At 35.5% G+C, this 123,836-nt stretch overlaps 3 protein-coding genes across 4 annotated transcripts; 2 read left to right on the top strand and 1 right to left on the bottom strand.

Annotated features, from left to right (window-relative positions):
- The first annotated feature begins 293 nt into the window (after positions 1 to 293).
- Positions 294 to 21,658, top strand: LOC149789646 (uncharacterized). Its single transcript, XM_089973346.1, has 6 exons — positions 294 to 498; positions 3,507 to 3,651; positions 7,336 to 8,166; positions 13,738 to 13,826; positions 19,738 to 19,756; positions 21,576 to 21,658. Exons 2-4 carry the CDS (start codon positions 3,585 to 3,587, stop codon positions 13,809 to 13,811), a joined length of 972 nt encoding a protein of 323 aa, XP_089829472.1. The 5' UTR covers positions 294 to 498; positions 3,507 to 3,584; the 3' UTR covers positions 13,812 to 13,826; positions 19,738 to 19,756; positions 21,576 to 21,658.
- Positions 21,659 to 37,094: 15,436 nt separating this feature from the next.
- Positions 37,095 to 63,238, bottom strand: LOC149789647 (prohibitin 1-like). The gene is made up of 6 exons (XM_089971668.1): positions 62,982 to 63,238; positions 55,998 to 56,159; positions 52,058 to 52,200; positions 41,201 to 41,317; positions 39,439 to 39,534; positions 37,095 to 38,114 (listed from the first exon to the last, which is right to left on the bottom strand). The coding sequence occupies exons 1-6, from the start codon at positions 63,064 to 63,066 to the stop codon at positions 37,899 to 37,901; spliced, it is 819 nt and encodes a 272-aa protein (XP_089827794.1). The 5' UTR covers positions 63,067 to 63,238; the 3' UTR covers positions 37,095 to 37,898.
- A 3,623-nt stretch (positions 63,239 to 66,861) lies between these two features.
- On the top strand, positions 66,862 to 113,742 carry LOC149789648 (lupus La protein-like). 2 transcript variants are annotated; one of them, XM_089971670.1, is made up of 14 exons: positions 66,862 to 67,033; positions 72,661 to 72,742; positions 74,384 to 74,456; positions 77,623 to 77,729; positions 78,474 to 78,575; positions 80,432 to 80,539; positions 81,766 to 81,866; positions 87,485 to 87,556; positions 91,983 to 92,016; positions 94,916 to 95,056; positions 97,677 to 97,791; positions 101,000 to 101,124; positions 104,948 to 105,038; positions 111,318 to 113,742. In XM_089971670.1, exons 2-14 carry the CDS (start codon positions 72,677 to 72,679, stop codon positions 111,356 to 111,358), a joined length of 1,176 nt encoding a protein of 391 aa, XP_089827796.1. In that variant the 5' UTR covers positions 66,862 to 67,033; positions 72,661 to 72,676; the 3' UTR covers positions 111,359 to 113,742. The 2 variants fall into 2 exon arrangements, with proteins under 2 accessions (XP_089827796.1, XP_089827797.1); XM_089971671.1 differs by having other exon boundaries at positions 72,664 to 72,742.
- The last annotated feature ends 10,094 nt before the right edge of the window (positions 113,743 to 123,836 follow it).

Below are 123,836 nucleotides of genomic sequence, written 5' to 3' on the forward strand. Positions count from 1 at the left end.
CATTCACGTAGAAAAAGAACATATTCTCTCTCTCTCTCTCTGTGTGTGTGTGTGTGTGTGTGTGTGCAATAAAGTCTTTTTCCTGTTTTATTTGTTTGACTTGTCTATTTTTGTATTTACATTTGAACAAGACTCATTAAAGAATCGAAAGCACTCACCCTAGTTAGATAATAGTTTCGCACTGTTCGTTGTAAGTTTATTGCATTTATCTTAATCAATCGTTCACACACGTGATCCCTTGCTGGATCCAGTGCACTTGAAAGGATTGTTATTCGCCATATGATTTTTTATTCTTTATATATTTGTTTCACTATTTAGCTTGCTTATGTCACTGTGTTTTGTTCTAGCATTCAAGTGTTCTTGCTTTCTACGCATTCTATCTTTGAAAACCAGAACCGTGCCCATTTTTAGTGAAATCCTTGCTAGCTGGCGGAACGTATATAGGACAGTATCTGCTGTATCTAGGGCCCTACGCATATGCTTTGCTTGGATACAGAGGTGAGTGTTGTGGTGTAGGGAGGATTGCGCGATTAGGCTTCAAGTGTTTAAACTTCTAATCGGCGATTTTAATCTGAGCCTGAGGGCCATATTCTGCCGTTACAAACCTTCCTACTCGGCCCTCGTCACATACAGTTTTGGGACCCCTGGTGTAAGGGTAGTCCTACATGTAAGACATAGCACATGTTGATTTTGTTTAGGTGCTTGATTCCCACAATATAAATATCAGCGTCACGTCTTATATCTAGGCATAGTGTAAGGGATATTTATAAACTATATTTATCACGGTACCTATTATTTTTCCCATAGATCTCAATACTGATGTTTGGTGAAATAAATAATTTATATGCTCCTCCAGCATGCTTGTCACACAGTTACCGAGAACAGGGTTAAGTGTCATTTTTTGGGGATGGGTATAAGCCCTTTTTGAAGTTATTTTACTTCGGCAATTAGTTTTGTTGCATTATTAATTTGTACATCAGAAATGCACAAGCAATACATATGTTTGGTTGGGCTATGCTGGTTTTTAGCTATTTTGCACACACTGTTCAGCAACATTTTGGTTTTAATGGGTTAAACCTATTTTAAGGTATTTTCCCAAGTTACTTCACTTCATTAGGGGTGAGGGATCATTAAGAGTGAAGAACTTAAGGATATTGCATTAGGCACAAAACACCAAGCCTGGCCTGCTCCAGTGTAGGAATGGGCTGTTTTACTTTTATGCACTGTAATTTTCTTTTACTAAATTCATCTACCGATTTTATGTGTTAGTAAATTATGGAAATTTGTATTATATTCATAATTTATGTATTTAGAATATTACTTTTTTTAATTTGAACTTTTGCTTTTTGTTTTTAATTGTACATTATTCAATTTAATCTCCAGTCTGAATAATTTTGCTCAGAACCAACTGATTTGGGCCCCTGCTGTGGATTTTTAGTTATACATGTGATAAAGAGGTATATGTGAACTTTTTCAAAATGTTAATTTATCTTCACTAGATTCAGTAACTTAAAATATATGTTACTTCAAATGATAGCTGGTCATATCTCAACCGGCTAAAATATGATCATGTTATAAATGTGTGTTTATGTGAGTCTAGTGCATCTGAGGAAGAATCGATTCAAATTGGTGTATAAATGCCAACAAGCAGATGTAATGAGGACCAATTCAGGTCCCCACTTTAGTGAATTTTTAAAATGATCTTACATGTGATAGTGCTGGCTTATAATTGCATGCCATCCTGAAAATACAAACCATAAGAGCTCCATACAACATTAAGAGGTTCCAGTTGGGAAATCTATCAGTAAACATTTTATTTTTAAATAATTATGTTATTGTTTGGAGGAGTAGTGCAGAGATATTCGATTCATCTATCAAGGGGGAATTTTCTACCAAGAGCCACAGGGTGGCTAAGTAGTCAACAAACTAGACTATCATACATTGGGTTGTGGATTTTGTATTCTGACCTATCCAGCAAAGTTGTAATGACATCAGTGGTCAAACTCTGAGCAATGCACATAAGGCATCTGCATTAAGTAATCTTTCATGTATTGACTTGACGTTTGAGAAAAAATTAACCAGCTGCACCAACGTGCAGTTCTCAATAAAACTGTTTTATGCTCGAATTCATTTAGTTAGCCATTATATCATTTTTTGAAGGTTGTAATAAGTGACAGTAATATTTTTCTGACAGGAGCTTCACTGTTTCTGAGATAAACTCATTCTAAGATTGGAATGGGATGTTATTTTCATTAATGGTACCTTCATATATAGGCTTCATGTAAGAGTGCATTAAAAGGGTCAGGTGTTCCATTTGTTTATTTATATTTAAATAAAATGGAACAACAATTGCTTTCAATATTTTCCATGAATATGAAAAACTATATAAAATAAATTAAATACATGTACTTAGGTGAAAACACTGAAGTCTGTAATGCTTTTTCCCAGCAGAATAGTTACCACAAATAATTTTTGTTCTTGCTTTTTACAAACTTTAAATTGCAATCAAGTAGACTGATGAATAATCGAAACCTCATAAATTATGTATCAATAGCAGTATAAAATATGCATAAAATACTTAGAATAACTGATACTTTAGGATCATAATTACCATAATCATGTTGTACGCAGTTATGAAAGAAATATGGAAATATCATTTTCATTTATGGAGGTATCATTCCCAAACTGAGGCTAATTACCCAAAAATAATGAGATAAACAGCGTGAAAAAAATTAGCACAGACATCATTAAAGAAAATAAAACATTAATCAAAACTATTTTCATTTATGGTAACATTTCATTTTTGTATATTGTCACATGAAATTAGTTTGTTTTCATGTTTTCCTTCAAGTGGAAGAACTCTGCACAACTCAATGCCTGATTTTCTATAGTCTGATATGTTATTTTTCTTGCTTTTCTTGATAATTAATGAGTGCTGTAGTCAAGGACAAAATGTACATGTGTGTGTGTGTGTGAAAGAGAGAGAGAGAGAGAGAGAGAAGATATGTTGTGAGGAACAAGAAAATGATGGGCAGTGCCTACTTGGCTTTTGGCTAGATGACTAGAACAGGTGGGTAATAGAAACACTTTTCAGTCATAGTTTCTCTTCTGTAGCTACTACTGCACTTTATGTTAATATTATTATATTATAATTGATGCCAGTTTAATACTCTTTGTCTGCAAATCAATAGTTTATGGTGTGTCAGTGTTTCAAGCTATTTGTTTGCAAATCAGTAGTACACGTATGTCTTTTTCAAGCTAATGGCTTGCAAATCAATAGTACATGGTGTGTCTATTTTGAGATATTTGTTTGCAGATCAATAGCACACTGTCTATATACAGCTGAACAGAGACAAGATTTTTTTCCAGTTGGTTCATGGGACATCTATTTGCCACTTTTAAGTCTATTTACAAATGAGCTGATATCTCTCCATTAATTTATAAATTCAGCAGTAATGTGCATGAAGATTGATTTTGACTGGAAGTTTGCTCTCATTCTTTTGCAGCCCAGTCATCACATCATCACTCTGTTAGATTAACATAGAACCAATACTCCTTGAAGCACAGTTTGTTAGAACAACACCATGGCCACAGGAAAGGATTCCACTTGTGATCTGGTCCATGTTGGTACTCTGGAACTTGACCATGGAGGTATGTCATTTATAAGTCATACATAACAATGTACCAGTAGTTGCATTTACTAACATAGCAATATGTATACATGTTGGTACTCTGGAACTTGACCATGGAGGTGTGTCATTTATAAGTCATACATAACAGTGTACCAGTAGTTGCATTTACTAACACAGCAATATGTATACATGTTGATACTCTGGAACTCGACCATGGAGGTATGTCATTTATAAGTCATACATAACAGTGTACCAGTAGTTGCATTTACTAACACAGCAATATGTATACATGTTGGTACTCTGGAACTCGAACAATGAGGTGTGTGATCTTATAAGTTATACAACCTAGTTATGTTTGCTAACACAGCAATATGTGTACACGTTCAAAAACATACTATACCACTGTCGGCAGACTTGGGTTCAATTACAGCGTAATTGGTGTAACTAAGTAATTAATTACAGTTACACTATTTGTGATTGAAATTGAACATCACTGATATGGTGTAATTGTAATTGAGGTCTAGATTTGTGTAATTGCTCAGTTACAAAAGCAAAGATAAATAACATTTTTCTAAATTCCAAACAATTTGGAATTTCATTATATTTATGAATTTAAACAATAGTCAACAGTTATAACTGCAACCACCAGAACCATCATCATTCTAATTTATTATCATTATTATGTTGATGATTATTATTATTATTTATCATATGATTATTAAGCAAAAATAATAATAATAATAATAATAATAAGTGTGTATATGGCTACATGGTAGGGACCTCCGTGTGTATATGGTTACGTGGTACTGGGACCTTAGTGTGTATATGGCTACATGGCAGGGATCTCAGTAAGTGTGTATATGGCTACATGGAAGGAATCTCAGTAAGTGTGTATATGGCTACATGGAAGGAATCTCAGTAAGTGTGTATATGGCTACATGGAAGGAATCTCAGTAAGTGTGTATATGGCTACATGGAAGGAATCTCAGTAAGTGTGTATATGGCTACATGGAAGGAATCTCAGTAAGTGTGTATATGGCTACATGGTAGAGATCTCAGTAAGTGTGTATATGGCTACATGGTAGAGATCTCAGTAAGTGTGTATATGGATACATGACAGGGATCTCAGTAAGTGTGTATATGGCTATATGGTAGAGATCTCAGTAAGTGTGTATATGGCTACATGGCAGGGATCTCAGTAAGTGTGTTTATGGCTATATGGTAGAGATCTCAGTAAGTGTGTATATGGCTAAATGGGGTAGGGATCTCAATAAGTGTGTATATGGCTACATGGTAGAGATCTCAGTATGTGTGTATATGGCTACATTGTAGAGAACTCAGTAAGTGTATATATGGCTACATGGCAGGGATCTCAGTGTGTTTATGGCTATATGGTAGAGATCTCAGTAAGTGTGTATATGGATACATGACAGGGATCTCAGTAAGTGTGTTTATGGCTATATGGTAGAGATCTCAGTATGTGTGTATATGGCTACATGGCAGGGATCTCAGTATGTGTGTATATTGCTACATGGTAGAGATCTCAGTATGTGTGTATATGGCTACATGGCAGGGATCTCAGTAGGTGTGTTTATGGCTATATGGTAGAGATCTCAGGAAGTGTGTATATGGCTATATGGTAGAGATCTCAGTAGGTGTGTTTATGGCTATATGGTAGAGACCTCAGTATGTGTGTATATGGCTACATGGCAGGGATCTCAGTAGGTGTGTTTATGGCTATATGGTAGAGATCTCAGGAAGTGTGTATATGGCTATATGGTAGAGATCTCAGTAGGTGTGTTTATGGCTATATGGTAGAGACCTCAGGAAGTGTGTTTATGGCTACATGGTAGAGATCTCAGTATGTGTGTATATGGCTACATGGTAGAGAACTCAGTAAGTGTGTATATGGCTACATGGCAGGGATCTCAGTAGGTGTGTTTATGGCTATATGGTAGAGATCTCAGGAAGCGTGTATATGGCTATATGGTAGAGATCTCAGGAAGTGTGTTTATGGCTATATGGTGGAGGTCTCAGTAAGTGTCTGTATGGCTGCATGGTGGAGGTCTCGGTAAGTGTGTATATGGCTACATGACAGGGATCTCAGTAAGTGTGTATATGGCTACATGGCAGGGATCTCAGTAGGTGTGTTTATGGCTATATGGCAGAGATCTCAGGAAGTGTGTATATGGCTATATGGTAGAGATCTCAGGAAGTGTGTTTATGGCTATATGGTGGAGGTCTCGGTAAGTGTCTATATGGCTGCATGGTAGAGATCTCAGTAAGTGTGTATACGGCTACATGACAGGGATCTCAGTAAGTGTGTCTATGGCTACATGGCAGGGATCTCAGTGTGTTTATGGCTACATGGTAGGGATCTCAGTGGTTACCACGCTATGATTCAGGGGTAGAGACTGTCCCATTGGTCAAATTGATTTGCCTTGAATAATTTGTCTTTTCCCCCAGTAAGTGTAGATATTGTTATATGGTGTTTGATCTCAATAGTTTCTCAGTAATGACATGCTGTGTATGTCAGGGTAGAGTTAATTCCAGGTGTTTGGGTAGAGTTAAACCCAGGTGTCAAAGTCAGTTGCATGTATATATTTATAATTTGCAAGCTTAAATTCATCTTATCATGCCCAGTTAAATTTTAGATATGGCTATATGGTGGTAATCTCCATGGTTTACAAGTTATGATCAAGAGGGTAATGGGGGGGGTATGGATGGACAGTGGGATAATGCTAGTTATGATCCAGAGGGTAATTCGGGGGTGGGGGGTAGGTTTGGACAGTGGGATAATGCTAGTTACATATATACATTGTGGTTTTCAAGTTATGATCCGGAGGGTAATTGGGGGGTGGGTAGGGTTGGACAGTGGGATAATGCTAGTTATGATCCAGAGGGTAATTGGGGGGGATAGGGTTGGACAGTGGGATAATGCTAGTTACATGTAAACATTTGTCTTCAATAACTTCATGTTCTCTATTGTCAATCACTTAGTGCACTAGAAACATATTGACGTGTTGATCAAAAGAACTATGTTCAAATCCCACTATGAACTTTGCAGGGTTTTTTATTTTCTTTTTTCCATGTTCTTTTTGTGCCTTTGGGTGAGGACAAAATATTGTTCCTGCTTCTGCTTACTGTGCTGAATAACAGAACATTAAAGTAAAACAGCTGATATTACTGAAAAAAAATCTGCTTCTTCAGTTTGTTGGAATTTAAAATGAAAATTGGCTTGTTCTGAATGGATAATAAATAAATATTAAATTGTGAAAAGCATTGCTACCCATGAAAAAAGAATTTTTTTCCCCCATGATGAAATGTTCACTCCATACAAGCAAATATCTTATATTTATTATTATTATTATTATTATTATTATTATTATGTTTGCTAAATAATCATATGATAAATAATAATAATAATAATCATCAGCATAATAATGATAATAAATTAGAATGATGATGGATACTGGTGACTGAAGTTATAATGGTTGACTATTGTTTAAATTCAGAAATATATTGAAATTATATATATATATATATATATATATATATATATATATATATATATATATATATATATATATATATATGAATATATATATATGATATTTTGTTATTTTAAGATAACAAGTCCATAGTTTTGTGTTTTGTCCTAATTAAGTACATATGTACTGATGTTTTCACATGTTTTCCACAGATGGTCTTGAACCGAACTACAGCAGTCTTGTAGTTTTGTCTCGTGACAAGGTGATGGTGGTAGACTGCATGGCAGGGAATCTCCGTCTTTACGGTCTTCAGGATGGAGATCTATTGGCAATATACGACAAACTGGAGTCAGCTCCCTGTGATATATGTATATGTAGTACATGTGATAATGAAATTGAAATGGCCGTGTGGCTGGAAACATGTCCGATACAAATCCTGTCCATTAAATCTACAGGACTGGCATCAACTATAACAACAATGAGGAAATTAGATATAATGACGAAATTTGATGATTGTCAAGGAATAAAATACCTGAATGAAAAACTTCTGATCTGTGGTCGGCAGCAGTACAACAGAAACGACTACAGTCTGTGTTGGGGCATTGTGTCCATTACAGATGGACATGTGGACAAAGTTAATACAGTCTGTAAATGTGAGGACTACAGTTCGTGTTACATGTCCATAAATCCCCGAGATGATAACATGGTTTACATCTCATGTGATGCAGGTATTGAAAACCCAGACAATACTGGTGTATATGGGTATAGGAATTCTACGCTGGAATTTCAATATCATCACGAAAAACTGGATTACCCCAGAGGCATCACTGTCGACAAACAGGGCTATATATTTGTATGTAACTATTACTCCCCCTGTATTCATCATCTGACAGAGAAAGGTCAGCTAGTGACTATATACTGGGAGGGGATGATGTCAGATCCCAGTGCCATATTCTGGGAGGAACAGAAAGGATTGTTATACATCACGAAGTTCAGGACCAATCTACTTGCAATATACAGACCTGTTTATTCTGATCATCACAGTAAATATGTATTTATTTTACAGACCTGTTTATTCCGATCATCACTGTAAATATGTATGTATTTTACTGCCTTAAATCATACTGGAAATAATTCAGGTTTTAATTTATATTTACAAAACAAATGTCAAATTAATCATGACAAACATGTTTAAAAGATATAAAATCATAATGGAATTAATAATTTATTCTCCTAAGGTTTATAGATGACAATTTTGTATTAAATATTTTAAATAGTTGGAGAGAATTTTGTCACAATTAAAATGTACCATGCAGATGTGAAGTTCTTAATGTTCATAATTCTGAATTTAAATACAGTATGTAGATCTTGATAAACAGATCCATTAAACATCACTTACTTTATTTAGTATAAAATTATGTTCATCTGGGGTTATTTTGCTTGTTTTTTTATTTACTTTTCTTTTCCAAATTTTTTTGTTGTTTTTTTGTCAGGAGGGTGGGTGTGTACCCCATCCATTTTGGCCTATATTTTTCCTATGAAATTTTAAGGATAGAAACAATGTGCATTACCCATTTAGGTTACTAAACCTAATTTTAAGGATACAAACAATGTGCATTATCCATATGGCTTACTATACCTAATTTTGAGGATACAAACAATGTGCATTATCCATATGGCTTACTATACCTAATTTTAAGGATACAAACAATGTGCATTATCCATATGGCTTACTATACCTAATTTTAAGGATACAAACAATGTGCATTATCCATAGGACTTACTATACCTAATTTTGAGGATATAAACAATGTGCATTATCCATATGGCTTACTATACCTAATTTTAAGGATACAAACAATGTGCATTATCCATAAGGGTTACTATACCTAATTTTAAGGATACAGACAATGTGCATTATCCATATGGCTTACTATACCTAATTTTGAGGATACAAACAATGTGCATTATCCATAAGGCTTACTATACCTAATTTTAAGGATAGAAACAATGTGCATTATCCATATGGCTTACTATACCTAATTTTAAGGATACAAACAATGTGCATTATCCATAGGGGTTACTATACCTAATTTTAAGGATACAAACAATGTGCATTATCCATATGGGTTACTATACCTAATTTTAAGGATACAAACAATGTGCATTACCCATATGGGTTACTATACCTAATTTTAAGGATACAAACAAAGTGCATTATCCATAGGGCTTACTATACCTAATTTTAAGGATACAAACAATGTGCATTATCCATAGGGGTTACTGTACCTAATTTTAAGGATACAAACAATGTGCATTACCCATATGGCTTACTATACCTAATTTTAAGGATACAAACAATGTGCATTATCCATAGGGGTTACTATACCTAATTTTAAGGATACAGACAATGTGCATTATCCATATGGCTTACTATACCTAATTTTGAGGATACAAACAATGTGCATTATCCATATGGCTTACTATACCTAATTTTAAGGATAGAAACAATGTGCATTATCCATATGTCTTACTATACCTAATTTTAAGGATACAAACAATGTGCATTATCCATAGGGGTTACTATACCTAATTTTAAGGATACAAACAATGTGCATTATCCATATGGGTTACTATACCTAATTTTAAGGATACAAACAATGTGCATTACCCATATGGGTTACTATACCTAATTTTAAGGATACAAACAAAGTGCATTATCCATAGGGCTTACTATACCTAATTTTAAGGATACAAACAATGTGCATTATCCATAGGGGTTACTGTACCTAATTTTAAGGATACAAACAATGTGCATTACCCATATGGGTTACTATACCTAATTTTAAGGATACAAACAATGTGCATTATCCATAGGGGTTACTATACCTAATTTTAAGGATACAAACAATGTGCATTATCCATAGGGGTTACTGTACCTAATTTTAAGGATACAAACAATGTGCATTATCCATATGGGTTACTATACCTAATTTTAAGGATACAAACAATGTGCATTATCCATATGGCTTACTACACCTAATTTTAAGGATACAAACAATGTGCATTATCTATATGGGTTGCTATACCTAATTTTTTTAAGGTCTGCTCTTTACATTTTCCACCTTGTCTTAGGGTTGGCATTGAATGTGGAACCAGAGTATTAATGATTATTGGTAATGCTCAATTAAATTCAATACAGATGGGTTGGGGATGGTATTTTGATTGTGAGGAAACACTACTGATTATGGTAATAGTAACCTCCCATTTCTTTCGGTTAAGTATCCTGCAACATTTAGCAATGAGTGTGTGGTATGATAACTTAGGATTTAAAAAATTCTATACATACTTTACATCTATATATGTCTTACCCCATGAAGTAATTGAGTTTTCATGACTTTATTAATTAAAGACAATTGAATTGAAATGTCTACCACTTTCTTGGTGTCTTTGTAATGGCTTCAAACCAAATGTACAAATTATAAGATTTTAATATTTTCATTTTATGTAGACACCTCAATCTGCCTCCTTGTCTTCTTAAAGCACCATGTTATGACTCTGTGATCTGAATCTAATAGAAAGAAGTGAAACCAGCAAGTTTTGTAAATTCAACAATTTATTTCCCGAGAATGCAGAGGGAAAATTCAAAGGACAATATTTTCAATTACCGGTAAATTACAAATAATCCCAAATTTCTGTGGAGTATAGTATGTTCCAAGTGAACTACATTAGTGTTGAATGTGCTGATATCCTGATAGTCTTGAATTTATTGATGTACCACAATGATACAATCCAGTGTCTTGAATGAGTCTTCAATAAGTAAGTTTTAGTCCAAAATGTCATTGAGCACTTTGTAATTCCAATGATTAATTTCTATAAATGAGTCCTCAATAAGTAGGTTTTAGTCCAAAATCTCATTGAGCACTTCATAATTCCAATGATTAATTTCTATAAATGAGTCCTCAATAAGTAGGTTTTCGTCCAAAATCTCATTGAGCACTTTGTAATTCCAATGATTAATTTCTATAAATGAGTCCTCAATAAGTAGGTTTTAGTCCAAAATATCATTGAGCACTTTGTAATTCCAATGATTAATTTCTATAAATGAGTCCTCAATAAGTAGGTTTTCGTCCAAAATCTCATTGAGCACTTTGTAATTCCAATGATTAAAGTCTATAAATGAGTCCTCAATAAGTAGGTTTTAGTCCAAAATCTCATTGAGCACTTTGTAATTCCAATGATTAAAGTCTATAAATGAGTCCTCAGTCAGTAGGTTTTAGTCCAAAAAGTCATTGAGCACTTTGTAATTCCAATGATTAATTTCTATATATGATCCTTCTGAAATTATATCTGAACACAACCAAAAATGATTCCACAGAATGAAGACTGTTTACAAAAACCACTTTACACTCATTCCCACTTGACATAATTTACATCTTAGGAAAAACTAATCAGCTAATGGAAAATTCCAGAATATTGTCAACAAGTTTTGTTCCAGAACACACCAAACTTGTAACAAGGTTAGGCTTTGAACGAAATTTTTGCTAATTATCTTTAAGACAAATGACAAAAATCAGGTAGGCCCAAACTGTCCTTCAATCACAAACAAAGTGAAGCACACAGTATAAATGAAATATACTTAACAACACTTTCTTTGTAAATGACCACACTGTATGACAATGAAAACTTCTATTCAGAGTGTTAAAATGCCATACACAAAACAGTATAACTAATTTTATAAATAAGTGTCAATCTTATACATTGCATATATGACACACCCTAGAATCAACTGTATGCATACGTATGCATTCAAGTGATATTTCAATCAGGATGTGCACAGATATGGTGGGGTGGTTTTTGTTTAAATCCTGTCCACTCTCAACATGAAGCATGGAATTTCAAAAATCATGTGTACTACAATGTTATGTACTGCAAGCAGTTTTAGAATAGTTTGGAGATCATTGCCAGGATTATATTGGAGAGAGTCCTCATCATTGCCAGGATTATAGTGTAATGAGTCCTCATCATTGCTGATCTTATCACTTAGACGATGATGTGTTGTTACTGGATCATCCAGATTTCCTTTGAGTTGCCCTGGATGTTCCCCAGAATGGAATATGTCCTTAGTAGTGTCTGCATTGTAATTTGGCAGTGTTAGTCCAAAATGGGTAGATTCAGATTGCTGACTACCTGCCAGAATTGCTCAAGATTGGTACTGTCAAGGTCTAATCTTGTTTTGATGACAATAAGATTGGGTACTTTAAGTGTTTATGTTGTTTTGATGACAATAAGATTGGTACTGTCTTGATCTAATGTTGTTTTGATGACAATAAGATTGGGTACTGTCGGGGTCTAATGTTGTTTTGATGACAATAAGATTGGTACTGTCTTGATCTAATGTTGTTTTGAATGACAATAAGATTGGTACTGTCAGGGTCTAATGTTGTTTTGATGACATTAAGATTGGTACTGTCGACAGTGAGTTTATATAGTAATTTATTCATGTTATTCTTATTCTTCTTATCATTAATATTATACAATTAAAATTATTATTTCTTATTAATATTATGCAATTAAAATTATGATTTCTTATTAATATTATACAATTAAAATTATTATTTCTTATTAATATTATGCAATTAAAATTATGATTTCTTATTAATATTATGCAATTAAAATTATAATTTCTTATTAATATTATGCAATTAAAATTATGATTTCTTATTAATATTATGCAATTAAAATTATGATTTCTTATTAATATTATCCAATTAAAATTATGATTTATTAATATTATGCAATTAAAATTATGATTTCTTATTAATATTATCCAATTAAAATTATGATTTCTTATTAATATTACGCAATTAAAATTATGATTTCTTATTAATATTATGCAATTAAAATTATGACTTCTTATTAATATTATACAATTAAAATTATGATTTCTTATGAGCAGTGCTACTATGTGAACAGTGTTTGTCTGTTTCCATGATAACTTTTGTGCGATGTCTGAGTTTGGCAACATATTTTGACTAGACCGGAAACATGATCTACCCATTAAAATAGAGACTTATTTTCAGCTGTAAAGTTGGCAGATAGTGTCTCAACACATGTAATTTTATCCACATTTGATGCAGATTCATGAATATGGATTTCAGTGATCGCATATTTGTTGTCAGTGTCAATATGTTTTTATGACATGGGGTTTCTGCATTACATGTGATGTCATTTTTGCTACAGTAACTTAAAATCAGGAAAAACAGTGTACATATTCATGTCGCTGTGAACCTGATTGGAATCACTGAAATCCACGCTTCCATCCATCATTAATTTTTTTGTGATATTTCGGTTGCTTGGAATTGGTGATTTAGCTTTGGGAGATAATCCTGTCCAAATTATCCTTCTTATATATGTAGATCTCAAAGTCCTAAAAGTCCCTAGAAACAATGAAAGATAAAATCATTTTCTTTCATGTGCAGGAGATCACAAAGTCCTAAAAGTCATGAGGAACAATCAAAGATAAAATCATTTTCTTTCATGTGCAGGAGATCACAAAGTCCTAAAAGTCATGAGGAACAATCAAAGATAAAATCATTTTCTTTCATGTGCAGGAGATCACAGTGGCCCAGAACTCCAGGAAAGTGATGAAAGGAAACAATCTGTCATTGAGGAGACATCTACATAGGCTGAACAGGAGGTTGTAAGTAGTCCCTGATTTATGCAATGCAGTTTACCGGTCACTACAGTTAGTACATATACTTTGTATGTAGTCCCTGATTTATGCATTGCAGTTTACTGTCACTACAGTTAGTACATATACTTTGTAAGTAGTCACTGATTTATGCAATGCAGTTTACTGGTCACTACAGTTAGTACATATACTGTCTAAGTAGTCACTGATTTATGCAATGCAGTTTACCCTACGGTTAGTACATATATACTTTGTAAGTAGTCCCTGATTTAAGCAATGCAGTTTACTGCTCACTACAGTTAGTATATATACTTTGTAAGTAGTGTCCCTGATTTATGCATTGCAGTTTACCAGTCACTACAGTTAGTACATTTACTTCCTGCAGTCTAGTCAGGATGTAGATATCACAGAAGGTAGATATCACAGAATCTGAATAAATTATGAATGATATGATTCTTATACAAATCAGAGTGTTGGCCTTTTTGTATAAAATGAATGAAAAATTAGCAAACTCATATTTCTACCTTTTCTAAATATCATGGCCAGCACAGGACAAACAGTTTCAGCATAGGAGAAAGCCTTATCCAGTAATGTACATCTATTCTCAATATGTCTGTATCATGAAATCCTGGAAGATCATAATCTGGAACTATAAATTTAAAAAAAATTGGAACTAGAATGTGATTGAACAATTTTTATGGTTTTAAAATTAATGTTGAATGGTTATCTTGAGCAAATTTAGATTGAATTTAGGAATTTTTTCAACAACTTTTGAAATGCTTTTTGACAGAATAAATCTGGAAATGCTTTTTGACAATAAATCTGGAAATGCTTTTTGACAGCATAAATCTTGAAATGCTTTTTGACAGAATAAATCTGGAAATGCTTTTTGACAGAATAAATCTTGAAATGCTTTTTGACAGAATAAATCTGGAAATGCTTTTTGACAGCATAAATCTTGAAATGCTTTTTGACAGAATAAATCTGGAAATGCTTTTGACAGCATACATCTCGAAATGCTTTTTGACAGAATAAATCTGGAAATGCATTTTGACAGCATACATCTGGAAATGCTTTTTGACAGCATAAATCTTGAAATGCTTTTTGACAGACAGAATAAATATGGAAATGCTTTTTGACAGCATACATCTGGAAATGCTTTTTGACAGAATAAATCTGGAAATGTGTTTTGACAGCATACATCTGGAAATGCTTTTTGACATCATACATCTGGAAATGCTTTTTGACAGAATAAATCTGGAAATGCTTTTTGACAGCATAAATCTTGAAATGCTTTTTGACAGACAGAATAAATCTGAAAATGGTTTTTGACAGCATACATCTGGAAATGCCTTTTGACAGAATAAATCTGGAAATGTGTTTTGACAGCATACATCTGGAAATGATTTTTGACACCATACATCTGGAAGTGCTCTTTGACAGCATACATCTGGAAAGGCTTTTTGACAGCATACATCTGGAAATGCTCTTTGACAGCATACATCTGGAAATGCTTTCTGACAGCTTGTATAGGGAATCTACTTGCAATAAGGTGTTCTATGATTTTTTCTTTTCTTCTACAAATGCTTCCTAGTTTGCCAAAATTTCACTACTGCCCTGCTTAAGTCCATCATTTTCAATATATGTAACTGTTAATATGTGCATAGTAAATTTAGGGCAAGAAAATTAGGTCAATAGGTCAATGAGACATTAACTGTAGGTAATAGGAGTAAATATCTCAAATACACACATGACCAGATTTTGTGACTGTGTGCACAACAGTATCTATGGCACTGAGTTAAATACAAACATATAGCATAGTCACTAGGCCAGTCATTTTTGTTTAATAATGGTGAGTTCTCCCCTCCAAAATGATTACACACCAGGCCACTGTCATTTTTGTTTACTAATGGTGAGTTCAACCCTCCAAAATGATTACACACTAAGCCACTTCATTTTTGTTTACCAATGGTAAGTTCACCCTTCCAAAATGATTACACACCAGGCCACTGTCATTATTGTTTACTAATAATGAGTTCTCCCCTCCAAAATTATTACACACCAGGCCAGTCATTTTTCTTTACTAATGGTGAGTTCTCCCCTCCAAAATGATCACACACTAGGCCAGTCATTTTCATTTACTAATGGTGAGTTCTCCCCTCTAAAATGATTACACACCAGGCCACTGTCATTTTTGTTTACTAATAATGAGTTCTCCCCTCCAAAATTATTACACACCAGGCCAGTCATTTTTCTTTACTAATGGTGAGTTCTCCCCTCCAGAATGATCACACACTAGGCCACTGTCATTTTCGTTTACGAATGGTGAGTTTTACCCTTGAAAACGATTGCATTAAGTTTTATTACTGTCCATACTACAGTGTCAGAGAAACTGAACTAAAATGCTTGAAACTTCATGTAATCACTAAATGATGAAAGGTCACTCAATGTCATCTACTGCTGACTGTGGCAAATACTTCCCTTTGTGGTAAATATACCCATGTAAATACTTCCCTTTGTGGTGAATATACCCAGGTAAATACTTCCCTTTGTGGTGAATATACCCATGTAAATACTTCCCTCTGTGGTGAATATACCCATGTAAATACTACCCTCTGTGGTGAATATACCCATGTAAATACTACCCTCTGTGGTGAATATACCCAGGTAAATATACCCTCTGTGGTGAATATACCCATGTAAATACTACCCTCTGTGGTGAATATACCCAGGTAAATACTACCCTCTGTGGTGAATATACCCAGGTAAATATACCCTCTGTGGTGAATATACCCATGTAAATACTACCCTCTGTGGTGAATATACCCAGGTAAATACTACCCTCTGTGGTGAATATACCCTTGTACTACCCTCTGTGGTGAATATACCCATGTAAATACTTCCCTTTGTGGTGAATATACCCATGTAAATACTACCCTCTGTGGTGAATATACCCAGGTAAATATTACCCTCTGTGGTGAATATACCCTTGTAAATACTACCCTCTGTGGTGAATACTACCCTTTGTGGTGAATATACCCATGTAAATACTACCCTTTGTGGTGTAAATACTTCCCTCTTTGGTGAATATACCCATGTAAATACTTCCCTTTGTGGTGAATATACCCATTGGTAAATACTACCCTCTGTGGTGAATACTACCCTTTGTGGTGAATATACCCATGTAAATACTACCCTTTGTGGTGAATATACCCAGGTAAATACTGCCCTCTGTGGTGAATATACCCTTGTAAATACTACCCGCTGTGGTGAATACTACCCTTTGTGGTGAATATACCCATGTAAATATTACCCTTTGTGGTGAATATACCCAGGTAAATACTACCCTTTGTGGTGAATATACCCTTGTAAATACTACACTTTGTGGTGAATATACCCTCTGTGGTGAATATACCCATGTGAATACATGAATACTACCCTTTGTAGTGAATACTACCCTTTGTGGTGAAGATACCCATGTGAATACTACCCGTTGTGGTAAATATACCCTCTGTGGTGAATATACCCATGTGAATACATGAATACTACCCTTTGTAGTGAATACTACCCTTTGTGGTGAAGATACCCATGTAAATACTACACTTTGTGGTGAATATACCCTCTGTGGTGAATATACCCATGTGAATACATGAATACTACCCTTTGTAGTGAATACTACCCTTTGTGGTGAATATACCCATGTAAATACTACCCTTTGTGGTGAATATACCCATGTAGTTTCATAACTGTAAAAAAAATGGTGTTTAAAAATTGAGCTAAATGCAAGTTTAATGTAATTGTTGGAGCACAAAAATGCGGTCACTGTGACCCACTTATAATTATGGTGAATAGCATCCTTTAAGACAAATATACACATTTTATAGCTATAGTTTACCTACAGTGGTGTCAGAGAACCAGAGCCAAATAACAGGACAGATATTTCACTGCAACCTACTTTTGTCCCTGCTGAGTACTGCTATCTGAGATACAAATGTTTCATGATCGTACAAGGAAAATAAAGTAAATGCAAAAAGCTTAACATTAACAAGTACAATAAAGTAAAACTAAATATAAAAACTGGGTTGAGCAAGTTTAAAAAAGAAAGTTTAAGCACAAAAATGTATTACAAAAAACGTTTAAAATAAATTGGCTGACACAGCGAGTTTCAAACTCGCAACCTCTTGTTCAGCAAGTGTGACACAGAAAGAAGGAAAGACAAGTGTGGGTTGGGGTGGGTGTTTGTATATAAGATATAAAAGATGTGTATCAAACTTCTGCAGAGTAATTGTCACAAGTTCTTTTCTCAAAAGAATAAAATTAGTCCATGCAACCATGATTCACTTTTCCAAAAATGGATGGGTAAAATAAAATTTAAAAAATCTTACTCCAGCCGATGAGTCCATCATTTTTGCCTTGAAACCTACAAGATATTGTTTTGCGCCTAATGTGGCAGCTACATGCCCCAAGCTTTCCTTTCCACTCCAGTTTCACTGATTCATGAATGAATTAACTGTCACAGGCTTTGAAGCTTGAGAAGGTGAATGATATTAGACCAACTTGGGCCTCTTGTTCCACTTACAGTTGCTACTGTTACATTTATAGACAGTTATTGCTGAAGACTTGAAAGTAAAATCTAGGTATGTTAGTGAGTTTCAATTTCTGATTTGTTTGATAGATCAGAAAATGTGTATTATAAATACATACATTATATATATATATATATATATTAATATTATATCTGCGTTATAGTGGAGTTGCACTGTATTATAAATACATACATTATATTGATATACTTGCCAGCTCACAACCTGATAGTATTGTTCTTTGCTTAAATGAATGATAACCATTGAGGATTTTCTAATGCCAGTCTGTTCCATACCCATCATATAATTTATTACATTGATGATTTTCTAATGCCAATCTAGTCTATACCTATCATAAAATGTATTACATTGAGGAATTTTTAATGTCAGTCTAGTCCATACCTATCATATAATTTATTACATTGATGGTTTTCTAATGCCAATATAGTCCTTACCTATCATATAAGTTATTACATTGAGGATTTTTTAATGCCAGTCTAGTCCATACCTATCATATGATTTATTACATTGAGGATTTTTCTAATGCCAATCTAGACCATATCCATCATATAATGTATTACATTGAGGATTTTCTAATACCAATCTAGTTACCTATCATATAATTTATTACATTGAGGAGGTTTTAATGCCAGTCTAGTCCATACCCATCATATGATTTATTACATGAGCATTTTCTAATGTCAGACTAGTCCATACCTAGCATATAATTTATTACACTGAAGAGTTTTCTAATGCCAATCTAGTCCTTACCTATCATGTAATTTGTTGCTTAGTAGGTTGCATTTACTCCATATCCTCCATTTACTCCATATCCTTCATTTACTCCATATCCTCCATTTACTCCATATCCTCCATTTACTCCATATCCTCCATTTACTCCATATCCTTCATTTACTCCATATCCTCCATTTACTCAATATCCTTCATTTACTCCATATCCTCCATTTACTCAATATCCTTCATTTACTCCATATCCTCCATTTACTCCATATCCTCCATTTACTCCATATCCTTCATTTACTCCATATCCTTCATTTACTCCATATCCTCCATTTACTCAATATCCTCCATTTACTCCATATCATATTTGAAAACTAAGCAGAATGTGAGACATGTCAAGCTCAGTAAATATACTGCAAGAATGACATCACTTCCAAACAGGATCAAGGGAAGAAACTTCAGATCAGACTTAAGTGAAGGTCATGTTTTGCATTATGTCATGTAAATAGCAAATAACAATAATAATAAATAAATAAATACATAAATAAATAAATAAATTGTGAACTTTAAAAAGTTATTTTGCATATTTGTTTCAGAAATATTCTGATGATGGTTGTAAGTATATATTTATTATATTAACCAGGCAATAATTTTGTTAGATTTCCTGTTAGAATCGTCTTTCTCTTTTTTTTACACATTAAACTTTACGCAAAAGTTTGGTCAGTCACACGCAATTTGATAAAAATTAAAAAATCCGCTAAATCTTTTACACTTTTTGCTTGAGTGCAAATGACTGCAATAGTTACCCAGAAATATGAAAAGATGGAAATTTGAAATTTTAAAACAGAATGACTGACATAAAACAAACAATTAAATTAAGTCAAATATTTATAACAATACTGTACAAGATAATGCAGGTCTGCCAACAAACTTGACGGGTTTTACTTTAAAAAATTAAAATTAAATTACTAACAAGCTGGAATGTCATGAATTTGTCAGAATCAATCCTGTCCCATCGGTCTCTAAGTTGTATATAAATAATATTAATGCACTGTCAATATGATTGTTGTCACTAACAACAGAAAATAAAAACTTTAAATTACATTTTCAAAAAATTGCCTTTTAATTTTTGGGGTGTATCGCCATGTTTCAACACCTGAAAGGCTATATTTGGCAGCTGGTATAGCTTTTGGAGGGAAGGCCTGGGGAACTGGCAGCTGGTATAACTTTTGGAGGGAAGGCCTGGGGAACTGGCAAACTTTCTCACATAGCCACTTTAGCTGACACCTATACTTGAACCCACATGTACAGACGGGTGAGATGATTGGGATGAGTAAAGGAAAGCACATTAAAAATCACCTGGACCCAGTCTACAAAAATGTAAACCTCCCGATCACCTGGACCCAGTCTACAAAAATGTAAACCTCCCGATCACCTGGACCCAGTCTACAAAAATGGTTAAATTGACAATACGGACCTTAAGTAAACAGAACATTGGTGTTGTATAATTGTTGTTGTTGTTGCTGCTGCTAAAGTTTTTATTAGCACATCTAACCCATTACAAAAGGGTATATCATTCCCAAGAAATGGTAGCTGTGTGATGTGTGATGTGATTTGGATTTTTAACGTAGCTTTAACAATTTTTCAGTCATATCGCTACGATGTCTGCAATGTGGCAGTTTATAATGATGTCTAGCACTGGGGCATCATGCCGCAGACATGTAACATGATGTCCCACCCAGTCACATTATCCTGACACTGGGCCGACCAGTCCCAACACTAACCTCTTAATGCAGAGCGCCAAGCGAGGCAGCTGTTAGTACTGTTTTTGTAAGTCTTTGGTATGACTCGGCCGGGGATCGAACCCACGACCTCCTGCATCCGAGGCAGACGCTCTAACCACTAGGCCACCGGAGCGGTCGAAATGGTAGATAAGTGCCATACCCAAGGACACTAAAGCAGCTGACTCAAGCTTGACTGGGCTGTTATCAAACCTGTCATCATTTGTAATGATTGGGAGACTCTGCAGACTGACCTACTGTAGCTCCACTGACATCCAAGTTTTAAAAGGGTTTTAGTTTTTTACAGATTGTATTAATCTGTTGTCAGATACATTTATGTTGGAAGATACATTAATGTTGTTAGATACATTAATGTTGTCAGATACATTAATGTTGGAAGATGCTGCAAATAGGTCATTCTTTAAAAGACTTTAATTTAAAAATCAATGAGCAGAATTTTATCAAATTTACCCCAAAACTTTGTAAAGGTTTAGGTCATTGAGACCAGTAGGACAAAAAGCATTAACCATGCCCAACTGTTGTCTACAGAGGGCACTGTCATAAGCTTGGGTATTCATATCATGTACAGTTAATGATACTTTTGTTTGGTCAATATATTACGTAATCTTCGTTCAACCATTTCTATCTTTCAGCTTCTGATGGTTCCAAACCACCTTCTTAAACCAGTAACACTGATATGTGTATGCATACCAATTAGATTGCAAGTCCTGAGTCTCCTTATGAGTCATCACAAGTCCCAAGTCACCTTATGAGTCATCACAATTCCTGAGACACATTATGAGTCATCACATGTCCTGAGACACATTACAAGTCATCCCATGTTCTGAGACACGTTATGAATCATCGCAAGTCCTGAGACACATTATGAGTCATCACAAGTCCTGAGACACCTTATGAATCATCGCAAGTCCGGAGACACATTATGAGTCATCACAAGTCCTGAGACATTATGAGTCATCACAAGTCCTAAGACACCTTATGAGTCATATATAAAAAATCTCCACAAGTCCTAAAAAAATACTACTTTCATTAGGAAGACTGATTACCTGATGTTTAACCATAACAGTTTATTTCTTGAACTTGTACGTAATTCTGCCATTTCTTGAACTTGTACATAATTCTGCCATTTCTTGAATGTGTACATAATTCTGCCATTTCCCATTTCTTGAACTTGTACATAATTTTGCCATTTCTTGAACTTGTACGTAATTCTGCCATTTCCCATTTCTTGAACTTGTACATAATTCTGCCATTTCCCATTTCTTGAATTTGTACATAATTCTGCCATTTCTTGAATGTGTACATAATTCTGCCATTTCCCATTTCTTGAACTTGTACATAATTTTGCCATTTCTTGAACTTGTACGTAATTCTGCCATTTCCCATTTCTTGAACTTGTACATAATTCTGCCATTTCTTGAACTTGTACGTAATTCTGCCATTTCTTGAACTTGTACATAATTCTGCCATTTCTTTTGAAACTTCGGCAAGAATAGAATCCTGTAATATTGGCTACAAATAGTATAAATACATGTGTATTTTTTATCATATCATTAATGATTCATTAGCTATTTATCCAAGTTAATAAATGTACATGCATTATACTGACATGAGATATATATACAAGTTTCCAGATACAGTCCAATATTTTCATTTAAACCATATACTTATAAAATTTGTACAATTTGAATGAAGCATGTTATGTTTCTCTTTGTCGTCACAGAATATTGGGCACAGTTTGACTACATGAAGTATATTTTGTTTCTGTGCATTAACACAGAATACTGGGCAGTTTGACTGCTTGAAGTATATAGTGTTTGTGTTGTCAACATTGGGCACAGTTTGACTGAAGTATATTGTGTTTCTGTGTTGTAACAACATATTGTACATGTATCGTTTTCGGGTCAGACAACTGTTAAATGAATGTACAAATTACATTCAGTTCAGATTATACAATTGGTAAATGAATGCACAAGTTAAATTCAGTTCAGGTTAGGCATTTGGTAAATGACTCTACAAGTTAAATTCAGTTCAGGTTATACAATTGGTAAATGAATGCACAAGTTAAAATCAGTTCAGGTTAGACAGTTGGTAAATGACTGTACAAGTTAAATTCAGTTCAGGTTATGCAATTGGTAAATGACTGTACAAGTTAAATTCAGTTTAGATTATACAATTGGTAAATGACTGTACAAGTTAAATTCAGTTCAGGTTAGACAGTCGGTAAATGAATGCACAAGTTAAATTCAGTTCAGGTTAGACATTTGGTAAATGACTGTACAAGTTAAATTAAGTTCAGGTTATACAATTGGTAAATGAATGCACAAGTTAAAATCAGTTCAGGTTAGACATTTGGTAAATGACTGTACAAGTTAAATTCAGTTATATGTTGTACACATTAAGTTTTAATTTCCAATACAATTATTTTTTCATATTCAGATTCATATAGCAACATATTAATTGTATTAATATTCATGTACAGTCCTTTTATGAAAGTTGAGTTTAATGTGTAATGTTAATTTGATGCATGCTGCATATTACTGCTCACCTCACTGAGCTGCAAAAAGTTTTAGACGGTTTACAGGCCAAAATGAGCAGACTGCAGAAGGTTCTAGACTGAGTTTGCAGGCCAAAATGAGCAGACTGCAGAAGGTTCTAGACTGGGTTTGCAGGCCAGAATGAGTAGACTGCAGAAGGTTTTAGACTGGGTTTGCAGGCCAAAATGAGCAGACTGCAGAAGGTTCTAGACTGGGTTTGCAGGCCAAAATGAGCAGACTGCAGAAGGTTCTAGACTGAGTTTGCAGGCCAAAATGAGCAGACTGCAGAAGGTTCTAGACTGGGTTTGCAGGCCAGAATGAGTAGACTGCAGAAGGTTTTAGACTGGGTTTGCAGGCCAGAATGAGTAGACTGCAAAAGGTTTTAGACGGTTTACAGGCCAAAATGAGCAGACTGCAGAAGGTTCTAGACTGAGTTTGCAGGCCAGAATGAGCAGACTGCAGAAGGTTCTAGACTGGGTTTGCAGGCCAGAATGAGTAGACTGCAAAAGGTTTTAGACGGTTTACAGGCCAAAATGAGCAGACTGCAGAAGGTTCTAGACTGAGTTTGCAGGCCAAAATGAGCAGACTGCAGAAGGTTCTAGACTGGGTTTGCAGGCCAGAATGAGTAGACTGCAGAAGGTTTTAGACTGGGTTTGCAGGCCAAAATGAGCAGACTGCAGAAGGTTCTAGACTGGGTTTGCAGGCCAGAATGAGTAGACTGCAGAAGGCTTTAGACTGGGTTTGCAGGCTAGAATGAGTAGACTGCAGAAGGTTTTAGACTGGGTTTGCAGGCCAGAATGAGCAGACTGCAGAAGGTTCTAGACTGGGTTTGCAGGACAGAATGAGCAGACTGCAGAAGGTTCTAGACTGGGTTTGCAGGCCAAAATGAGCAGACTGCAGAAGGTTCTAGACTGGGTTTGCAGGCCAGAATGAGGAGACTGCAGAAGGTTTTAGACTGGGTTTGCAGGCTAGAATGAGTAGACTGCAGAAGGTTTTAGACTGGGTTTGCAGGCCAGAATGAGCAGACTGCAGAAGGTTCTAGACTGGGTTTGCAGGCCAGAATGAGCAGACTGCAGAAGGTTCTAGACTGAGTTTGCAGGCCAGAATGAGCAGACTGCAGAAGGTTCTAGACTGGGTTTGCAGGCCAAAATGAGCAGACTGCAGAAGGTTCTAGACTGGGTTTGCAGGCCAAAATGAGCAGACTGCAGAAGGTTCTAGACTGGGTTTGCAGGCCAAAATGAGCAGACTGCAGAAGGTTCTAGACTGGGTTTGCAGGCCAAAATGAGCAGACTGCAGAAGGTTCTAGACTGGGTTTGCAGGCCAGAATGAGTAGACTGCAGAAGGTTTTAGACTGGGTTTGCAGGCCAGAATGAGCAGACTGCAGAAGGTTCTAGACTGGGTTTGCAGAACAGAATGAGCAGACTGCAGAAGGTTCTAGACTGAGTTTGCAGGCCAGAATGAGCAGACTGCAGAAGGTTCTAGACTGGGTTTGCAGGCCAAAATGAGCAGACTGCAGAAGGTTCTAGACTGGGTTTGCAGGCCAAAATGAGCAGACTGCAGAAGGTTCTAGACTGGGTTTGCAGGCCAGAATGAGTAGACTGCAGAAGGTTTTAGACTGGGTTTGCAGGCTAGAATGAGTAGACTGCAGAAGGTTTTAGACTGGGTTTGCAGGCCAGAATGAGCAGACTGCAGAAGGTTCTAGACTGGGTTTGCAGGACAGAATGAGCAGACTGCAGAAGGTTCTAGACTGAGTTTGCAGGCCAGAATGAGCAGACTGCAGAAGGTTCTAGACTGGGTTTGCAGGCCAAAATGAGCAGACTGCAGAAGGTTCTAGACTGGGTTTGCAGGCCAAAATGAGCAGACTGCAGAAGGTTCTAGACTGGGTTTGCAGGCCAGAATGAGCAGACTGCAGAAGGTTCTAGACTGGGTTTGCAGGCCAAAATGAGCAGACTGCAGAAGGTTCTAGATGGGGTTTGCAGGACAGAATGAGCAGACTGCAGAAGTTCATTGATTGTTCATTTAATGGACCGAAAATCATCATGCTCATCATCAGCATGCCTTAAGATGATATCATTACATCTGTTAATGTTTAAGTTTCTGTATGTTCATTTTTGCATCTGACTATTCTCTTTATTGACGATAAATTATCAAGTATGTCACCGTTACAATGAACATTTAAATTTTATCTTTAGTTGTCCATTTGTTTATATTTCATCTATCAACCATTTGATACCTGGCTAATTTTTTTTAGGTCTGTAGAAAGTCTCCATAATGACTTTTTTCTTCTATCTCTAGCACATCTTATATACACACATAATCAAGTCCTACTTGGTCAACAGGACACAAATTGTGTCTGTGAATGGAAGACAATCCAGCCCAGTTGATCTATGTTGTGGTGTTCCACAGGGGTCTGTTCTTTTTATTCTATACACTCAGCCATTCTCAAATGTCATAGATCATCATCCATTTTCTCACCAATTGTACGCTGATGACATCCAACTAAAGTTGATGCTACCATCCAAAGTGTAGAGAGGTGCATTTCTGATGTGAAATCATGGATGACATGTAACAAGCTGCAGATGAATGATGATAAAACTGAGGCCAATCTGATCACAAAACAAAGACTTTCTCATTCACATCCTTTACCTTAAAACAATAAATATCAGCAACACCAACATTAAATTCACAGTCAGTACGAAACATAGGTGTTACTCTGGACAGTACTTTCACATTGCACCAACATGTCATGAACATATTCAAGGCTGCTTATCTTGAGCTGAGATGCATCAGCTCCATTCGGAAATATCTTTCAGTTGATGCTACTAAAACACTTGTGTGTTCATTAATACTTTCAACACTGGACTATTGTAACTCAATTCTGTCTGGTTCATCTCAATATCTACTCCAGGAACTTCAAAACACAGCTGCTCGGATCATCCTCAGAGAACACCTCCCCGCTGCTCTGTATCCTACGCTGACTATCATTCGATCCAGAATCAAACACAAAATTTGTTCTCTGTACTATGTTTCACTGACAGACTCCAGTCCAACACACCTATTCGATCTCGCCCATGAGTACACACCAGCAAGATACTCAAGTTCCTCTTCTGACAATCGTATACTCATTATTCCCACTATGAAAACAAAGTCATATGGACAGCGTTCTTTTGTATACAAGGGCCCAGCAACATGGAATGAATTGCCTACATAGACACAGTGATCCCATTCAAGAGTGCTATTAAAACTCACTTATTTCGACTGAAAGAACAAACTTAAAGACCTAATAATGTTTCCTACCTTAAAAATTTTCAGCATGTTTTTTAATTTCATGGTGGTTTTTTTGTAATCATATCATTATATATGTTTTATCTTATGTTATAGGTGTTGTCTAATGTTGTAAAGCACTTAGAGTTTCTAAAAATTAGGCGCTATACAAAGTCCTCATTTTTTTTATTACAATGAAGAGGTGTTGTTTTCTCATCCATTGATTTGTCAGTTCCGTTTTGTTTCCACACCATAATCAAATTCTTCTCCATTTTTCATTATGTGTACTTTTGCCTGTAAAGCAGAATATATTCCCTCAAAAGACTTCAAATATGATTTCTTTTCAAAACCTGCTCAGCAGAAAATAACCAAATTGGACACAAATGATCTGGCATTGAGACTTCCAGTAGTTCTACAAATGATGCTAATCTACAATCATAAATGGCCACCATTCCAAAAACAGAAACAAAAACTTGAAATGACTCCTCAAAACAGATTTGACAATTAGCATCCTGACAAGAAAGCCTTTCAGTTTTATAAACAGCATGCAGATATATTCAAATATAGTCACTGTTACTGCAATAGGAAGAAAACCCACTGTAAAGCAATTGCTCTGAAATTTCTCTGCAGAATTTGGTAAAATTTAACAGAAGATATTCGGCATCTAGGTCTTTCAGAATTTTACAAATGATGCCTACTCTATGAAACATGGTTGCCACTGCTACAGTTTAAAAATTACATTTCACACATCTGCACATAGGGCTGTTCAGTTTAAACAAATGATGTCAGTCTGTAACAAGACTGCTATGAGTAACAGTAGAAAAATTTGTCCTTGTCACTGTGCCTTTTACTTATAGAGTAACAGTAGAAAAATTTTTCCTTGTCGCAGTGCCTTTTACTTATAACAGAGTAATAGTATAAAAACTTATCCTTGTCACAATGCCTTTTACTTATAAAGTAATAGTAGAAAAACTTGTCCTTGTCACAATGCCTTTTACTTATAAAATAACAGTGGAAATACTTGTCCTTGTCACAATGCCTTTTACTTATAAAGTAACTGTAGAAAAACTTGTCCTTGTCACAATGACTTTTAATTATAGAGTAACAGTAGAAAAACTTGTCCTTGTCACAATGCCTTCTACTTATATAGAAATGATCCAGATCCACAATCATAAATGGTGATGCCAAGAAAGAAAACATTTTCTGATAGAATTTTATATCAGGAACTCACAAAACTAAATTTTACCAACTTTAACAGAGTGCAGCCTGGCAATGAAGCTTTTCACTTTCGGACCAATTGTAAACTTTGTATAAAAACTTCAGGGGCCAACTGAACTCAAACTTCCTATTGGCCCATGCATTGTCTTGGTTAAATTGTTTCAAAATAAAATGTACATATTCAGCAAGTGCCATTATCTGCAGGTACTTTGAAATATCTTGATTTCCACTGCTTTATTTATTGTACATGATCCGAATGTGAATCTGATTGTGACCTCAAGGCGAAAACTTTTGCAAATATATGGCTGTGAGGCAGATGACAGCCTGCTCAGATATATCAGGCCCACTCTGGCCTCTTCTTTCTAAATTTAAAATAGAAAATCAGTTTTACTGTCTTTCAAGTTTTGTGATATAATTTTTTATTTAATGAAAAGAGACTCTTATTTGAGACCATTATTTCTAAATAAATTGAATTATTATAATAGTCATTACGGATATATACAATTTATGTTATCAAGAAATTGCCAAATTTAAATTACTTGTAATTTGAATCATTAACACTGATCTCATCAATGTTGCCATCATAGTCAATATCAGTGTTCAACTGTTATTATGGAATATGACACGGAAAATTAAGGAAAATAAAAATATTTTCCAGTGGACACTCAATAGTTTTGATATCAATTAATTACATAGATTTTAAAACATTCAGATGTGTGTATGTATGTATGTATGTATGTATGTATGTATATATATATATATATATATATATATATATATATATATATATATATATATATATATATATATATATATTGATATCAATTAATTACATAGATTTTAAAACATTCAGATGTGTGTATGTATATATATATATATATATATATATTTGCACATCACTAATGCTTGCATACATGCATACTACAAATGCTTTAGAAGTTGTTACCTTTACAGACTTCTCTCCTCAGCTTTGAAGTCTAAAGATAATCTGTTGTTACTTGATCGTGTTATGTATATTTTTTAAAATTCCCATTTATTGATGATGTAACATTGTGTTTTGGACTTGACCTTGTCCACAATCAAGTTCATTTCTACCTGATGTGAATCATTGATTTTGGTTTCATATACAACATGTCAGTCATTTAAACTGTCAGCTGGTGCATGTGATGTTGGAGCAGTATAAAATAGTGTAGATTATCCAGTGTGCTATTTTTCCAAGAAATTAAATAAGCACCAGAACAATTATTCCACAATCAAGGAATGTTTGGTATTGGTCTTGCAACACTATGAAGTGTATTGTAGAAGGAATGTTTGGTATTGGTCTTGCAACACTATGAAGTGTATTGTAGAAGGAATGTTTGGTATTGGTCTTGCAACACTATGAAGTGTATTGTAGAAGGAATGTTTGGTATTGGTCTTGCAACACTATGAAGTGTATTGTAGAAGGAATGTTTGGTATTGGTCTTGCAACACTATGAAGTGTATTGTAGAAGGAATGTTTGGTATTGGTCTTGCAACACTATGAAGTGTATTGTAGAAGGAATGTTTGGTATTGGTCTTGCAGCATTATGAAATGTATTGTAGAAGGAATGTTTGGTATTGGTCTTGCAGCACTATGAAGTGTATTGTAGAAGGAATGTTTGGTATTGGTCTTGCAACACTATGAAGTGTACTGTAGAAGGAATGTTTGGTATTGGTCTTGCAGCACTATGAAGTGTATTGTAGAAGGAATGTTTGGTATTGGTCTTGCAACACTATGAAGTGTACTGTAGAAGGAATGTTGGGTATTGGTCTTGCAGCACTATGAAGTGTATTGTAGAAGGAATGTTTGGTATTGGTCTTGCAACACTATGAAGTGTATTGTAGAAGGAATGTTTGGTATTGGTCTTGCAACACTATGAAGTGTACTGTAGAAGGAATATTGGGTATTGGTCTTGCAACACTATGAAGTGTACTGTAGAAGGAATGTTTGGTATTGGTCTTGCAGCACTATGAAGTGTACTGTAGAAGGAATGTTGGGTATTGGTCTTGCAGCACTATGAAGTGTATTGTAGAAGGAATGTTTGGTATTGGTCTTGCAACACTATGAAGTGTATTGTAGAAGGAATGTTTGGTATTGGTCTTGCAACACTATGAAATGTATTGTAGAAGGAATGTTTGGTATTGGTCTTGCAGCACTATGAAGTGTATTGTAGAAGGAATGTTTGGTATTGGTGTATTGTAGAAGGAATGTTTGGTATTGGTCTTGCAACACTATGAAATGTATTGTAGTTCAGGTTCTTAGTTATTGTGTTCAGTGATCACATCCCCCCCCCCCCACTTTCATTGGTAAGATGTAAAACAAAAATCTAAGATTATTAAGGTGGAGTGTGATGTTGCAGGAATAAAATATTGACATCAGGCACATCAAAAAGAAAAAGATGTACTTTCTGAGGGGAAGTGTTATGTGTATTTAGTTTGCATTGTTTGTTAGGTGTTTTTTTTTCTTCATTCTAGAACTTTGGAAATTCCTCATGAAATACCCAATAATTCCTGTAGTTTACTTCATTTTATATTGTTATTTTAGCAATACAATTATATCTATAACTAAGATTTTATTTTGTAAGCACTATGTACCTTCCAAAAGGAAACTTTCCATTAGAAAATAGTTTTTGTTTAGAAAATGCTAATTGTGACCAGAGGTTAGGTAGTGGACTATAAAATCCTGGTTTTCTAGAAATTATTCATATGTGCTTTAAGAGCTTAACAGAATACATTGTATTATTATTGTGTCCAGTAATTCAAAATATAACATTTTTGGAAACAAAGGCTTAAATTTATTGTGAAATTTCAAATAAGAATATAGTCTTTGATTGTATTATTGTGATCCAATGAAAGACTGTTGGCAGGTTACCATTACATGGGTAACCACAGGCACGTCAACACTCCCAATTTGGAGTTAGTTTAGATTTCTACTAAAGTTTACTCAGGGTTGTTTCATTTAAACACATGGTGCCCTGAGAAGGCAGTTTTTAAAAAATATATGTCAGGATACTTTTAGCGCACAGAGTTCATATTAAAATGAAAAGAAAATTCTATATTGCATCTATGGATGTGTACCCCACATTAAAAATGCCTTCTCTGGATCCCATGTGTTTTACTGGAACAGCCTTCAGAACTTTAATCATTGGGACTTGTGTCATTCTAGAATTATTTTGGAATTTAATTTGCAATACCAAAAGTTCTACCTTTCACATTTTCACTTTGTTGGGGGGGGGGGAATTTTGTTGAATTTTACAGTGTGTTGTTTCTCATTCCTCTATTATTTTAAAACCATAGTCATAATAATCTGCAGACAAAATACAAAATAAAAATGAGAGTACACAATACACATGGTAAAAATCACAAGTCCTGATATGCTACTTAAAAAAATATATTACAATATTTATTCAAATTTTTCTCTTCAAAATGTCATGGAGTACCGTATAAACTGCTATGAGCGACCACCTGTCATTTCCGACCACAATTGTAATGCACGGATCAATTTTATTACATAAACGCTGTCATGAGCAACCACCTGCTGAACGCAACCAGCGACCGCAATGTCTTGGCAAAATATGCATGTCGACACTGGAATGAACCACCACATTGCAAAAGCGAGGATATACTCCACAGACCTTTATTTAATCCCTGTAAAAATGACCACTCATACCATTCTAAATATATTATTATTATTTAAAAATAGGCTGGCTACTGATGTCTGAATTTTTAGCTATGCTTATTGTGTTTTATAGTTTCTGTCATAAACCGGACTAATATACAGGTTGATTATTTCCTAGTCTAGTTCCCTGCTTTATACACTCCGTGTTGTTCTCCGTTATTTGTATAGGAGTGAGCAACGCAGAGAACATACAAAGTAGGGAACTAGACTAATTATTCCCGCACTTAGCCAGCTTCCCAGCATCTTTACAAATGGCCACATCAGGAGAACAGACATCACTGACCTATATGTAATCAGTTACAACGACCGCTTAATTAGTAACGATTGTTCTGATAAAAAACAAACACAAAATGAATATTTAAAAAAAAGGGATTATTGTTACAGGTGATAGATGCTAATCTGTAAACTAGGCTAATGTACATGTCAGGAATTGCCATTCTAGTGCCAAAGTTGATGTAGTGGTCACATATATTCTTTGTCTTTAAAGTTAATCCGTATTGCCGGGGGTGAATAAGGTCATTGTCTATTAAACTAGCAAGAGAGAATCGTTTGCGGGATTCACTTGATAGTGGCCCAGGCTTTGTTAAGTGATTACATCCCAATCACAAAGCTGTCATCTATTCAGGTTGGTGCAGTCGGGTACACACTATGCTTACAGAGTTAGTCCCAGTATGTCATCCTTGAATGAAGCCGTTGACATTTGTCTCCGAGTAAATGGTTCTGTTTCTGGATGAGATCATTGTTTCTTTTTATTTCAATTATTTATTTTATGTTCAATATTACAACTGAGCACTAACAATTTTAACTCCTAGATCCTTGCTAGCAATGGACAAACCTCCAACTAAAAAAAGACAAATTTTTAGGCTGAAGAAAATAATTTTTGAAACAGAAAGAATTGAAAAATAGCAGATCACATGCAAAAAAGCTGTTTAAACATAAGTAAAACAAATTTAGGTTGTTCTACAGCAAAGGTAGCAATTCAGAAACGATTTCATATGCTAAAATATGTGATCTTCAAATGTAAATGTGATTTTATGTTTAATAATAGACGTATATCTTTATTGCTCTATAATTTTGTTTTCAGATGAATGCATACAATATTTTAGCAAGAACTATTAATAAAGAATAGAACATATGTACAGTGATTGTTGTTATTTTTCTTGAAATTGTTCTGAAACTGAACATTGTAAACTGGTCTTTTTGTACAAGCCTGCTATGAGACCACCTGTCTTGGGAGAATGTTTTTTTTGTTGGCAGAAGGATAACAGGTTTTACTTTATTACAATGCATAATACTTGTACCTAAATACACACACACACACACACATACCATCTTTCTGATTAGGATAAGGAATACCTTCCATGATAAAATAAACCCATCAAGATTCATAACTGTATCTACAACATAATCAGAGAAACTACCAATAAATACAAAAACCTGACACTGACTCAAACACAAGTTACTACTTTATGGCCACCAGAGACAGATGTAGATTATGATGACCCCGTGGTAATGCCACCATGCAGGTAATGATGACATCATGGCAATGCCACCATACAGGTAATGATGACCCCATGGCAATGCCACCATGCAGGTAATGATGACCCCGTGGTAATGCCACCATGCAGGTAATGATGACCCGGTGGTAATGTCACCATGCAGGTAATGATGACACCATGGCAATGCCACCATGCAGGTAATGATGACCCCATGGTAATGCCACCATGCAGGTAATGATGACCCCGTGGCAATGTCACCATGCATGTAATGATGACACCATGGCAATGCCACCATGCAGGTAATGATGACCCCATGGTAATGCCACCATGCAGGTAATGATGACCCCATCGTAATGCCACCATGCAGGTAATGATGACCCCATCGTAATGCCACCATGCAGGTAATGATGACACCATGGCAATGCCACCATGCAGGTAATGATGACCCCATCGTAATGCCACCATGCAGGTAATGATGACCCCATGGCAATGCCACCATGCAGGTAATGATGACCCCATGGCAATGCCACCATGCAGGTAATGATGACCCCATGGTAATGCCACCATGCAGGTAATGATGACCCCATGGCAATGCCACCATGCAGGTAATGATGACCCCATGGCAATGCCACCATGCAGGTAATGATGACCCCATGGTAATGCCACCATGCAGGTAATGATGACCCCATGGTAATGCCACCATGCAGGTAATGATGACCCCATGGCAATGCCACCATGCAGGTAATGATGACCCCATGGCAATGCCACCATGCAGGTAATGATGACCCCATGGCAATGCCACCATGCAGGTAATGATGACCCCATGGCAATGCCACCATGCAGGTAATGATGACCCCATCGTAATGCCACCATGCAGGTAATGATGACCCTGTGGTAATGCCACCATGCAGGTAATGATGACACCATGGCAATGCCACCATGCAGGTAATGATGACCCCATCGTAATGCCACCATGCAGGTAATGATGACCCCATGGCAATGCCACCATGCAGGTAATGATGACCCCATGGCAATGCCACCATGCAGGTAATGATGACCCCATGGTAATGCCACCATGCAGGTAATGATGACCCCATGGCAATGCCACCATGCAGGTAATGATGACCCCATGGCAATGCCACCATGCAGGTAATGATGACCCCATGGTAATGCCACCATGCAGGTAATGATGACCCCATGGTAATGCCACCATGCAGGTAATGATGACCCCATGGCAATGCCACCATGCAGGTAATGATGACCCCATGGCAATGCCACCATGCAGGTAATGATGACCCCATGGCAATGCCACCATACAGGTAATGATGACCCCATGGCAATGCCACCATGCAGGTAATGATGACCCCGTGGTAATGCCACCATGCAGGTAATGATGACCCGGTGGTAATGTCACCATGCAGGTAATGATGACACCATGGCAATGCCACCATGCAGGTAATGATGACCCCATGGTAATGCCACCATGCAGGTAATGATGACCCCGTGGCAATGTCACCATGCATGTAATGATGACACCATGGCAATGCCACCATGCAGGTAATGATGACCCCATGGTAATGCCACCATGCAGGTAATGATGACCCCATCGTAATGCCACCATGCAGGTAATGATGACCCCATCGTAATGCCACCATGCAGGTAATGATGACACCATGGCAATGCCACCATGCAGGTAATGATGACCCCATCGTAATGCCACCATGCAGGTAATGATGACCCCATGGCAATGCCACCATGCAGGTAATGATGACCCCATGGCAATGCCACCATGCAGGTAATGATGACCCCATGGTAATGCCACCATGCAGGTAATGATGACCCCATGGCAATGCCACCATGCAGGTAATGATGACCCCATGGCAATGCCACCATGCAGGTAATGATGACCCCATGGTAATGCCACCATGCAGGTAATGATGACCCCATGGTAATGCCACCATGCAGGTAATGATGACCCCATGGCAATGCCACCATGCAGGTAATGATGACCCCATGGCAATGCCACCATGCAGGTAATGATGACCCCATGGCAATGCCACCATGCAGGTAATGATGACCCCATGGCAATGCCACCATGCAGGTAATGATGACCCCATCGTAATGCCACCATGCAGGTAATGATGACCCTGTGGTAATGCCACCATGCAGGTAATGATGACACCATGGCAATGCCACCATGCAGGTAATGATGACCCCATCGTAATGCCACCATGCAGGTAATGATGACCCCATCGTAATGCCACCATGCAGGTAATGATGACCCCGTGGTAATGTCACCATGCAGGTAATGATGACACCATGGCAATGCCACCATGCAGGTAATGATGACCCCATCGTAATGCCACCATGCAGGTAATGATGACCCCATCGTAATGCCACCATGCAGGTAATGATGACCCTGTGGTAATGCCACCATGCAGGTAATGATGACCCCATGGCAATGCCACCATGCAGGTAATGATGACCCCATCGTAATGCCACCATGCAGGTAATGATGACCCCATGGTAATACCACCATGCAGGTAATGATGACACCATGGCAATGCCACCATGCAGGTAATGATGACCCCATGGCAATGCCACCATGCAGGTAATGATGACCCCATCGTAATGCCACCATGCAGGTAATGATGACCCCATGGCAATGCCACCATGCAGGTAATGATGACCCCATCATAATGCCACCATGCAGGTAATGATGACCCCATCGTAATGCCACCATGCAGGTAATGATGACCCCATGGCAATGCCACCATGCAGGTAATGATGACCCCATCGTAATGCCACCATGCAGGTAATGATGACCCCATCGTAATGCCACCATGCAGGTAATGATGACACCATGGCAATGCCACCATGCAGGTAATGATGACCCTGTGGTAATGCCACCATGCAGGTAATGATGACCCCATCGTAATGCCACCATGCAGGTAATGATGACCCCATTGTAATGCCACCATGCAGGTAATGATGACCCCATCGTAATGCCACCATGCAGGTAATGATGACCCCATCGTAATGCCACCATGCAGGTAATGATGACCCCGTGGTAATGTCACCATGCAGGTAATGATGACACCATGGCAATGCCACCATGCAGGTAATGATGACCCCATCGTAATGCCACCATGCAGGTAATGATGACCCCATCGTAATGCCACCATGCAGGTAATGATGACCCTGTGGTAATGCCACCATGCAGGTAATGATGACCCCATGGCAATGCCACCATGCAGGTAATGATGACCCCATCATAATGCCACCATGCAGGTAACGATGACCCTGTGGTAATGCCACCATGCAGGTAATGATGACCCCATGGCAATGCCACCATGCAGGTAATGATGACCCCATGGTGCTGACACACACCATAAACAGATGTTGGGTAATGCTGACACACACCATAAACAAGTGTAGGGTAATAATGACACACACCATAAACAGATGTAGGGTAATGCTGACACACACCATAAACAGGTATAGGGTAATGCTAACACACCATAAACAGGTGTATGGTAATAATGACACACACCCTACACAGGTGTAGGGTAATAATGACACCATACACAGGTGTAGGGTAATAATGACACACACCAAAACAGGTGTAGGGTAATGATGACACACACCATAAAGAGGTGTAGGGTAATGATGACACACACCCTACACAGGTGTAGGGTAATAATGACACACACCCTACACAGGTGTAGGGTAATAATGACACACACCATACACAGGTGTAGGGTAATGATGACACACACCATAAAGAGGTGTAGGGTAATGATGACACACACCATAAAGAGGTGTAGGGTAATGATGACACACACCATACACGGGTGTTGGGTAATGATGACACACACCATACACAGGTGTTGGGTGATAATTACATGCATTAATTTATAAGCCAAGTCAGTCTAGATTAATATTTGATTTTATTCAAGATCAGACTCTCTTAATATTTAACATGACACAACTTTTCATTTTCACTGAAAATTAGTTTGCCAAATATTCATATTTGTTAAAAACAACCTTTATTTTTTTGGAGTTTCTTTAGTCCAGATGAACAGACACACTAACTGATGGACCATAACATCATTCAAATGTTAGTTATCCTTCAAAAGGAAAACTCTCACCAACTCTGCATTAATTTCTACATACAAAGCTGCTACAGGAAAATACATGGTATTGTTTGAAGGGAAGCAATTGTATGCTGTATTGTTGCTTGTACGAGCATCTGCACGCTATCATTTCAAAGATAAGAATTTGTACATTGTACATTTCAAGGTACGGCATTTGCCAATATGTGTTACTGCTAGACGTGATGGTTTTGATCGAAGCTGTACATTGGCTAACAGGATCAAGAAAATACTACACTTTATGTGCTTTAAAAGGAACACAATTATGGATGAATTTGTTTTGTAATAAATGTTTTTAATTCAGTGTCAACAAGTTGTACACTTCCAAATTACACCCCACTGTGTCACATTCTCAGCAAATGAAGGCCTCTGTCAGCCAAATTCACAGAAAAAGCAGGCCTCTATCAGACAAACAAAATAATGCTATATTAACCAGCTAGGATGAGACCTACCTGGAATTCAAAAGTATTATAGAATTTAGGCTAAATGGTACAGCCTACAATATTTTCCTCATGATTGCTACGATTGTTCAGCACTAATCCTATGAACCAAACTTATTACAATCCGTTCAAGGTTTTGATCCTTATACGGCTGGAATAGATAAAAGTGTCTGTTGACCTTGTGGTAGATAAATAACGTTTCTGGATTGGGAAAGCTGGTAAGCAATGTCTTCTGCTGCTTCAATTTTACGCAGCTCTACCAATCCCTCACCCGCATCTCCAAAAGCCTTTGCCAACAATTCTGCTGCCGTCTTTTCTCCCTCGGCACTTATGATGGCTGCTATTTTGGTTTGCTCTGCCTGAAAATACAAATATTTTTATGGCCGTCAGTCTCATGCTCTTCAGTTGCAGCCAGCCCAATGCAACAATAGCAGTACCTTAAAAAAAAGGGTAAATTACATGCTCAACCTGTGGAAAAGGGCATTGTTATCAGGACAGATTGTAGTATTTTAATTAGGTGTGACTGGTGGCTGACCAAGATTTTTTTTTAAACATTCCAATTAAAAAGCTAGTCAATTTTGCATTCTGCAACACCTCTCATTTCATTCACATCTGTAACATGGCTTACAAGATCTGAAAAGTTACTTTTTTCATTACACGAAGTCTTCCTTCTTATAAAACAGCTAAAAATGCATTTTGTCGTAACAAGTTAGGCTCCGAGCTGGACTCCAATATTTTGGTGAAAATTCTCCACTCCAGACAGACAAGGGTTAAGTTGGTGAAATTATGGAGAAGAATGTGTTGAAAGTTAAACATAGTCCGTGATGAAATACTGGATACCTTTAATTAGTAACAGACATGGATCCATCCACAGTCTTAATCCGCAACATGCAAATATTCAATTTCTGGTATTTATGGTAAGAATGAAGTAAGGTAAAGCGGGCTGTACTTTTTGGGACTGTTTAGTCTAAGGTGGCTATTTCACCCGAATCAATCCCCTAGCATGGACCATGTAAGTATTCAGATTCTCCGACATGCTTATGTTGTTGAAACAATTATAAGAGAACAGAGAGCTCAATCCTTTACAGTGACAGACATCTAATTCTTTCTTTAATTGGAACAATTTCTTTGTTTGGCTGGTCTACATCTGTAATAGTTGATAGAGAGAGTTTGTACTTTAGATTGCTTAAATTCAATGCTAGAATTTCACCGTATGTTACATGATCTAGTGTTAAACTTTTTTGACTAATCTACTTATAATGAACTGCCAATTTATCAAGACATTAGATTTCTTTTATTATTCAAATGGGAATATATATTTAAACAGTGTAAGGTAACCAGGGTCAGTATCAAACCTATAAACATTAATTATGAGTTAAACACTCAACAGACTGAGCTACTGGGGTTATGATTTGTAGAGTAGGACTCCAGGTATTGTGTGGAACCAATTTTTTCTTTTCCATTCTCTCCAAGTTTGACCTTTAAATGCCAAAATGAATAAGTATCTACCTCATTTTAAATGAAGCCACAAAATTTTTGTCAAGACATGTACCATTTTAGCAGTTATGTGGATGTAGTTTTTCTTTCTTCCAGTCCATGTGACCTTAACCTTTGACCTAAAATCTCCACAAACCTGTTAAAATAAAAACAGGTCTCGATATGTGCTAACGATGATGATCTTACCTTCTCGACCAGATACCTGGACCTCTCGGCATCCTGTTGGGCAACTTGCTTCTGTTCTACGGCCTGGGTGAACTCGGCTCCAAATGTTAGATGGGTCTGGAACAAGAATACGGAGTTTGAAATATACAGACACCACAGGAAAACCATGTCTAACAGAAATATTCTCAATACAACTATTTGCATTGATTGAATGATGGGTTGATGTTAAACTAATTCACTTCAAAATGAAAGAACAAAACTCCAGAAACATTGCCATTATCCATTTTGCTATCATAAACAGACTATTCTTTCTCACCAGAGCATTTGTATTGCCATCTAAAACATTACTACATGAATTCTTGTGATTTCCTTTTCAAATAATTTTTTACTATTCTTGCATTCTATCTATGGAATATTCAAGGGAGGTAACTACAATGTATTACTTACCAAAATTTGAATTGTCTCCACTGATATAAAACTGACTTTGCGAGTAGACTACACCCTTTTGCCATAACCCTAATTTTTCTCATCTTTGGCAAAACTAAATTCTCTCCATTTCAAGGACCAAGATACTCATGTTAGATTTTAGAATGACTTAACACTGAGTGATCACTGCCATGGAAACACAAGACAACCACAATAAAACCCCAAGGCTGTCATTACATGTAGTACATGCCAAATCACCTGAATAACTCTGAATCTGTAAAGATATTGGTGCTAAGCATCCTCAAGTGTCATTAAAACTAGACACATTCAACAAGTCCCATTAGCGACTAATCTAATTATGTCTTTTAAACCTAACAACAGGATTATTTCAAAGAAGAGTTCATGCCTGATTGTTTGTTTTCTTTAACAATCATTTCCTTCCTTCCAAATTTAATTAGATCAGAAGAATGGTGAAGTTTATGAAAAACAGCAACATTGGAGCTTTTATCAGCTGATAGAAATTTCATTGGCTTTATTGTTCTGGACCCCAATCGAGACCATGTCATTAATAGTTAACATAAAGAGAAGATGAAATCGTATCAATAACACTGCTGCATTTAATTACAGAGCAGCATTACAATGGGAAAACGTTAACTCAAATCTAAAAATAAATTTCGAGCGGGAAATGGTTAATGTTTGAATTCAATTTCAATTAAACAAATTTACGACAGGAAAGGTTGATACTAAATAAAGGCACTTGGGTCATGGGTTTAGGCAATGGCTGATAACAATCAAAGCCTTCTGGTCATGGGTTTATTTAATTCTGCCAAAAGTTTCCCACATTATACACTTTAATGCATGGTTTGCTTTGATTTCCTTGTCCAATAAAATAACAGCATTCTGAACAATGGAATTTTTTTTCAAAGAAATTGGAGTGTTGTAGATGGATTCTACAGTGACCAAATTAAAGTGCACAATGAAAGAAAATTTAATTTTTTGGCATGAAATAAATGGAGTTTACCTGAGATAATGATTTGTTTGAATATCTTGAATAAATAAGGCATAGGTAAGGCTGTCTGAAGTCCATGACTTTTTCAAAATGACCCCACTTTTGATCTAGAAGGGGCCACTGGGCTCCATGTTTTATAATTCTGGAACTAATATCAAGATCATTATTTTGGAGCAAGATTTTACAGTTTGTTCCTATCACTATTATTAATACATTATTAATACACACTATATTTGATAAAAGGGAATGATTACTGTGTCATAGACAAGAAAGAACTGAAACCTATCTGAGACAACAATTACAGTCTGAAGGAATATAAATCTATCCAAGTCAATAATTACAGCTTACCAAAGAAATGTCATCCAGAATGAGACCAAAGTGGGCAGCTCGTTCTGTTAATTCCTCATTAACTTTCTGTGAAACCAACTCTCTCTGTGTGATCATTTCTGACGCATCAAACTGAGCCTGTAAATGGGAATAATGCATTATCATCTTAACGAGGTTATTTAACGTTGACTTGCTTATTACTTACTACCCTAAAATAGTGACGTGATATTTATCTGAATGAGAAGCTATGCCTTCTGAAAATGAATGCTTCAAGGAAAGCCGTTTTTGTGTGTACTGAAAATTACTTCAATTAAGACCAGTTTTGGAACTCTGTAAAGACATCCATACATAAGACCCTAAACTTTCATTACTCAACATGTACCTGATTTCTGAACAAAGAAATGCAAATCAAATCAATCTAGCATCATTATTATTATAAATCAAATCCATCTAGCATTATTATTATTATTATAAATCAAATCCATCTAGCATTATTATTATTATTATAAATCAAATCAATCTAGCATTATTATTATTATTATTATAAATCAAATCAATCTAGCATTATTATTATTATTATAAATCAAATCCATCTAGCATTATTATTATTATTATAAATCAAATCCATCTAGCATTATTATTATTATTATAAATCAAATCCATCTAGCATTATTATTATTATTATAAATCAAATCCATCTAGCATTATTATTATTATTATAAATCAAATCCATCTAGCATTATTATTATTATTATAAATCAAATCCATCTAGCATTATTATTATTATTATAAATCAAATCCATCTAGCATTATTATTATTATTATAAATCAAAACCATCTAGCATTATTATTATTATTATAAATCAAATCCATCTAGCATTATTATTATTATTATAAATCAAATCAATCTAGCATTATTATTATTATTATAAATCAAATCAATCTAGTATTATTATTATTATTATAAATCAAATCCATCTAGCATTATTATTATTATTATAAATCAAATCAATCTAGTATTATTATTATAAATCAAATCCATCTAGCATTATTATTATTATTATAAATCAAATCAATCTAGTATTATTATTATTATTATAAATCAAATCAATCTAGTATTATTATTATTATTATAAATCAAATCCATCTAGCATTATTATTATTATTATAAATCAAATCCATCTAGCATTATTATTATTATTATAAATCAAAACCATCTAGCATTATTATTATTATTATAAATCAAATCCATCTAGCATTATTATTATTATTATAAATCAAATCAATCTAGCATTATTATTATTATTATAAATCAAATCAATCTAGTATTATTATTATTATTATAAATCAAATCCATCTAGCATTATTATTATTATTATAAATCAAATCAATCTAGTATTATTATTATAAATCAAATCCATCTAGCATTATTATTATTATTATAAATCAAATCAATCTAGTATTATTATTATTATTATAAATCAAATCAATCTAGTATTATTATTATTATTATAAATCAAATCCATCTAGCATTATTATTATTATTATAAATCAAATCAATCTACCAAAAGTGTTACACTTGATCACTCCAGTAGATTAAGTGGTTAAAACATCGTCTCAGCTATGGGAGGTCACAGGTTTGAACCCATACCAAGTCAAACTTATAAAAAAAGGTACCAGCAACTACTTTGCTTGGCACTCAGCACTATGAAGTTATTGTTAGGACTGGTTGGCAAAGTGCCAGGATAATATGACCAGGTGGGAGATGATGCTACAGTACAGCTCACATGTATTTCAAAACCCCACGCATCACCTAAAGAACTAGAAGACCAACAGTATTAAACAGTATGGCCTTAAGAACATCCTGATTAATCATGATTAACTGTATGAAATAGTACATCTGTATGGACTTCATGATTAACTGTATGAAATACTACATCTGTATGGACTTCATGATTAACTGTATTAAATAGTACATCTGTATGGACTTCATGATTAACTGTATGAAATACTACATCTGTATGGACTTCATGATTAACTGTATGAAATACTACATCTGTATGGACTTCATGATTAACTGTATGAAATACTACATCTGTATGGACTTTATGATTAACTGTATGAAATACATCTGTATGGACTTCATGATCAACAGTATGAACTAGGCTCTTGTACAGGTCTAAAAACTTCAAGATTAACAGCATAAAAATGCACCACTACAGCTCCAAGCAATATTGAACCTATGATCACACTGTCCTCCACCCCACCCCCAAATGTGGGGGACACAACAATTTTTAAAAAGACAAAATGAAAATAGTTGTATGTAGCTTACCAATAAACACAATCTTATTTTGACACCATAGATGTGCTAATTAACCTTCACATTACGGTCTGCAAATATTTTTTCCTGGACACATTCATTATTATAATACATGAATGTTTCAATATCTAGTCTATTACAATATATGAATGTTTCAATACCTAGTCTATTACAATATATGAATGTTTCAATACCTCGTCTATTACAATACATGAATGTTTCAATACCTCGTCTATTACAATACATGAATGTTTCAATATCTAGTCTATTACAATACATGAATGTTTCAATATCTAGTCTATTACAATACATGAATGTTTCAATACCTAGTCTATTACAATACATGAATGTTTCCATACCTAGTCTATTACAATACATGAATGTTTCAATACCTCGTCTATTACAATACATGAATGTTTCAATATCTAGTCTATTACAATACATGAATGTTTCAATATCTAGTCTATTACAATACATGAATGTTTCAATATCTAGTCTATTACAAAACATGAATGTTTCAATATTTAGTCTATTACAATACATGAATGTTTCAATATCTAGTCTATTACAATACATGAATGTTTCAATACCTAGTCTATTACAATACATGAATGTTTCCATACCTAGTCTATTACAATACATGAATGTTTCAATATTTAGTCAATTACAATACATGAATGTTTCAATATCTAGTCTATTACAATACATGAATGTTGCAATATCTAGTCTATTACAATACATGAATGTTGCAATATCTAGTCTATTACAATACATGAATGTTTCAATATCTAGTCTATTACAATACATGAATGTTTCAATATTTAGTCAATTACAATACATGAATGTTTCAATATCTAGTCTATTACAATACATGAATGTTTCCATACCTAGTCTATTACAATACATGAATGTTTCCATACCTAGTCTATTACAATACATGAATGTTTCAATATTTAGTCAATTACAATACATGAATGTTTCAATATCTAGTCTATTACAATACATGAATGTTGCAATATCTAGTCTATTACAATACATGAATGTTTCAATATCTAGTCTATTACAATACATGAATGTTTCAATACCTAGTCTATTACAATACATGAATGTTTCAATACTTAGTCTATTACAATACATGAATGTTTCAATATTTAATTAACCTGGAATAAGTTTCACCAAAGAGTTTCCCATTTTAGAACTTGCTCTCATTTAACTTCAGTGCTCACTCATTTTCTACCAGTATTTATTATAATAAATACCCAGGTATCCTTAATTACTTTCCTTTTCAAATTACTAAAATAATACAAATTATTCATTTTCTACCAGTATTTATTATAATTAATACCCATGTATCCTGAATTACTTTCCTTTTGAAATTACTAAAATAATATACATTATTCATTTTCTGCCAGTATTTATTACAATAAATACCCAGGTATCCTTAATTACTTTCCTTTTCAAATTACTAAAATAATATACATTATTCATTTTCTGCCAGTATTTATTATAATAAATACCCAGGTATCCTTAATTACTTTCCTTTTCAAATTACTAAAATAATATACATTATTCATTTTCTGCCAGTATTTATTATAATAAATACCCAGGTATCCTTAATTACTTTCCTTTTCAAATTACTAAAATAATACAAATTCATTAAAAGACAAATTGGGTATCTGCATAAATTGTCTTTGTCATTAATTTAACCTGAAAATAAATCTTCCCTCGCTTCTGGGGAGACTATGACCTCAAAAAGATGTTAGATGTTACACAAGGACTATACATTGCAAAACGCGTACCTACCACAAACAAGAATAGTTTGTTTACCAGATACATGTACATTGTCTTAAAATAGAAGCTCACTGACGTCCTACATTTGAATCACCTTTAGTACTCTGGCCATTGCTACTGTCACTACACACAGATGTGGATGGACATCTATTTAAGAATGATTGTCACTACACACAGATGTGGATGGACATCTATTTAAAAATAACTCATTGAACACAGATATGGACGGACATCTATTTAAAAATAACTGTCACTACACACAGATGTGGATGGACATCTATTTAAGAATGATTGACACTACACACAGATGTGGATGGACATCTATTTAAGAATGAATGTCACTACACACAGATGTGGATGGGCATCTATTTAAGAATGATTGACACTACACACAGATGTGGATGGACATCTATATAAGAATGATTGACACTACACACAGATGTGGATGGACATCTATATAAGAATGATTGACACTACACACAGATGTGGATGGACATCTATTTAAGAATGATTGTCACTACACACAGATGTGGATGGACATCTATTTAAAAATAACTCATTGAACACAGATATGGATGGACATCTATTTAAAAATAACTGTCACTACACACACATGTGGATGGACATCTATTTAAGAAAGATTGACACTACACACAGATGTGGATGGACATCTATTTAAGAATGAATGTCACTACACACAGATGTGGATGGACATCTATTAAAAAATAACTGTCACTGCACACAGATGTGGATGGACATCTATTTAAGAGTCATTGACACTACACACAGATGTGGATGGACATCTATTTAAGAATGATTGTCACTACACACAGATGTGGATGGACATCTATTTAAAAATAACTGTCACTGCACACAGATGTGGATGGACATCTATTTAAGAATGAATGTCACTACACACAGATGTGGATGGACATCTATTTAAAAATAACTGTCACTACACACAGATGTGGATGGACATCTATTTAAGAATGATTGACACTACACACAGATGTGGATGGACATCTATTTAAGAATGATTGTCACTACACACAAATGTGGATGGACATCTATTTAAAAATAACTCATTGAACACAGATATTGATGGACATCTATTTAAAAATAACTGTCAGTACACACAGATGTGGATGGACATCTATTTAAGAATGATTGACACTACACACAGATGTGGATGGACATCTATTTAAAAATAACTCATTGAACACAGATATGGATGGACATCTATTTAAAAATAGCTGTCACTACACACAGATGTGGATGGACATCTATTTAAGAATGAATGTCACTACACACAGATGTGGATGGACATCTATTTAAAAATAACTGTCACTACACAAAGATGTGGATGGACATCTTTTTAAGAATGATTGACACTACACACAGATGTGGATGGACATCTATTAAAAAATAACTGACACTGCACACAGATGTGGATGGACATCTATTTAAAAATAACTGTCACTACACACAGATGTGGATGGACATCTATTTAAGAATGATTGTCACTACATACAGATGTGGATGGACATCTATTTAAAAATAACTCATTGAACAAAGATATGGATGGATATCTATTTAAAAATAACTGTCACTACACACAGATGTGGATGGACATCTATTTAAGAATGATTGACACTACACACAGATGTGGATGGACATCTATATAAGAATGATTGACACTACACACAGATGTGGATGGACATCTATTTAAGAATGATTGTCACTACACACAGATGTGGATGGACATCTATTTAAAAATAACTCATTGAACACAGATATGGATGGACATCTATTTAAAAATAACTGTCACTACACACAGATGTGGATGGACATCTATTTAAGAATGATTGACACTACACACAGATGTGGATGGATATCTATTTAAAAATAACTCATTGAACAGATATGGATGGACATCTATTTAAAAATAACTGTCACAACACACAGATGTGGATGGACATCTATTTAAGAATGATTGACACTACACAAAGATGTGGATGGACATCTATTTAAAAATGACTGTCACTGCACACAGATGTGGATGGACATCTATTTAAGAATGATTGTCACTGCACACAGATGTGGATGGACATCTATTGAAAAATAACTGTCACTGCACACAGATGTGGATGGACATCTATTTAAGAATGATTGTCACTGCACACAGATGTGGATGGACATCTATTTAAGAATGATTGACACTACACACAGATGTGGATGGACATCTATATAAGAATGATTGACACTACACACAGATGTGGATGGACATCTATTTAAAAATAACTGTCACTGCACACAGATGTGGATGGACATCTATTTAAAAATAACTCATTGAACACAGATATGGATGGACATCTATTTAAAAATAACTGTCACTACACACAGATGTGGATGGACATCTATTTAAGAATGATTGATGCTACACACAGATGTGGATGGACATCTATTTAAAAATGACTGTCACTGCACACAGATGTGGATGGACATCTATTTAAGAATGATTGTCACTGCACACAGATGTGGATGGACATCTATTTAAAAATAACTGTCACTGCACACAGATGTGGATGGACATCTATTTAAGAATGATTGTCACTGCACACAGATGTGGATGGACATCTATTGAAAAATAACTGTCACTACTCACAGATGTGGATGAACATCTATTTAAGAATGATTGACACTACTCACAGATGTGGATGGACATCTATTTAAGAATGATTGACACTACACACAGATGTGGATGGACATCTATTTAAGAATGATTGTCACTACACACAGATGTGGATGGACATCTATTTAAAAATAACTCACTGAACACAGATATGGATGGACATCTATTTAAAAATAACTGTCACTACACACACATGTGGATGGACATCTATTTAAGAATGATTGACACTACACACAGATGTGGATGACATCTATTTAAAAATAACTGTCACTGCACACAGATGTGGATGGACATCTATTTAAAAATAACTGTCACTACACACAGATGTGGATGGACATCTATTTAAAAATAACTGTCACTGCACACAGATGTGGATGGACATCTATTTAAAAATAACTGTCACTGCACACAGATGTGGATGGACATCTATTAAAAAATAACTGTCACTGCACACAGATGTGGATGGACATCTATTTAAGAATGAATGTCACTACACACAGATGTGGATGGGCATCTATTTAAGAATGATTGACACTACACACAGATGTGGATGGACATCTATATAAGAATGATTGACACTACACACAGATGTGGATGGACATCTATATAAGAATGATTGACACTACACACAGATGTGGATGGACATCTTTTTAAGAATGATTGTCACTACACACAGATGTGGATGGACATCTATTTAAAAATAACTCATTGAACACAGATATGGATGGACAACTATTTAAAAATAACTGTCACTACACACACATGTGGATGGACATCTATTTAAGAATGATTGACACTACACACAGATGTGGATGGACATCTATTTAAGAATGAATGTCACTACACACAGATGTGGATGGACATCTATTAAAAAATAACTGTCACTGCACACAGATGTGGATGGACATCTATTTAAGAGTCATTGACACTACACACAGATGTGGATGGACATCTATTTAAGAATGATTGTCACTACACACAGATGTGGATGGACATCTTTTTAAAAATAACTGTCACTGCACACAGATGTGGATGGACATCTATTTAAGAATGAATGTCACTACACACAGATGTGGATGGACATCTATTTAAAAATAACTGTCACTACACACAGATGTGGATGGACATCTATTTAAGAATGATTGACACTACACACAGATGTGGATGGACATCTATTTAAGAATGATTGTCACTACACACAAATGTGGATGGACATCTATTTAAAAATAACTCATTGAACACAGATATTGATGGACATCTATTTAAAAATAACTGTCAGTACACACAGATGTGGATGGACATCTATTTAAAAATAACTCATTGAACACAGATATGGATGGACATCTATTTAAAAATAACTGTCACTACACACAGATGTGGATGGACATCTATTTAAGAATGATTGACACTACACACAGATGTGGATGGACATCTATTTAAAAACAACTGTCACTGCACACAGATGTGGACGGGCATCTATTTAAAAATAACTCATTGAACACAGATATGGATGGACATCTATTTAAAAATAGCTGTCACTACACACAGATGTGGATGGACATCTATTTAAGAATGATTGACACTACACACAGATGTGGATGGACATCTATTTAAGAATGAATGTCACTACACACAGATGTGGATGGACATCTATTTAAAAATAACTGTCACTACACAAAGATGTGGATGGACATCTTTTTAAGAATGATTGACACTACACACAGATGTGGATGGACATCTATTAAAAAATAACTGACACTGCACACAGATGTGGATGGACATCTATTTAAAAATAACTGTCACTACACACAGATGTGGATGGACATCTATTTAAGAATGATTGTCACTACATACAGATGTGGATGGACATCTATTTAAAAATAACTCATTGAACACAGATATGGATGGATATCTATTTAAAAATAACTGTCACTACACACAGATGTGGATGGACATCTATTTAAGAATGATTGACACTACACACAGATGTGGATGGACATCTATATAAGAATGATTGACACTACACACAGATGTGGATGGACATCTATTTAAGAATGATTGTCACTACACACAGATGTGGATGGACATCTATTTAAAAATAACTCATTGAACACAGATATGGATGGACATCTATTTAAAAATAACTGTCACTACACACAGATGTGGATGGACATCTATTTAAGAATGATTGACACTACACACAGATGTGGATGGACATCTATTTAAAAATAACTCATTGAACAGATATGGATGGACATCTATTTAAAAATAACTGTCACTACACACAGATGTGGATGGACATCTATTTAAGAATGATTGACACTACACACAGATGTGGATGGACATCTATTTAAAAATGACTGTCACTGCACACAGATGTGGATGGACATCTATTTAAGAATGATTGTCACTGCACACAGATGTGGATGGACATCTATTGAAAAATAACTGTCACTGCACACAGATGTGGATGGACATCTATTTAAGAATGATTGTCACTGCACACAGATGTGGATGGACATCTATTTAAGAATGATTGACACTACACACAGATGTGGATGGACATCTATATAAGAATGATTGACACTACACACAGATGTGGATGGACATCTATTTAAAAATAACTGTCACTGCACACAGATGTGGATGGACATCTATTTAAAAATAACTCATTGAACACAGATATGGATGGACATCTATTTAAAAATAACTGTCACTACACACAGATGTGGATGGACATCTATTTAAGAATGATTGATGCTACACACAGATGTGGATGGACATCTATTTAAAAATGACTGTCACTGCACACAGATGTGGATGGACATCTATTTAAGAATGATTGTCACTGCACACAGATGTGGATGGACATCTATTTAAAAATAACTGTCACTGCACACAGATGTGGATGGACATCTATTTAAGAATGATTGTCACTGCACACAGATGTGGATGGACATCTATTGAAAAATAACTGTCACTACTCACAGATGTGGATGGACATCTATTTAAGAATGATTGACACTACACACAGATGTGGATGGACATCTATTTAAGAATGATTGTCACTACACACAGATGTGGATGGACATCTATTTAAAAATAACTCACTGAACACAGATATGGATGGACATCTATTTAAAAATAACTGTCACTACACACACATGTGGATGGACATCTATTTAAGAATGATTGACACTACACACAGATGTGGATGACATCTATTTAAAAATAACTGTCACTGCACACAGATGTGGATGGACATCTATTTAAAAATAACTGTCACTACACACAGATGTGGATGGACATCTATTTAAAAATAACTGTCACTGCACACAGATGTGGATGGACATCTATTTAAAAATAACTGTCACTGCACACAGATGTGGATGGACATCTATTAAAAAATAACTGTCACTGCACACAGATGTGGATGGACATCTATTTAAGAATGATTGTCACTGCACACAGATGTGGATGGACATCTATTTAAGAATGATTGTCACTGCACACAGATGTGGATGGACATCTATTTAAAAATAACTGTCACTACACACAGATGTGGATGGACATCTATTTAAGAATGATTGACACTACACACAGATGTGGATGGACATCTATTTAAAAATAACTGTCACTGCACACAGATGTGGATGGACATCTATTAAAGAATGATTGTCACTACACACAGATGTGGATGGACATCTATTTAAAAATGAATGTCGCCAAAGTGTTATTTTTTCCACCGATGACAAAGAATTTTAAGAGGGACACACAGATCTGGGGGACATGATGAAAAACTACAAGAAACCCATAATCCAGTGCACAATGTGCAACATTACACTGCAGACATCGTAGCGATATGATTGAAAAATTGGTAAAGCTACGTTAAAAATCCAAATAACATAAACACCTCAGAACTTTAGACAGTATAAAACACATACAACTGTGTGAACTTTATATTAAACAGTAAGAAACATGTACCACTAATGCCTTATGGAGTTTATGATTCAAGATTTAAAATCGTACCACCACTGCCTTAATTACTTCATTATTAAGAGCATAAATAACATACCACTACGGCCTTGAGAACTTCATTTGTAATTGAAGGCAGAATCCTTTCATCATAATCTACACCGATATTTGTATATATCATTGGAAGTTGGTTGAGCTGGGGTCGGAACAAAACACGGAGAGTGATGTTAACAGTCTGTAAATCTGAAATGACAGTAAAACAAATTTGAGTAAGTAATAGTTATGATAAGATTGGAAAGTGAATTTTGCTTAAACGAATTTTAGTCACTACGTTCAGGTAAAGCATACTGTACAACCGATTTTACTAACTACTTTGAGGTAAAACATACTGTACACACGATTTTACTCAACTTTGAGGTAAAGAATACTTTACAAATTATTTTACTCACTACTTTGAGGTAATGTATATTGTACAACTGATTTTACTCACTACTCTGGGGTAAAGCATAGAGCACAACTGATTTTACTCACTACTTAGAGGTAAAGCATACTGTAAAACCGATTTTACTATTTTGAGGTAAAACATACTGTACAACTGATTTTACTCACTACTTTGAGGTAAAGAATACTTTAAGACCAATTTTACTCACTACTTTGAGGTAATGTATACTGTACAACTGACTTTACTCGCTACTCTGGGGTAAAGCATACAGCACAATTGATTTCACTCACTATTTTGAGGTAAAGCATACTGTACAATTTTACTGTTTTTGAAAGTAAAGCATATAGTACAACTGATTTTACTCAATACTTTGACGTAAAGCATATTGTACCAATTTTACTCACTAGTCGTCAATTTAAAGGTATACTACACAGCTGATTTTAGTCAAAACTCTTAAATAAAGCTAACTGTACATCTGATTTTAGTCACTACTCTTGGAGGAGGGCATATTACACAACAGATCTTTATCCTGGAAGTAAAGCTTACTGAAGAACTGACTTTCATCAATCATTGAGGTAGAACATTGTACATCTGATTTCAGTTGCTACTTTGATGTAAAACATACTTTATATTAGAGTTTAGACAATAATCTTGGAGGCAAAGCATACCATACAATTGATTCTAGTCACTCCTGTAGTAGTACATTATGCTGTACAAATTATTCTAGTCACTCCTATAGTACAGTATGCTCTACAACCGATTTTAGTCACGCCTGTAGTACAGTATGCTCTACAACTGATTCTAGTCACTCCTGTAGTACAGTATGCTCTACAACCGATTTTAGTCACACCTGTAGTACAGTATGCTCTACAACTGATTCTAGTCATTCCTGTAGTACAGTATGCTCTACAACTGATTCAGGTCATTCCTGCAGTACAGTATGCTCTACAACTGATTCTAGTCATTCCTATAGTACAGAATGCTCTACAACTGATTGTAGTCATTCCTAAAGTACAGAATGCTCTACAACTGATTGTAGTCATTCCTGCAGTACAGTATGCTGAATCAGTGATTTTAGCCACAACTCTTTTAGGTACCGTATATACTTCTTGTACTTGTTGGCTTTTTGGGTTTAATGCCATTTCTCAGCGCAAGATAGGCTATACATGGCAGCCAATATAACTGGTGAAGAAACACCCAGAAAAGCACAGGAAGCTACTGATAACGTGTCCACATACCCACAATGGCGGAGTACAAAACTCAAACCCGCACAGACAGGCGAGATGGCATTGATTGGTAATGGTAAGCACGTTAGACAACTCAGCCACCCAGCACGCCCACCATGGATAAAGCATATTGTAAAACTGAACACTATCACTTTAGACAACTCGGCCACCCAGCATGCCTACCATGGATAGAGCATATTGTAAAACTGAACATTATCACTTTAGACAACTCAGCCCCTCAGCACGCCTACCATGGATAGAGCATATTGTAAAACTGAACATTATCACTTTAGATAACATATCCACCATCATATGCTTCATTTTAAAACACTCAAGGTCAGCTGTTTGCAGATCCGTTTTAAAACAAGAAATCGCATACTGTGTTCATGGCAAATTATTTTACTGATCTGTTATTTTAAAATAACACACCATTAAATCATGTTTGTGGTAAGTAATTTACTGATTTGTTTAAAAATAACACACCATCATAAACCAAACTGAATCAAATGATGACAGTCCCTCCTCCCTATATTATGGTAACTTTCTGGTTTGGGAAGAACCTGTCACACATTTTCTAAAATACATAAATGATATTATGTGAAAGGCTATCTTCTACAATTCATTGTGTGGCCATTTTAACACCAGCTTCTAGTATTTAACATTGAGTCCACACTGCTCTCCATTTGTTAAGTGCTTATTAAGTAATTAAAATTGACACCAGTCTGCTCTTGATCTGGTTAAATGCTAATCTTATAAGTAATTAAAATTAATACCAATGTGCTATATATCAGGTTAAGTGCTTATAAGTAATTAAAATCAATAACCAATTTGCTCTCAATCTGGTTAAGTGCTTATAAGTAAAGAAAATTGATACCAGTCTGCTCTCCATTTGGTTAAGTGCTCATAAGTAATTAAAACTGATACCAATGTGCTATATATCAGGTTAACTGCTTATAAGTAATTAAAACTGATGCCAGTCTGCTCTCTGTCTGGTTAAGTGCTTAGGAGGCGCTCACCAGTTATTATGTACTTTTGAGCGAGTGATGGATGTAACGTGAAGTTGTTTGCATTTAAAACATGCACAATGGAGAGAATGGTGGCATACCTCTAAGCTACATTAATGTAATGTGGATGGTATTTCTTTGGATATTGTACTTTTGGAAATTGTACATGATCTAAGCACACTGCTAACTAAAATGACTGCTCCCTTGTGCTAAAAAATCAGCCTGAATTAGTAAAAAGTATGCGGTCCATAGCAGTTATTAAAATGGGGGAAAATGAATTTTGTCAGACTAGACAATATCAGCTTCTGAAAGTGCAATGAATGAATTACCAAATATATCAAATGTAAAAAAAGTTATTGGTTCTTTTTTATACAATTTACCTCTGAAGTTCAGGAAGTGAAAAGGACCAAGTGGAGCTAGCACTTTTTTAAAAGGTGCACATCCGGTGTAAGGCCAAGCTGTATACTCTATAACCCATATTACACCCTTCAAGGTGCCCCGAGTGGCCAAGTGGTCTAAAGTGCTCTCCGTTACAGATCACTGCCATCTCACCTCTGTCTGCGTGGGTTCATGTCTAGGATTCGGCCAATGTGGGCATGTGAGAAAGCTTGCCAGTAGCTTCTCGTGGGTCGGTGGTTCTTCCTCCACCATTAATACTGGCCGCCATGCATAGCCTATCGTGTGCTGATAAATGGCGTTAAACCCCACAACAACAACACCCTTCAATCATACACCAAAATAATGGGAATGAAAGATTCTTTGAATTCTACCTAAGATATATAAGGTCTTTTTAAAATAGCCACTATAACCAGTGAGGAAAGCCGGGGAAATTCTTTTTCTTTAAAATTCCAACCCTATGCAGAATAAGGAAGTAAAGTGCGCCACCTTATAAGTAATTAGTTGTTACCAGTCTGCTCTGTCTGATTAAGTGCTTATTAAGAAAATTAAAACTGATACCAGTCTGCTCTCTGTCTGGTTAAGCGTTTATAATGAATTAAAATTTATACCAGTGTGCTATACATCTTGAAAGTGTTTCCTAGTACTGATTACTGACAGTGAAGTGAATGTAAGAACCTAACAAAACAAAATGCAAAACAACTTTCTGGTAAACCATATTCAAAGTCACCAATATTCTTGACAGAACATCATTTTCATTAAATAGAAAGAACTGTCCACCCATGGTGGGCGTGCTTGGTGGCCGAGTTGCATAACATCATTATGAGCATCCTTATTGATCATGTCAACTGTCTAACAATGACATACAAGGAAAAATATTGTTTGATTACCTGCCATGGTATATCTACAAGACATAAAACAAAAATATAAAAAAAATACGATACAGATAACGGTGATGCACTAAATAGTTACCTTTGCTACCAGTTATAACAGGAACATTTCTGGGCCGAGAACGAATGTCAAATAAGATCGGCTTTTGTACCCATGGAATGAGGAAATGTGTGCCTTCTCCTACGACATCTTTTAGAACTCCCTGAAATCTGTCAAATATCACTGCCCTCTGGCCCCCATCAACTAGAAAACATTAGGAAGGTTTATTATTCACTTACAATGAAATCTGTCAAATATCACTGCTCTCTGGCCCCCATCCACTGGAAATAGTAGGAAATTTATTTGTGTACAATGAAATTTATCAAATATCACTGCCCTCTGGCCCCTACCAACTGGAAAACATTAAGAAGGTTATTATTAGTGTACAATGAAATTTCACAAAAAGCAAATAAACTTTAAGAAATACTTTAAGACAAATTAAAAAATTCTACCAGTACCTGAATTACAAACAGTAAAATGTATCCTACAATTTGAAATGGCCATTTAGAAACCTACATTATGAAATGGACACTCAAAGAAACCTACAATTTGAAATGGACACTTAGAAACCTACATTATGAAATGGACACTCAAAGAAACCTACAATTTGAAATGGACATTTAGAAACCTACATTATGAAATGGAAACTCAAAGAAACCTACAATTTGAAATGGACACTTAGAAACCTACATTATGAAATGGACACTCAAAGAAACCTACAATTTGAAATGGACACTTAGAAACCTACATTATGAAATGGACACTCAAAGAAACCTACAATTTGAAATGGCCATTTAGAAACCTACATTATGAAATGGACACTCAAAGAAACCTACAATTTGAAATGGACACTTAGAAACCTACATTATGAAATGGACACTCAAAGAAACCTACAATTTGAAATGGCCATTTAGAAACCTACATTATGAAATGGACACTCAAAGAAACCTACAATTTGAAATGGACACTTAGAAACCTACATTATGAAATGGACACTCAAAGAAACCTACAATTTGAAATGGACACTTAGAAACCTACATTATGAAATGGACACTCAAAGAAACCTACAATTTGAAATGGACACTTAGAAACCTACATTATGAAATGGACACTCAAAGAAACCTACATTATGAAATGAACACTCAAAGAAACCTACATTATGAAAGGGACACTCAAAGAAACCTACATTATGAAAGGGACACTAAAAGAAACCTACATTATGAAATGGACACTCAAAGAAACCTACATTATGAAATGGACACTAAAAGAAACCTACATTATGAAATGGACACCCAAAGAAACCTACATCATGAAATGGACACTCAAAGAAACCTACATTATGCAATGGACACTCAAAGAAATGGACGCTATAACTTTTTCAGCAGGTCACCATATGGCTACCAAACTTTTTGACATACTTAGAGCTGATATCGGCTGCCAACTTTGTCAAGTATGAGAAAAGTCTTGAAAACTAGATTCCAATTCCCCAGTGAACAGGGTGGAAAGGAAATATGGGTCGTTTAATACAATGGTAAGACATCTCCCTCTGCCCTTAAACTACAAGGGTCAGCATCTTACATTGTAAGACTATTTTAGCATTGCATGAAACAAATGATGCATGCAAATGCAGTTGGTATCTGATGCATCTTGATTTGGACCTAATTTCAATCTCAAAAATACAGTGTAGAATTATGTAAAAAATACCGTGTAGAATTATGCTCAACCCTCTTCATATCTCGCAAATTTCAGACCATACTTTACTCCATCTGCATAAACTTTATAATTTGGACTAATGTAGTCATCAATTGTAAGTGAAATGTTAACGCATAACCATTTGAACCAACTGGCACCCCACACACCATGACTACCAACTTTTGTTTGTGTGTATGGTTGATTTCGATTTTTAATGTAGCAGTCATATCACTATGATGTCTGCAGTGTGGCAGTTTACTGTGATGGCTAGCTCTAGGATATCATGATGCAGACATGTAGCTCATGCCCCACCCAGTCACATGTAGCATCGTGCCCCACAGGGGCCCCAAGTGGCCGAGTGGTCTAAAGCGCTCTCCGTTACGGATCATTGCCATCTCACCTCTGTCTGAGTGGGTTCGAGTCTCAGATTCGGCTAATGTGGGTATGTGAGAAAGCTTGCCTGTAGCTTCTTGTGGGTTGGTGGTTCTTTCCGGGGTTTTCCCAGGTTCTTCCTCCACCATTAATACTGGCCGCCATGTATAGCCTATCGCGTGCTGAAAAATGGCGTTAAACCCTACAACAACATCATGCCCCACCTAGTCCCATGTAGCACTATGACCCACCCAGTCACATGTAACACCGTGTGCCACCCTGTCACATTATCCTGACACCAGGCTGACCAGTACTAACACTAACCTCTTAATGCCGAACGCCTGGCAAGGCAGCTGTAAGTACCATTTTTGTAAGTCTTTGGTATGACTTGACTGGGTATTGAATCTCCCGCATGCGAGGCAGATGCTCTAACCACTACGTCACCAGAGCAGCCAAAGACTCCAGTAAACAAATATGAACAGCGATCCTGACTTGTACATCTAATACTCACTCCAGGGCCACAAACTTGAGGCAAAAATGGCATTAGTTAAACCAGACATTTATATTGTGCTTTTTTTTATTTGAATTGTAGTATGTATTTAAAATTTATTTCTTTGAATGTTTTAATCAGTACTTACTGTCACTGTTGACGAAAGGTAGTGACCCAGTTAATGTTATCAAGATCTAAAAAAAAACGTGTTTAAGTCGCAAGAAAAATGGCACACAAAACCTGGACGGACACGAAGTTACGGTCTAGCTTTAAATTATCAGTGTTGATTCTTAAATCGGTTAAACTGGAAAGTTAAGAAGTGTCCTCCCTTGTATTATTATACAGTAGATATATGACAAGTAAATTGTAAGCAGCCATACGAGAACCTTAAATGCACACATGACACGAGCCTCAAACTGTAATCATTATTCTGTGTCTCGATCTGAAATTGGAATCCTTTTTTTTTAATGAGTACCTGGTTGTTCATTTTATTACTCGGGTTATTAACAGGCAGGTACCCAATTATCAACTTAAGAGTTCCTGACAATGTCATCACTGCAGACCAAACAGAAGTTCCCAATGTAAAACAAAACATTAACTTACAACTGCAAAGAAAAGTTGGTGAGGCTAGGAATCTGAAGAGAACAGTCATAGATACAAGTTTTGGCGATGACGGGTCAGTTAATGTCTCCATCGTCTTTGATGGGAGATCCTCAGAAATGAAGCAACTACTTTGTGACCATCCTCTCTTCATTAAACGTTATGAATTATAACAGCCCGTAAGACAGAAATTGCTTTACTGCATAAATGAACCAAACAGCAAAAATCTCAATGAGAACTTTTAGACAAAAAATAACACAGAATCATTGAACAACATACTAATAAACAACAACAAATTGACTGAAAGTTACGGCAAACACCCAAGCTGGCTCAGCTATTATTTGAAGCAGCAGAGCTCCAGTTAGTAGATTTCAGTTGTGCACTGCATGGTGAAAGCAATTACCACTTGTACCAAAATTAGCCACATACTGCGTGAACAGCGTAATATGGCGTTTCAAAACTGTGGAGAAACGCAATTAAATTTTCAACAAATTCATCAAAAATTCTGTTTCAAATGGTGCTAGGAACATTGCTCAAAAGCCAATCCAACAAAAAAGACAGAGAAGCAAAAGCAATTTGAATGAATTGACTGAGGAGTGACTTTGACTATTAAATTTAATATTCATTCAGTAATCTGTTTCTTAATTTGATTTTCTTGCTTTTTGCAATGCTACTGCCATATTTATATAAGACGTTTTATCGTTTTTTTCTTCTCAGTCAAGTGTCAATCAGTATAGCTGTATCTTCTCCATAAATCATTCATAACGACTCATTTATTATAATTCACCATTTATTTTGTTTTTTAATTTACAAGAAACGCAGTGTATTTATGTGTGTTTTGATCCACTTTGACATGTAACTAATTTCTGTAAAGTTTTTAAATATTACGTAAAGACTAGCTTTTGCAAACTGCGGTTTTTACATCAAATAAAGATAAGAAACAAGTTTTGGGCAGATGATCTGAAATGGCAGATACAAGGATATAGTTCCTTTAAACATTTTTGCAGTACTATATAATTTGTCAAGAGTGCAAAACTGAAATTAAAAATCATTTGAATTAAACAGATTCAAAATCAAAACTGCTTCTAACGGGTCTTTGAATATGGTATTAACTGCAGAAGTCTGTCATATGAAGAACTGTAATCAATAGTATGATCTCAAATGCTTTAAAAACACCTCTTCCTCAATAACTCGTGCACAACGTGGTCCACAAACATAGACCTCACTGTAAGCAAGGCACGAGGTACCAAGGGACCTCCAAAAATTGAAAAATCACTTTGACATCGAGAAAACTGTAGAGGGGGGAGGCAGCATTAGGAAACTGGGCTGTTTAATGACTGAATCCTCATTTTACAATCATGTTGATAATTTTTAATAATGCGCTTTTTCTAATGAAGCTGTTCATTATTCTGTTTAAATAATATTTTTGTTTCCCCAAATTATCCACCATATGAAAGATTGTTCCAACTGGTTTGAACAACCATCATGTCTGTGCGAAAAATCTGTGTACGTCACTGCTTTTGTTTTCTTGACGTGTCTGGTTCCCGAAGTGGTATTTAATAGTATCTTGCCAAATCGGTAGTCCACAATTTGGGAACTAGACTAACTGTTGATATACTACCAAACAAGATTAATTTCTTATCTTTCAAAAACACGCAACATTTATTTTGTGATACATCTATGTCGAAACTCAATTTTTTATCATTCAATTAGCAGAATGTTAATGTCATGATTTCATTGAAAGTAATTAAACTTCTTATCATCCCTGAGGATATCTCTAAATGCTCTAAATTCCAGTTCTAGGATTCCCTGAAACTCGCTTGCCCACAATGGTCTGTATCTGTGAAATCAAGCTCTTTATTTTTACAAAGTATTCTTTTCACTTTGCTGCCTTATCATCTTTGATCACAGTTATGAAAGAATCGATTAATTTAAGGTAATTTCTGTTAAATACACAATAACGTTTATTACAGTAGTTGATTGATCAAACGAAGTGAGTTCACCCGACATACAACCAAGGCCGCTAGATTTTAAGTTAGTCTGATTTTTGTGCCTTCTAACTTTTCTTTTATTCCACCCCATTTATTTTTAATCAAAAGACATAATTAAAGTGATAATATAAATGAGGCCAGCGTTTAATTCAGTGCAACAATACAAAAAATACTTCCGAAAGTCAGTTATCATAACACGGTTCGCACTTAATTAGGTTCTCTGAGAAACACTCATGGACATAGCTGTTACAGTAGATTGACGCATTTTACGTTTAATTACAAGAGTACACATTGCACTTATGACGATAAAATGATCCATACATGAGTTTCCGTTACCAGTTTTGATCGCGATTTTCTTCAAGTTCAACAAATAGGGATATGTTTTGGTGGGTATTTTCGGGTTTAAAAATGGGATCCACATCTGACACCGCATTATAAGCAGGTTCACGAGTTATCAGGGTGCGGGTTATCAAGGGAGTGGTGTAGAATGAATTTGTACACATGATTTAAATTTCATTACTAAATTTCAAAGGAGGGACACTTTTTTTTAAATATAATTCTTAACATTTAGATTACATCTGTTAAAAACAGCAAATAATATAAGTTGTGAAATACTGTATAAATAACCTCTCCTTTCTATACATGCAAGCAATGAAAAATGTAGACACTATAACAGCACAAAAAAATAAAAATAAAATAACTATGAAAAAAGAAATGCAAATCTAATTAAATAGTACAATATTAGTACCCCAAACTTCATGGACATTGAGGCTATGACATTGACGTGCATAGAAACACTGGAACGTACCGAAATGCAGTAGAGTAGAAACACCGGAATGCACATCAGTTGTATCATATATACCATATCGTATATTGGTGGTGTATGCATAATTCATATTTGTGACGTTTAACAGTAGTTATATAATAAATTAATATGTAATTTCTTTTCTGCAAGTGATGCAGCATTAAACTAAAAAGAAACCAGAAACTGCGCATTTTGGCGACAGTTCTAATAGTAACAAAATTTAATATTAACAGCGTGTAATGCAATTTATACACGAGTTTAATGCTTCAGCTCTAGATAATAAAAATTTCACAATTTTCAGCTACGGTATATAGGATATTGCGTTCCGGTGTTTCTACTCTACTGCGTTTCGGTACGTTCCAGTGTTTCTATGCAACGATGACATTGTAGCTAATTATTAAATAGCACAATATTTGTACCCCAAACTTCATGGCCATTGAGGCTATGACAAAGTAGCTAGTTATTAAATAGTACAATATTAGTACCCCAACTTCATGGACACAAGGAATCCAAGCGTGACCTCAGCCTCCACTTGATTAGACTTTTGTCATGTCTTTTATTGCTTCAGAAGCATCAAAAGACTGAAAAGCTATACCTAATGGAGTCCTGTAGAAAGACTGTGACCATTACATTGAAAATAAAGGTTAATTCTCTAGATTAAATTCATGCGATGGCCGTCCGAGAGTTATGCGTTTGTAAGTTACTGTATTTTAAATGGATATGTGTAGCTTTTCAGTCTTTTGGCAATTCTGAAGCGATAAAAAACAAAAGTCCAATTGAATGGAGGCTGGAGTCAGGCTTGCACTCCTTGTGTTCATTTATAGAACTGAAAAGGAAATTTCGTGTTGTCATAAATTTCATCGTAATTTATTTATAAAACAACAGACTCCTGTGCTAAAACAAACCTGCATGACCTCTATGACATTGCAAAATACGTACTTAATATACTAGTCTACACTTGTTCAATATCTACTAATCCGTAAAATTTATAAATAATCATATATCAAAAATGAGCAAAAATATAAAAGGTGACGAAGGCAATGACTAGATATTAATGTCAGACTCTAGATTTCTACCGTTAAACAATGCAGTTTGTGCTACACTCCCGGCGACCGCAAGGCCCAGACCAATTTTTCCTAGACTGCTAAACAACCTCTGCATATTGTCACGTGGTTATCTGGATAACTATTCTTATGAATTTTTAAAAAAGGTATGTCAACAATGCTATTATCCTTTCCTATTGTTGCAAATGCACTTTTCACCCGGCAAAATTGGCAATGATGAAAATGCACATGGATATCTGTTGCGAACGGAAATAGCCTTATCGCACATGTGCGAGTTTGAGACGGTGTACAGTGTAATTAATGTTTAATTAAATCTAGTCCACTCCATGTGCTATCTCTGTTATGCGTTATACTGAGATGTTACTATTGCCTTTATCTGAGACGATCTCACACTTTGGTACCGAAAAATTATACCACAAAATAATTTTAAAACATTGTGCAAGATAAATAATATAGCAAAGCTACACTGTGACCCACTCAAAAGTTGCCACATAGGAATATCAATATTCAATGCACTGAATATAAACGTAACCGTCCTAGTATTAGAAGGTAACATGTGTGTTTGCAAGTTTGGACGGAATTAACGATACGTCAAAGCTAGTTGCCATACAAGTTAACAATCAAGACAATACAATAGTTGATCTGCGTACTTCAAACATAAAATAGGCACTTCACTGTTTCACGAAAGGTGCTGACTAACAGGTTACATGCAATAATGAAATTGTAATAATAAATAGCATCGATCCAGTCAGTAAAAAGAACAGAATTATAAAGAAAAATTAAATCGGTAATTTTGTGTTCGTCTTAAATAACAGCTCAACTCGAAGATCTCGTCGGCTTTACAAAGTCAATGATTCGAGATAAAGCTTGGGGAAACAAAGTCAGAATTGAAGCAACACAGAGTGTGTGGGGCAGCTGTTTTAAAATCCACCATTGGAACGATAACATTGAACTCTGTCAGACAAAATTATTTGCATATTGTTCAAAATAAAGTACCAGATGTTGATTGATGTTCTGTTGACTTGTTTAATTATAAACGAGACAATCTATCTTGCATACAATACAGTCTAAAAACTCTAGTAAGGTTTTACATGGCTGTCCAGGAAACTAGAATAAGGTTTCATATGGCTGTCTGAAAATTTTAATAATGTTTTATTTTGCAATCTAAGAAATTTAGTAAGGTTTTTCTTGGCTGTCTGTAAAATGTAGTAAGGTTTTATATGGCTGGCTGTAAACATTTTGTAGCAAAGTTTTTTTTTTTTTGTCTGTCTGGAAACTTTAATAAGGTTTTATATGGCTCTCTTTATGGTTTATTTAGTAAGGATTTGAAGCACTGTATTAAACAATACCGTTTGGTATACAAGTTTGGCTGTCTATAAACTTTAGTAAGGTTTTATTTGGCTTTCTGGAAACTTGAATAAGTTTTATATGGCTGTCTGGAAACTTTAGTAACGTGTTATATGGCTGTCTGGAAACTTTAGTAACGTGTTATATGGCTGAAAAAGAATAGAATTCTTGTAAGGAGATCATATAGACTCTAGAGGATACATCGTATTCTGTATGACATGCAAGATGACATTCAAATTTGAAAAGACTTTGAAGACCATCAGTATGAAAGGAACAATTTGTATTCATAAAGGAAACTATATGATGAATTGTTTAATACAGTGGTAACAAAAGTGGGCGGTGGGATTACGGGGGGGGGGGGGGGGGCGCTAATGCTGAATAATCCTTATATTGGGTAAGGTAGGGGTTATTGTATAGAAATACAGCTCGACTGTAATAGTGTGAATTGTGCAGATGTCTGTGAATTTTGCAGGGTTAATTGTGACACATATATATATCAAACTAATGTATGTGATTTGGTAAGGTATTAAATCCAGGAGGATGATCTACTTTAATATATCTGTTAGAGGCCTAATTCATTGTTAAGAGGTTCTGTTTAATAACCGTTTGAGGCATCATAAAGGTAAAACTCTAGTTTTGTTTTTCCAAATGCCAAACGATGAAAGGTGCAGAAACAACGTTTGTACTTGCTAATGTATTTGTAATAAGTTAAAACTTTTCAGAGATCGGTTTGTTAAGAGAAATTGTAAAAGTGTCTAACTCTAAAGGGGCGTTTGTTGATAATGTTGGTTAGATAGGCCTGAATTCTGATTGGATAGGATAATCGACTCAGGTGGGTTTCCCATGCGAATTCTATTGTTTTATAAATGTATTACACCATAAAATTAGTCAGTCTAAGTTTTTCGTTAGGCGAAAGTGTTTTGGCTCCGTGGTAGTAAGAAGTACTCCCACGTAACGATTGCCAAAGGAAGGTGTAGTTGGCGGTCTTTGGGAGACACATAACTATGTTGTCTAAAGACGATCCTGCTAATGGGGAAGAGGGATCGCATCTCAGAGCAAAGTACAGTATTTTAATTTTATATATTATTTCTCGTTGATATGAGACTTAAGATAATTATTTGAATTTTTTAATTAAATGCTATATGAATCGTGCATGTTTAGGACTGATTATTATTAGGTTTGTATAATGTTTATGCTGTTGAATTGTTAGATATCAAATAATAGAATTATCACGAGAAGTGAAATTTTGTTCGATCTATTTGTATATCTAAAATGTGAATTCGTTTAACCTATGATTCGGTTGTATTAAAGTTAGACCTGCGTGGTGGGATATACAGACATTTATTTTCGGCCATATATGTACATGTGTCCGACATTAGTCAAAACCGTAATTAATAGTTCACACTACAGAGCTTGATTGTTTTAAGGCGAAATCAGACTATGATATGGATCAATTGGTAATTGAAAATAGTTATGTTAGAGAAATGTATTAGGTTTTCTGAATTATGTTAACGTCTATGGAAAGAGATAGTGTGTAAACAAATGCTGTATGTAGTGCAAGTTTGTGACCTGAAATCAAAATAGTTCTGAAGTGTAGAGAGAGAGAGAGAGAGAGAGAGAGAGAGAGAGAGAGAGAGAGAGAGAGAGAGAGAAGTGGGTTGGGTTGGTGTATTCTGTTCAGGTAGAGCATACATTAAGTCTGCATTTGTCTTATTTCCAACAGGAAATAGCTCTCACGGATGAATGTAAGAGAAACGACTGCAATAACAGTGAACGACTCGTTAGAGGCTGGACGTGTAAGAGGTGTGGTGGTTTAAATTGGCGATTGTACAATATGAGTTCATTTTTGGTGGTAATTTTCATTTTGTATGAAACATAACCCTTGTTTATGTTACAATGTTTATTGTCATTCTTGTAAAATTTATATCTTTTGACATTTGAAGAATATATTTTCATCCATATTTTAATTGCTGTTCGCTTGTTGTTTCCTCCTTGGAAATGTGTATGCTTCCAGATTTTGAATATTTTCGCTCAGTACAGACATTTCTAATGTGTTCTTTTTATTTGTAAGTTGAAGGGGAAAATGTTCAAGGAATACAAACTATACGACCACAGCAGATACCCCTTTTCTGATTATTTCGACATATTTTTTCACGCGAAGTGGAATATTTTCTTTGAATCAGAAAAATTGCATACATTCCACTCCCTTATTTACAACGCATATGTTACAATTTCGAACGCTATCTGAATAATGCAGAAAATTGGATATTTCCAAAATGGAACAGATCGTATTGCTAGAATACAATTTCTCACTGGAAATGCAAATATCTCAGGTAGGGGAATATTTCATTGGGCGCAAACATCATAAATTGGAGAGGGAACATATGTGCAATATTCTGATATATTTAAGTAGTATTAGGTTTACATTTGGGTAAGTCATCTATCCGCCTACAGTTATACAGATAAGGCTAGCTCCGCAACAGGGTTTCCAGGGATATATGTTCTGGGTATAGTATATACTTTGCACCGATCAAAGGAGGAACTATCTTATTCGGAACACTTTAGCGGCCCGATTGAAAAACGTGGGTGATGAAAAGCGTGGTACTGTGTTGCAATAAGTTTTGCTTGATTGCCATATTTACTGCAACACCAAAGAGTTAGGTGTTTAGAAAATAAGCTAAGGCATTCACAAGACTACCCATCTGGATAAATATAAGGTTAGTAAAAGAAGGTGTTGTGAAAGAGTGCGCCTGCAAAGTTAATATTTTTCGTTTCTACTTTTGTTACCGTGACTGCTACGAGTTCACTAACTTAGCGTACTGCTTTTGTTACTTTTGTTGTTACTTTTTAAGCCTTTAGGGGATGGAACAGACTACAAAGTGAATTAAGATTAAAATGATTCAGTTGATCATGGCTTCGTTATAAATGTGCTTCATGTTGTTTTATTTATTAGTTAATGGCAAACAGTTTTGTGATTATTAAATTTGCAACATTCTTTGAAATCATACCCTAATGATATACGTTTGAATTGCTCTTAAAACCTTATATTATTATTATTATTATTATTATTATTATTAAAATACAATTATGAAACATAAGAGAAGTTGATTTGTACAACAAAAAAAAGCACAAAAAAAAAACAAACTGTTTATTAGTCGTACGACGCAAGACTAAGCACATTATGCTTTGTAGCTACGATGTCGTAGCCTCAACTTGATTTGTTGTGGTTGATGCTATGAACTGATCCCATATCAAGTAATGGATCAACAACAAAAAAAAACTTCACTAAAGTCAGATAAACCAACAGTGTAGAAACCCACTACATAAGTATAATCATGTTGTGAAAGAAGTTTGGCTTATTTTGAATTTATCAAGCGCTTACACAAAATAAATTGGCATGTTTACACAAACCTCATAGTGTCCGCCATGGCAGATAATGCGAGACTCGCGCCATTACCCCTTTTTTTTTTACGTAAGGCTTGCCAGCCATCTTTTTTGATATTTTACGCTTTGTTATTATCAATCAAGTGGTAAATAATGGCTTCTTGGTGGAATTTCAAAGTTGCTGACAAACCGTATTTACTTGTAATGAGCAAAATTTCTGACTCAAACTGCGCCAAATTTTTACTACGATTTGTTTACGTTTCCAAATGTTCTTACATGGCACAGAGACAAACGAGGCTACAAACGGAAGTAATCATTATTTTAACTAATATGGCAGAAGATCTAAACAAAAATATTGGATAAAAAAGGTACATGAGATTTTACAACTGTTTCTACAATGATTTTCGATACTTCGGTATTAAATAAGAGGATTCACACCCTGCATGCTTCATTGACACGTATATGCTGATGTTAGTACCCTGTCCACGAGGTAGGAGTAAGGGTACTAATATTAGTACCCTGTCCACGAGGTAGGACCAAGGGTACTAATATTGGTACTATATGCTTTGTTGCTACTGCCTCAATACCGATGTGGTTTAACGTGTTCCAATTTTGTTTAACATCGAAACGAGGGACCACATTTTCAAGAATATCTCACACTTGTCTGCACATATTAAAGCTTTTCCGCAAGTTAAAAACATGTTGATTTAAGCAGACTTCACTTCCTCGGTCTTTTTGGAATAAATTCAGATTCTTACAAAAGCAAATGGAAGTGTTTTCAAGTTCCACTGACCTATATTTCAGTTGGAATGCAATGAAAGCATTGTCTGCCAAAATTGGTTAAAAGGATGATAAATATCTTGAATGAAACGAAGCTATCTCAACACTTTACTCAGTATATTTTTATTTTTTTTGTTAAAGAAACATTCTTTAACCTAATCCGATTTTAGCATTCTTGGAATCTATCACATTCCAACCAGCTGAATGGAAGATGAAAATACCTCCATTTGCTTATGTCAGATATTCATTTCATCAATATGAAGACAACAAAGTATAATCAATTAGATTTAAATTAATGGAAGTGTGTCAATATGGGCTGCCAAGTGTTTGAGATATTCCTGAAAATTTTACCTCTTTCTCCTGTCAGTCCATTTGGAAACATGCTACATAAAGCTATTATGTAGTCAGTAAGACATAAATAACATGATATGTCTTACATTGTAGGACTAATTTGTTTTCCACTTCATTACTATTGTTAATACTGTAACTTTGTGGATGGGGTATTAAAACATTCCTATATGTATCAATGGAGCAACAGGTTGTTATTCACACCCAGTGTATTTTCAACATATGTTTGAATATCACTCAACAATTCAATTATTCTTATTTATTACCAGTATTAACAAATTCCACTGTGAAAACAGTAGGAAAATAACATCTATATTCAGACAAAACATTAGGAAAATAACATTCAGACAAAATATTAGGAAAATAACATACAAAACATTAGGAAAATAACATACAAAATATTAGGAAAATAACATACAAAACATTAGGAAAATAACATTCATACAGATCAATAGGAAAATAACATTTATATTCATACTTCATTTAGGTTGTCATATTAGTTAATCTAATCACTATTTCTGTCCTCAACATCATTTTTTGGTGTGCCATATAAGAACATTGCATCCACACTTTGGAAACATGTACTGATGATAGTAATCACGGCATGCATTGAAAAATGTATCATAAAAAAATCCAAAACTGTTGTATAGAAAGCCTTATTTAGAAAGCAAATTACTGTTCAAAATTTGTGTTATCTTTCATGGTTTGCCAGGGTACATTTAGTATAAACATAATGTATTTTACGTTGTGTGGACTTATTAATTTTATCTTTTGCCAAACTTCCTGAAAAACATAACTCTTCTTGGTTAAAATAGACTTCTACACATGTCATCATTTTATTTAAGACATTACTTTTAATTTCAAGTTACAGAATAACTTTAGTTTTAATTGCTCCATTTCAAGGTACATGATAACTTTGTATGCTCAGACATATTGAGACTAAAATATTGTAGCTATATGATTATATGGCCACGTTTGTTACTCCAAAACAAATTACAGTAGCGAATTGAAAGGAAATTTAAATTGAAACCATTGTTACATAGAGTTGGCAGTAACGAAAGGAAATTTAAATTAAAACCATTGTTACATACAGAGTTGGCAGTAGCGAATTGAAAGGAAATTTAAATTGAAACCATTGTTACATAGAGTTGGCAGTAACGAATTGAAAGGAAATTTAAATTGAAACCATTGTTACATACAGAGTTGGCAGTAGCGAATTGAAAGGAAATTTAAATTGAAACCATTGTTACATACAGAGTTGGCAGTAGCGAATTGAAAGGAAATTTAAATTGAAACCATTGTTACATACAGAGTTGGCAGTAGCGAATTGAAAGGAAATTTAAATTGAAACCATTGTTACATAGAGTTGGCAGTAACGAAAGGAAATTTAAATTAAAACCATTGTTACATACAGAGTTGGCAGTAGCGAATTGAAAGGAAATTTAAATTGAAACCATTGTTACATAGAGTTGGCAGTAACGAAAGGAAATTTAAATTAAAACCATTGTTACATACAGAGTTGGCAGTAGCGAATTGAAAGGAAATTTAAATTGAAACCATTGTTACATAGAGTTGGCAGTAACGAATTGAAAGGAAATTTAAATTGAAACCATTGTTACATACAGAGTTGGCAGTAGCGAATTGAAAGGAAATTTAAATTGAAACCATTGTTACATACAGAGTTGGCAGTAGCGAATTGAAAGGAAATTTAAATTGAAACCATTGTTACATACAGAGTTGGCAGTAGCGAATTGAAAGGAAATTTAAATTGAAACCATTGTTACATACAGAGTTGGCAGTAACGAATTGAAAGGAAATTTAAATTGAAACCATTGTTACATAGAGTTGGCAGTAACGAATTGAAAGGAAATTTAAATTGAAACCATTGTTACATGGAGTTGGCAGTAGCGAATTGAAAGGAAATTTAAATTGAAACCATTGTTACATACAGAGTTGGCAGTAGCGAATTGAACGGAAATTTAAATTGAAACCATTGTTACATAGAGTTGGCAGTAGCGAATTGTAAGGAAATTTAAATTGAAACCATTGTTACAGAGTTGGCAGTAACGAATTGAAAGGAAATTTAAATTGAAACCATTGTTACATAGAGTTGGCAGTAGCGAATTGAAAGGGAATTTAAATTGAAACCATTGTTACATAGGGTTGGCAGTAGCGAATTGAAAGGAAATTTAAATTTAAACCATTGTTACATAGAGTTGGCAGTAGCGAATTGAAAGGAAATTTAAATTGAAACCATTGTTACATACAGAGTTGGCAGTAGCGAATTGAAAGGAAATTTAAATTTAAACCATTGTTACATAGAGTTGGCAGTAGCGAATTGAAAGGAAATTTAAATTTAAACCATTGTTACATACAGAGTTGGCAGTAGCGAATTGAAAGGAAATTTAAATTGAAACCATTGTTACATAGAGTTGGCAGTAGCGAATTGAAAGGAAATTTAAATTGAAACCATTGTTACATACAGAGTTGGCAGTAGCGAATTGAAAGGAAATTTAAATTGAAACCATTGTTACATAGAGTTGGCAGTAACGAATTGAAAGGAAATTTAAATTGAAACCATTGTTACATAGAGTTGGCAGTAACGAATTGAAAGGAAATTTAAATTAAAACCATTGTTACATACAGAGTTGGCAGTAACGAATTGAAAGGAAATTTAAATTAAAACCATTGTTACATACAGAGTTGGCAGTAACGAATTGAAAGGAAATTTAAATTGAAACCATTGTTACTTACAGATACAAATTTAAACTCTTTCCAGTGGTAATTATAAAATTTAAAATTATATATTTTTATTTGTACTAGTGATGACCAGACTTGCAAAAGAGGGTCAGTTATGTCAATTGGTCCTTTATTTCAGTTTTAACATCAAAGTTTGCAATGGAAAATTATGATTGTTTGACAGCTCTATTGAATGAGATTGCATAGTTACCTTTGACAGCTAAGGAAACATATTTTAATATTTAGATTGGAGACATGCACTTGAAATGAGAAAAATAATTTCAGAAAAAGATGATGAACCTATTTATTAGAACAATGGCAAATGAGGGCTAAAGACTAATATTAAACAAGTAAGACTAAGCGCAGACCAGGAATAGATAGATTCCATAAGGCTGTTTTTTCCCTTCCATATTATTCCCAGTTTTTGAATATTATGCCCAGTAATTGAATATTATACATAGCAAATGAATGTTATACCCAGTAATTGAATGTTATACATAGCAAATGAATGTTATACCCAGTAATTGAATGTTATGCCCAGTCATTGAATGTTATGCCCAGTAATTGAATGTTATGCCCAGTCATTGAATGTTATACCCAGTAATTGAATGTTATGCCCAGTAATTGAATGTTATGCCCAGTCATTGAATGTTATACCCAGTAATTGAATGTTATGCCCAGTAATTGAATGTTATGCCCAGTCATTGAATGTTATACCCAGTAATTGAATGTTATGCCCAGTAATTGAATGTTATGCTCAGTAATTAAATGTTATACCCAGTAATTTAACTCTAAGGAAAGAGCCAGATACGTAAAGCCATGGAGACAAAAAAGCCAAAATGTTCGACTTCTGATTATATATAGATGGGCGTCAGTTATTGTGGTTTTGTGGGTTTAATGCCATTTTTCAACATATGGCATTGTATACATGGCAGTTTGTACATTTCATGGAGGAAGCACCAGGGAAAATCCCCACAAAGAACCATTGTCTCACATGATGCTACTGGCACTTACATTCTGAATTGTGGAGGTTTCACTTGTAATTTGCATATGATAATTAAAAAAATTAATGTTACTTTCTTTCTCCTGGTAGCAGATAAAAAACAGAAATGGCAACAAATGGATCTGGTGATACCCTCTCAGGCTTGGAGAAGAAAATCATTCGGCAAGTTGAGGTAAGAATATATAATATACAAAGACCATTCTTAATTTCCAGAACAGGCAGAAGTTGTTCCCTTGAGGCAAAATGGTTAAGAGAATAAATTTATTGTAGCATGGAGGACATAATTTGTTTATAGCAAGCTTCAGGGAAATGTGATGAATTGATTGTAAATTTATCAAAGCTTTTTAGTAAACATTTATTGAGCAACTTCAGTCTTAAGCGGCCACCTGTCATTTACAACAATATTAATAATACTAACAATAATAATGACTTTGTTTAAAGAGGGTAACACAATTAGCTTAGAACTAATTACCTTGAGGCCCACAATCATCTTGCAATGATTGATGTTGTTATATACGTACATTGTAATGAGCAACCACCTGAATAATGCAGCCAGCGTTTTCCAATTTTTAGGCAATATAATCAACAAGGAGAGCAGTGCATGCATATTCTCTACAAATGTGGTGGGGTAGGAGTGGGCGCTAGATTCTACAGATCTAGTGGGGTAGGAGTGGGTGCTAGATTCTACAGATCTAGTGGAGTAGGAGTGGGCGCTATAGGCTTTACAAATTTGGTGGTGTAGGAGTGGGTGCTAGGCTTTACAAATTTGGTTGGGTAGGAGTTGGTGCTAGGCTTTACAAATTTGGTTGGGTATGAGTGGGCGCTGGGCTCTACCACTTTGGTGGGGTAGGAGTGGGCGCTAGATTCTACAGATCTAGTGGGGTAGGATGGGCGCTAGATTCTACAGATCTAGTGGGGTAGGAGTGGGCGCTAGATTCTACAGATCTAGTGGAGTAGGAGTGGGCGCTATAGGCTTTACAAATTTGGTGGTGTAGGAGTGGGTGCTAGGCTTTACAAATTTGGTTGGGTAGGAGTTGGTGCTAGGCTTTACAAATTTGGTTGGGTATGAGTGGGTGCTGGGCTCTACCACTTTTGTGGGGTAGGTGTGGTCAGAAATCATGTGCTTCATTGGCACAGTTACAGTCTTACATCACTGCATATTAAATAAGAAATAGTGAGACAACTTGTTTGTAAACTCTAATGTTTGATCTTAAGCAGAATGACCAATGACATATCAGCATAACTTGTATTACTATACTTGTCTTGTAATACTATACATGTCTTGTATTACTATACTTGTCTTGTAATACTATACATGTCTTGTAATATTATACATGTCTTGTAATACTATACATGTCTTGTATTACTATACATGTCCTGTATTACTATACATGTCTTGTATTACTATACATGTCTTGTAATACTATACATGTCATGTAATACTATACATGTCTTGTAATACTATACTTGTCTTGTAATACTATACATGTCTTGACAACAACCTGTTTGATATTAAATCATTACTTCTGCAAGGTTTAAAGAGCTGTGATGAGTTTATTCGTATTTCTAAAGGCTGTTGTCATGACAACTTGCTTGTTATTAAATCATTACTTCTGTGATGAGTTTAGCTTCCAATCCTCTCACTTAAGTGCACACCAGTTGTTGAACTTTGACCTTTTTAAATTTGATATCTTCTTAATAGTTTATGAGGTTTTATATAATAGCCTTTCACACTTGTTTGCCAAGTTGGCTACATACATAGCATACATAGATTCACATATACATGTTAGTTGCTTTCCTTGTTTAATTTCAGTATTATTTTGGGGACATCAACCTTCCCAGAGACAAGTTCCTGCTGGAGCAGATCAAGGAAAATGAAGAAGGATGTATCCTTTCTTTGATCTGATACATTGGTTATGAATCCATTTGCAGACATTGTTCCCCCTTTTCCTCTTTTTAAAAAAGAGTTCCTGGTCCTCCATTGCATTTACATTATGTAAATTATTACTTTTCTTGAGCTTGTAATATTTTGAGCTGGTTGTACTTTTTACCCATTGTGAATAGTTCCTGGCATCAGATTGACTGTGTTATTCTTATCCAGTATGAAATTGTTAATAAAAAATGAAAACATCACCAGCACTACTGACCTGGAATTTTTGACATTTGGTTGTACCTCTATAATTACAGACAAAAGATATGAGCATAGGATATTTGGATCTGGATATTGACTTGTTTTTCCTGGTTTGCTTCAGATCCATATTTTCATATTAGAGTCAATGGAGTTGGTCATGGAACCAGACTATCTTTACTGGAGTACCTCAGATGCCTTAATCTGATACTTGTTTTTCAATCACAACACCTGCTTGATCCAGCTGTTGCTAGAAATGTTGTAAATCAAATTAAAACACGTTGAAGATTAAAGGTACTATCTCTGAAAAAAGGTAGAATGGCAAAAATTACAATTTTATTGGACATTATGCATTGATTTGAATATATCTCATATTGGGAGAAAATATTGCATCGACCACATGAAATGAAAGAAAAGAAAAACAAGCCAGGATTGCATTGGGTTCAGGTCAGTTTAAGATCACACAAGTTTATAACAGGATAATATCAACTTGAGATCTAGCAAGAAGCCGTTGACCTCCCTGGGATTTTGTAGATGCCATTCTTGAAACTGTACTGGAGGTCATTTCGGTCAAATTGTACATTACAAACATTTTGTCAGAACAGTGTTTGCCTTCATGGAGATCACAAATATCAAACTGTTCAGCTGCATGTTTTCCAAGTCAACCATAGCTGTAATTGATATTTCATTATACTGTACTGAAAATTGGTTTCATTACACTACTGAAAATTAATTTCCAGCCATCCGTACACAGTATAAATATGTACATCTGTTCATCTGTACCCAGTGTAGATATGTAGATCCATTCATCTGTACACTGTAGATATGTACATGCTTTCATCTGTACACAGTGTAGAAATGTACATCCTTTCATCTAGGGGGCCCCGAGTGGCCAAGTAGTCTAAAGCGCTTTCCGTTACGGATCACTGCCATCTCACCTCTGTCTGTGTGGGTTTGAGTCTCGGATTCGGCCAATGTGGGTATGTGAGAAAGCTTGCCAGTAGCTTCTCATGGATCGGTGGTTCTTCCCGGGTTCTTCCTCCACCATTGATATTGGCCGCCATGTATAGCCTATCGTGTGCTGAAAAATGGTGTTAAACCCTACAACAACAACATCCTTTCATCTGTACACAAGTGTAGATATGTACATCCTTTCATCTGTACACAGTGTAAATATGTACATCCGTTCATCTGTACCCAGTGTAGGTACATAAATCTGTTCATCTGTACCCATTGTAGATATGTACATCCTTTCATCTGTACCCAGTGTAGATATGTACATCCTTTCATCTGTACCCAGTGCAGATATGCACATCCTTTCATCTGTACACAGTGTAGATATGTACATCCTTTCATCTGTATGGTGTAGATATGTATATCCAGCCATCTGTATGGTGTAGATATGTATATCCAGCCATCTGTACGGTGTAGATATGTATATCCAGCCATCTGTACAGTGTAGATATGTACATCCTTTCATCTATACACAGTGTAGATATGTACATCTTTTCATCTGTACACAGTGTAGATATGTACATCCTTTTATCTGTACCCAGTGTAGATATGTACATCCTTTCATCTGTACACATTGAATTATGCCCTTTTTTCCCAGTATGCATATTTGCATTTAACATTGGAATTATGCAATACTTTATTATTAAGTTGAAAATTAGTTATTTTGGTCATATGACTTTAAAAGAGAATAATAGAAACTACATTGTAACCAGATTACATTATTGTAATTGCCAGTTAGTAAAAATGCTTAATCATCTATCCTTAATCAATTTAAAAAAAAAAAAATATTTTATCAATAATGGTACTTTCAAAGATTTCTAAACATGTTTGAAAGAAATTCTGTACCAAGTATGTGAGGGCAAATGCACACGTCTTCAAATCATACTGTTTTTCCTCATTTCTTTGTTGCGAATATAAAATTACAGACATGACTCCATTATAGTCGGTATATGAACTAAACCCTTCTTTCCAACCAAATCAATATGGACGTGAATGCATCTGTACTTTGGAGGGGTTTTCATAAGGTGTATTCACTCAATTTGCTTCATTACAACAGTCCATTGACAGGATTGCAAATTTATAGTTTATTTATTTGTCTATGTACTTGATGACATTTTAGGCATGGATTAAAATAGTGTCTGCTTCGCTGCTTTTTCTCTCGTATTTTCACAAATACGAGGAAAGTAAATAAACGACATTGACCTTACATTACTTCTCGATTCTCGCATCATACATTTCTGACGTACATATTGCTTTTAAAGTTAAATCTTAAAATAATACCTGGACTTTGCTTTCTATGAAATGTGTGCTTTTCTGAATATATTTTCCCGATGATTTACAAAAGCAGACAATCTAATAAACTGTTACATTTTTTCCTTGTTACTGGTTCACTTACAGTTTTGAACAGATTTTATGACAAAGTAGTGTACAAGGCAGTTAAAATATCCAGATCACTGATTCTAATCTTAAAACACAAATTGCTATTTACATACTATTGTTAAAGCTTCGAAACTGAAGTTTGTATGTGTTTTCATCGAGGGATAACATGTGGAAATCGAGCAGTGATACTACCTGATAGGTGCTAACTTACTCATGAAAGTGTTCATGGTCAGTCAGCTATCAAAACCAGATCACTTGATGAATACATTTCACTACAAGACTAGAACTAACCGGGCTAAGGCGAGGGTGGGGCATCTAAAACAATTATGGTCTGTCAACATACCTCTAAAAAAAATCACAGGGTGAAGTCGTTTTTGCTTTCCTAACAGAAAAAGGCAAAGTTTACAATTTTTAGACGACTTAGTCGTCCACTTTGCCTGGTAGTATGGCCCCTGCTATGGGAGTGATTTGTATTCAAGTATATTTTTAAGCTTGAAAGACCTGGGTTTTCCTTAACCAGATGTTTGCAGGGGTTGCCATGGAGACGATGATAAAATTCAACAGGTTGAAGGAACTGTCTGAAGACTTTGATGTCATTGCTGGCTCTCTCAGGAAGTCAACATCAGGTCTAGTTGAGGTAGGAAATGATACAGATCAACATGTACACTGCAAAACTTTTCATGACGGGGACAATAAAAATATCAGTTTGCAGGAATCATGATAGATTGAAGGAAAAAAATCTGTGTGCATTCGTAGGAATTGTCAGTCTGGAATTTCTGATTCATTTAAGTATCGGGTCTGCCCTTGGACAGATGGTCATGTTATTCATCTTTGGTGAAAATAATTCCATCCATAGCAACCATCGGTCACAAAGAGATTTAAAAAAAGGATAAAATCTTATTAAGGTTGACACTGAAAGAATTAAAGAGCATCATAAGATTTTTGAACAGAGTGAACTCACTTACATAGAAGTATAAGACGATCAGTTTTCATTGGCTGACAGAGATCTCTTGCTAAATTTGATTGGCTTGGGCACAGATCTAGTTCACATAGTCAGTAATGTTGTAAAGTAGTGGACAGGAAAGGATAATGTATCTTCATCACACATCACTACTTTAAATTTAGAATTTCTTATCAGTCTTTTGTACAAAACAAAACTGCTACCCAAGTTGTCTGCTAAATTCTGCTAAACCCAGACTTTAGCCACCATTTGCAAAACAGCTTTATTGGAAATAGTTAAAAATCTAATAGTTTTCACAAGTACATTAGTTGTTCATAACAGCAATTTCTAGTCAGGGGCCTGATCATGACAGGCATATTCCAGTTTGACATCTCTTCAGAAGAGTTTTTCTTACATAGCTAATTTTTTTTATGTTACAAGGTTAGTGAAGATAACAAAAAAGTGAGGAGAAATCCAAAACAACCCATGCCAGAGAATACAGCTGAGAGACGACAAGAACTATTGGACAAAACTCTATATGCTGTGAGTAATTCTTTTTGATTTAAAGTAATTGGTATTTTACTGATGTCATGTGACACAAGGATGAACATGTAAAACAATTTCTTGATCTTTTTAACAAGTTACATGTGTCACAACAGTGGAGATAGTAAAGCAAGTGATATGTGACAAACAATCATGCAAGAAAAACAGTATTTCCCTTTACGCACATTTATGCTTCAGGGACACACGCTGGAGAAAATTGCACACATTTTGTTGTTGTGTGTTTTTTTATGATTCACATAATGTGATTAGGATTTATTTAATATTTAATGCTTCAGATGAGGGATGGCATATTGTATACTTCGAGCATAGGCATAGTCTGGTTCCCTGCTTTGTATGCTTTCTGCATTGCACTCTGCTATTTGTATGGCAGAGTACAATGCAGGGAGCATACAAAACAGGGAACCAGACTAGCATAGGCGATGTTATGATGGAGTAGCTTCCCTATATCTCATGAGCTCTCATGCGATGGTGATTTCCATCAAGATGTCGTCTAGATGTTTAAAATCAATGCTTGTTGCACTGGAAAGTGATCACCAGATTAAAGCCACTAGGACTAAGAATCATTTTTGAAGAAAGTGAAAGAAGCACGACACAAAAGAGTAACTGTGGGTCTAACTTTTTAAAGAAAAATGGGAAAAATAATTCCCTTGACTGCACATCCATTAGGATTAGTCCTACAGCATAAGACATACATCACCCGATATTTTTGTTCTGAGAAGCACTTAAACAAAAACAACATGCTATGTCTTACATTGTAGGATTACCATTAAGATTACAGGTGTGACTTTTGATCACGTGATTACGAAGACTGCAAAAGTGGATAATCCTTTCGTGATAGGGTTTTAAAAAATCTGCCCTTGTTCGCCACAAGATATCTGGAGAACACATCACCCAAGAGATTCTTTCATAACAAAGAAATCCGTAAACTTGCCGAGACAAATGCATTATTCGGATCACAAAGTTGGGGGTCATTGCAGATTTTATTGGTTTATAATTTGCTGCAATAAAAGAAAGAGCTTAAAGATCAAGTGTAACTTACTAGAAAGAGGTTTAATCGTTAGCCTTTTTCATTTTGGATAAATGTGCTCTAGGATGAAGTACAATGAAACCGATGATAGTACACCCTTTTATGGCAGGCAGTAAAAAAGATTTCTTTGGCTTTTTGTGTTGGCTTATATGTAATGTGCTGGTTTATAATATTGCTACAAAATGATACTAGACTTACCATAGATTATAACACAGACTTACAGTTCTAGACTTACCATAGATTATAACACAGACTTATAATAATAATAGACTTAAAATAGAACATAAAACAGACTTACAATACTAGACTTACCATAGATTATAACACAGACTTTTTACCATAGATTATAACACAGACTTACTACAGAACATAAAACAGACTTAAACATGTGCATAGCAGGAACATGAATCGTGTGTGACAGACTTCATGTTATAACCCCTGGGTTACTGCTTTCAGATGGTGGGGAGTGTTGTGTATTGATCCATGGATCATTGTTGGTGGTGAGTTGTGTACATTGTGACCTCTCTGTCCTTTGTCACCCCTGGGTGACTCACTTGTCAGTGGTGGGTTGGGAGTTGTGTGCAGGGTATGGAATGAGTGGTGAAATATTTGATGAGTTGAATCACTGGATTTGTTTAGGTTGTCATTTTTAAGTCTCTCTGAGAGAACTGTTAGTTTTCACTCTTTCAAGGTAAGTGGCATATGCCAGCATAGAAAACATTTTCTGTGTATTTATTTATTGTGTTGAATAAAAGTATGCATTTCTTTTTGGGGGGATACATTTTCATCACTCTATTTATCCTTGTAGAAACCTTTCCCATTGGATGTGACACTGGACAGATTAATGGAGTTCTTTGAGGGACACGGAAAGGTAGAAGGCTTGCTTATGAGAAGGGACATGAAGAAAAAGTTTAAGGCAAGTCTGAGATAATTGATAAATGTGATTTACGTATCTATGGAGATCTTGTAAATAATTCATTAGTATTTACTTATATTGAACTATGTCAGAACCTTGCATTTTGTATATCCTAGTTCTAAGTATAAGAGCATGTTATATCTATAAAATTGTGTCTTTATTAATGTCAATTGTGTATTAGTTATCATTATACAGACATGTTATATCTATAAACTTTTGTATTTGTGCATGTCTGTGCATGTATTTGTCAAATATGTGTGCCCAATTTTATTATCATAACTCTTCCTAAACTACTTGGATGAATGTCATAAAATCTTACCTGAACGTTCATCTCAGGGCCTACTTGGATGAATGTCTTGAAATCTTACCTAAACCTTCATGTCAGGGTCTACTTGGATGAGTGTCATGAAATATTACCTGAACGTTCATCTCGATGTCTATTTGGATGAGTGTCATGAAATCTTACCTGAACGTTCATCTCGATGTCTATTTGGATGAGTGTCATGAAATCTTACCTGAACGTTCATCTCAGGGTCTATTTGGATCCCACTTAAAATGATGTGCACATATATGAGCTGTAGACATCACAGCAGCCATCTTGAAAATCATTTCACTACTCCTTTAAGATGGATGGTCATTTACGCATATGGTTTTCCTTAAAGACCTTTTTGTTGTCTTGTTTTTCCTAAATGAAAATGATGTAAATCCAACATACAGTATACCTTCCATAGCAACCATCTTAAACTTATCAGTACGCCAGAAGACTAATTGTACAGTCTAGTTAGCCCCAAATGAAAATAGTGGTGGCCTGTGCTCAAATGTGGCTGCGGCAATTAAGATTTGAAAATCTTGTAACTAATCCTCTTGACTGGATGGTCATATCAGCATAGGATTTTCACCAAAAGTCTTGTAATGATGTCTCATTTGTCTTGTAAGTGCTGATCTTACATAAAGTATGCCTGACAGTACTTTGCTTGAAAGTGTTATTGTTCAGGAACACAGGGGTGGTTTCAACACTCAGCAGTTGAATGAAGAAATTGTCTTATTTGAAACTGTTGGAAATATTTGTTAGGCAGTTAAGCATCAGTCCTGCCAAAAGACTCATGTTCTCTTTAAACCTCAGCAGAGGAAGCATATTATATGTAAGATTCTCATACTTAATTGGCTCTGGAAATGAACCCCTCTTGAAAATTGGTTCTGATTAATTTGTATGTTTATATTTCCAGGGTTCAGTCTTCATTACATTTAATAACAAGGAGGATGCAGACAAGTTTGTCAAAGCAGAGAATGTAAAATTTGAGGATACAGAACTCATTAAAAAGTTAAAGTATGTATATTATAGCAATAACATATTGTCATGCATGAAAACTACAAACCACATCATAGACATTCCTGACATCTATAACTACATTATAGACATTCCTGACATCTATAACTACATTATTGACATTTCTGACATCTATAACTACATTATTGACATTTCTGACATCTATAACTACATTATTGACATTTCTGACATCTATAACTACATCATTGACATTCCTGACATCTATAACTACATTATTGACATTTCTGACATCTATAACTACATTATTGACATTCCTGACATCTGTATCTACATTATTGACATTCCTGACATCTATAACTACATTATTGACATTTCTGACATCTATAACTACATTATTGACATTTCTGACATCTATAACTACATTATTGACATTTCTGACATCTGTAACTACATCATTGACATTCCTGACATCTATAACTACATTATTGACATTTCTGACATCTATAACTACATTATTGACATTTCTGACATCTATAACTACATTATTGACATTTCTGACATCTATAACTACATCATTGACATTCCTGACATCTATAACTACATTATTGACATTTCTGACATCTATAACTACATTATTGACATTCCTGACATCTGTATCTACATTATTGACATTCCTGACATCTATAACTACATTATTGACATTTCTGACATCTATAACCACCATGCTGACATATAATGGGGTATATCTAATTACATTTATATTCTTGACTTAAGTAGCCAGCACAGACTTGTCTGACAATTGTAACCACCACATTGACATGCCTGACAGCAGTAACCATCAAATTTAAAATGCCTTACAGTCATAACCCACAACATTAACATGTATTACAGCTATGACCCACCATATTATAAAGCGTGACAATTATAACACACTAAATTGACATGCCATATAGCTGTAACCCATGACATTGACATGTGGGAAAGTTGTAACAGAAATTGACATTCCGGACAGCTATAAATCGCTAAACTGATCTAGTTGGATCATAATAATATCACTTGGATGGCAGTCAGAGTGGCCATCTTGAAAAATCTTGTTTGGATTACTTATCCAGAATGGATGGTCATCACATCATTTTGGAGTTTTTACTTTATGATTACAGTAAAACCTGCCTTGAAAGACCACCTCTTCTGCCAAAAAATTATGGTCTCTCAAGACAGGTGGTCTCTCATAACAGGTCACAGCCCTATATAATCAATAAATTTGTGCACTGAGAATGTGGTCTCACATAGCAGTGGTCTTTCAAGACAGGTTTTACTGTACTTGTATGTAGTTGGTCAAATGAAAATGGCGCTGATGTTAATATGTCTGCCACAACATGGTTATGGTATATGGTTGGTTCTAAATGAAAATGGTGCCAATCTGGGTCCAGTATGGTGACCACAAAAGGCATTAAAAATCTTGTTAATTGCCATTCCTCCTAAACAAAATGTAATGTTGTCACTTGGTTTTGGGCAGAAAGCTTTCTTCACTGTCTAGTTAATCCAAAATTCCATTCGGATTTTCATTGGGAAAAACCCAACTTCCTATAATATCTAATGGGTCTTAAATGAAAATGGCACTCATCTATGAGTATTCACTGCCACAACAAAAATTGGCACTGATCTAAGAGTATTCATTGCCACAACATAAATTGGCACTGATCTAAGAGTATTCACTGCCACAACAAAAATTGGCACCAATCTGACTTTGAGTATTCACTGCCACAATAAAAATTGGCACTGATCTAGGAGTATTCACTGCCACAACAAAACTTGGCACTGATCTAGGAGTATTCACTGCCACAAAAAAAATTGGCACTGATCTAAGAGTATTAACTGCCACAACAAAAATTGGCACTGATCTAGGAGTATTCACTGCCACAACAAAAATTGGCACTTATCTAAGAGTATTCACTGCCACAAGAAAAATTGGCACTGATCTAAGAGTATTAACTGCCACAACAAAAATTGGCACTGATCTAGGAGTATTCACTGCCACAACAAAAATTGGCACTTATCTAAGAGTATTTACTGCCACAACAAAAATTGGCACTGATGTAGCTGAGAGTACTCACTGCCACAAAAAAAATTGGAAATTTTGTTATTACTTTCTTATTTGCTGGTCATATGAATACTGAGCTTTACCTGAATCCATTCTTATGATGTCTCTTTGGTTTTAAGTTGTGTCAGTCTGATATGCATTGTAGCCACCATGCAGCCATCTTGAAAATCCTGCTATCATTACTGGTCCAAAACAAGTTTTAACAACTTGGGAATTCAACAAGAAAACTTATTTTGATGTCTTCATGGCCCTTTAAAAGGGCCGGGATTGTTTCCTTATTGGGTGTCCCAATAAATTTGGTTTTCATTATCTAGAAGTTGACCGCCCTCGATATTATTGCCCGGTTTGAGTAAATATAAATATAAGTGGTGAAACTTATAGGTGAAATAAATAGAGTTCTGAGCAGGTATATATAACAAACCAACATGAGCCCCCGTACATGTAAACAAACAATTTAATCAATTACATAAAAAAAACACTGAAAATTCCTTACATCAGGAATATACTCTGCTTTTAGAAATGTAAACTTTCACCGAAATACAAAGAAAACGCAAATAGATTTAAATAAAATAGCTGATCTGTTTACTGATGGATTTAGTTCATCATAGGATCGAGTGAACAATCGAAGTCAACTCCTTGTACAATTGCATAACCTGTTCATCCTCTGTTGTTTTGCTGCCACTGTAGCTGTTCAGACGCTTGGATCTCAGGATGATACTTTCCACCATCCGTCTCAGGATACTCTCAGAATACGTTTCAGAAATTAATGCGTCACAGGATTATTCGTCTCACTGCACTTCTCTCTGTTCTTCTCAGGATAATACGTCTCAGGTGCTATTTTCTCCCTTTTAAATAAATATAGATACAGACAACCTAAATTTCCCGTTATTTATGAAACAGTTAATTCATTATTCTTCCTCGTTATCAGATTTTACTATCAGTGCTCGACAGATGCTAAGGCTATCAATCGACTCCACGTGTTCTATAATGACCCTAGTTAGTCAAATGGCTAATTCGTTACACCTTGACCTTACACATTAACACATTCGTGAGGCCTGGAGTTCTGAGCGAGCCTCAATTTACACAGCGAATAAATAGGATACATCACATCAATTACTAAATCATTTCAGTCAATACAAACTTATTCTTAATCATACTTGAAATCTTCTAAATTCGGCGAATTCACACGGATTCTTGTAATGATATTAACTAATGTAATGCATTAAATTCTTAGAACATAATTCTTATGCAGACAAGACGACAAATTCAAACAATTCGTCAAACTTATCTAAAGAAGATTAATGTATGACTTCCTATGCATAAACTCAACATAGTTATACTTCATCAAGCAAATTATTACACGAATGTGGAAAAAAGATTCCTGCAACTACAAGTAAATAACTTCAGTAAAACATTATATATGGCATCAACATATCACATGGAATTGTCACACTACCTTTGCTTTCAACGTTCCTCCCTCTAATCGGCAAATTAGTTTGTCGGTTCCTTTCGACAATAGGTCCCCTTTAGACAACAGTTCTTTTACAAGGAATTTCTTGCAAATCCCAAGGAGTCCTACTTTTGGGTTTCCTCTTACAGGAAAAGCATAGACTGATTAAAATTTTCGATGTGGCAATTTTAAAACCTAGAAAATTTTGTGTGGGAAACACGCCACTTGTTTAACATAACCAATCAGAATCGGATATCTCTGCCGCCTTTCTTCAGAAGCGCCAAAGTCAGGGTCAGCTTGACCTGGTAGTTTGAGGAACAGAATTTCTATGATTCTCAATTGTGACAACTTTACCATGAAAATGAAGTTTTCCGTGTCCCTAATAGTCTCTCTGGCTGCTGTATAAACAAATGCTTAATTAGGAACAAAATTCTCCCTCTAAAGGACATTACCGTACACGGTAGTATGGCGATATGATACTCGCCTGTCTCCATAAATCCAATTAATGGTTCTCTGGTCTCAACTAATGTATTCTTGTTAGATTGCCAGAAAATTTGTCCCATTCACATGTCCTAAATAAAAATTGGTGTCAATTTGACAGCCAATATATTCACCTTTTTACAGCTGACTTGAAAATCTTGATTTTGCCAAAGAATATCAGATTTTTTTAAACTCTCAGTGGTTAAGGTCACAATCATCTTGAATTCCTGTGAGATAGTTGATCTATCGCCACTTGTCAATCATGCTGATCAATTAACCAATCAGCAAGTATAAATTATACACACCTCCAGGCAATGCCTTCATCATCCATTTTCCCCCGACAAGCCGCTTATGTCAATAATGAATTGATTATGATAAGTATTTACATAATTTTCAACGATTTGGTGATTTCTCCATTGATTTGGTTGAAAAGAAGTTGGTGAGAGCCTTGTAATTCTAACAGTCAGTACCCAGATTAGCTAAATGAAGGAATTAGATTTATTCCTTTCCTGAAACGTTGACAAAACTCCGATAAATAAAAATCTTTGGTGTGGTCATGTTTACAATCAGCTGAATATGGAAACAGCTGATGGCAATTACAATATGTTTGTTTGCATAAACATGTTTGAAAGCATGTCCTGTTGATGGCATGAAGGAAAAAAAAGAAATTGAAATTTCAAAATATATGTCAAAAAAAATATTTATAGAATTCGGGTGGAGAACCCCCTAACATTTGGGTTTTGGTGTATATTATTTTGTCTTGTATAGGAAGGACTGAACCCCAAACTATTGTTTTAAAGTTTGAAAATTAACATTTTAATGTTCAGTTGTTCCAAAAATAATAATTTATCGTCACGATCTTTCAGATGCTTGAGTGACTCTTTACTTTTTCATTGGGCTGAAGGAAGGGTGGGGATACAAAAATGTAATAATAAAGAAATACCAAAACAGTAGTTTCAGATAAATATTGTCTGATGTATTAAGCAACTTTGTAATTTTACTTTTTTAAGAATAATACAAATCATTTTTAATAAACATATCACTCTAACTGAAACTTCTTTCTTTGCCAAACACTACAGGTACATGATTTGGTAGGAGGAGTGTTCTATCATTTTGCATAAGGTCAAGTCAGCAAAGGACTCTTGTTATTATTTTCAGAAAAATATGTTACTGAGTCAGAGACCTGATTTCCTTTTTGCTTCAGTTTTGTAAGAGATGTAACTCAAAGACATAACTCCAAGAGCAAACTGAAAGACCAGTTACCTTTCTTGCTATCGTTTGACAATTTCTGTATATCACTTCCAACACCAGACTGATATTGAAAAACAGTGCTTATCAAAGCAGTCACTAAACTGTGTTTTTTTATAGTTTTTTTTTTATAAAACTTGTTTTTTGTTCTCAATTTATGTTAATAGGTACAGACAGACATTTATAATGTAGATTAAATGTATTTGGAGAGATATTTGAATTTGTTTCTGATAACAAAAAGATCAAAATGATAAATATCATAACAGTTGATCCAGTGTAATTTTAGTCATACTTGAAGCCTCTTATACATTCATTTCTTCAAGAAAGACGGAAAGACGTTGGATAAAAGTGTAATACTATTTTTACATTTATTTTTAGGAAGGACTACTATGCTGAAAAGGATGAGCAAAAGAAGCAGAGAAAGATGGAACACCAAAAGAAAAAGCAAGAGTGAGTTTTTTTGTATACTCTATTTTCTCTGCAGTTTTATTTACAAGAGATTTTTTGGTATCAGTAGGATTCAAAGATTAGTTGAATTTTGAATAATTTTATGTTTGAGGGTTGACTTGACATTGTACCCAGACCTGCCACCTCTTACGGTTTTGCCGTAAGTCTTACAAAAATTGCCCTAGAAATACTGACTTACAGCATACTAGCAAAAACTACAGAAAAATGGTTGTTGCCAAAAAATCTGGATATTTGGTTCATCCGTGTTTTATTTGGATCCGGGTTTCATCTTAGAATTAGTAACAATAGTCAGGAAACCAGACTAACTTAACAGCAGTACCCCAGATGCTTTAAGCTGCATATATTTGCTCATGCGAAGCATCTGCATAATCAAACTGTTGATTATAGAATTTTGTTAAATGGTGTCCAGAAAGTGGTGCTCGTGTTGAAGTTTGTTTAAAATTATACCTCCATGTTTAAGATGAAAGGGAAAATAAGTTTCTTGAAAAGTGTTAAAAATCTACACAGAACAATAAAAAGGAGTATACAGATTCTTGTGAATAAAACCTGGAAAGGAGACAAATACACCACTCTCTCGATAACTCGCGCACATCGGGGTCCAGAAACATCGACCGCACTATAAGTGAGGTGCGAGTTATTGAGGGACCTATAAAATGAGCCCAAAACCAATAAAGTGATTGACGACATAACGGAGAAATAAGGGGGGTAGGCAGATTATACTGTTGAATACTCACTTTATAATCGTTCTGAGATTAAATGTTAATAGATATCTCTTCATAACGGTGTACTTTATTATTTCCTCATAGGACAACATTAATTTCAGGATAAATTACAGTATATTGAGGCGATCATCGAAAACATTATTCCACGTGGTTTCCGTTCGCTTAACATGTGTACCACTTCACACATTGTGTACTACGTCACTAATTTTTATGTTGAATTGGATACATTCTAGTTTTATTGTTTCATCTAAATTAGACGTTTTTTTTATACACAAAAGATCGACTCTTTTCGAGAAACAGTGTTGATCGAACGATAGATAGATAAATATTTTTGAATGTGATAGAAGTAAAATGGAAAACAAAAAAAACAAGGGTTAATCAATACAGACATATTTAATTGGTCTACAAATTTAAAACAACATAAATTAGAACAAGTTAATACTTGCCGTTTGTGCCACGCTTGACAAATATCAATTCACTTTTTTAAAAAAAAAATCTGTTATTTTTGTGTGTGTGTGTTACTCCTTGGTGTTCCCATGTGCAATACCATCTGAGGTCAAAATAATGTTGTGTCCAGTGGATTGAATTAAAAATAAAATATGTATTTATACAAACAAGAATATATCATTTTTGCTTGTTTTTTTGACCAGAAGAAATAACTGGATTTTGTAAATGTCCATACTCTAACCCTTCCAGACATGATTACCATTGCATAATTTTTGCATTAGCCCTGCAAAATGCCCAAATGTACCTTTAGCCCCACATAATGCCCAAATTTGCTGTTGCATTGAAAATTCGTAAACAATTGCCAACTTGCTCATGCGCAAGGCTTAAATAGCCCTTGCAGACATGTGTGTGTTTCAAGGCATTTCTAATCTATTTGTCTACATTCACATGTTCTTTTAAATTCTGTTTTCAATGTGTTGTCTTTGATTCTGGCCAAAAAAAATAATGACTTCTAAAAAAACACAATTAGATATCACAATTAGATATCAATGAATGTGATTCAAAACGCTTCAGGGGCCCTGAATGTTCAAGTGGTCTAAAGCGCTCTCTGTTATGGATCACTGCCATCTCACCTCTATCTGGGTTAAAGTCTAGGATTTGGCTAATGTGGGTATGTGAGAAAGCTTGCCAGTAGCTTCTCGTGGGTCAGTGGTTCTTCCTGGAGTTTTCCCAGGTTCTTCCTCCACCATTAATACTGGCTGCCATGCATAGCCTATCGTGTGCTGAAAATGGTGTTAAACCCCACAACAACAACAACAATGAAAACCCTTCATCGAAAAAAACAGTCGCAATGTTTTTGTAAAGAATACACTGACGAGTATGAATTCATAAAGCCAGAAAAAAATGCAAACACAAACACTTCATGCAAAAATCTGCAATTATGAATTTTTATTAAAGTCTGGAGACATGTTAAAGTTAAACGCTCAAAGAAATTGTTGGATTTTTTCAGGATCTTGTACAACTGTGTCTCCTGTGCCCATGTCTGATATAATTATGGCCGTAGTTTATGTTAGTAGATATCATTACTCAACATTGAGAAGTATTTTATAGTTATGTATCATGACTCCGACATTGAGAAGCATGTTCAGTGTGGCAGATCAAAAGGCTCTGCTGTTTAAATAAATAGCTACAGATATTCAGTCATGTCGGAGAAGTCGTATAGATGTAACCCGGGCTGCTGTCAGCCAGTTGAAGGAAGATGGAACAGCTGTCTTCAAAATATAATGCTTTCATTAATGACGATACCTCAATTGTCTGCACACTGGGTGAGCTTTCTCCCTAGTAAGTAAAAAATCAAACAGATTTCGAGAGTAAATTGAGTGAGACTGTAGGGCAGTCTAATTTCAAAATGTAGCCCAGGGGCCACTACAAGACAGGATCTACACTGAAAATGAGGTGCAGGACCTGAAAAGTGCTTACTACAGGTTATTTATCATGAATTGGGTAGTCCTGGACTTTAATTTTGTATATTTGTTAATATTGTAAATATGGAATTATATATATAAATATATATTGTAAACATGCACTACCAGTATATAGTGATTTTCTTAAAGAATATAATATGTTAATTCAAGCTAAACTACTTTTCTCCCTCATTTTCAAGCTCAGTTCCTTATTTTTGGTGGTGGCATCCCTCAGAAATATTTTCTGGGGTAGGCATGTCTGCTTTTCTTGTAATACTTTGTTCCATTGAGATTAATCAGAGTTTATATACCGATATAAAGTTGGACATGTCTGTCCATTAACATTTGGCTGTCTGGCTGATAACTTTTTAACAGTCTAAGAGATTTACATGAAACTCTGCTCTATTAAACGATGAAAGTCAGAGAGTCATACTTTCTCCCGCTGTGACCTTAAACGTGGCTCAGGTTAATGTGCAATATTTTTTGTGGCTTGAAAGTCAGACAAGAAAAGAAGTCTCAGTATACCACGGCCACACACACTGCCTCGGTATACCATGGCCACCCACACTGCCTCAATATACCATGGCCACCCACACTGCCTCAATATACCATGGCCACACACACTGCCTCAGTATACCATGGCCACACACACTGCCTCAATATACCATGGCCACACACACTGCCTCAATATACCATGGCCACACCCACACTGCCTCAATATACCATGGCTACCCACACTGCCTCAATATACCATGGCCACACACACTGCCTCAATATACCATGGCCACACACACTGCCTCAGTATACCATGGCCACCCACACTGCCTCAATATACCATGGCCACCCACACTGCCTCAGTATACCATGGCCACACACACTGCCTCAATATACCATGGCCACACACACTGCCTCAATATACCATGGCCACACACACTGCCTCAGTATACCATGGCCACACACACACTGCCTCAATATACCATGGCATCACACACTGCCTCAATATACCATGGCATCACACACTGCCTCAGTATACCATGGCCACACACACTGCCTCAATATACCATGGCCACACACACTGCCAAAGTATGCCATGGCCACACACACTGTCTCAGTATACCATTGCCACACACATTGCCTGATGATGAGGGTCACACCAAGGGAAAATGCAAGTCAGACTTGCATCTTTGTCCAGAGTATAGCTTTTGAACCAGTCAAGATATTTTAATGAGACCTAAACTAGTCAAGACTAAACAGTGTCATTTACTGATTCCTGCTGCTAATTGTCATTTTCAAAGCCAAGTTAAAATTTAAAGCACTGACCTTGATTCATGTACTATTTGTAATATTTTATTATAATGCAACTTTGTCCTTTGATATATTTTAATTTGTCAGTCTCTACACATTCAGTCATAACCCCTGGTTTAACATCTAGGTCACAATCATGCCCATTGGCTTAAGATTCTGGTCACAGTAACACTAATGGTATAAGATCTAGGTCACCCAATGGCTTAAAATCTTGGTGACACCATGGAATAAGGTTGGTCATTGATCTGTTCCTTAAAACTTTTGAGCCCTGCAAGAACTTTGAAACTTTTACCTGTGTCCACACCTTATAATATAATAATGTAGTCTTGTTCCATTGTCAGATCCCGAGTAGAAAGGTCAAGAGATTGATGTATTCTGGGATGGATCTTGTTTAAATGGTCTTCATGTTGTTTGCTTTGTTTAGAAAGTTGATAATCCATGTGCATTAATGTTGCATGTTGTTTTTTTTAGAGTGGACAAGAAGAAACAGGAAGATGCAAAAGAGGTACTTACTTTTTAAAGATTCCCATTATTTTTTTTTATCTTCATTATTTGAACACCTTCCATTATATGGAGCTTTGAAGTTGATGTCTGTCTGTTACTAATATGGTTCCTGCACAATTACTCAAGTTGTCCACCATCTAAAGTTACATGACTGCATATGTCTTGCATTTGACTGAAGGAAGAATCCTATCAGTTTGAGGGTCAAGAGCTTAAACATCAAACACTTTGACTGAAGGAAGACAAAAAGTATCTCTGTACAATAATGAGAGTTATCCATCATCGGTCAGTCACTGTGGATGGGTTAGGCTTGGGCTAAAGAAGAAGCCTGTCGAACTTGTTATTAAAAAAAACCTCAAGGTCACTGTGACAGAAGAATTATTTCTGTACAATAAATAGAGCTAGCTACAGTTACTAAATTTTATACATGGCTTGTGTACGGAACAACCATATCCATTTGGGGAGCATTAGGTCACATGATGTGTTCATTGTCACTGATTAAGAAAAATGATTTCTACACACAGTTGGTAGGGCATCCAACTTGTAAGCACCGCTTGGATTGAAATGTAAAACTGCTGTGTTAAGACATAAAATGGGTGTAATCACTTTATATTGCAATTTGTGACTGCTGTATTAATACGGGTAAAAGGGGATGAAATCATTTCATATTGAAATGTATGACTGTTGTGTTAAGGCAGATAAAATGGGATTTAGTTACTTCATATTGAAATGTATAACTGCTGTATTAAGGCAGATAAAATGGAATTTAGTTATTTCATATTGAAATGTATAACTGCTGTATTAAGGCAGATAAAATGGAATTTAGTTATTTCATATTGAAATGTATAACTGCTGTGTTAAGGCAGATAAAATGGGATTTAGTTACTTCATATTGAAATGTATGACTGCTGTGTTAAGGCAGATAAAATGGAATTTAGTTACTTCATATTGAAATGTATAACTGCTGTATTAAGGCAGATAAAATGGAATTTAGTTACTTCATATTGAAATGTATAATTGCTGTATTAAGGCAGATAAAATGGAATTTAGTTACTTCATATTGAAATGTATAACTGCTGTGTTAACGCAGATAAAATGGGATTTATTACTTCATATTGAAATGTATGACTGCTGTGTTAAGGCAGATAAAATGGGATTTAGTTACTTCATATTGAAATGTATAACTGCTGTGTTAACGCAGATAAAATGGGATTTATTACTTCATATTGAAATGTATGACTGCTGTGTTAAGGCAGATAAAATGGGATTTATTACTTCATATTGAAATGTATAACTGCTGTGTTAACGCAGATAAAATGGGATTTATTACTTCATATTGAAATGTATGACTGCTGTGTTAAGGCAGATAAAATGGGATTTAGTTACTTCATATTGAAATGTATAACTGCTGTATTAAGGCAGATAAAATGGAATTTAGTTATTTCATATTGAAATGTATAATTGCTGTGTTAACGCAGATAAAATGGGATTTATTACTTCATATTGAAATGTATGACTGCTGTGTTAAGGCAGATAAAATGGGGGGTCCCCCGAGTGGCCGAGTGGTCTAGAGCGCTCTCCGTTACGGATCACTGCCATCTCACCTCTGTCTGCGTGGGTTCGAGTCTAGGAGTCGTCCAATGTGGGTATGTGAGAAAGCTTGCCAGTAGTTTCTCGTGGGTCGGTGGTTCTTTCTGGGGTTTTCCCGGTTTCTTCCTCCACCATTAATACTGGCCGCCATGTATAGCCTATCTTGTGCTGAAAAATGGCATTAAACCCTACAACAACAACAAAGATAAAATGGGATTTAGTTACTTCATATTGAAATGTATGAATGGTTATTATGGCAGATATAAAATGGTTGTGTACTTTGCTGTAGAGGTGTATATTTAAATGCATTGGGATAGTCACTACTAGTATATACATGTGAGTGTGTATTTAAATGCACTGTGATAATCACTACTGGTATATACATGTGTGTATTTAAATACATTGGGATAATCACTTCTGGTATATACATGTGAGTGTGTATTTAAATGCATTGGGATAATCACTACTGGTATATACATGTGAGTGTATTTAAATGCATTGGGATAATCACTACTGGTATATACATGTGAGTGTGTATTTAAATGCATTGGGATAATCACTACTAGTATATACATGTGAGTGTGTATTTAAATGCATTGGGATAATCACTACTAGTATATACATGTGAGTGTGTATTTAAATGCATTTGGATAATCACTACAAGCATATACATGTGAGGGGCCAAAAATTAGCAGATAACAGTGTTGAAAGGAAATTGACAATGGATCTGAGACTGACTTTACAGAGGGACTGGAAACTCTAGACCCTTTGCACTTGGATCTAAACCAGACCTGTCCAGATGAACCTTTACAAAATGTAGGATGAGATTTGTTTGTGATAAAACAAGTCTGCATGAGCTATGAAAAAAACAAGTCTGTATGAACTATGATAAAACAAGTCTGTATGAACTATGATAAAACAAGTTTGTTGAGCTATGATAAAACAAGTCTGTATGAGCTATGATATAACATGGCAATTGAACAATGATATAACATGTCTCTGTGAATTATGATTATGGTTCTTACATGGGACTGGAATTCTGAAAGCATTTTAACATCTTAAAATTGCTATTCCAGGTCTTGAAAATGTCTGGAAAAATTGAAAAACAACTTAAAAGTCGTAAATTCTTAGTCATATTGTGACTGCATTTCAGAGAAGTTTCAGTATGCAGATTCTGAGCACATTAGGATGTCTGGACATTTTTAATTTTTGGTCTGGAAAAGGTCTGGAATCTTTTTTCAGATTTGTGGCAGGAACCCTATGTAATATAAGTCTGTATGAACCATGCTATAACAAAGTTGTTTTCCCCACAGAAAATAAAGTCTCAATTAACAGAGGGCGCTGTGCTGCATTTGAAAGGGCTGAAGAAAGAAACTCAGAGAGATGACATTAAGAACTTCTTCCAGGATCATGGAAATGTTGCTTGGGTCAATTTTAATAGGGGAGATGAAGAGGTAAGGTCACATTATATATATCTGATGCTTGTATTGGCAGTCGTCATCATTTGATGCTTGTATTGGCAGTCATCATCATTTGATGCTTGTATTGGCAGTCATCATTATTTGATGCTTGTATTGGCAGTCATCATCATTTGATGCTTGTATTGGCAGTCATCATCATTTGATGCTTGTATTGGCAGTCATCATCAGTTGATGCTTGTATTGACAGTCATCATCATTTGATGCTTGTATTGGCAGTCATCATCATTTGATGCTTGTATTGGCAGTCATCATCATTTGATGCTTGCATTGGCAGTCATCATCATTTGATGCTTGTATTGGCAGTCATCATCATTTGATGCTTGTATTGGCAGTCATCATCATTTGATGCTTGTATTGACAGTCATCATCATTTGATGCTTGTATTGGCAGTCATCATCATTTGATGCTTGTATTGGCAGTCATCATCATTTGATGCTTGTATTGGCAGTCATCATCACAAAACTATTGGTATCCAAGGTCTTTTGTTTAATTTTAAGTCAATTACAATTTAAAATTGGCATTGCCAATTATGGGCAGTGTTTGATCTGCTTTCAGATTGTGTCCAGGTAGAATTTATGATGGATATTGCCAAATATGGGCAGTGTTTGGCCTGCTTTCAGATTGTGACCAGATATATACTGGACATTTTCAAATAATGGCAGTGTTTGGCCCACTCCTAGAATGTGACCAAATTGATAATGGACATTGTACATACATGCCAACCATTTATGCTCTTGGCATAACCATCATGGTTTTTCCACCAAATTATATCTTACAGTAGACTGTATATTGATGCTTTTTTGTACAGTAAAAATTAAATATAAATAAAGCAATGAAACATTTTGTCACTATCAACATTAATTCCACAAATATAAATTTGTGAATATTCTTAAAATGATAACTGCTGCATAAGAATAGCATGAAGGTACTTTCCTTATTTGTTATTTATAGCAACTGTATATGACCCATTTCATAGAAAACAGACTGGTTTCTTCCTGTGTGAACTTTTCATCACAGATTCATTTGATTGATAAGATATATAGTTGGTTATCCAGTCTGTATTTTTAAAGAAAATGGTGCCAGATGTTTTGTGAAATGCTTTGCGGTGTGAGCTGTAGATGTTATCTGATGGAAAATGTTAGAGCAGGTGGATCTTCTCAAACTTCAAAACATGGCAGATATAAAAAATAGGGAAAATCAACACTGCTTTGCAAACTATAAAAGAAGAATGTGAGAATAATGTAATACAGCACCCTGAGCACCTGACTATGATCGTTGCAATAATTATGCTTGTGCCTCTTTGGGAGGTTGGCATGTATGATTGTATGGTACGGGTGGTGTTTGGCCCACTTTCAGATTGTGTTCAGATTTATAATGGACCTTTTTGGATTGAAAATTATTGATGTAGAGCTGTAGGAAATGAATGAAAATCATGCTTAATTTGTCAGGCTGTATCTTTCAAAACACAAATTTCTTTTGAATGATGCAGATAAAAACAAGCCATGTTAGAGGCAGTTGAAGGCGTCACACTTTTGCTGTAAAAGTGCTTCATACTTTGGTCAGTTATCTTTATGTCATCAGCATTGGGTGCTGTTAAGGAGATCTTTAATAAAATCTAAACTGTATAAATATATCCTTGTAGGTACAGATAGTTTTCTAATTGACTTGGTTTGGTGTTAATTGGCACAAGTCTTTTAGTCTCAAAGTAATTGGAGCAAAGTGCTTTGTTAAAGGATACACTATGGAAGCTGATTCATTGGTCAAATTTGAAAACCAAAATCTTAAGATTTTTTTTGTTTTTGCAAAAGATTATATTGTCAAATATCGGATATAAACCATATACTTGTTATAGTGTTAAACTTTGGTATTTACAGGTTACCACTAATATCCTTTCATTTGATGGCCATGCATACATACAAATTTTTATTCAAAGGGCAGAAATAATGTACATTCTCCCAGTTTTGGATTTTACTGACTTAGGAATCTTGCCCACTTTGGAATAAGAGAATTGCTCACAGTAGCAGATACATTGTTTCCACAGTAGCAGATACATTGTTTCCACAGTATTAGATAGATTGTAAGGAAAATTAAGAATCTAACCATGCAAACAGCATTTAGCTGTGGAATAGATCCAACTTTGTACTTTGGATGAAATCATTGCACCATTAATAGCCTTTATTGTACATTACCCTTTTGACCTATTTACTAATAAAATTCCAGCCTGAAATTGTTAGTGCAAGTGACACATCACTTGAACATGATTGTCACAAAATTCATGTAATATGACTCATTTTTGTAGTTAACTAGGAATAATGCCTCATCAGAAATAGTATTTTCTTTCACACAAGGTTTGGGCATCTCCATGGAGATGGAATGAAGTATTAGGCATCAGCATGGAGATGGAATGAGGTGTTGCATGATTTGTTTGGGCATCCTTCATGGAACTTTTATCACTTATCGCTTGCTGTGTCACATGACCAGTTCAATTATTTTGTTTCTCACAATGTATTGTAAAATGTCTTCATATTTTTCTGACAGCCTATTTTCACAAATTCTCAAAGCTAACATTAGTATATTTTGTGTGTCTTTCTAGGCCAAAGTGAGGTTTTCTGAGAAAAATGCAGCAAAGGATATTCTGGAGAAAGTAAAGAATGCAGATGGAAAAATTCTCCTGAATGATGCAGAACTAGAATGCAGAGTGTTGGAAGGTAATTAAATCTGCTAAATTACCTCTGTTCTTCCAAATTTCTTTTTTTCTTTCTTTCCTTCCTTAGAATAAATTACATAACTTCTGCCAGAAAAAGAAATTGTTGTTATTAATACAATAAAAATAATCAAGCTTTCTGAATTGGTTGTCTATGTAGCAGGCGGGTTTTTAAAAAAAGTACAGCAGTCATACCTGCCTAACTTGGTCACCTATGTGTAGCAATAACCTGTATAAAAGGTACAAGTAATTATAAATACAAGTCAACCAGCTAAAAAAGTTGTCTGTATATTAGTCACTTGTTTATAAGTACAGGTATACAATAAATACAATATATTCAGACCTGCTAAAGTGGTCACCTCAGTGTAGAAGCTGGGAAAACCACTGCAAGAACCAACACCATATTGAAGCTATTGGCATGCTTTCTAACATACCCACATTGGCTGTGCCCATGACTCGAACCCACAAGGACAGAGGTAATCCAAAACAAAAATAAAACAACATTAGTAAAGTTATATGAGCGGAATTAGATATCTCCATTCCCTTTGTATAGTTATACGAGCGGAACTAGATATCCCCATTCCCTTAGTATAGTTATACGAGCGGAACTAGATATCTCCATTCCCTTAGTATAGTTATACGAGCGGAACTAGATATCTCCATTCCCTTAGTATAGTTCTATGAGTGGAACTAAATATCAGACTGTGAGTCCACCATTTGATTGATATGGCCAGGTCAGACTGTGACTCCAATGGTTAAACGACGTGGCCAGGTCAAATTGTGTGAGTCCGACATTTGGTTGATTTTGCCAGGTTAGACTGTGAGTCTTGACATTTAATCAATGTTGTTAGAGTCCATTTTTGCGTAATTTGGTTGTTTTGGACAACTGGATCTTGTATTACATACTCGTGTAATCTTTCATGTTTGATCTGGCATCTGACACAGGTGTTAAAACTTTCATGTTTGATCTGGCATCTGATACAGGTGTTAAAGCTTTCATGTTTGATCTGGCATTTGATACAGGTGTTAAAACTTTCATGTTTGATCTGGCATTTCATGTTTGATCTGTCATTTGATACAGGTGTTGAAACTTTCTTGTTTGATCTGGCATCTGATACAGGTGTTAAAACTTTCTTGTTTGATCTGGCATCTGATACAGGTGTTAAAACTTTCATGTTTGATCTGGCATCTGATACAGGTGTTAAAACTTTCATGTTTGATCTGGCATCTGATACAGGTGTTAAAACTTTCATGTTTGATCTGGCATTTGATACAGGTGTTAAAACTTTCATGTTTGATCTGGCATTTGATACAGGTGTTAAAACTTTCGTCTTTGATCTGGCATTTGATACAGGTGTTCAGTCCATATTTCATTCTTGATTCAGCTGTAAAGTCTATTTCTGTGTCACATCAAGAATGAAGGTATGTAGGTGTCATCACAACCGTATGTAAATCTCAGCTTTTAGACCAACAGAATTGAACTTTTATCAATTCCAATTGTTTTGGCTTTCATTAAGACCATAAAGCTAAAATTATGAAAGTTCAAAAGAGGGGGTAAGCAGTTAATACAAAACTGATTCGTGTTTTGTTTGGAGTTGGAGAAAGAACTTATCTGAAACATGATGACTCTCATTCAATATCAAACTCATTCATTCTGCTGTCAACAAATCATGTAAGTAGTTTTGTGTTTTAGTCCTGTGGGGGCCATTTGCTGAAGACAGTATCCAAAGGTGACACATATTAATGTGATTATTGTAGAATCTATCAGTAATGTCATCATGATCTTTTGGGAAATTCTTGACCATTTGCCAGAAGTCAGCATTTACTGTAATTCTTTTTGATTGGGCAGTAACCTTTGGAACACTCTGTTGTGTTTTGGACTTATTCTCTTGATCACATGCTATGCTTCCTGGTCAGACAGTCTGTTGTATTTCAGACTTATTCTCTTGATCACATGCTATGCTTCCTGGTCAGACAGTCTGTTGTATTTCGGGCTTCCTGGTCAGGCAGTCTGATGTATTTTGGACTTCCTGGTCAGGCTGAGATTTTTGGTTGAATACAGTGTTAAGTGTCAGCAGTATGGAATAATGGCAGACAAGTTTATTTTAGTTGATGAGCATTAGTGTCAGACTTGTCCAACAATACTTCTATCGAGTATTTGAAAAGCTCTGGTGTTTCTTGAGAATGGGATAAGAAAACAAAGTATTTTATGAGCATTGTGATGTTCTGCAGATTGGCATGCTTTATCATGTCCAGTTTTAATCTGCCAGTTTTCTGTCACATTTTTTTTATATGGACCATTTGTTTCCAATTGTTCCCAATAAAGTGGATATAGGCCTCAGTAATTTCATTTACAAGTTTTCCTTATTAAGCACGAATAATAGTGGTAGCAAGAAGTGGCACTTACTATTTAGCTTTTGATTTTGGAGAATTCATTATTTGACTTTTGATTGGGATAGTTCATTATTTAGCTTTTGATTGGGATAATTCATTTTTTAGCTTTTGATTGGGATAGTTCATTATTTTAGTTTTTGATTGGGATTATTCATTATTTGGCTTTTGATTGGGATAGTTCATTATTTAGTTTTTGATTATAAGAGTTCATTGTCATCATGAGTGTTGTGTGTGTTTTCAGGAAAGTGCATGTTTTAACTATAATAGAATGGGAATTCTTATGTTCTAAAATATTGTAATGTTTAAAATAGTATATTCATATTTCACTTTGATGTTGAAATAAGATAAGAAATCTTTATTTCAGACTGCCTAGTCAATATACATCTAAATTAAAATATAGATACAAAGTAAAAACATTGTAAGCATAAAAGAACATTGAAAATTAAATTAGATGTACAATGGGTCAGAATATTGATATAAATGTGGTAAAAATTATTGAAATGATAATGATCTGTGTATTTTAGAGTTGGCAATACATTGGTTAACATTTTGCAATACACAAGTTAAATTTAATCAGTTCAGATAAGGCAATACACGAGTTAAATTTCATAACATCCATTACCATTAGGCAATACATCAGTTAAAATAAGGTAATACATTAATTAAATTTAGGTAACATCAGTTAAAATTAGGCAATACATGGCAATACATCAGTTAAAATAAGGCAATACATCAGTTAAAATATTAACTGCTTTCATTGTTTGAATATTCCAGTTCTTGCAGCTCTTGTTAACATATTGTCACTATGTACCCCTTAGGTGAGGAGGAGTTTGCTTACTGGGAGAATGCATTTAAGGAGATGGCAGAGAGGAGGGACAGTAATAAGAGGAAGGGAAGTAACAGAGGCAGGCAGGGAAGATTTGGAGGAAGAAAGGGATACATGGTAATTTATTAAATGGCTTGGTAAAAATATCACATACACTTGGAGTGGAGGTGTCCACTTTTGTAATGTTTTGGTAAAATTTGTTACATTGTTACATTTGTTTTGTTACATTGTTACATCATTGCATCTAATTTGTAATACTGTTATTGCCCAGTTATTTAACTCTTTGCCTTTCATTTCCACCTTAAGGAGCTCTTGGAAATGCATTTATTGGGTTACCTCTGATTGCTTCTAATTTTTCCTGTTGTGGAGAAATTTTCATTTAGCGTATGTGTACAAAAGACATTTCATGTGATGAGATTATCGACATAACGTTGATCAAAATGGCCCAACAATATTTTACTCCATGTCTCTTTCACTCAGAATTTTTATTCCCATGATGCAGTGCATAATTTGTCAAGAGTGATAGCTGCCCTTGACACATTGATATGCTCAGCGCTTACATCTTGGAAGGAAATCAGAATTTCATTTGTTTAAAAGTTTAACATTGTTCATTAGCTTGGATTTACCAAAAATTTACTGTAAAGTTTAAAACAAAATATTTTCTTCTAGTGATCAAACAGAAGTAAGAGTTTTAATTGGTTTGATAAACTACCTTTAATGCTATTTTTTTTTTTTTTGTCATTAAGGAGTCAGTTTTAGAATTCCACTGAAAACCAAAAATTAAAATTATCTTTGTCATTTATGAAAATGTTAACTACCACATTATTGATACAAATTATGAAAAATCAAGACTGTTTTGAATAAACACACCTGATTAAAATATTGTATACATGACTAATGGATAAACACACCTCATTAATTTTAGGAGCTGTGCTGACTTCTCAGCCATGAGTACTTACATAACATAATTTTTGATCAGACATCATTTTAAAATTGTAGAAAATATTGCAAAATCTTCATTCTCCAACAATTATTCTCACAAATTTGTTGGTTCTGACATTTTATAGAGGTATTAAAATGATCCTTGTGTAGATGAGTAGGTAACCAGGGTCAGATGAGTAGGTAACCAGGGTCAGATGAGTAGGTAACCAGAGTCAGGTGAGTAGGTAACCAGGGTCAGATGAGTAGGTAACCAGGGTCAGGTGAGTAGGTAACCAGGGTCAGATGAGTTGGTAACCAGGGTCAGATTCCCACAAGCTATACATGTATCACTGATGCATGAGAAAATGTTGAGAATATTTACCTTCAAAAGTATTTCTGAATTTTTGTTTACAAATGTAATCTGTAATTATGAGATTTAATGGACTACATGTACATACCAATTAGGGATTCTCCTTTTATATGCAGTCAGTTTTACATTTACGTACCAATTCGAGATTCTCCTTTTATATGCAGTCAATTATTTATATATGTATGTACCAGTTCAGGATTCTCCTTTTATATGCAGTCAGTTATACATGTACATACCAGTTTGGAATTATTCTTTTAAATGCAGTCAGTTATACATGTACATACCAGTTTGGAATTATTCTTTTAAATGCAGTCAGTTATACATGTACATACCAGTTTGGAATTATTCTTTTATATGCAGTCAGTTATACATGTACATACCAGTTTGGAATTATTCTTTTATATGCAGTCAGTTATACATGTACATACCAGTTTGGAATTATTCTTTTATATGCAGTCAGTTATACATGTACATACCAGTTTGGAATTATTCTTTTAAATGCAGTCAGTTATACATGTACATACCAGTTTGGAATTATTCTTTTATATGCAGTCAGTTATACATGTACATACCAGTTTGGAATTATTCTTTTATATGCAGTCAGTTATACATGTACATACCAGTTTGGAATTATCCTTTTATATGCAGTCAGTTATACATGTACATACCAGTTTGGAATTATTCTTTTATATGCAGTCAGTTATACATGTACATACCAGTTTGGAATTATTCTTTTATATGCAGTCAGTTATACATGTACATACCAGTTTGGAATTATTCTTTTATATGCAGTCAGTTATACATGTACATACCAGTTTGGAATTATTCTTTTATATGCAGTCAGTTATACATGTACATACCAGTTTGGAATTATTCTTTTATATGCAGTCAGTTATACATGTACATACCAGTTTGGAATTATTCTTTTAAATGCAGTCAGTTATACATGTACATACCAGTTTGGAATTATTCTTTTATATGCAGTCAGTTATACATGTACATACCAGTTTGGAATTATTCTTTTATATGCAGTCAGTTATACATGTACATACCAGTTTGGAATTATTCTTTTATATGCAGTCAGTTATACATGTACATACCAGTTTGGAATTATTCTTTTAAATGCAGTCAGTTATACATGTACATACCAGTTTGGAATTATTCTTTTATATGCAGTCAGTTATACATGTACATACCAGTTTGGAATTATTCTTTTATATGCAGTCAGTTATACATGTACATACCAGTTTGGAATTATTCTTTTATATGCAGTCAGTTATACATGTACATACCAGTTTGGAATTATTCTTTTAAATGCAGTCAGTTATACATGTACATACCAGTTTGGAATTATTCTTTTATATGCAGTCAGTTATACATGTACATACCAGTTTGGAATTATTCTTTTATATGCAGTCAGTTATACATGTACATACCAGTTTGGAATTATTCTTTTATATGCAGTCAGTTATACATGTACATACCAGTTTGGAATTATTCTTTTAAATGCAGTCAGTTATACATGTACATACCAGTTTGGAATTATTCTTTTATATGCAGTCAGTTATACATGTACATACCAGTTTGGAATTATTCTTTTATATGCAGTCAGTTATACATGTACATACCAGTTTGGAATTATTCTTTTATATGCAGTCAGTTATACATGTACATACCAGTTTGGAATTATTCTTTTATATGCAGTCAGTTATACATGTACATACCAGTTTGGAATTATTCTTTTATATGCAGTCAGTTATACACGTACATACCAGTTTGGAATTATTCTTTTATATGCAGTCAGTTATACATGTACATACCAGTTTGGAATTATTCTTTTATATGCAGTCAGTTATACATGTACATACCAGTTTGGAATTATTCTTTTAAATGCAGTCAGTTATACATGTACATACCAGTTTGGAATTATTCTTTTAAATGCAGTCAGTTATACATGTACATACCAGTTTGGAATTATTCTTTTATATGCAGTCAGTTATACATGTACATACCAGTTTGGAATTATTCTTTTATATGCAGTCAGTTATACATGTACATACCAGTTTGGAATTATTCTTTTATATGCAGTCAGAGACCTAGTAGTTAGAGCATCCACCTATGATGCGGTAGGTCGTGGGTTCGATCCATGGCCGAATCTTACCAAAGACTAAAAAAAATGGTACTAGCAGCTGTCTCGCTTGGCATTCAGCATTAAGAGTTCAGTGCTAGGACTGGTTGGCCTATTGTCAGGATAATGTGACTGGGCGGGACATTATGCTACATGTCTGCTGCATGATGCCCCAGTGCTTGACATTACTTAAACTGTCACAATGCAGACATCATAGTGATATGACTGAATTTTTAAAAAAAACTACATTAAAAATCCAAATCACACGCTCGTGTGCAGTCAGTTATACATGAATATACCAATGCAGGATTCTCCTTTTATATGCAGTCAGTTATACATGTACATATTTACGAATTCAGGAATCTTTTTTTATGTGCAGTTAGTTATGGTGCTGCAAAATTATATTTGTGTCGTTGTAGAATTATCTGTATGATAAGACGCGGTCACAGATTTGTATTCCTTGACCTAATTTATATTGCATGACCTACGTTGTAGCTAAACGTTTTTGTATTTTTTCTCAGGGAAAGAAAAATAGAAGCAAGTCGGAGAGACACAGTGATAATGAGGAGGAAGATGGAGGTGGCGATGATGGAGACAATGTTGATGATGAAGGTGTTGCTATTATATTGTGATAGTGAATACTTCAGATAACTCAAATTTTATTGATGGATGAAGGCATGGAACTTCGGCACTTTATGTCGTTTAAACTGGTTGATAAATCCCAGTTTATTATAGTGGACACCACAAGAAGAGGCAAAAATAAAGTTGAATTTCATCCCTAAACCAGATTTAAAAATGATGTAAAGCTTGTTGTTTTTGGTCCATGTAAATTACTTCTTATAGCTTCAATCGACCCAGATTGTCTAGTTCAGCTTGTAAAGTTGAATTTCATACTTAAACCAGATCTTAAAATGATCTAAAGGTTGCTCTTGTATTTCATGTAAACTAGGTCTTACAGCTCCCTGATTGTGAAGTTCAGCTTGTTCCAATTTTGGAAAACCTGTTTTACAAAAAAAATATTAGTTGGTGTTGTGGATTTCTCTCTCAAATACATTTGCTGACCACAGCATCATTATGAAATAAACTCCGCTGCCATTTGAACTTACCTGTCCTGGCCGGTGAATATTATCTCTCTTCATCTTTTCACCATAGAGACAAGGAAAGAAACTCTTACTGATTACCTCAGCTTTAACAAGGTGACAACAAAACGGCTGGGTTTTTTATATTTTAATTTCAGCATCATGCTGTATTGGTTTCAGTGGCATCACTGGGGTGGGTGGGGGTGCAGACCACACTGGGTGACATCATCATAGTGGGTGACACCAAAATGACTGTCTAAATTTTTGGAATTTTTGTGCAAGAAGGAGGTCCATGAGGGTGACACCAAAAACTGTCGCACATGATGCTATAGAAATTTTAAATTTTGTGCAGGAATGAGGTCCATGAGGGTGACACCAAAAACTATTGTACATGATCTATAGAAATTTTAAATTTTGTGCAGGAATGAGGTCCATGGGGGTGACACCATGAGTTAAATGCACATGACTGTCTATACATGTTTTGAATTTTTGTGCATGATGGGTGTCCTTGGGGGTGACACCATGATTCACTGTGCTGGGTGACACCAACCCTAGTGATGTCACCGATTGGCTTTAATTATCTAATGAAAACATCTATCTTTTTACTAACATCTTCAAGGAGGGAGTGGTCAGAAGGAATATGACCGACAGTACTGTACAAGAGTTGGACAGGTATTGACTGAGCCCCATTGATTATATACCAGACAGTACTAGGCAAGAGTTGGACAGGCATCAACTGAGCTACATTGATTATATACCAGACAGTACTAGGCAAGAGTTGGACAGGCATCAACTGAGCTACATTGATTATATACCAGACAGTACTAGGCAAGAGTTGGACAGGCATCAACTGAGCTACATTGATTATATACCAGACAGTACTAGGCAAGAGTTGGACAGGCATCAACTGAACTACATTGATTATATACCAGACAGTACTAGGCAAGAGTTGGACAGGCATCAACTGAGCTACATTGATTATATACCAGACAGTACTAGGCAAGAGTTGGACAAGCATCGACTGAGCTCCATTGATTATATGCCAGACAGTACTAGGCAAGAGTTGGACAAGCATCAACTGAGCTACATTGATTATATACCAGACAGTACTAGGCAAGAGTTGGACAAGCATCGACTGAGCTACATTGATTATATACCAGACAGTACTAGGCAAGAGTTGGACAGGCATCAACTGAACTCCATTGATTATATACCAGAAGAGCTATTAATATTGAAATATCTGTTCATCAAAACCATGGTGTACCCTGAAACCTGCCTTGGACAACCCACATTTTTATGTACACTGAACCCTACATTGGACGACCCACTTGTTATTGTGCGCTCCGGTGGCCTAGTGGTTAGAGCGTCCACCTCGGATGAAGGAGGTCGTGGGTTTGATCCCCGGCCGAGTCATACCAAAGACTTACAAAAATGGTACTTACAGCTGCCTCGCTTGGCGCTCAGCATTAAGAGGTTAGTGTTAGGACTGGTCGGCCTGGTGTCAGGATAATGTGACTGGGTGGGACATCATGCTACATGTCTGCGGCATGATGCCCCAGTGCTAGACATCACTATAAACTGCCACATTGCAGACATCTTAGCGATATGACTGAAAAATTGTTAAAGCTACGTTAAAAATCAAAATCACATCACATCACACTTGTTATTATGTAGTAATAAAGCCTGTCATTCATTCTGCTACTAATTTACAAGCTCAGATCTGGTATAATGTATTCCAGTCTTAAACCTTACAGTAGCATCACATTGTTTGGGTGGGTAAGTATAGGGGTTGGCTGATGTTTCCATGAGAACGAGAAACCAACATTTACAGTAATGAAAATTGTGCAGAATTTTTGTATGCTCTTGTTATATGATTCTGAAATTAGAGCAAAGTTAGTGCCCTTGTAATATGATTCTGAAATTAGAGCAGAGTTAGTGCCCTTGTAATATGATTCTAAAATTAGAGCAAAGTTAGTTCCCTTGTAATACGATTCTAAAATTAGAGCAAAGTTAGTGTACTTGTTATATGTATATGATTCTGAAATTAAAATCAAAGTTAATGTCCATGTAATATGATTCTAAAAATAGAGCAAAGTCAGTGCCCTTGTAATACAATTCTAAAAGAGCAAAGTTAGTGCCCTTGTAATAAATTCTAAAATTAGAGCAAAGTTAGTGCCCTTGTAATACAATTCTAAAAGAGCAAGTTAGTGTCGTGGTTATATTTATAGTATTCTAATATTAAAATCAAAGTCCATGTAATATGATTCTAAAATAGAACAATTTCTTATGCAGATATTTCCACATTTATATAGTGTTCACTTTAAGCCACTGAAAAACTTCCATATTTATATTGTGTTCACTTTAAGCCACTGAAAAACTTCAATATTTATATTGTGTTCACTTTAAGCCACTGAAAAACTTCCATATTTATATTGTGTTCACTTTAAGCCACTGAAAAACATCATATGATGCATTCAGTACAAGTCTTTTCATATGCAGTGTACTGCATCGTACAGTACTTTCAGTACACGTCTTTTCATATGCAGTGTACTGCATCATACAGTACTTTCAGTACAAGTCTTTTCATATTAGTGTACTGCATCATACGGTACATTCAGTACAAGTCTTTTCATATGCAGTGTACTGCATCATACGGTACATACAGTACAAGTCTTTTCATCAGACATAATTTTTCTCCATTTTAAAGTTGAATTCTGATTTTCTCCTGACTTGAATCCGTATTTTCTTGATATAGTCCATTGTTTTTTTATTATGTCCAATCCTGTTTTTTAAACAACCCTTGTAATGTATTCGCTCCATATATTAGTTAGCCCATGACTCTCGTAAAGAGTTTTCTTATTGGTCAAAAGTTCAAATTCATCCAATGAATCTTCTTGTAAATGAAACTGATGGCAATGGAGAGAAGAAATGTGCATACAAAAAATGGCGTCCCAAATTATTAAGAAAGACCATGACACGAGAAGTTTACATAAAGGTTTAAAAATGGATGGGAATGGCTGGAGCGAAAGGTGGACTGAAATTTAGTTGGTCAGTTTATAAGAAAACTGAATGTTCGAGGACTGGCCTTTTTTGACCTCTGCGATAAAGATATAAATTACGGAAGTCATGGTTGGAAGAGTCTGGAACAGATGTAGCCCTCTGTCAGAATATGTGCACTGCATGTCGACAACACATGCTGGAGCTTGAAAGGAAAAAGGCATTCGTTGAGAAGGAAGATAAACGATTGCACATTGAGCCAACAAAATCATTGGTGACAAAAAGGAAGGCTAAAGAAATCTATGATAAAGCCGCAAAAAGAGCTCGACTGGCATATCAACAGGTTGTGTCCCTTGGACAAAAAGACGAGTGAATATATGGGATTATTTGTATATAGGTGATGTACTTGGGTGCTTATTTTACAGATTTGTTATGAAAAGAGAGAAGTGTAATATGTTGGCAGCAAAAAGTTGGTTAGATTTTCAAATGATTATTTTGTTATATATTATGATCATAAGTTGCATCTGGAGCAACTTTTCATGAGTGTAAAATGCATATTTGGCCAGGGGTATTCGGCCCCCTGGACCTCCTGATCAGGGACGCTGCCCCTCGAAACCCTGTTTCAGATTCTCAGCTTTTTTTATGGAGGACCAAAATCGTGTCTGTTTCGTATTATGGGGAGTAGAAAGTATTCAACATTAATTGACCTTAATAGTCTTTATCAATAATGCATATTTATGTTCCACCACAGTGTTACCCACCTTGTCTGTCTGTACATTTGTACATCTGTTTGGTGTTGTTTTTCATTAATAGGTGTAGGTAATTTCTAATTCTTTCCTCAAATAGTTCATTAACTATTATACTTGAAATCCGTTTATTTTTGTTTTGCCTGCTACAGATACTTGCCTGTCACACTTGTGTGATTTATTGTTCCAGCTAACCCTAACCCTTGTCTTGTGTGTAATGCATAGTTTGGATATTTTATAACTTTGCTGTCTTGCCTGTCATGCATAGTTAGGATATTGTTATAAATTTATTGTCTTGCCTTTCATGCATAGTTTGGATATTGTTATAACTTAATTGTCTTGCCTTTCATGCACAGTTTGGATATTGTTATAACTTTATTGTCTTGCCTGTCATGCATAGTTTGGATATTGTTATAACTTTATCGTCTTGCCTGTCATGCATAGTTTGGATATTGTTATAACTTTATCGTCTTGCCTGTCATGCACAGTTTGGATATTGTTATAACTTTATCGTCTTGCCTGTCATGCACAGTTTGGATATTGTTATAACTTTATTGTCTTGTGTGTCATGCATAGTTTGGATATTGTTATAACTTTATTGTCTTGCCTGTCATGTACAGTTTGGATACTGTTATTTATTGTCTTGCCTTTCATGCATAGTTTGGATACTGTTATTTATTGTCTTGCCTGTCATGCATAGTTTGGATATTGTTATAACTTTATTGTCTTGCCTGTCATGCATAGTTTGGATATTGTTATAACTTTATCGTCTTGCCTGTCATGCATAGTTTGGATATTGTTATAACTTTATCGTCTTGCCTGTCATGCATAGTTTGGATATTGTTATAACTTTATCGTCTTGCCTGTCATGCATAGTTTGGATATTGTTATAACTGTATCGTCTTGCCTGTCATGCATAGTTTGGATATTGTTATAACTTTATTGTCTTGCCTGTCATGCATAGTTTGGGTATTGTTATAACTTTATTGTCTTGCCTGTCATGCATAATTTGGATATTGTTATAAATTTATCGTCTTGCCTGTCATGCATAGTTTGGATATTGTTATAACTTTATCGTCTTGCCTGTCATGCATAGTTTGGGTATTGTTATAACTTTATCGTCTTGCCTGTCATGCATAGTTTGGATATTGTTATAACTTTATCGTCTTGCCTGTCATGTACAGTTTGGATACTGTTATTTATTGTCTTGCCTGTCATGCATAGTTTGGATATTGTTATAACTTTATCATCTTGCCTGTCATGCATAGTTTGGATATTGTTATAAATTTATCGTCTTGCCTGTCATGCATAGTTTGGGTATTGTTATAACTTTATCGTCTTGCCTGTCATGCATAGTTTGGATATTGTTATAACTTTATCGTCTTGCCTGTCATGCATAGTTTGGATATTGTTATAAATTTATCGTCTTGCCTGTCATGCATAGTTTGGATATTGTTATAAATTTATCGTCTTGCCTGTCATGCATAGTTTGGATATTGTTATAACTTTATCGTCTTGCCTGTCATGCATAGTTTGGATATTGTTATAACTTTATCGTCTTGCCTGTCATGTACAGTTTGGATACTATTATTTATTTTCTTGCCTTTCATGCATAGTTTGGATACTGTTATTTATTGTCTTGCCTGTCATGCATAGTTTGGATATTGTTATAACTTTATTGTCTTGCCTGTCATGCATAGTTTGGATATTGTTATAACTTTATCGTCTTGCCTGTCATGCATAGTTTGGATATTGTTATAACTTTATCGTCTTGCCTGTCATGCATAGTTTGGATATTGTTATAAATTTATCGTCTTGCCTGTCATGCATAGTTTGGGTATTGTTATAACTTTATCGTCTTGCCTGTCGTGCATAGTTTGGATATTGTTATAACTGTATTGTCTTGTGTGTCATGCATAGTTTGGATACTGTTATTTATTGTCTTGCCTTTCATGCATAGTTTGGATACTGTTATTTATTGTCTTGCCTTTCATGCATAGTTTGGATATTGTTTTATCTTTTGTCAAATATTATTTATACCAATACTAATGCAATTTTTTCTTCTTCAGATGCTGATGAACCACCCGCCAAGCAAATAAAAGTGGAATGATCTTTTGACACCATGTTTTTATTTTGCACAAGTTTCACCCATTTCATCACCTGACAGCATAACACTGTATATGACACTGGGTTCATTAGTCTTTAACTGAGCTCCATACATTTGATTATCTTCCAAGTATTTGGATTGTTTTTGCTTAAATATATTATCCAATCCTATTTCATTATCTTCCAGGCATTTGGATTGGTTTTTGCTTAAATTTGATATCCAATGCTATCAGTATAAATGGAATATCACCTTATAAAATCAAGCTAGCTATTAAGTAAGGACTCTGTGTCATCTATAGTTTGTGACAGTGGGTTGTTTTTTTTATTGTCGACAAGTTTTTTGCTATAAACAGCAAATATTATCTTTTCCATATTCATCTTTGTAGTTCATATAAAAATGTATAAATTTTATTTTTTTATTTTTCTATGGACTAATGAAGAACAGTAAGCTTTTATTCATTTATAAATTGTGACAGTGTTTTCAGAATGAAACGCTACTTAATATGGAAGTACAACAAAATGGTCATAGTTCAAATTTTCATTTATTTGTATGTTTGTACTGATGTGTCATATATTTGCATACATGTGTCAATACTTGTATTCATATATTTGTATACATGTGTCACATACTTGTATTCATGTATATTTGTATACATGTGTCATATATTTGCATACATGTGTCAATACTTGTATTCATGTATTTGTATACATGTGTCATATATTTGCATACATGTGTCAGTACTTGTATTCATGTATTTGTATACATGTGTCATATATTTGCATACATGTGTCAATACTTGTATTCATGTATTTGTATACATGTGTCATATATTTGCATACATGTGTCAATACCTGTATTCATGTATTTGTATACATGTGACACATTTTTGTATACATGTGTCAGTATTTTGTGGCTGTTTGTGGCACTGTGGATATGTGTATTGAATGAGAGAGTACATAATTCATTTTATTTTATTTCAATATAGTCTAACTTCTTCTGTTAAATAACTAACATTTAAAAACTGTAAGAAAGGCAAAATGATCCTCTTTTAAAACGACATCAAGATACACTTGGAGTACAGGCGTGGAGATCCACATAGATAAAAGGCTCAAGGGAAGATGAAGATTCCGCGTTTTATGATGGATACAATTTGAGGCAATAGATGTAAAACATTTGTTGAAGAAATATGTTTTTTTGTTGTTATGTGCAATTTTTGGTTAGCTGTAGTGGTTATGGGATGGACTGTTGTTTGTCATCTGTCTGTCTGTCTGTCAGCACAAGCTTGTCATTGCTACCCCTCCTAAACTACTTGGAAGACTGCTTCACACACTCATTCATCCCATGGACTTGTTGGTCCTAAATGAAAATATTGCCAACCTGATGTCCAATATGACCACCAGAAGACTTCTTATAATGTCTGGTTATTTCCAAATAAAATGGGTGCTGTGTGCACTTATGATATGGCCACCACAGTATCCATCTTAGAAATCTTGTTTATCATATCGCCTCCTAAATGGATGGTTGTATCAACATAAGGTTTTTATTAAATGACTTTTTATGATGTATAGTTGGTCCTAAATGGAAATGGTATTGCTAATTTGTCTAATGTGGCTACGCAGTGACCCTAGAAAGTCATGTTTACCACTATTGAATAAATGGTTTATCGTATTGATATTATGCATTCTTATGTCTGATTGGTCCACTGTGCAGAATGGTGATAATCTGATTATTGTCCATTATGGCCACCAGAGCAGCCATCTTGAAAATCCTTTTCAAAACATAAATTCATATTAACATGGATTTTTCACCAGAGGACTTTTTATGATGTCTTGTTGGTACTAAATGAAGGTAGTGCCAACCTAACATCGACATGAAAATCTTCCAGTTGCTGAAGAATACCAGAGCTGGTATCAACACTCAGCAGTTATCAGGAAGAAATGGTTTTATCGTGAATTCTAGGAATTCTTTTCAGTCAGTAGAGCATCATTCCCTTCAAGGGATTCTTGTTTTGTTGGACACAATTCATTTAGGTAATCATGCAATGGAGTAGTATCCTGAGTCATTGTAAATCATTTAATAGTAATTCAAACCTTGTTACAATTTTGATGGAAGCTGAAATTGTTGTTTTTGTTTTCTGTAAAAGATTTGTAATGTCAGCTTATAAGCTATTTTGTCTATCATTAATATCAAGTGTAAATATCGCTCGGTATTATAAAATTACTGACTCGGTTGTTTGGTATGATTTTGCTTTGAATGCACTGACTTTTTTACTTTAGAAGAGAAAATAGTTTACTCTTTTTAGTACATTATCATGAAGTTTACTTTTTATTCATGTATTAACTGAAGTGAAATACATAACTCTCTTAAATAAAAGTTATGGAATCTGTTGTTTTGCTGTTTTCATTTTGTGCACTGGTCTCCAAGGTTACTTGAATTAACAAGCTTTTGCTATTTTTGTAAGACTCGATTAGTCCATCATTTTAAAGAAGACGTAATGATATTGTCATCTGTATGATTGGAGTGAGTGCTAGGGGAAATCGGCATGCCACACTGTTGAGATCTGCCTTTGAGTGATTGTGATTATGGCAAGAGAAATCAGCATGCCACATTGAGATCTCCTTTGAGTGATTGTGATTATGGCAGGGGAAATCAGCATGCCACATTGTTGAGATCTTCCAGTGAGTGATTTTGATTATGGCAGGGGAAATCGGCATGCCACATTTTTGAGATCTCCCAATGAGTGATTGTGATTATGGCAGGGGAAATCAGCATACCACATTGTTGAGATCTCCCTTTGAAGTGATTGTGAATATGGCAGGGGAAATCAGCATGCCACATTGTTGGAATCTCCCTTTGAGTGATTGTGATTATGGCAGGGGAAATTGGCATGACACATTTTTGAGATCTCCCTTTGAGTGATTGTGATTATGGCAGGGGAAATCAGCATGCCACATTTTTGAGATCTCCCTTTGAGTGATTATGATTATGGCAGGGGAAATCAGCATGGCACATTGTTGAGATCTCCCAATGAGTGATTGTGATTATGGCCGGGGGAAATTGGCATGCCACATTGTTGAGATCTCCCTTTGAGTGATTGTGATTATGGCAGGGGAAATCAGCATGCCACATTGTTGAGATCTCAATTTGAGTGATTGTGATTATGGCAGGGGAAATCAGCATGCCACATTGTTGAGATCTCCCTTTGAGTGATTGTGATTATGGCAGGGGAAATTGGCATGCCACATTGTTGAGATCTCCCTTTGAGTGATTGTGATTATGGCAGGGGAAATAGCATGCCACATTGTTGAGATCTCCTTTGCGTGGTTGTGATAATGGCAGGGGAAATCAGCATGCCACATTGTTGAGATCTCCCAATGAGCGATTTTGATTATGGCAGGGGAAATCGGCATGCCACATTTTTTTAGATCTCCCTTTGAGTGATTGTGATTATGGCAGGGGAATTCAGCATGCCACATTGTTGAGATCTCCCAATGAGTGATTTTGATTATGGCAGGGGAGATCAGCATGCTACATTTTTGAGATCTCCCAATGAGTGATTGTGATTATAGCATGGGGAAATCAGCATGCCACATTGTTGAGATCTCCCTTTGAGTGATTGTGATTATGGCAGGGAAAATCAGCATGCCACATTGTTGAGATCTCCCTTTGAGTGATTGTGATTATGGCAGGGGAAATCGGCATGCCACATTGTTGAGATCTCCCTTTGAGTGATTGTGATTACGGCAGGGGAAATCTGCATGCCACATTGTTGAGATCTCCCTTTGAGTGATTGTGATTATGGCAGGGGAAATCAGCATGCCACATTGTTGAGATCTCCATTTGAGTGATTGTGATTATGGCAGGGGAAATCAGTATGCCACATTGTTGAGATCTCCTTTCCGTGGTTGTGATAATGGCAGTGGAAATCAGCATGCCACATTGTTGAGATCTCCCAATGACTGATTTTAATTATGGCAGGGGAAATCGGCATGCCACATTTTTTTAGATCTCCCAATGAGTGATTGTGATTATGGCAGGGGAAATCAGCATGCCACATTGTTGAGATCTCCCTTTGAGTGATTGTGATTATGGCAGGGGAAATCGGCATGACACATTGTTCAGATATCCCTTTGAGTGATTGTGATTATGGCAGGGGAAATCGGCATGCCACATTGTTGAGATCTCCCTTTGAGTGATTGTGATTATGGCAGGGGAAATCCGCATGCCACATTGTTGAGATCTCCCTTTGAGTGATTGTGATGACGGCAGGGGAAATCAGCATGCCACATTGTTGAGATCTCCTTTGCGTGGTTGTGATTATGGCAGGGGAAATCAGCATGCCACATTGTTGAGATCTCCCAATGAGTGATTTTGATTATGTCAGGGGAAATCGGCATGACACATTTTTTTAGATCTCCCAATGAGTGATTGTAATTATGGCAGCGGAAATCAGCATGCCACATTGTTGAGATCTCCCAATGAGTGATTTTGATTATGGCAGGGGAAAATGGCATGCTACATTTTTGAGATCTCCCAATCAGTGATTGTGATTATTGCAGGGGAAATCAGCATGCCACATTGTTGAGATCTCCCTTTGAGTGATTGTGATTATGGCAGGGGAAATCAGCATGCCACATTGTTGAGATCTCCTTTGAGTGATTGTGATTATGGCAGGGGAAATCAGCATGCCACATTGTTGACATCTCTTTTGCGTGGTTGTGATAATGGCAGGGGTAATCAGCATGCCACATTGTTGAGATCTCCCAATGAGTGATTTTGATTATGGCGGGGGAAATCGGCATGCCACATTTTTTTAGATCTCCCAATGAGTGATTGTGATTATGGCAGGGGAAATCAGCATGCCACATTGTTGAGATCTCCCAATGAGTGATTTTGATTATGGCAGGGGAAATCGGCATGCCACATTTTTTTAGATCTCCCAATGAGTGATTGTGATTATGGCAGGGGAAAATAACATGCCACATTGTTGAGATCTCCCAATGAGTGATTTTGATTTTGGCAGGGGAGATCGGCATGCTACATTTTTGAGATCTCCCAATGAGTGATTGTGATTATGGCATGGGGAAATCAGCATGCCACATTGTTGAGATCTCCCTTTGAGTGATTGTGATTATGGCAGGGGAAATCGGCATGCCACATTGTTGAGATCTCCCATTGAGTGATTGTGATTATGGCAGGGGAAATCGGCATGCCACATTGTTGAGATCTCCCTTTGAGTGATTGTGATTATTGCAGGGGAAATCAGCATGCCACATTGTTGAGATCTCCCTTTGAGTGATTGTGATTATGGCAGGGGAAATCAGCATGCCACATTGTTGAGATCTCCTTTGCGAGGTTGTGATTATGGCAGGGGAAATCAGCATGACACATTGTTGAGATCTCCCGTTGAGTGATTTTGATTATGGCAGGGGAAATCGGCATGCCACGTTTTTTTAGATCTCCAAATGAGTGATTGTAATTATGGCAGGGAAATCAGCATGCTACATTTTTGAGATCTCCCAATGAGTGATTGTGATTATGGCAGGGGGAAATTGGCATGCCACATTGTTGAGATCTCCCTTTGAGTGATTGTGATTATGGCAGGGGAAATCAGCATGCCACATTGTTGAGATCTCCCAATGACTGATTTTAATTATGGCAGGGGAAATCGGCATGCCACATTTTTTTAGATCTCCCAATGAGTGATTGTGATTATGGCAGGGGAAATCGGCATGCAACATTGTTGAGATCTCCCTTTGAGTGATTGTGATTATGGCAGGGGAAATCGGCATGCCACATCGTTGAGATCTCCCTTTGAGTGATTGTGATTATGGCAGGGGAAATCAGCATGCCACATTGTTGAGATCTCCCTTTGAGTGATTGTGATGACGGCAGGGAAAATCAGCATGCTACATTGTTGAGATCTCCTTTGCGTGGTTGTGATTATGGCACGGGAAATCAGCATGTCACATTGTTGAGATCTCCCAATGAGTGATTTTGATTATGTCAGGGGAAATCGGCATGACACATTTTTTTAGATCTCCCAATGAGTGATTGTAATTATGGCATTGGAAATCAGCATGCCACATTGTTGAGCTCTCCCAATGAGTGATTTTGATTATGGCAGAGGAGATCGGCATGCTACATTTTTGAGATCTCCCAATGAGTGATTGTGATTATTGCATGGGGAAATCAGCATGCCACATTGTTGAGATCTCCCTTTGAGTGATTGTGATTATGGCAGGGAAAATCAGCATGCCACATTGTTGAGATCTCCCTTTGAGTGATTGTGATTATGGCAGGGGAAATCGGCATGCCACATTGTTGAGATCTCCCTTTGAGTGATTGTGATTATGGCAGGGGAAATCAGTATGCCACACTGTTGAGATCTCCTTTCCGTGGTTGTGATAATGGCAGGGGAAATCAGCATGCCACATTGTTGAGATCTCCCAATGAGTGATTTTAATTATGGCAGGGGAAATCGGCATGCCACATTTTTTTAGATTTCCCAATGAGTGATTGTGATTATGGCAGGGGAAATCAGCATGCCACATTGTTCGGATCTCCCAATGAGTGATTTTGATTATGGCAGGGGAAAATGGCATGCTACATTTTTGAGATCTCCCAATAATTGATTGTGATTATGTCATGGGGAAATCAGCATGCCACACTGTTGAGATCTCCCTTTGAGTGATTGTGATTATGGCAGGGGAAATCGGCATGCCACATTGTTGAGATCTTCCTTTGAGTGATTGTGATTATGGCAGGGGAAATCGGCATGCCACATTGTTGAGATCTCCCTTTGAGTGATTGTGATTATGGCAGGGGAAATCAGCATGCCACATTGTTGAGATCTCCCTTTGAGTGATTGTGATTATGGCAGGGGAAATCGGCATGCCACATTGTTGAGATCTCCCTTTGAGTGATTGTGATTATGGCAGGGGAAATCAGCATGCCACATTGTTGAGATCTCCCTTTGAGTGATTGTGATGATGGCAGGGGAAATCAGCATGGCACATTGTTGAGATCTCCTTTCCGTGGTTGTGATTATGGCAGTGGAAATCAGCATGCCACATTGTTGAGATCTCCCAATGAGTGATTTTGATTATGGCAGGGGAAATCGGCATGCCACATTTTTTTAGATCTCCCAATGAGTGATTTTAATTATGGCAGGGGAAATCAGCATGCCACATTGCTGAGATCTCCCAATGAATGATTTTGATTATGGCAGGGGAAAATGGCATGCTACATATTTGAGATCTCCCAATGAGTGATTGTGATTATGGCAGGGGAAATCAGCATGCCACATTGTTGAGATCTCCCTTTGAGTGTAATTATGGCAGGGGAAATCAGCATGCCACATTGTTGAGATCTCCCTTTGAGTGATTGTGATTATGGCAGGGGAAATCAGCATGCCACATTGTTGAGATCTCCCTTTGAGTGTAATTATGGCAGGGGAAATCAGCATGCCACATTGTTGACATCTCCCTTTGAGTGATTGTGAGTATGGCAGGGGAAATCAGCATGCCACATTGTTGAGATATCCTTTGAGTGATTGTGATTATGGCAGGGGAAATCAGCATGCTACATTGTTGACATCTCTTTTGCGTGCTTGTGATAATGGCAGGGGTAATCAGCATGCCACATTGTTGAGATCTCCCAATGAGGGATTTTGATTATGGCAGGGGAAATCAGCATGCCACATTCTTGAGATCTCCCAATGAGTGATTTTGATTATGGCAGGGGAAATCGGCATGCCACATTGTTTTAGATCTCCCAATGAGTGATTGTGATTATGGCAGGGGAAAATAACATGCCACATTGTTGAGATCTCCCAATGAGTGATTTTGATTATGGCAGGGGAGATCGCCATGCTACATTTTTGAGATCTCCCAATGAGTGATTGTGATTATGGCAGGGGAAATCAGCATGCCACATTGAGATCTCACAATGAGTGATTTTGATTATGGCAGGGGAAATCGGCATGCCACATTTTTTTAGATCTCCCAATGAGAGATTGTGATTATGGCAGGGGAAAATAACATGCCACATTGTTGAGATCTCCCAATGAGTGATTTTGATGATGGCAAGGGAGATCGGCATGCTACATTTTTGAGATCTCCCAATGAGTGATTGTGATTATGGCATGGGGAAATCAGCATGCCACATTGTTGAGATCTCCCTTTGAGTGATTGTGATTATGGCAGGGGAAATCGGCATGCCACATTGTTGAGATCTCCCTTTGAGTGATTGTGATTATGGCAGGGGAAATCGGCATGCCACATTGTTGAGATCTACCTTTGAGTGATTGTGATTATGGCAGGGGAAATCAGCATGCCACATTGTTGAGATCTCCCTTTGAGTGATTGTGATTATGGCAGGGGAAATCAGCATGCCACATTGTTGAGATCTCCTTTTGAGTGATTGTGATTATGGCAGGGGAAATCAGCATGGAACATTGTTGAGATCTCCTTTGCGTGGTTGTGATAATGGCAGTGGAAATCAGCATGACACATTGTTGAGATCTCCCTTTGAGTGATTTTGATTATGGCAGGGGAAATCGGCATGCCACATTTTTTTAGATCTCCAAATGAGTGATTGTAATTATGGCAGGGAAGTCAGCATGCTACATTTTTTAGATCTCCCAATGAGTGATTGTGATTATGGCAGGGGAAATCAGCATGCCACATTGTTGAGATCTCCCTTTGTGTGTGATTATGGCAGGGGAAATCAGCATGCCACATTGTTGAGATCTCCCATTGAGTGATTGTGATTGTGGCAGGGGAAATGAGCATGCCACATTGTTGAGATCTCCTTTGCGTGGTTGTGATAATGGCAGGGGTAATCAGCGTGCCACATTGTTGAGATCTCCCAGTGAGTGATTGTGATTATGGCAGGGGATATCAGCATGCCACATTGTTGAGATCTCCCAATGAGTGATTTTGATTATGGCAGGGGAAATCAGCATGCCACATTGTTGAGATCTCCCTTTGAGTCATTGTGATTATGGCAGGGGAAATCAGCATGCCACATTGTTGAGATCTCCCTTTGAGTCATTGTGATTATGGCAGGGGAAATCAGCATGCCACATTGTTGAGATCTCCCTTTGAGTGATTGTGATTATGGCAGGGGAAATCGGCATGCCACATTGTTGAGATCTCCCTTTGAGTGATTGTGATTATGGCAGGGGAAATCGGCATGCCACATTGTTGAAATCTCCTTTGCGTGGTTGTGATTATGGCAGGGGAAATCAGCATGCCACATTGTTGAGATCTCCCAATGAGTGATTTTGATTATGGCAGGGGAAATCGGCATGCCACATTTTTTTAGATCTCCCAATGAGTGATTGTGATTATGGCATGGGGAAATCAGCATGCCACATTGTTGAGATCTCCCAATGAGTGATTTTGATTATGACGGGAAATCGGCATGCTACATTTTTGAGATCTTGCAATGAGTGATTGTGATTATGGCAGGGGAAATCAGCATGCCACATTGTTGAGATCTCCCTTTGAGTGATTGTGATTATGGCAGGGGAAATCAGCCTGCCACATTGTTGAGATCTCCCTTTGAGTGATTGTGATTATGGCAGGGGAAATCAGCATGCCACATTGTTGAGATCTCCTTTGAGTGATTGTGATTGTGGCAGGGGAAATCAGCATGCCACATTGTTGAGATCTCCTTTGCGTGGTTGTGATAATGGCAGGGGAAATCGGCATGCCATATTGTTGAGATCTCCCTTTGAGTGATTGTGATTATGGCAGGGGAAATCAGCATGCCACATTGTTGAGATCTCCCTTTGAGTGATTGTGATTATGGCAGGGGAAATCAGCATGCCACATTGTTGAGATCTCCTTTGCGTGGTTGTGATTATTGCAGAGGAAATCAGCATGCCGCATTGTTGAGATCTCCCAATGAGTGATTTTGACTATGGCAAGGGAAATCGGCATGCCACATTTTTTAGATCTCCCAATGAGTGATTGTGATTATGGCAGGGGAAATCAGCATGCCACATTGTTGAGATCTCCCAATGAGTGATTTTGATTATGGCAGGGGAGATCGGCATGCTACATTTTTGAGATCTCCCAATGAGTGATTGTGATTATGGCATGGGGAAATCAGCATGCCACATTGTTGAGATCTCCCTTTGAGTGATTGTGATTATGGCAGGGGAAATCAGCATGCCACATTGTTGAGATCTCCCTTTGAGTAATTGTGATTATGGCAGGGGAAATCAGCATGCCACATTGTTGAGATTTTGTTTTATAGCCATGGCTTTCGGACTACTTTGTGAAAACTAGTGTAGTCATTAGGCTTTCAGACTACTTAGTGAAAACTAATGTAGTCAAAAGGCTTTCAAACTACTTAGTAAAAACTAATGTAATCATTAGGCTTTCAGACTACCTTGTGAAAACTTATTTTGTCATTAGGCTTTCAGAGTACCTTGTGAAAACTGATGTAGTTATTAGGCTTTCAGAGTACTTAGTGAAAACTAATGTAGTCATTAGGCTTTCAGACTGCTTAGTGAAAACTAATGTAGTCAAAAGGCTTTCAAACTACTTAGTAAAAACTAATGTAATCATTAGGCTTTCAGATTACCTTACAAAAACTAATGTAGTCATTAGGCTTTCAGTCTTCTTAGTGAAAACTAATGTAGTCATTAGGCTTTTGGACTACCTTGTGAAAGCTAATGTAGTCAGGCTTTCAGACTACCTTGTGAAAACTAATGTAGCCATTAGGCTTTCAGACCACTTAGTGAAAACTAATATATTCATTAGGCTTTCAGACTACTTAGTGAAAACTAATGTAGTCGTTAGACTTTAGTGAAAAATATTGTAATCAAAAGACTTTCAAACTACTTTGTAAAAACTAATGTAATCATTAGGCTTTCAGACTACTTTGTGAAAACTAATGTAGGCATTAGGTTTTCAGACTACCTTGTGAAAACTAATGTAGTCAGGCTTTCAGACTACTTATATAGTCATTAGGCTTTCAGACTACTTTGTGAAAACTAATGTAGTCATTAGGCTTTCAGACTACTTAGTGAAAGCTAATGTAGTCAAAAGGCTTTCAAACTACTGTGTGAAAACTAATATAGTTATTAGGCTTTCAGACTACCTTATGAAAACTAATGAAGTCATTAGGCTTTGAGAGTGCTATGTGAAAACTAATGTAGCCATTAGGCTTTCAGACTTCTTAGTGAAAACTAATATATTCATTAGGTTTTCAGACTACTTAGTGAAAACTAATGTAGTCATTAGGCTTTCAGACTACTTAGTGAAAACTAATGTAGTCAAAATGCTTTCAGACTACTTAGTAAAAACGAATGTAATCATTACGCTTTCAGACTACCTTACAAAAACTAATGTAGTCATTAGGCTTTCAGACTACCTTGTGAAAACTAATGTAGTCAGGCTTTCAAACTACCTTGTGAAAACTGATGCAGTCATTGGGCTTTCAGACTGCTATGTGAAAACTAATGTAGCCATTAGGCTTTCAGACTACTTAGTGAAAACAAATATATTCATTTGGCTTTCAGACTACTTAGTGAAAACTAATGTAGTCATTAGACTTAAGTGAAAACTAATGTAGTCAAAAGGCTTTCAAACTACTTAGTAAAAACTAATGTAATCATTAGGCTTTCAGACTACTTCGTGAAAACTAATGTAGTCATTAGGCTTTGAGACTACATTGTGAAAACTAATGTAGTCAGGCTTTCAGACTACCTTGTGAATACTTATGTAGTCATTAGGCTTTCAGACTGCTTAGTGAAAACTAATGTAGTCATTAGGCTTTCAGCCTACTTAGTGAAAACTAGTCAAAAGTCTTTCAAACTACTGTGTGAAAACTAATATAGTCATTAGGCTTTCAGACTACCTTATGAAAACTAATGGAGTCATTAGGCTTTGAGACTGATATGTGAAAACTAATGTAGCCATTAGGCTTTCAGACTACTTAGTGAAAACTAATATATTCATTAGGCTTTCAGACTACTTTGTGAAAACTAATGTAGTCATTAGGCTTTCAGACTACTTAGCGAAAACTAATGTAGTCATTAGGCTTTCAAACTACTTAGTGAAAACTAATATATTCATTAGGCTTTCAGACTACTTTGTGAAAACTAATGTAGTCATTAGGCTTTCAGACTACTTAGCGAAAACTAATGTAGTCATTAGGCTTTCAAACTACTTAGCAAAAACTAATGTAGTCATTAGGCTTTCAGACTACCTTGTGAAAACTAATGTTGTCAGTAGGTTTTCAGACTACCTTACGAAAACTAATGTAGTCATTAAGCTTTCAGACTACTTTGTGAAAACTAATGTAGTCATTAGGCTTTCAGACTACTATGTGAAAACTAATGTAGCCATTAGGCTTTCAGACTACTTAGTGAAAACTAATATATTCATTAGGCTTTCAGACTACTTTGTGAAAACTAATGTAGTCATTAGGCTTTCAGACTACTTAGCGAAAACTAATGTAG

Source organism: Sinohyriopsis cumingii, chromosome 10 (genome assembly GCF_028554795.1).
Source record: "Sinohyriopsis cumingii isolate HCF-2022 chromosome 10, ASM2855479v2, whole genome shotgun sequence".
Classification (NCBI taxonomy): domain Eukaryota; kingdom Metazoa; phylum Mollusca; class Bivalvia; order Unionida; family Unionidae; genus Sinohyriopsis; species Sinohyriopsis cumingii.

Bases quoted from the DNA above. Each gene is read 5' to 3' on its own strand.
- LOC149789648 (XM_089971670.1), top strand. From the start codon at position 72,677: ATGGCAACAAATGGATCTGGTGATACCCTCTCAGGCTTGGAGAAGAAA. The intron at 74,457-77,622 runs GTATCCTTTCTT...AGATGTTTGCAG, and splicing joins CAAGGAAAATGAAGAAGGAT to GGGTTGCCATGGAGACGATG. The intron at 80,540-81,765 runs GCAAGTCTGAGA...TTATATTTCCAG, and splicing joins ACATGAAGAAAAAGTTTAAG to GGTTCAGTCTTCATTACATT.
- LOC149789647 (XM_089971668.1), bottom strand. From the start codon at position 63,066: ATGCAGAGGTTGTTTAGCAGTCTAGGAAAAATTGGTCTGGGCCTTGCG. The intron at 41,318-52,057 runs GTATGTTATTTA...TCCCATTTACAG, and splicing joins AAGTTCTCAAGGCCGTAGTG to GCTCAGTTTGATGCGTCAGA. The intron at 38,115-39,438 runs GTAAGATCATCA...TTGTATTTTCAG, and splicing joins CCAGGTATCTGGTCGAGAAG to GCAGAGCAAACCAAAATAGC.
- LOC149789646 (XM_089973346.1), top strand. From the start codon at position 3,585: ATGGCCACAGGAAAGGATTCCACTTGTGATCTGGTCCATGTTGGTACT. The intron at 3,652-7,335 runs GTATGTCATTTA...TGTTTTCCACAG, and splicing joins TCTGGAACTTGACCATGGAG to ATGGTCTTGAACCGAACTAC. The intron at 8,167-13,737 runs GTAAATATGTAT...TTTCATGTGCAG, and splicing joins TGTTTATTCTGATCATCACA to GAGATCACAGTGGCCCAGAA.